The sequence below is a fragment of the Cyprinodon tularosa genome, unplaced genomic scaffold (assembly GCF_016077235.1).
Source record: "Cyprinodon tularosa strain WSP-4 unplaced genomic scaffold, ASM1607723v1 ctg160, whole genome shotgun sequence".
Taxonomy (NCBI): Eukaryota; Metazoa; Chordata; class Actinopteri; order Cyprinodontiformes; family Cyprinodontidae; genus Cyprinodon; species Cyprinodon tularosa.
Genome location: NW_024038438.1, coordinates 8,678 through 152,856, shown reverse-complemented (window position 1 = coordinate 152,856; position 144,179 = coordinate 8,678). Strand labels below are relative to the sequence as shown.

Below are 144,179 nucleotides of genomic sequence, written 5' to 3'. Positions count from 1 at the left end.
ATTTTATTGACCTAATGGATTTGCATTGTGAATTGGTCTGAAAACATTCCAATTCCCTGCGATGGACTAGCGACTTGTCCAGGGTAGCCAGATGGAGATAGCCACCAGCAACCCTTGCGACCCCGCTTGGGATAAGCTTGTCAGAAAATGGATGGCTGGACATTCCAATTTCTCTAAATTAGTGAAAAGCTAATTTAATCATATCCCAAATTCTTCCAGAATTAACAGATTGATCACTCTTCAATTTTTTGTTTTAACACACAGCTAGTAGGGCATGTATTCATAAACAATATATAAGAGCCAAAATAATATCTGATTAAATAAGATATTTACCACCCAATACCGGGGAGGGCATTAAGCATCTTTAAGTGTCAGAAAATATTAATTCCCAGATGGCTGGGAATTGAATATAACAGTTATTCACAACATTAATATGGCATCCAACCTGGATGGGAATTAAATATACACAGAAAATCACAACACCGCTATCTTGCAGGATTTAGGGGTCTCCCTGCTCCAGCAGCTGATTTTCATAGATAGTGGATTGACAGGCTTTTGCTGAACTGAAATCATCAGATTCAGTTTTGCTAAAGCAGGGGCACCTCTAAAACCTGTAGGACAGCCACCTTCAAGGACAACTTTTGGCATTCCTGGTTTAGACCTCTCTTATCACTGTCTTGTATTTTGCAGGTGCACCAAACCAGTTTTCAGCTGTGTGTTTTGGACTGCGGAATACATAGACTGAAATGTTTTTGAATCTTCACCCTCTAGCTTAATCCCATTAAATCCCATCTCAATCTGAAAAACTCACACGGAAAGAAAAAAACAATTAGAGGAATTAGAGGAAAAGTTATTTTAAGACTTCGGTGATCAGACCTCGGCACAAAACATTAGAGCTGAATTTTACTTTAATATGCATGAGCAGGTGTATAAGAACTGGGATGGTTCCCCCCAGGCCTGAAACTGGTGGTAGGGTGGATATAGATGAAGTTGGTTCAGCCCATAGACCTCTTATTGGCGAGATATGCTTGAGCTGAATTGGTGAGCTCCAGTAGACTGTTTAAGCTGATACTAGTGCTTCACTAGGGTCCCAGAAGATAGTTGTCCAGCTTGGAAAAAACACAGGTTTGCATGAACCTGTCCATGATGAGCAAGCATGAAGTGACCGTGGAGAAGAAAAACTCCCCATTGGGAAGAAACCTCTGGCAGAACAGGCTCAACATGGCAGTCTTCTGCCAGACCGGTTGAAATGAGATGCCGAATGCAGTAAGAGTCCGGGAGTAATGAAACTCTGATGAAGTTGTAGCTACGATGGTGGGGGAGGGGCTGGAGGTGGGTTGAAGCGGGGTCATCTAAATTAAGTCACACAGCGCAGGCTCGGAGGCTCTTTAAGGTGAACTTTGGATACCAATTGGCTTTCATGAAGGTGTGGTTCAAAGCTGATTGGCTGTGTAGTAGGTGGATGTAAGTGAGCAATCAGTTTCTTCAGTTGAACTTCCGCCTATGCTCCATTTTATTTATGATGCATATACGTATACTTGTTATATGTCTCTGCTTTGGAAAAAATAAGAAAATAGTAGACTCTTGGGGGGGGGGGGGGGGGCATTTTTAGCATATTTGTAAAAATTTTGAGAATTGTAAACTACCTCTAAAAGTTATTATGAAGCAATGTAAGGGCTCTGAGCTATGAGAGATTGGTTCTAGTGTTTTCAGTATGAGGATGTGTTCTCTTTATAGCACACTTAATGCATCCACTTAACATTAAAGATCAGTTTGCTTCCTCGTCTTCTTTTTCTCCTTTCCTGACACACAAAAATACACTCACTCGCCCACACATACTTAGCCACATACACACAAATGCACACAGCCAGTCAAAGCAGAGCAGTTTCTGAGGTAATGGTCCTCTGAGAGGCAGTCCTTCTCCCCTGAGCTCCTCCTGCATTATTGAAGGGCCAGTTCATTCATGTCAACAGGAACTTCCTGCCTGCCTAAGCAAGTGTAAGGGATACACACAGGGACCTGTCTGCTCACACACTCAGTAACCAGTGAATGCCAAGACCTTGCTAAAAGGAGCCACAACATCCGCCGCACTGGACAGCCTGAGTAGGGTTTGCGTGGGCTGTGCGATCACACAGAGACCTGACACCAGCAGCGGAAAAAGGACTTTTAGTCACTCACCCTTCATTAGGGATAGTGCAATGAAAAGGATTTTTCTCTCTATAAACTTTTTCACATTTTGGCAATTTAAACCTAAACATACACATGTTTTTTGTAATTTATCTGAAAGACAAGTACTTCATAACATTGAAATAAATGGAGATGTACACAGTTTGAAGATGTTTTATAAAAAAATATTTTTTTAAGTGTGACTTGCCTCTGTTTATGCATAACTTTTTGGAATCTGCTTTTAATGATGCAGTTTTCTGATCTCTTCTAGATCTTAAGACTGAAATTATTGTCAGTTGTATGCAAGGTTATTAATGTTGTTAACACTTTGTTAATGTAGATTAACAATATATCATGGCACAGCCGGCCCTTTGAGGACATTCATGATCTTGCTGTAGCCCGACCAGACCTCGGCGCCGCGCTATGACATAATTGGCCTTCGAATCTCACCTTAAGAAGACCCAAATATATGAACTGAGCCATACTCTTCATGTTCAGTTCTTCAGTGCTGCTTCCTTGTCTTTATTTGCTTCCTCACCTCTGGCTCCCCACATGAGGTTTCCCTGACGTTTGCTTGTTTTTGGTTATCAGTATTTTTATGTTTTTATATGTTTGCTTCAGTTCTTCTTCGTTAAACCTTTAAGAACTCATCTCTGCTTTTGGGTCCTCAAGCAACTTCACCCCCCCACGTTGACACCTCTACAAAACTGATCTCAGTTCTGGGCCCTGCCTTTGCTCCATACAGTCAGGAGTTCATTAGATAAATCAAAATTGTTTCCTTGAAGTTGTGGTATGATGATTCACTTGCTATCTTCTCCCTTTTAGCACAGGCTGTCCTGAAGTCATGAGATTCATTGAAGTGGCCAGATAAAAACCACAGATGTTCACATGAGCGATGAAAAGTTGCTGCTGTTCAAAAGATCTCTTCATAAACCAGAGCAAAGCATGTTTCACAGTGTATATGGATCATATGAACAATTTATTTTAAGGATTATTTCAATCTACAGAGCTTTCCCACTGACCTACTGTAAAAAGCCAAACTAACTAGAAAAGGGACATAATTTCCAGTGAACCAAACATTGTCTAAGTAGACAAACAATATATTCCACTGTTCAAATTAATGCACTGAAAGAAAAATAAATCTAGAAAACAACAAAACAATTAAAAAAAGCACCATTCATAAACCGACTTCCTTTACTGCACCAAACTTTTAACAATTGTTGGTATAGGACTGAAGAGCAAGCATTTGTTTTGGGTTTGAAATAAAGAGAATGTGATTTGTAAAATGCAATTTGTAAATTTTATAATATGTGCAAATATGAAAATAATGAAAACAGCCATCTTTGTTTTTTTTCACACATATTGAGTTAGCAACCTTGTGTGACACCAATTTTTCTTTTTTTTTTCTTTTTTTATTTATACAGGTAACACAATCATACTCTTCAAAATGTTTCTATGTAAGGTGTTTTGTATTTAGGGAACCACAGAATCTGCTATATAACATAAAATTATTGTTGATAACTGATTAGCCGGGTTTAAAAAAGATTGCATAGTTGTTACAAGGGGATAATACTATACCTTATTATTTATTTAACCTTTAAGCCTGAGGCCACAGGCCTGGCCCTTAGCAGAGTAGTTTTATTTGAAATAGACCACTTGTGGAATTCCCAGCAGTCCCTTTAAGAGGCAAAAAAAAAAAAAAAAATCCTGAGCGTCCTGGTAAACACTAAAGGTTCTGACCTCATCTTGGTGGGAAGTTCAAGAGGTCACCATTGACAGAGGTGGTGGAATCTCATCACACTTTCAACAGCAAGCAAATTATAGACTGATTGCTTAAGGAGAATTTCTTTGACCATTGATCTCTCAACAAATATGCCAAGGACCACACAGAAACATCAACATCAGTGACATTAACGCAATTTATAGAATTTGATGGTTTAAATGTTTTAAAGCAAACCGGCATTTAGGTATACCATATCATTTATTTATTAATATTCCATAAAATTAATAAAATACTCATTAAAAAACCTACCAAATACATATATTTTTCTTAGCTTATTTAGTCATTTTCCAATTATTCGTTTTATAACTGATTGAAGATTTATTTACCAGTTTCTTTAGTATTTCCCTAATTAAATAGTCATTTATTTTATTTATTTATTAATCTGAAAGAATTCATTTGCACATTTGATTATTTTTCAATTTATCTTTGTATTTATTTATTCATCTATTTATTTTATAGTGTTGTTTTATTCAGTGAGTTTGTTTTAGTAAAGCTATTTTAAGCTTTACAAAAACATTTACCCCATTTTTATTTTTTGACTCTTTTTATTTCTGTCTTTTATTTATTTTTCATATTCAAATGAGAGAGTTTTCTCTTTGGGGAAGGCCTCTATGGTCAGGGCTTCATGTAAGTGACAGAGCTTGTATCCACCAAATCGAATAACCTGAAATCCCTGGTTCACCGGCACGACTGCCGACAGGGGAGGACAAATGTGTCAATTGTCCCAGGCCCAGGACAGAGAGGGGGCCCCAAAATTGACACTCTAAACATTAAGAATACAGGCAGGAGAAATTTTTCAGAAAACATTCGTATAAATAATATAAGAGTAACTAAATATACATATCTGCATTAGGTATACACTACCGTTCAAAAGTATGGGGTCACCCAAACAATTTTGCGTTTTCTTGAAAAGTCACACTTATTCACCATCATACATTGTGAAATGAATAGAAAATAGAGTCAAGACATTGACAAGGTTAGAAATAATGATTTGTATTTGAAATAAGATTTTTTTTACATCAACCTTTGCTTTCGTCAATGAATCCTGCATTTGCAGCAATTACAGCATTGCAGACCTTTGACATTCTAGCTGTTAATTTGTTGAAGTAATCTGGAGAAATTGCACCCCACGCTTCCAGAAGCAGCTCCCACAAGTTGGATTGGTTGGATCGGCACTTCTTGCGTACCATATAGTCAAGCTTCTATGCTCTTTGTGATCCAAACACCTCAAACTTGGATTCATCCGTCCACAACACTTTTTTCTAGTCTTCCTCTGTCCAATGTCTGTGTTCTTTTGCCCATCTTAATATTTTGTTCTTTTATTGGCCAGTCTCAGTTATGGCTTTTTCTTTGCCACTCTGCTATGAAGCCCAGAATCTCGCAGCCGCCTCCTCGCAGTAGATGTTAACAATGGTGTTTTGCGGGTACTATTTAATGAAGATGCCAGTTGGGGACCTGTGAGGCGTCTGTTTCTCAAACTAGAGACTCTAATGTACTTATCCTCTTGCTCAGCTGTGCAAGAAGATAAGTACTCCCCCTTATTTTTCTACTCTGGTTAGACCCTGTTTGTGCTGTCCTCTGAAGGGAGTAGTACACACCATTGTAGGAAATCGTCAATTTCTTAGCAATTTCTTGCATGGAATAGCCTTCATTTCTAAGAACAAGAATAGACTGTCGAGTTTCAGATGAAAGTTCTCTTTTTCTGGCCATTTTGAGCGTTTAATTGACTCCACAAATGTGATGCTCCAGAAACTCAATTTGCTCAAAGGAAGGTCAGTTTTGTAGCTTCTGTAACGAGCTAAACTGTTTTCAGATGTGTGAACATGATTGCACAAGGGTTTTCTAATCATCAATTAGCCTTCTGAGCCAATGAGCAAACACATTGTACCATTAGAACACTGGAGTGATAGCTGCTGGAAATGGGCCTCTATACACCTATGTAGATATTGCACCATACACCAGACATTTGCAGCTAGAATAGTCATTTACCACATTAGCAATGTATAGAGTGTATTTATTTAAAGTTAAGACTAGTTTAAAGTTATCTTCATTGAAGTTTCCTTCAAAAATAAGGACATTTCAACGTGACTCCAAACTTTTGAACCGTAGTGTATGTAATATTTTTTTTCTTTAAATTAGGGGAGGAGATAGGATGAGGCATAGTGTCTCAGAGATGGATCATGCCATTAATTTAAATGATCCTGCATTATTGCCAACAAAAATGGTGGATTTTGGTCGAGTGAGGGTTGTGAAATAAATAACAAAAATTAAGTCTTTCTCAGGAATGGCAAATGAACTACTAGAAGATTCAGAGGGCAAAGAATCCCCAAAGTATCCAACCTATTCTACCTATCACATTGAGGGGAAAAAATTGTTAGGGACTGGCTAATATACAGCAGGTCAAACGGGGCCATATTTTGCCTGCCATGCTTGATGTTCTTGTATGAAGAAGAGTAAAGTTCAACTAGTGCACTAAATTCAATAGATGGGATGAAAATATCCAATATAAAATTCAGAAAGCTTTATGAAAGATTTCCAGGGCATGAAAGAAACTATGCAGACAAAAATTGTTATTGGAAATGTAAGAGCCTGCAACATATTTTCCTATCTCTACCTGTGACTGGCTGGAGTTGAGTGGGCCTTCAGTAAAATGAAGATAATAAAAAACTACCTGGGCTCTAGGATATCCCATGAAAGGTTCCATGGTCTGGCAATGCCATGGACCATGGACCAACCACTTGGTCTCCAAATGATAGGTGGCAGGTGTGGAAGCCCAAAAAGACTGTGTTGTCCCGGGCCCCTAGCAAAGCTGTCAGCTGGCCTGTTCACAGGATTTATACTTTGACAACAGGTGTATAAAAGGGTGTATAAACTGAAGCAGTCAGATTGAAGTTTGGTGGCAAACAAACCATAATCCAAACCAACCAAATCAGGCAATGGTTGTAGGTGAAACTGTTTTCAGTTAAAATGGAATACAGATAAAATATTGTTAACAGAGGTAGAAAAAAAGAATGCTCTCAAGAGGTGGCTTTAAAAATTGTAGTCCTAGAAGGACTGTTAATCTTCCTCAGTCAACTCCAGCCCAGACTCGGGTCTGTCACTGCACACTTCCCAGCAACGGTGCCTTCTTCTGGGGTATATTAACAAGGAAGTCCTGCTGAATCCTACCGAATCAGAGCTGCGTCTGGATGAACCAAAGTGGACTCTTTTTTCAGAACTTTTCCAAAAAATGATCCCGAAGGCGATTCAAAAATTGTTCATAGAGAAAACAAAGAAGCAACAGTCCATAATGTTGAGTTTCAAATGAGCTTTTGCACTAAGCAATAAGCGTTCAGTGTATTTGCTGATTTTTTCTCGTCAGTGGGGTGTCGGCTTCATGCAGCTGAAGCTCCTCCTATTTAATGATGCGGTCCAGGGCCTAAACACTGTGCTTCAGAAAATCAGAGCGGTGAACCACCAGCTGGGCTCGCAGGAATCACGTCCTTTACCACCTCAGGACTGAACATACCATTATTGTGTTTTGTTGCGGCTGTTGTTTTGTTTTGGCTTTTGCATTGGGTTGACCCTTGTGGCCCACCATACTAAACACTATCACCGCTGTGTGCTTACCAAAAAACACTATATTTAATCAATCACATTTTAAATGTGTGTATTTTAGCATCAGGTCGGAGGTCGATCTCAGTCACTCCCAGAGAAAACTCTCCTGCTTTAGTTGAAACTCCGTTACAAAACATATTTATAAATCTAGAAATGTAAAAAAAAAAAAAAAAAAAAAAAAACTACTACCGTATTTTCACGACTATAAGGCGCACTTAAACGTCTTTTTTTCCCCTCAAAATGTGCGGTGCGCCCTATGGTGCGGTGCGCCTTATGTGTGTTGTAACTGCTACTTTTGAGACCACCTCATTGAGGAGATGATGAAAGAGTGGCTGAATGTAAGGAGACCAGGTGTTTTTTTTCCACTCATCACCATTAATCTGTGACTCCATGCGTGCCCATCTCACAGCTGATGTGAAAAACATGGGGAAACAAATTAACGCTGTGCTCGCTGTTCAACCGCTCGACATCGGTGTGAACCGGACCCAGCAGGTGCAGCAGAAGCAGCGAGTTTACATACAAAGTCAATGGTTGACGCGCGTATAGGTGCAGCAAAAGGTCCCACAGCGCGTTTTGAGCAGCAGGAGCGTTTAAGCATCTGCCAACGCGCTGCTGCTGCTCGAGATGGAAAATTTTAAGTTTTGCTGCTGGACGCGCCGCATCAACCAATCAGAGAAGCTGATCTGGGAGCTGACAGTGAGACAGACACAGCGCTCTGATTAACGCAAATGAAAAAGGCTGGATGGATGAGGAGATGATGAAAGAGTGGCTGAGGCAGGTGTATGTGAGGAGAACAGGTGTTTTTTTTCCACGCATCACCATCACCAGTTAATCTGTGACTCCATGCGTGCCCATCTCACAGCTGATGAGAAAAACATGGTGAATCAAATGGACGCTGTGTTCACCGTCATCCTGGGAGGTCTGACAAAGGAACTTCAACCGCTCGACATCGGTGTGAAGCGGCCGTTCAAAGTAAGGCTGCGAGCGGCGTGGGAGCGATGGATGACCGACAGAGACCACAGTTTCAGGATAAGTGGAAGGCAGCGCTGGGCAAGTTACGCCACTGTTTGCGGATGGATTGTAGATGCTTGGACTAACGTGTCTGCTGGCTCTGTTGTTCAAGCTTTTGCAAAAGCCGGCATTATTTCTGAGGAGCCGCGCTGCACGGAAAGTGACTCTGACAGCGAAGAAGGGGAAATTGGCATGTCTGATTTAGCGCAGCTGTTTTATTCAGAAACAGAGGATGATGACTTTGATTAATACTTTGTAATAAATACATGAATAAAGCACAATCATACTCAGTTTTGCTCCCGCTCTATTTTTCTACCTGAAAACTTAATTCAACAGCAGCCTCTGGGCGGGTCTCCTCCTCTTCACCGCGGTGGCTGGCAGGTGTTTTTTCATCTAAATAATCTAAATCTTGCAGCTATATTTGCTGTGATCAGTGGGAATAAAGTAGTTTTAATATATTTTTAAGTGAGAAAGTCCACCTGAAAACTTCATAATTGCAGTCAGTTCATCCAGATTATCTATTTCTGTCGGAGGCGCTCAGACCCCCACATATCAGCGGTGCACCGACAGTAGAAATCCCTTCATCAGCAACCTCTAGGCAGGGTAGCCTCCAGGTTCACCGCGGTGGCTGGCAGGTGTTTTTCATCTAAATAATTTTAACTGCAGGCACCAGGATACCGGTAATAAAAGCGAACATATTCCGTCGGCAGGTTTCAGGATTTTAAGTTAATTTAGGAGTGATCACAGCGCTGTGTCATCTGCGATGTGTCTGTCTCACGGCCAGCACCCAGGTTTGATTAATACTTTGTAATAAATACATGAATAAAGCACAGTCATACTCAGTTTTGCCCCCGCTGTATTTTTAAATACGCAGTAGAGGTATTTAAAGGTAGTAGAGGACATGTACCTGTATATAAAAAACGCACCCTATAGTCCGGTGCGCCTTATGTGTGTGTTAAATACAGAAATGGCACACATAACTGAGACTGCGCCTTTTAGTACGGTGCGCCTTATGGTCGTGAAAATACGGTAAAATGTAATAAGTAACTACAGATTAAATAATAAATAACTAAATCTTGGAGTAAATAAATACCAGAACTTTTTTAAATAGATTTTATTTTTATATGTATTTCTTTTTATGGAAAAATTCTAAATAAAAGTATCTTTTTACTTACTTCATTTTGAATAAAACGGCTTTCCACATTTTTGTGCATATTAGAATTTATTAAATTGTCAAATAAAAATAAAAAAAGAAGAAGGGAAGTGTTTTGGAATGCGGGAATACTGATCCCATCTTTCCACTAAAATGTGACTAGCATGGTCACAAAATAAAAACTCCTCTAAGCCCCCATGGCATAATTTCTCACCCGTCAGTCTATCACCATGTTTCATAGGTGTAATACTAAACGCTTGTTTCCTGTTGTCTTTAAATAGGATCCTTAGGTCACAAGCATGCTTGATTTAGGAGCACATCCCAAAAAAGACAGCTGGATTTCATTCATGTGTTGACCCTGTTCTTTGAAGAGGCAAATGTTTTTAATACTATGAACCAAGGGAAGATAAAGATTAGATTATTTTCTGTCATGTCCTCATTTACCCTTTTCCGTAACCCTTGTGATATGATCTGGGACTGTTAAAGCCAAACGAATGACTCAACGTGGTGTCACTGCTGAGCGGAAGCTGAGGCTTGGAGAAGATTCATATTAATGCATATTAATCCTATACACTACTGTTTATGCTCTAAAAACATTCTAAATGACTTTGTTTCGAATAAATTATGGACGCTACCCACTCAGGACACTTGGAATACATTTGACGAGCAGTATGGAGGAATATTGACACGTTTTTTGTGGAATTTTATGGACCTTTCTGCCTCGGGCACCATAGACCTCCATTATTTGAATGTCAGCAGACAGCAAGAAGCCTCCCAGATCTCAAGATGCATTTGAGATATCAAAAAAGTACTCCAGAGTGTTGTTCAGCATGGGGGTGAGTAGAAAATGAAGGCTAATCATGTTTTGGGTGTCCTATTCCTTTAATACCTTAATTCTGTATAGCACATGTATCCTGATAACGAGTTTGGTTTATCATGAAAATTTCTATAATGCCACCCTTTCTTTAAAGCGAGTGTAATTTCTGAGAAAAATCTTCTTTAATACCTTTAATAGTTGTTTTAAAAATTACCTTTAAAAATTACCTTTAGTCTTTTAATTCTTTTTGGGCTTTTTGGGCTCTTCTTCATTGGATTGCATGAGAAATGTTTTCTAGCTCCCAATGTCTCATGATTTTTTTTCTTTTTCATTTTAAGCCTTCTTATTCTTATTAAAGTTAGATAATAACTGTGCTCTTAAAATACCATTATATTTCAGTCCACTGTCATGATATACTGTAACTCTGGACTACATGAATCTAGTCTGTACAGTATACAATGTACGAGCTTCAAGCTAATCAATATTCAATTCAACTCAGTTTATATATATAGCGACAGTTCACAACACATGTCATCTCAAGGCACTTTACAGTTCACCAGATCATACAGTCAGACTGATTCAAAGTTTTCTATCTAAGGAAAACCAGTTGATTGCATCGACTCATTGACTCAAATACAATCCCTCACACTAAGCATGCTTGTAGCGACTTTTGACAGTGTCAATATTCAAAATGCATTTTTTACTGCATCTCTGATTAAACTTTCTTTAATATATTTTATAAACTATTGCAGCCTGAATGTTAAAGCTAAAAAAAGAAGAAAAAACATAGCACATTTTAAAACTCATCTAAGTCATCTAATGAAAGTATAGACCATTTTAATCTAGCTCTTGTCATATTCATAGGGTCTTAGACACAATTAATCATCTAAGATTTGAATAAAGTTTACAGCGCACTGCTGTAAAATTGTCAGATGAGTCATTTCCTTTCCACAGTGCCCAGAATTATCTTCATTACACGGTAAAGTTGTGAAAACCATGACTTTGACCTAAAAAATTAAAATGTTGCTTAGTGATGATGAGTCAGTCGGAAAAAGTTACACTCAAAACTTATCCACTGTATGCTTTTGTGAGTCACTATTCCAACATATCCACTGAAACGTTTGATCTCTCTAAGACCAGCATCTTCATTGACCCAGGACAAGACCATGTGCATAATACTTGGAAAGGTATACGCTTGCTGCAGTATCCACCATAATCTTAACCCTGCAGCAAGCTATTGTGCCTACCCGCCTGAAAACCGCTAGCATAATCCCTATGCCTAAACCTTCTGCAAGCCAAAGGATACATTATTAAAAAAACAAAGACTGATGTTCCAACATGTAAAGGCCCACATCCAATCCATCTTTGATTAACACAGATATGTCTACATTTCCAGCGTCTTGAACCCCCCCTCGACAGACTCCAGCACATCAGGATGGGAACCTCCGTCATCTTAATACTGGTACTTCATAGAGATGTGTTGTGGACATAGCCTTGTAAATGCTGTGCAGCCACTGTCCCACTAGATATGAGTCTAACAGCCTCATCAAATTTGCAGATGATACAACCATTGTGGTGCTGATCAACAACGAGAAAGGCACCATACACGTTGGAGGTCCAAGAACTGGCACTCTGGTGCAATATCAACTCACACTTAATACCAATAATGCAAAATAAATCATCCCTAACATCTGGAAGTCAGAGACCACAATACACCCAAGCCTGAGCGACATCGGGGAAGCAGTTAAAGGGATATCATATAATGGGTGTTTCCCATTCTTCCCAAAATGATTGGCTGAGCCACTTTCCATTCTGTCATAAAATACAGTGTAACCCACATTTAGGTACAGTAAGACCCCAACACGTAATATCCCAGTTCTAGTGTCTCTGTGCATTGCGTTTGTAAAGCAGCCTGTAGAAACTCCAGCACCAAGATCATCTAGTAATCACGGCAGAGCAAGACAGTGCAAAAATGTCCCAATGCTGTTCTTCAGGCACGGTACGTTATGAAGGGGCAGGAGTATGAGATTTCTCTCCAGTTGTACTGGCATAACCTGATAGCAGTCGATTACAGTAGCTCTGCTTGCTTGACTCTGATATTTTTTGTTGTGAGAACTTTAATTCCTCTCTTTTTTTCTCATGTTATTTTACACCTGGTGTTGAATGCTGTGAAACTGGCAGGATTTCTGCTGATATATTTCTTTCCTTTTCTGAGATCTACTTTAGCTGTCTCCTCTGATGGGCCACAAAGATCCAGGACAACCCAGTCCATGCAGAACACTTTATTTTCCCCAGCCTCCCCTCTGGCAGACTTATGTTCTCTACAGACTCCAATTGCCAGAAATATTTAGATGATGGATCACATTTAAATCTACTTCCAAAAGCGAATATGAGTCTTCGAAAATGTAAAAGATTAATAAAAGGATGTTGTCAATGACATGAGCAGCTCAACAGTAGTGGACACACCATCTGGACGATCTGGACGAGTGTCTTTAATGGCCTACTTTTAATGTTCATTTGCAAACTTTTAACATACATGTTTTCAGTAAACCACGATACATCTTTTTATTGGTTATTGGTCACAGTTTGTTTTTATCTGTTCAAATCAACTCTTTACTTTAAAATTTGTAAAAGTAATTCCCAGTCAAACAAAATGTATTGCTATTAAAATGGATATTTACATCAAAGCTGACATTGGTGTTGCAATTAAAGCATTTAAAAACAAAGCGCTAACAAAGCTCATTGCCTTTCTATTGCTGGAGCAGCAATTTATAGAAGAAGATAACCTGCCTTCTGTGACATAATACTACTTTTTTTTGTTCTCAAACTGAGAGAATTGATCTGTAAAGCATTGCCTTGCTGCACACTAATGCACTCTAAACAAGACTTGGGGCCTAATGCTCTGCATGACTCCATTAAATGGTGTCCTCTAATGGGACCAATACATCATCCATCCACATTACTGAGACCAAAGTCAGCATTTTGCTTAAGCAGCTATTTGTAAACAAAAAAACACCGGATTTTTAATGATGCATAGCTGTGGTAACAGGCTTTCTGAATACCAAAGCAACTGAGGTGGTATTAAAATGAATAACTCTCGGTTTGGAAACTCATGACGGTATTTTAAGAGTATGAAGTATGTTCATTTTTTTTAATGCAGTCAGACTAATCCATTGTAAGATTTGGTAATATGATAATTGTGTGTGGATATCTGAGTCAGGCTTAGTGTACTTCCTGCAGTCATCATTTGGCCTTTGACACAACACTCAGATTCAAAATGTTTTAATCTTCTGATACTCGTTGATGTTGTGAAATGTTAGTGAACTAAGTAAGCTACTGTTTCAAACATTTATTGCCTTTACATATACAGCTATAAAAATAAAAGATGAAGCACCAGAATACTATATATTTTTTTAATAAAAAAAAATAATTTCTTTGCATTCAAGGCTGTTTGACATCCATATCCATAAAACACACCATAGCCATAAAACACACAATATTACACAACTTTCCTTAGTGTAAATGAAGTGTTTGAGTATGTCTGACGTACGAAAAATCTGGCAAAAATGCTTGCATATGTTAGTTAAGTTATGGGTACGCTTTCTATAAGTTATAAACACGCTGAAGTATGCTGAAGCATGCTAAAACACACGTCGACATATGGGAAGTCGAAAAAGTTTGAGCATGCTCAAAATTTCCCGACGTATGTTAGCATATGCCATACATGAAGCATAGGTAACAGGTAAATTATCTGATTGTTGACATACGTTACGTGTAAGTTACTCATAAGTCGTGGTGTCTAACTTATCCAAAACCTATGAGTAACTTGTGCATAACTTATGTGTTACTTATCAAGAAAATCTGCTCCTTCTCTTCTACGCATATCAACATAGTTGATGTGCTCCAGACGACCGCTGAACATGTTTCTAACTTACAGCTATGTGTATAATGGGGTATTGGCAGCGTTTTGGTGTATTAGGAGGTCGACAGGAAGAAACCATCAGTACTCCTCCAGACTGCATCCTAATGATAGGGTGAGTGAGAAGGTGAGTGTGATGGATCCTCCCTGCATTCACGCCCATGACCAACAAACTTCCTAGCAGACATGATGCTGATTGTGCTGCAACTCCAAACCTTCTTTCTTTCTTTTCATTTATTCTTTTTTTTTTTTTTTGGGCAGGCGTGAACAGCAGCTAGGTTAATATCACGATCAAAGACATCTTTTTATGCAGACCGGGTGCCTCCGGTCACTGCTCAGTTTTAACTGATGCTTCTTAATGTCCATGAAATAATGCTTGTGCATCATATCATGGGCATTATGCTGCTGTGCGTTATGCCTAAATAAGGCTATCACCGGACATAAACTCCGGACTCCTAATGAATACGCTCTGTATAGGCGCAAAATAGAAAAAATACATAAAACGTTTAGCATATGCCAGCGCTTTAGGAGATTCTGGGATGTCGGGAACACACTGTCTAAATCAAAAGGGGGGGGGGGGCTAAAAGAAGTACGTCTGGTGGCTAAATATGTCAGTTTACAAGAGCAAGATCCAGAGTTTGACTTCATAGGTAAATCAAACAAATTATACACAGCCACAAAAACTTGACCACTTTATCAATATTGATTAGTTAGTATTTACCTCAAAAAACTCTAACTGATGTTTTTTTCACAGTATGACTAAAGCCTACTACTCTACTTAAAATAAATTTTTCTCATTCTGTTTGGCAGTCAACGTGAAGTACCATTTGTTCTCGGAAGACATTAAGAATTCATGTTTTGTCTGTTGTTTGCCACAAGCTGTGAATTCAGGATAGATGACTGTGTATTTCCTCTAAATCTGATTTCATGACTTCATATATATGGAAGACTTCGTAATGAGCAGGGAAGACAGGAATTATAGATGAGCTTGTCTTGGTTTCATGTTTATGCTGTGCCTTTTCCAGATAAATATCAACATGCTGACTTTCCCATCAATATTTCAGATGGTTTGTTTTATACAGGATGCCTCTATTTGCCATTTGTTTGTCAAGCAGAATACTATCTATCAGTAAAATAAATCTGCAGTGAAAACAAGTTATGAAAGATTTGGCTCATATTTTATATGTTTGACAGTGTAGTGAATACATGGCATCGTCTGCTGCAGGATACAAAACTCTTTAGAGAGATGATCAGAAATGTTTCATTTAAATATGAATTTTACTATTCAAAACTTTTTAACTAAATTGTAGAAAAAAGGAGGTTATGTTTTTATGCTAATGTTATTGATTTTTTTGTCAGTATCATGACAAGATATAATCAAAAACTTAGAGCTATCAAAACTTAAGGGATTTAGATCATGAATGTGTGAATTCTTACCTGCTAATCTACACCAAAGTATCACTGGTAACATTGTGTACAAAGTCCAACAACCCTAAAAGTATAACAAAAAAAAAAAAAAACTGGTTACATAATCCAGACAACTCTTTAGAAAACCTGAAATAAAAAACAATGATATTTTGCTATTATATAGTAATATATAGCAAAATAATTGTCAAGTCAAGTTCTGCCATGTGTTGCCAAATTGATTAAGATCACCTACTTTTAAGAAAACAGGCCAGGATTTGGACCCATGTATTGTTATAGATGTTATACAATATTCTCAGCTACAGTACCCTGCATGTTTAGCCATTTTGCTGCAAAATAATGGTTGCTTAAATGCACTTTTTTAAAATCATTACTACCACAGGACAGAAGTCACCATCAACCTAGGATATTAGCATATTTGGTACACCAGTGTGTGTTGAGCAAAGAGCAATTTGACATGGGGTAGGTGAAGGCATCCTACCATTATGACTGAACATACAAAGTAGGTAGTTATGATGCCAGGTTTGCCAGGAGATATTAAACAATGCTTGTTCTTTCATTCAAGTGCAAAAAGTTAATCATTGGGTTTGCAGTTTTATGTGGAGTGTTATTCTGCAAGAAACATATAATTTCAAATATACCTCCCTCTCCTGCATAGCAGTCATTCAAGGGTAAGATAACTGGGCATGTTGGCTTGTCACTGCAGCTCCTTGAGGTTGCAGTACCATAGTCCACGGGGCTTTCGTCTGCCCATCTTTGGTGCATGATGCCATCCCATTGCCCTCCCTGTGTGCCTTTACTCTGGAGTGCCTGTGGACATCTGGTCTCCTCTGGTTCAATCCTGGGCTCTTGGGCAGGTCTGGGGTCTCTCACACCTGCTATTGAGCATATCTTCCTGCTGATGGAACCATAATAACTTTATATACACAAGCACACTCATGCATATACACCACAGGCATTTAGATGAGGGTGCTCACGGATTCAAAGTTGTGCAAAATATTAAGCTGCAACTTCAAATATATACTACCGGTATGAATAACATTGTGTAATATTGATAGGTTTTGCTTTTGAAATTTTAATCAGTGTTTACCGCATGGTTTGTGTGATGTGCTTTTTTGTTTTCTTTCTTTTTTCCCTCTCTTTTCATGCAGGTTTAGAAGCAAGGCTCAAGGAGTTATTTATGTATTTTCTGAGTTTTTTTCTTTTCTCTCTTACTCTCCCTCCCTCCTTTCCTCTCTCTTTTCTCTCTCACCTTTTCCTTTCTCACCTTCCTTTCTATCTCTGTAACTATTGCATATGTTTTTCCTTAAAGCCACTTCTAATGATGTTTCATACACAGTTACCGAGAGGAACCTTATGGCAACAGCCATGGTTTTCCACTTATGAAAGTAAATCTGTTGGGCTATTATCAAGCACCTAGACAATGCTCAGTGCTATATTGGGAAACCAGAAACATATAAATAGAAAAAAAGGTTATGAATTTTTATTGCAATTAGCTCTATGATTTCTTTTCTCTTTTTGCTATTAATTAACACAAATTTCATGTTTCTTCTTAATAATTTAAGCAGAATATGAATTGTCATCACAATGAGTATTTGTAAGGCATAACATTCTCCAATGTCATTTTTGTTTATTAATGGGATATTTCTTTATATGGCTGCTTGGTGAAATTCTTGCACTCAATTTATGTGATATGTAGTTTTTTATTTTTTGTTTCATAGTCTGTGTGTAATTATTCATTATCCAGCAGTATACTCAACATATTCATATTTAATGTAACTTTACATTCTTTTTACTATAATGAATACAAATTAAACTGGAATTACTACAAAATATTTTTTTGCAATAAGGTTCTTGAGTTTACATTAACAAGAAATATTATAGGCAGATAAAAGAATAGAAAAGCGGGGGAGTTAAGCAGTTACAAAATGTTGGTGGAATAAAAAAGAAAATTGACAAGCATAAAAAAGGCCATATGAAAAAAAAAGCGGGAGGGAAAGTTGGTGGGGTACTGTGATTCATCCTCTCCAACGGGCAATTTATTTTGGTTGGTCGGAAAAACGGAATCCTTTCCAAGTTAAGGTCTCACTGCAGTATGACGTAAAACACGGTATATGTGTGTTTGGGAGGATGACAGAAAGGGGAGTCTCCATCACAAATACGTCATCACTATAAAGTAAGTAAATGACATAACAGAAACATTCAAGGACATTTTTGTAGAAGTTACTCTAAGCACACTCACACTAACAAGGAGTTGGAATTTAGAGAAGTCAATTAGCCTAACAGTTCTGTCTTAAGACTGTAGGAGGAAGCCAGAGAGAACCAACACATGCATGGGGAGAACATGCAAACTCCATGCAGAAAGATCCCGGCAAGGAATCTGACCCAGAACCTTCTTGCTGCAAGGCAAGTGCAGTCCACTTGTCAATTTTTCTTATCTCTTAAAAGCAATAACATTATTATTAATTTAATAAAAATCTTTGATCACTTTATTTAGTAATAATTCTTAATTATTCTTATACCACTGCAAAAGGTTATTCAATTATCTTTACTTCATGTACAGCACCCTGAATGTCTTGCTATGGAAATTTGCCATATAAATAAACGTGCCCTATTTATCTGAAGAAAAGCAAGCACTTCAGCACCCTGACAATTGCTGGCTGATGAGTAAACTTTTAACACAATCACAAAATGCAAATCATGTGATACTGATGAAATGAAATTTGATTTTAATCACATTTAAATCTGAACATGAACACACTACTTTATTGTGTTAAACTGACACTCTGTAAATGCAAAAGCCTGTTTTTAAACATTGGAGATAAACATCTGGGGCAAAAAAGGTCTGATTAGCACTTCCCAATGTGTTGTACATGAATGAGGTTCCTAAATCTAACTTTAACTTGCACTTGTTAAAAAAAAAAAAAAAAAGAAAACAAAACAAGGGGCTTAGAAATAGTTTTATTTTTCCAACCCATACTTGGAAAATTGACGTTTTCATGCCATACCAAGCCATCGTTTGCTGAATACTTACCATGCCTGCGTATGTGATCCCAAACTGTGTTAGTGTGTCTTCAGAAATGGATTTTTGAGGAAGGCATTGTGGGTGGCTTACAAAATATTATTTTAGTAGGCGCTTGCTGACGAGCAACAAGGATTTTCAGACACTGTTATGCAAGGCGTTAGTCACTGCAACATGATTCATCTCTTACTTCACTCTCTTTTATTTCTCTCCTTAAATTCCTTTCTATTTCAGAACTTTTCCAGTGGAGGCACAAGCTGTGACCCAATCCAAAACCATCAAAACAGTTCAGGGAAATCTTCTAGAATTCCGGAAGAACAGAAATATACTGGATTCAAAAGTGTGCCTTAAGATAACAGCACAGAAAATAAACAAATCCAAGTGCTTTTGGGGTTAGGTAGGGTATTTCTTAAGCAGAAACTTTGTCATATGAAATGTCAGAGATTCTTTCTTCTTGTATGGTGTTCCAGATGACCCCAGACAAAGCTGGACTATTTGAAAACATCCAGAGAACAAAGGTCACAGACTTGCATTACGTTTATTATGACAGGTTCTAGTAGCTTGTAATATGGGCATTCACCTCTTGCTGTATCAGCCATATATTGTTAACAACACTATAAAGAAATGTTAGAAGATATTGTGGAATGACGTCCAGCTATTGCATTCCATCAAAACCTAGGATGGCATGCACACTGATGCTGAAAGGTCTCTCAAGATGCATTCACACGCAACCCGAAACTTTGAAAGAAATCACTAGTTGGATGTGCTGTTCCAAACCTGATATATGACAGAAATTTGCTCGGTGGGCAACAGCAATTTGCACGGTAAAGGAAAACCTCTGCCGTGTTATAGAAACTGGGCTTTCCAATTCGCACTTTATTTACTTTACACAACAATGCAGTGATGCCAGTGGCCTTTAGGGGGATCTTAACGTGGAGGGTTGCAAGTCATTTGCCTTAAGGTTACACAGTTTGGCTTTAAGATGAATACATTATTTTTATGTAGCAATAGCATAGCAGACAGAGTAAACACACAAAAAACTAAGAAGCACTGATCAAGGAGTAATGGTGCAATAGAAACTCTTTTATTGATTTCATCGAGAAGTGCACGAGTGACCTGGGTGAATAGATACATTCAAGTGCAAAATAATAATACCCACCTTCTGGCGTAGCCAAGGTTTTGGCCATCAAGGTAGGCCAGGCACATCCAGAGTCGGTCTTCAATGCCTGCGGTCATGTAGGTTTTAGAGGTTGCCCTGCTTCAGCACTGTTGTTTACCATTGACAGGTGATTTACAGTCTTTTGTCGAACTGCAAAAAGAGATTTTTAATCTCAATGGGTATTACCTGGTTAAATAAAGGATAAATAAAATAAAAATAAAAATCATCAGCATCAGCCGTGCTGACGGAAAAAAAGATTGAAAACCTGTAGGACAGCGGCCCTTGAGGACCAACTTTTGACAAGTCTTCAGTAAGCAAATCAAGATGTTTTGCTGAGATGAAATAGCGTGGCCTCTGAAAAGACATTTTGAAAGTAAGCAATTTTTCTGGCTAATAGAAACTGTTGAAATATTCTATTACCTATCATCATTACACTTATAACCACTTTTTCCTGATCCTGAATTCTACAAAACAGGCTCCAGAGGACCCAGCAGCTGTTGCCCTGGGTACACTTTTTTATATGTTTCTGTTTCCAAAACCTCTCCATGGATGCTGGTCCTCAGGGCTTCTCCATTGGTTTCTGTATCAGAAGGGAACATTATCCCAAGCTTTACTTTGAGCATTGGCCACCTGGTTTCTAGCCTTTGGCATCTGCTCAATGATACCCTGATAAGGTTGCCTCTTTGTCAGTGCAGGGTAGCCTCAGTGCAGGTTTCCCACCTGAACTTTGTGCCTCCATGGATCAACCTCTGATTCTGAACTTTGGTATTTTTTATTTATTTATTGGATTGTTTGTTTTTATTTCTTTCCGCATAATCCCCTTCACCAGTAGTTTTGAGTTGTGTTTTTATAAAATTTTTCATAGTATAAATATGGCGCATGGTAATCTCCAATGAGGAAGGGGGGAAACATTATGATCCAGAGCAGTTATGTATTTCTTTTGACTGACATAGTGTCTATGCACCAGATGAAACTAAGCAAATAATTCAAATGTCCCTTTTTCACATTCTGGTCATATATATTAAAGAGAACAATCAAGGATGGAATCTTGTGGCTTTATCTCATGGTTTTCTATTCCATTTTCGTAATGAGTTCAAAACTGCTCCACCTAACCCTGCTGCTTCCTGCCCCTCCCATTCCTCCTGCTGCCCCCCTTCCCTTATATAAGAGGGTGATCACTCTGTTCACTGGGCTGACAGGGGATCTGACTGACGACAGAATTATGAATGAATAATCAGCCGTTCCTAATCCTTTCTCTACCTCTCTGCATTCTGCACTCCTGTATCGCATTGAATATGAAACACTGTTGAGCCTCCATATGTAGATGATTTTATTTCTTTCTTATATTAAGCTCCAGCGTCTTTCAACCTTGTTGTTATCTCTGTTGCCTTACCCTTTGGTTAGAATTGCAACAGCATCCGGTAGTCATTGCCATGAAGATTAAATCCCTTAATCCTAAAATGAGTAGATGCGTGCATGTGTGTGCACATACTTGTTTGCTTGGGACCAGATGATTTATGTTGTTTTTGTATCATGGCAACAGCAGTAGTTGATGATGACACTTTTAGCGCTCATTCACAAAAAGCAGCAACTTCATTGTGGGTTAAGGGAGGGCGGTCACTGAACCATAAAGGGAGGGTCATCAGGAGAAATAAGTATGAAGGAACAAGCACATAATCAATCACAAATAGAAAAATGAAGGCATCCATGTTCCTTCCTAAATGCGACTTCTAAAGATGGTAGCTGAGGTAGTAGAAGAGAGATTCTTTTTTTCATATTTTGTATAAAATGTGCAGATCTCAAGGGAAAGTCTAGCAAATAATGAGGCTAACATTTTTGCCCAAGTGTTGTATAATAGTTGGAATTTTAGTTTCTTTATTTTTTTGTACCCCGTTTGTATCTCCATCAATCTTCCCATTAACCCCCATAGTCTTTTAATTCCCTCCAGAATAACCCCTTTTTCTTGCTACTAAAAGGTTTGGAGATTTTGAGAAGCCTTGGTTAGTGTTTCCAAGATATTTACCTGGGTAATTTCACTTTTGTGTGTTTTTAATCCCACCAGAGATATTGGGGCATGTTAAGGGATGGTTTGTGTACAGCTGAAGTGCTTTTTTTTACTAGCTACTTCAGTAGGTTGGTACAGTATCCCCAAATTGTAGTAAAATCAAAGTAAAAAGTAATCATCATAGAAATTCCTTAAGTAAAAATATAAAGGTATTTGTGAAAAAGGTGAAACAAGTACTGGGTAGTCGTTTTATTAGACATTGTATTAAATATTTAGGAATGATGTAGCAGATCACAGAAAATCCAAGTAAAATACATTGAAGTTTCAGATTGGAAAATATGAAATGCCTTTAGGGAAATTGTTACTTTCACAAGGGACTGAATCTTTCCCTTTCTTAGAGGGCTGTTTTATTTTTTAGACATATAATAATGTTCCCCTCAAAGCATTATTTTACTGGTAATCAGAGCATTCCATCCCTTCTGTGATAGTATGACACTATACACCACTAATGAGAGTGTTTTTGAGTATATATTTTGTTTTATTTCATTGAATACCTTCATTGCGCTTTATAAAGAATTTAAATGTTGACAAGGGATGCAATTTATATTGGGTCTGTTTATCAGGGTAATCTTATTGAATTAATTATTACTAAATGCAAACATTTAGGTCAGCCAAAGTCATCAATGCAAGAGGTCATTTATTCAATCAATACTGTGATAGCAGAGGGGTCAAAGCAGGGCTCAGGAAGTGCATGTGTGTGTCAGTGTAGGAGGCAGATTGATTGTTCTCCTGGATCCATGTTTGTTTGCGTCATTACTGAGTTTGTGTGTTTCAAACATCCTGTTACGTAGAAAATACAACCTCACAAAATGGCAAGTGATCAGAAGAGCTGCGTTGGCCTAATTTAGTCAACATCCTGGCAACATCTGTCATGACTTTGAGCACAACTGGTTTCCAAACATGTGGATTTCATTATCAATGCATGTGTTGCTGAATGTCGACCTAAAAAGTTTTCACTGAAAAGGTTGTGAAATTTAGTATTTTGTTATATTTTGAGGTTGGAAATAAGGAAAAGATGAGTTACAAAAACTTTGTAAATAATGGTAAGTTATGCCATTAATTAAACTTTCTGCACATAGCTGTGCAGAAAGTTTCTCCACAGCTATGTGTTAAAATTAGTACATCTCTTCACAGCCTGTAAGCTACAAAAAAAATCTAAGTAATATAAATAAACAATTCAAATAGGAAAAAAAAATATTTTCATAGAAATGTAGTTTCTGATAGGACACACCTAGATTTTACGTTTGATAGCAGAAAATGCCAAAACAATACACAGTATGCAGTTTATATCAGGTTCACCGTATTAAAGTCAATAATATTCGGCATATTTTGGGAGCTTAACTTGTTTTTTTTAGGTAAAAAAAAATTAGGCACTGCTCAGTGATTGTTTTGTGATTTACAAAACCGTTCCACAAACACACTGCAGACCAGATGCACCTGTAAACTAAGAAAATTGACTGGCCCTGTCCATTTAGTGATTTTTTGCTTTCATCACTGCAGAACACAAGGTGATCATTAAACATGCAACATACTGGAAGGAGGATATGCAAATGCATTTACATACGAGCCATAGTGTAATATTAAACCTGAAACAGATTGCAGGATCACTTTGCTGCATTCATAGATTGGATAACGTTTTTTTATCTAAGGAACCTCAGCTGATTTAATCAAGTCAATGACTTTGCAGCATATGGTACTCCTGGATGAGAATGTGGTGACAGTAGACATTTGCTTGAATTGTGGAGAAATAAAGGACAATTTAAGGACTCAAGGATTTCAAGGAGCTCAATGCATAGCATAGTAGGTCATGAATCAATAGACTTGAATGACAATGCTCAGCTTATGCTATATAGGCTGCTCAAAAGAATAAAGGGAACAGGTTAAAGATAGGCTCTGTGTATGCACTTTGTGTTGGGATCTGGAGATCTGTCCACCTTTCTCCAGCAGAGGGCGCCCTAGGTCTCCTGGAGCTGAAGCTGACTACCACACCTGCGGCTGATTTGCTCATCAGGGAGACCAGCATATAGCAGCGGCAGGACTACTCTTCAGTGCCAGAGTGTTAAGCCAGTTACGGTTAGCAAGCCTGAGCCAACCAGCCTGTCTGATTCTCTGACTCCCCTGAAAACCTGACTTTGAACCTAATCAGTTCTTGTCCTCTCTGTCTCCTAGGAAGAACGTGACTGAAACCTGGAGCTGTGGAAGAGCTTCCCAGCAGAAATCTGCCTGCCTGCTCTCAGAAGCAACCTGGAGATCAAACTGTCTGAACCTGCCTGCCAGTTCTAAAGAAGAGAACTTGGAGAAACTCAAGGTCTGAACTCTAACAAGTCTGAAGTCAAGCCCTGTCGCTGCCTAGCCCTCTGCCCGCCTCTCAGTCTCTGGACGCTTCTGGTTCCCTCCCTCTGCCGCTCAGCCAGAACCTCTGAATAGGTACAGACCTACACATAATCTCAGATACAAGATCATAAGCTTCCTGGCTAACCCAACTGTCCCTCTCTGCAGAGAACCCTGTGTGACCAGTCCCGAATCTGTTTCCAGCATCTGTCAAATAACTTTGTGCTTTTCTAAATAAACAGTTGAACTTTTACTCTGACTCCGTGGTGTTCTGCATGTGGGTTAGGAACCTAAACCCCAACATGACACTTTGAAGGTAAACATGACATGAATATAACTTCAATCAAATCAAACTTCTGAGAAAGTAATACTGATTGACAATCAATTTCACAAGCTGTTGTGCAAATCAATGAGGCAACAGGTGGAAATGATTGGCAATTAGCAAGACACACTCAATAAAGGTGTCGTAACAGTGGGTCATAACATGGGGCAGATGGACCCAGTATTCAAGATGAGACAGTCAGTAGGAAAGGTAAAAAAAAAAGGTTTATTAAAAGAAACAAACTAAAACAGATCAGAAGCTGGCTGCTGTGAAACTGCAGACCGTTGCAGCTGCAGGAGGGAGGCGGGGGACTGCCCAATCACTGACACTCTAAAGGGAAAAACACAGGTACTGTAAGTGATCACAATCATCTGACAGCAGGCTATTATACAAGTGAGTCACTTACCTGGTTTAACAATTCAGTCCAGCCTCTCAATAATAAGCAGGATCAGCTGATGCACTGCCAACGAGAACATTCCTGAAGCCGATCCAGGTTAGGGGGGAACAGATCAGGCAGGAGCAGTTCAGGGATTTAGGAATTTCTTTGCTTGATCAGAGGTTCCGACCCAAACAGGAACAGAGGGATCCAGGCTTCCAGGAATCCTCAGAGCAGGAGGGCAGGTTCAGAGTCCCGTGCTTCAAGCAAACAGCTTAGCCAGAAACTAAGTACAACTTATGAAAACAGAACCTAAAGTCATCTGACAGGGAAAAACAAACAATGATCTGGCCGTAATAGCTGGAACTAAGTGCAATATAAAGCAGAAACAGCAGGTGGATGAGATCAGTGATAATTAGAAAACCGAGTTAGAGTTAGGCAGGTGAGTGAAATGAATAATTAGGGTGAGCTATCATGACAAGAAGTGGTTCTGCAGGTGTGGACCACAGACCACTACTCAGTACCTATGCTTTCTGGCTGATGTTTTGGTCACTTTTTAATATTGGTGGTGCTTTCACACTCGTGGTAGCTTGAGAAGGACTCTACAATCCACATATGTGGCTGAGGTAGAGCAGCTCATCCAGGATGACACATTAATGCAAGCTGTGGCAAGATGGTTCGCTTTGTCTTTCAGCGTAGTGTCCAGAGACTGGAAGCCCTACCAGGAAACAGGCCAGTACACCAGGAGACATGGAGGAGGCCATAGAAGACTAACAACCCAGCAACAGGAACGCTACCTCTACCTTTGTGCAAGGACGAACAAATCATGTCTTAACAAACGGTTAGAAAACGTCTCCATGAAAATGGTGAGGGCCCCACGTCCACAGATGGTGGTTGTGCTCACAGCCCAAATCCTTGCAGGATGCTTGGCATTTGCCACAGAACACCAGAATTGGTGAATCTGACAGATTAAAGCAGGTTCACACTGAGAACATGTGACAGATGTAACAGTCTGGAGAAACGGCGAAGAACGATCTGCTGCCTGTAACATCTTTTAGCATAACTAGTTTGAAAGTGGGTCAGTGATGGTGTAGGATGGCATTTCTTCAGAGGGCCACACAGACCTACATGTGCTCCTCAGAGGCAGCATGACTTCCATTGGGTGCCAAGATGAGATCCTCAGACCCCTTCTGAGATCATATGCTGGTACGTTTGGCCCTAGGTTCCTCCTAAAGCACGGCAATGTTAGATTTAATGTGGCTGGAGTATGTCAGTAGTTCCTGCAAGATGAAGGCATTGAGGTTATGGGCTGGCCCGCCTTTTCTCCAGACCTGACTGTGGTTGAGCACATCTGGGACATCACGTCTTGATCTATTCACCAACGTTACTTTGCACCACAGAATGCCCAACAGTTGGCACATGCTTTAGTCCAGGTTCGGAAAAAGATCTCTCGGGAGACCATCAGCCCCCTCATCAGGAGCATGCCCAGGCAGTTTAGAGAGGACCTACAGGTATGATCTTACTGCCGTCCAAGGGTTCGACACTGGAGTTCAGAAAATGTTACTTTTGCTGCTAGACAACTGAGCACCAAACAATCAGAAAAGCTATTCCAGGAGTTTTTTGGGGGAGACAGAAACTACCTGCAAGCTGTCATCACCTCTGCAAAACTTTTGCACATGAGGAATAATTTAATATCAAAGAAGTCAAACTCCAAAGGTTAAACAAAGTCAGAAGAATGTATTGCTATGTAGGCTACTTGGAAAAGAGTGAGCTCTGATCATTATTACTGTACCACATTTTTTTTTATAAACTATTGCAAAACATTTTATAAAGACCCAAGTTAACTAACAAGTTAAAACCTGTCGATGAAAATTATTTAATTGTACAGTATATTGTGGTACTTGCAGTTTTTAACCACAAACCTTAAAAAGTTCTTACATTCACTTCCAGCCGCCACAAATGGCAGCAGGAAATCCCCCACAACCTGGCACAGCATGGAGCTTTTCAGCGGGGATCTCCAGCACTGCCGGCGGTATGCTGGAGGTCTGGCACTCCGAACAAGAACTGTATATTTTAGTAGGATCATAACCCTGATGAACTAACTGCACAGATGATGTTTAGATGTTGAGTTTCTCGCTTAGTAACTTGTCAAAACTATTTTTCCAGTGAAAGAAGCTGAGCTGCTCTCTAGCGTGTAGCTATAGAAAAGAGAAGATATACAACCAGAGCGCCGAGCATCCAGAGAATCGAAGTGTCAAAGCAACTTGACCATTTGACAGTTTGATCCAGTGTCTGACCCAGCATCCAATTTTTTGCGTTTAAGCTTTTTTGACGCTTCTTGTGTGAACGCAGCATAGATGACTAGAATATGTTTTCAGATATATGTAATTCAGTTTAGGTATGACCAGATGGAAGTAAATCTTACAAACTGTGACTTAAATCGGTTGAGGCAAAAATTCTGCAAAAAATCTAAAACTTTCCTTTTTGGTACATATCTGCATGATATTATGTATTTTTAAGAAATTGTTTGCCTGTTCTAATTGTCTGAAATGAATAAGTAACATTTATTTATTCATTTATCTAATATACGATTCAATTATCAAATATACTATTGAATCAGAAAATGCACCATCCATCTTCTTTTGCTTCTCTCTCTCTGTGATTAGCAAGAACTGGACCTTCTGGGGACGGTGGCAGAGACGGGACACTGCTGGACATTATGAACAATGCCAGCCGCCCTCTGCGCACTGTCTTCACCGCTCACAGGAGCCTGATCAGTGGGAGATTGCTCCCCCCCAAATGTAGGACCAACAGAATGCTGAACTCCTTGTTCCCCAAGACTTCAAGCTGTACAGGAAGAGGGACAAGGGTCAGCACCTCCCCTCCTTAGACATCTTATGTGCATTCTCATGTGCAATATATTTTTTTCTCTCACTGTGCAATATCACATGCCAACTACTGTAGCCTGTGTATTTTCTTTAACCTATTTATAAGGTCAGTACATCTCTGCATTACAAGTGCAATCATCCAAGTCCACTACTGTGTAGTTTGTTTAATTTTTACTGATTCCTATGGTCAGTACATTTCTGCCGTGTAAAGGTATTAACCCAAGCCAATTAATCTGTAGTTTTCCCTTAGCGCTCTACTGTGCAGATATATCCAAGGGAAACATATTACTGGACCTTACAACCTTTTTCTTTTATTTTTGTATGCTTTTTTGTACTATATATATCTTTAATGACATTTTGCTTTAACTCTTTGTACTCTATATAAGCTACTGGAACAAGAATTTCCTTGAAGGAGTAATCCCAAGGGATAAATAAAGTTGAGTCTTATTATGTCAATAATAAAAATAATTAAAAAAAAATGTAAAATAATAATTTCAGTTGTTAAATGTATTAAAAAATATATAATTATTTAAAAATAAGTATATTACAATTTGTAATGATAAATATAGAGTAAAGTAATATGTAGTTTTAAGGGATTTCCAGTTTCTGCATAGTTATATTTGGATGAAATGTTAGGGAAGAAAGTAAATTCACATTCATGCCTAAATACACCAAGCTGCACAGTTTTTCCTTTTTTTTTTTTTTTCCCTATTCTGCGCAATCTCAGTAACAACTTAATAAAGTGGCCTACCAGTATACAGTACAGCTCCACTAGTTGATCTAGGATAAAAAAGATATTAAATTAGCATCTTTCAAACTTATTTCTTGGGATTAACTAGACATTTACTATTAAAGAGTTTAATTTAACCTGCAGGTAGAAATTAAACTTCAGTTTAAATGATCCTACCAAAAACCGGATAAGAGAAAAAAATCTAACTGAAGAAAAGCTCTATTTAAAAATGCATGACCTCAAACATCACTATAAACCTTAGCTTGCATCTCAGCAGGCAGTGTGTAACATGCAGGGTTTGGTTGTGCTGCTCTCTAGTGGACATGTGTGGTACTTCAAGCTTTAGGTTTCCGAGACAGTTATTAAATAATAATGGAATTAACTTAATAATATAGGACTTACAGTTTAAGAAATATGTTTAATAAAACAGTAACAACATAAAAAAATACTTTATTTTATGATTAATTAAAAGAGAATAATCAACATATGTTTAACTTGTGAGATTAAAGTGTGTGCATGTGAGAGCTTTAGGACACTTTTATCAATAAAACTCTTTGTTCAAAATTAAATTTTCTTCTGTGTGCCTTCCCAACCAAATTATGATTTTTTATTATTATTATTTGTTTTTTGGGGGGGTGGGGGGGGGGGGGGGGGGATTTATGATTTTGAAATAGTTTGATTTTGTTTCAGTTGTTTCTTTATTCCTCCCCATTTACTTATCTCATTGCTTATCATTATCACTTGAACTTTTTTTATTATTTACATTTGACTTCAATTACCTCATCAGTTTTTTTCTAGCAGTGCACAAGATGTCTTCCCAGTTTTCTTAATTGTTTGATGGAGTACTGTTCCAAAACTGCTGGATTTTCTTTTACATATATGAGATATGGTAGAGAAAAGATACATTTATTGTCACAGTTTTTAAAAATAGATTTGACACATGTAATAAATTAAAGTATAGCATTCCGATGATGTTCTCCTTTTTTTTTTCTTTTTTTTTTTTTATATAAGCCCCCCTTTCACTAAAATGTCCAAGGATTTAAAGCCCCAGGATTTAGATGAAGGATGATAGGGTAAATTTGAGTTTTAGGCAAACACCTCATGGCAGACTTGATAATCAGAGGATGGAGAACAGGCTGGTTACAGGATGAACAGGGTCTTGGCATACAAAGAAGCTCCCTAAGGTCACTAAGGACCTCTGCGAGCAACATCAGATGTGCACACTGTGGCCACAGACCAATATTACATCTATTAAAAACCCAGGATCATAGCATGCTACATGGCTTATTAAAAGAATAAGAGATTACAGCAGCAATTTCCTTTAGTTGATTTTGAATATAAGTTAACAAAAATATTTTTGTTCATGTGATGTATAGATATTATATGTGAGAGTATTGCATTAGACGAAATGAGACAATACACCTTTCAGACAACTTTTATTCACACAAGGAGCCTCATACATGTACTGTGTTCATACAAACTGCTTCAATCATTAATAATCATAAAAAATGGAGGTGGGCATAGATTATTTTTTTAGTCTTGATTAATCTCACTATATTCTTGGAATTAATCTAGATTAATCTAAAATAAAATGGCTCATTTGAATTCTGTCAAAGGCATTCATGATATGTGTGTTCTACCTTAATAATAAGTAAAAATAAGTCTTTTAAGAGGTCTATATCATATGAAACTCTCTAGAAATAAAATATATGCTTAATAAATAACACAGAAGCTACATTTTTAAAAACCATCCCACTTTACCCCCGTTTACCCAAGCAATCATTAAGAAGCAAACATCATGTTGTGGTAATCATTTGTGGTGTGGTAAAATTAAAAATTACATAACATAGACTACTTAAAGCAAACTTTTGCGGCTTTCTCTGCGGCATGCTGGTCATGTATTCTCCTCATGATATTTTGCCACGCAGGTAGTTTGGAAGATGGCTAAGCTGTGGAGAACAAGCTCAATACCCTAACCTACGCAGCTGGTGGCAATCCACTGAGCAAGGAGATTATTTAGTTGTCACAGACTGACAAGACCAAACCAAAACACAGCAAAATGGCCTCATATATATTTAATGCTCTGCACTTGTACAGAGCATTAAATATATATAGTGATCAATGTGATCTTTTTCCTTTTTGAACCATGTATTTTTTTCTCCCAGACTGTTTACATTTAAACACTGCTGCACTTTAAGAAATGGAAATGTCATGAGAGCTGTGCAACACGAGATTTCGTTTTATAAAAGTTGTCTAAGTCTAAGTTGACTTATAGAGCTGTGCTGATGGGCTTGCCTCAGTTGCACTCAAATTTTGTAGTTTGACGAACATGACTCTTGCCCTGCGCTACAACAGTGCTACAGTATGTCCAGCATCTTCCGCATTGACTAAGGGATGCTTTGCGTTTAGGTGGTACTTGAGACTAAAAGAACTCCTGCAGTAAACTAATTGCCCATTGCAAAAGTTGCAAATAGCTTTTGTCTTGTCAAGGTTTCCATTGGAAAGCTTCTTAAAAATACATTTTCCCTGAAGCAAACCCGGCAGCTTTATTGCTGCATCCATGTCAGCGTGTCATGTGCAATGTGGTTATTTCACAGTACGCCTACACAGGTTGGAAGACTCATTTTTTCTCACCTCCAGATATACATCTGTGCTAAAATATCAAGGTGAAAGTTATCATAGCTTACTTAGCATAGACCAAGCTCCCAAACCAAATTTTAGAATAGATTAAGGGCGATACCACTAATAAAGATATTACAATATTTTGGGTGTCGTAAATATAAGGATGTTTATAAAAATATATGAACTATTTAAAACACAGAATGGCAAAAACATTTTTAACACAGAGTTGTGCTCTGGCTGCCCTCCAAAACAAACAAAAAAATTATTAAGATTTGTATTTCTGTATCAAGGATATTCCTTGTTTCTGTATGCACCAATCAGAGCAAGCCTTTAAGATTAAACTTTCATCCAAATGTAGCCAAAGGGAGGGAAATATTGTTTACATTCTTTTTATGAATGTTAACATACTGTTAGCATTCATAAAAAGATTAAAAGGCCAACAAAGTCACCTAGTGGATAGGACCAATATAAAGAACGGGCTAGAATCCAGGGGTGAACAGTTAAAAAAAATAAAAAAACAGACTAACAAATGCAAAATTTATTGCAATAACCCAAGTGAGTCCCAATGTAAGATCACATAAACAAAACAAAAACAAAAGCTAGGTCAGTTGGGCAGTGGTTAATGTGGAGGCAACTCCCCAGGTGCAAACATGAGGTATGAGGGGGCAAACCTAGTGGCACTATGGACAACATTGTTGCACGCGTGTAGGAGCTTGAGAAGATGTTCGGGTTACCTATCCTGTTTCTCAACCTCCAAAGTTCAGTGTATATTCAGCAGGTTTTGATTAATTTGTTCGACGTTGTCGTCACCTGAAGGATGATATGGGGTTGTGCATGCTTTTGGAGATGCCATACATATTACACAGCTCTTTAATAAGCCCTGATAAAAAGGTTGGCCCCTGGCCTGAAAGAAAGTGGGAAGAACAACCAAAAACTTGTATGATGCTAGAACAAATTGCACGTACAGTGATTTTTGCAGTCTGATCATGCGTAGCAATAGCCCAGGAATCACACCTCAACATATCCATCATGACTAAAATGTACTGGTACGTTTTATGGGGATGATGCAGTGAGAGAAAATCAAGAGCAACTACCTCAAGAGGCTAGGACACTTCTATAGGCTTTAATGGCCCTTTGGCTCTGTCCTATTCTTCTGGAGGCTATAAACTGTAAACCTTGTCTAGAAAAGTTGCACCTCTTATTCCCTCCTTGGCCAGAAGAAATGACGCCTCAGATAAGAGAGGGTCCATTCCATACCTGCAGCTCCATGGTACTTTCTCCATAAATCCTGGTTGTTTGAAGCAGGAAACTCAAATTGAAAATAAAATTCACAAACACTAGTGTCAAAAACTACCTGGTATAGGCAAAGTTTCTTTCTGTGTTGAAGTAGCCGCTTGGAAGCTTCTGACATGTTGTCCCTCTCTGCCTTGGTTTGGAAGATGCCAACCTCCACATACCCCCGAATACACTGGATTCCTGGTTCACCTCTTGTAGACCCTTCCAATCTTTTCCAAGCAAAGTAACGTCCTCGGAGTCTGGTGTGGTTGTGATATAAAACACAGTCATGTCAAATTTGGCTTCCGTCTTCATAGCAATTGCTGCTAAGAATCTACACTTAACATCAAAGTTAAAGAAGGCCATTTGAGCTACCCACCTTTGCTCTACAGCAAAGGTTGCTCTACATCTCTTATTTTAGCAGTTTGCAAGTGGGCCACTGGATTGTTCTGCCTCTCAACCACTGAGCCTGTCTGTTCCCATCTGATCTCAGTGGTGATAGTTTTTTTTTTTAGCATACCTGAGTGTTTCTGATTACTTGATCCTGATCTGTTCTGCTTCTCGACCACTGGGCCTGTCTGAATGTTCCCGCCTGAACTGTCTTTGGATTCCTGGATCTCGAGGCCGGCCTGTTAATGTTCTGATCCATTGGCCTGACCTGGCTTCGGACTGCTGGAACTCTGAGCCTGCCTGTTCCTGTTCTAAGCTGTTTGCCTGACCTGGCTTCAGATTCCTGGACCTCTGAGCATTCCTCTTCCTGTTCTAATCTGTTTGCCTGACCTGGCTTCGGACTCCTACATGTTCTCAGGGCTGCAGCATCTGGGACACTCTGGGCTGCGCCTGCCGCATCTTGTTGGCAGCCCACTGACTGGATCCTACCTCGTTCTCTGGCTATGGACTGCACTTGTAAACCACGTTAGTAACTCATGTTCATAATTTTCCTCCTTTAGATTTATGTGGTCTTTAACCTGTGTTTCCTCTCTCCAGAATTTCTTGCCTCTGATGTCCTAGCAGCTGTTATCACAGACCTTTTTTTTTTTATAAACACTTTTTGAGTAATCCCACTGTCGGTCTTGCCTTAATAGTGTGTCCTTCTCTTCGGAATCTTGACAAAAACCTAAAACTCCAATAATTTTTCTTAACAATAACAATGGGTGGAGCCCAGGTGCTGGAGCTCTAGGTTATCACACCTCTATGAAGCAGATCCAGTTACCACATCACATCACTTTATACATGAGGGGTGGCAGTGGCCTGAACCTCTCCCTAATCAGGGGTACATGTACTGGGGATCGTGTGCATGACTGGATCTGTTCTACCAAAATCCTTCTCATGTGTGGAAAATACTTCAGTTTACTTGTGCAGAAGATTGGTCAGCTTACCACCTTGTTCTGAGGTCAAATCCGCACCAGTTACCAGCGTTTGGACATCAAAGTTGTCCCTCTCACCACTGCCCTCAGTGACTTCTACCACCCCACTCTCCACTTCCACTTCACAGTTAATGGTCAGGTAAACATCATCTGCAGAGCGAACATCAGTGCTGTACACTATAATCTATCCATTTTTTGGTAGCGTCCTAAAGTTACAGGAACATTGTTTGAATTTCTGAGGCCGGGGGCTGGCAACCTGCGGCTCCGGAGCTGCATGCGGCTCCTTAGCGTCCCCCTTGGGGCTCCCTGGAGCTTTTTTAAAAATGTATATAAAATGTTTTATTTATTTTTTTTTTTTTGTATATGGTGTGCCAAAGGTCAAACAAAAATTTATTATGTTTTCCAATGCTGTAAACATTTGTATAGTAAATAAATTTAAACAATAATTTGCGTCAAAGAAATAGAGATCATTGGTCACAACTTGTTACCAGCGTGGCATGGTGCCAGGCAAACAAAGCTGCAGGTGTGTCTCGGACCATGGATGTCGAAGGGAAAAAAAGTGAGATAGCTAATGAGAAAAAGGGATTTAAAAGGGACCAAATCATTTTCTTTCATTATCAACACGGAAGGATTGCCTGCATTTTTGCTTTGTAATGAGAGGTTGTCAAAAAAAAAAAAAAAACAATTTGGAAAGGCATTTCCAGGGAAGGCAAGCAAAATATACAGCCAACCACCAAGTTGGGAGTGAGAGAAAAAGTGCGATAGCAGAACTTCTGGATAAATTAGAGGAGCTTTAAGTGGATTGCATCTCCAAACTCCGTAACAGCTGCTAGTTTTGTTGCAAGGATGGAAAATCGTCCATAGATCAAACATGTAGCGCTCTGATGCAGCTGTGTGAACTGTGTTTGAAATCACACCAAGGAACGCTGGTGACAGAGGATGTGGGATTTCAGGGTTAGACTCAATCAACGTCTCCCAACAGAAACAAGTCCACCATAGAAAGATTCCATTATTGTGTTTCTATAATTTCATCAATGCAACAAAATTTGAACCGCGCAGTGAAGGGTGGTGAAGCCGCCCGGTGAGAGCGTTCACTGCTCCTCCCTCATCTCATGCTGCTACGTGACATTTGCTCCAGGACGGGGATATTTATAGAATTAAAGCCAAAAAAAACTAAAAACACTATAAGCATAACATTATTAAAATTATTATTCATTTGTAATAATAAAATAAAAAATCACATAAACACAGAAAAGTCAACAGTTCCATGATATGTTGAACTTAAATGTAAAAAGTATTTGTATTGTATTGATATCGGCGATAATGACCCTGTATTTACTTGGTATTGGATCAACTTAAAATCCCTTGTATCACCCACCTCTCATCGATACATTAGGTGGTTTCTGAAAGTTGCAATGTTCTTTTAAATTACTCTAAAAAATATACAGATATTTTAATTTGAAAAGTTGATAGAAAAGTTAAACTGTACCTCAGTACTTTTAGCATGTACTTTTGAATAATTCAGTGAAAAAGTGAATGCTGTTACTCTTACTGTTTGAGAAACATTTAATTGTAGTTGAGTTAAGTTCCAGTAAAGTACTGTAATTATGTGATACAGTCATAATTTTTTACAGTCATGATAATAGATGAAGTATCACATTACATTGACTGATATAAATTTCTGACTTTGTATCTAATAATTATGGCTTTACATTTCATAGGTAGGGATACAAGCTCAGTCTACATGGCATTGGTAATTCAAGCAAGGAACGTGCAAATTTTTAAAATTCATATCTGAAATAATAACACGCTAAAAAGATAATAAGGATGCTTTAGAACAAGTAAACAAAAAGAAGGAAAAGGATAATGACAACATGTTCAATATGCTCGGCCTGCACAAATTGCACATACAGTATAACAGACAGATTGAGCTTTGTAAACTTTATGAACAAACTGGAAGAGCCAAAAAAATATGTCCCCCATTGGTCTTTTTTGTGACAGATATTTAGGTTGTAAAATTTGTCAAATGTGTTTATAAGCAAAGCGCTTTCCGGCTAATTAAAAAATAGAAATTTTGAGCTAGATACTGCATTCATTAACAAGGAACAATTCAGCTAATGTCTGTGTATATATGAACTAAAACTTGCATTTGTTAGATTTTTTTAATCAATAAATGTTTGACACAATAATCATAAAAGGTAGCAAAGTTCCTTTTTGGAATTCATGTGTCCTGTATATGCCTCTTCGTGATTCCGTGTTCCAGGGTTGTGCGTTCCTGAATTTTTGACATTGTAAAAAAGGAACCTTTTAGGAAAGGGGTTTAAAAAAAAAACTTTGATGACCCTAAAATATTGTTCTGGGCCACTTTAAGTATTTATGGATCAGTGCTTCTAAATTCCTTTTGAATATCTGCTTATGTCTTCTTGGACTTCTAGTTGGCTGCTCACACTGAGCCTGGTTTCTCCGGAAGTTTCTTCCTGTTAAAAGGGAGGTATTCCTCTCCCCTCAAGCTGCATGCATTGCTGCAGAGTCATTGAGAAAATGCTAATATCTATGCAATTGATGCAATTAGCTGGATATGTATATGATTCGACTAAGCTGTTTCTGTAAACTGCCTTGAGGTGACTAGTTTTAAATTGGTGCACAATAAATAATCGGAATTGAATTACATTGAGCCAGTCTGAACTTCTCATGAACCTTGATAGACAAAAAAAAAAATCCTTTCTCCTGTTCCACATCTCTTAGAAGCATCCGTTTCATGCAGATTATCCACCATGACCGTCTTCTTGTGACTTGACGCCAACACCAGGTTACTTACATTCACAATAATGTAGGCTGCTGGAAGCCGTTACAGTAGCACATGCTCGTCACTTGTTGCATGCACATCATGGGTTGCTATCTGAACAGCTTTTTTCCTGATCATCACAAGAATTCATGCTTCAAGGCTTTAGATTAAACTATCATACATTTTTCTCACATGTTTTATGAGCCTTTCCCTAAGATAACGGTCTTGTGCTGAAAGTTTGCATCTATTTATTACTTTGTCTTAAGATAGATGGTAAGAAGTATTTTTTATTTAAGACAATGACACCAAAAATATATATTTTACTCATAATGGGTACAGTTCTGAGATAAAAGTTAGCACTTCAAAGTGTTGTAAAGTAAGCTAAAAGACCAACAGTACAAAGAATCAATTCAGTCCATTCAGTACCGTTTAAAATCCCTTCGCACAACTTTTGTGTGGGTTGTAAACATTTTTGTGAACAATTTAAATTTTGCCTTTTATGTCCCCCTGCTTTTCCTTGCTGGGTCTCTGGAAACAAATAAAGCCATTGTAAAGTCATGCATTAGTGTAAAATCATTGTTACAAACCCCAGCTACGGGTGGTCTTTGTGTAAATGAAATGAAAACCTGCGGATATAAATAGAATCTAACACATTTATTCTTCACAATGATGTCTGAGAGATTTGTCTTCATGACGAGCTGAAATTACAAAGCAAGCAGTCTGAAGGGTCTCTGCTGCTTTTTAGTTTGCTCTACAGTCATTTAAACCTTAGCAGTAAATGATAAAATTCTGCTCAACACATTTAATCTGGGAGCTTCTGATATCTGTAAATTCTGACCAAGAGAGTAGAGTCTTGTGGACATTAAATATTATAACTCTGAAGCCAAGTGTTAATTTAACTTTTCTGCGTCTATAATTACAAACTCAATAAAAAAATCACACAAAGACTAACTGAATACAGAATGACTAAAAGAACATACTGAAAAACATCTAAGGAATACAATAAAGTTTATCTTAATCACTCACTAAATTTACAGTTTAGGTATTCTCAAAGTTTTGCAACGTGAGAGTGAATAATAAAGTCAAATTCAAAGCACCTATGTCTTACTTAAAAAACACCAGCGAGAAAAGTACAATGGGATTAATTTAGAGTTCCCTATGAATTACAGTTACTGAACCTCAATTACTACAACCTGCGGGATTATTTACACAAGCATGTGCAGTACATGCTTCTCACTTGTGCACGTCTGGATCACAGGTCCCAGAGTTAATTACCTTTCTCTGGGTTAGAACAGTTTAGAAAAAAAATTTAAATAGAATCTATTTGGTCACTTTCTTAGAGCATATTTGTTTAAATCATGGTACACATAGATCCACATACATACATTTTGCTACAAAACAACACCAATGTCTACTCTGCCTAAAGATATGTGAGGGGCAACAAATCAATGTAGTGATGTCCCAGGAATAACTGTTCTGAGATACAATTCATGGAAATGAGTTGATTTATGAGGACATGGATGTCCCCATGATTATTTGTGATTCTAAAGCTTTCCTCTGTGCTGATGCGTGGAATGAGCCTGCAATCACAGTATGGTAGTCATTGTAGAGCAAGTTTATTTATGTATCACATATCAAGTGATAAGCTAATTCAAAGTGCTGTAAACAAATACAAAATAAGAAAACAAAACAAATGCACAGAGAAAATTGTATTGAAGTGGCATAATAAATGCCATTGGGAAAGACAAAAGTTGGACCTTAAACTCTAACTACAATAATAATGGTTCAGGAAAAAGAAAATCTTCAAAACTCAAAGATATTAATCTGAACTTATTCCAAGTTTTTTAGAACTTATTCAGAAGTAGATATATTGCTGCACTGCTACAACTTTTAAATATTAGTTTGTATACATTAAAGGAAACAAAATTTATATACATATTGCCTAACATTAACGATGCTCTAAGACCATAAATCAACATGGTTCATTCATTATTAACAAAAAAACTCACTGCTTTAGAAATAAAATAAATACAATAAAAATATTTAATGAACTATTTCTAAATCTTCAACTCTTGTACTTAACAAGTAACCCTGGCAATGAGAGTCATGATGGAGTCAACGACAGCTTACCAGATTGAACTAAGCACTTTTTAATTTAGTGGGGCTTGCCAGACTACCATTAATCTGAGGCTTCTTCCCATCAATTGTTATTCATATCTCCCCAGTTCACTGCCATCACCATACAAAATTTATAATTGTACAAGCTTGTTTATTTTTAAATATTTGGATATGTTATTTCTCTCTATGATTAACAAAGACAGTTTGAACTGACTTAAGCTATATATAGTTATATCAACTTGTATTATTTTTATTGATATTTTGGATCGATCTGCCCACCACCACAAGACAAAGTTCTGTCATCTGCAGAAATACTCAAATGACTCTGTAGTCACTGGGTGCATCAGAGATGGGCAAGAAGCTGAGTACAGGAAGCTGGGGAACGTCTTTGTGAAATAGTGTGGTAACAATCATCTGATCCTGATGGTGAGCAAAAAAAAAAAAAGAGATTATTATAGATTTCAATAGAAACAGGAACAAGTTGAATCCTATTAAGATAATTGGAGAAGAAGTGGAGGTGGTGATAACTTGGTGTTAACCTGGACAAAAATTTTAACTGGAGTCACAGTTGTGACACTGTCTACAAGAAGGGACAAAGCAGATTGTACTTCTTAAGGAATCTTAGGTCCTTCAGTGTTTTAGCCAAGATGCTTCATATCTAACATAAGTCTGTTGTGGAGCTCTCTTCCCCCATCATCTGTTGAGGTAACAGCATCATAGCAAATGACTGAAAGAGGCTCCACAAGCTAATTAAGACAAGCTCTATTCTAAGAAATTCCCTAGAACCTCTGGAGATGAACATTAATGACAACAGTGAGCATCCTCTTCAGAAGACTGTTAACAACAACAGTGTCTTCAGTAAAGGGCGTCTCCAGATATGGTGCAAGACAGACCACAACAGATCCTTCCTGCTTACACCTATCAACACCTACAACAACTCATTAAAAAAAGACGATGCATTACTGCAACATTTAATTTTGCTTTTGGGATTAATAGAGTTTTATTTATTGAAATTGAAAGAGATCATAACTTATGGTCACTTTTGAAGACCAACCTTGGGTTTTCTAATTGAATGTATTGCAGATATTCCTTCTTTAAACCTGAATGTGAGTAGCAGAGTCTGACAAATTAATGTGACAAATAGTCTTATATCCTTGCTAGATTCATCGTCACACATCAGCAGACACATGACTGAAAATCAACGTAACTAAGCTTTCATTTGCTCACGAGCACAGCGGAAACATTTCAGAGCGGGAGAACAGATTACAAAATACCAGAGCTGCACTCTTTTTTTGAACGAGACACCATGTTTTTCTGGTGACGTGTGGCTGATCCTCATGCGATCCTTTCACCTCTGTAGTCAGTCATTGGTTAAGGGCCAGCAGAAGAAGCCGCACTCTGTCTTACCTCTGTTACCACAATGCATCTTACTACAGAAGAAAAGATAGAGCTTGGATTGCATCCTGTATTTGGGGTAAGTAATCAATAAGTCATTTTAATTTTCTTTAAATGCTCCCACAGTGATTTGTGATTGTAAAGTTTAAGTCCAGTTGACATCATTACATTTTTATATATCTGGATATTTATCTTTTAAAAATGTATGTTTTATGCAATAAACACAGCTGAAATAAGTCTAGAGGAGAGCAAAGTCTAAATGTAAGCCACGGTGGAATGCAGTGACTAAAGTAAGCATGAGTTACACTAAGCACGAGAGTACTCTATGAAATTGATTTTAATGGTTTTTAAACATATTGGTAGGGATGTCAGATTTAAGGCAGCTTTGTCATCTCAGTTAAAATACCAAAATATTAAATCAAAAACACACAAAACACATGCTGGACATGAAGGGAAATGAGTGGGATTACTATCATAATGATGACTTAAATTTGCTTAGACACTTATGGAAACATTTTTACGACCACTGATTTTTGTGCAAACTCTATAGGGTGTAATACTTACAGTATGACCAGAGTTAAAATCAGTCATTTCATAGTCTCTGGAGTGACCCAAATCCCAGCATGAGTAAGGGAAAGGGACACAAGAGGCTCCATAGGATGTGCAGGTGTTCACAGCGGAGTCAGAGGGTGATATTTTTGCTCTCTGAGGACTTCAAGAGGCTGGGAACATAAAAAAAAACCTAGAATGCAGATGTGTGAGCACGTTGGGTAGTCAACCTTATATTTATGTCAACCTATTTTTATGAAACCTAATTGTCAAAGTGAGGCTTAACATTGAACCTCAATGCTTGTATGGTTTCCTTGGATTCCTCTGTTTTAAAACAGGATTGCAAACAAGAAAATAACCCTGTTATTCTAATATGTGTATAACTCTTTTTTTCAGTTACTCTGTTTCAAAATTAAAGAGAGAAAAAGATATTTCTTTTTTTAATCAAATTAGAAAAGGGAAAACTCTCCAAAACTGTATTTAAATGGTTGAATTAACGATATGTGAAATATCATAATTAGAATGCCTTTATTATCATTATACATCATTATACAATGATAAGTACAAAGACCAAGTAATATAATATGAAAAACAATATGAAATATATACAATGTACAATTTAAACATGCAGAAATTGTATCGATCGATCGATCGATAGATAGATAGATAGATAGATAGATAGATAGATAGATAGATAGATAGATAGATAGATAGATAGATAGATAGATAGATAGATAGATAGATAGATAGATAGATAGATAGATAGATAGATAGATAGATAGATAGATAGATAGATAGATAGATAGATAGATAGATAGATAGATAGATAGATAGATAGATAGATAGATAGATAGATAGATAGATAGATAGTGGCTTTCACACAGCATGAACATGGAGAACATTTTATCTTTAACATGTTTATCATATTTAGTGGATGTTTGGACAAACAGTTCATAATATGCATCTATTCTCAATGACAAACTGAAGAAAATTCATTGCTTTCAGTGGCCTCTTCATTTCCAGCTATTGTTACCCCGGCAGCCATTACTGATTCCTCTCTTCACTTTGGTGTCTAGACTTCAAAGTAGAAGCATACATTGTAAGCTGTGAACATTACTGGGTTGCTTCATTACAGGGTTGCTTTAAAGCTCAACCAGGGAAGAGGGGATTAATTTCTGCCTCCATGAAGACACAAAGCATTGCTGACTTCACAGTGGATTTTTTCCACTTTGAATAGGCTCTGAACAGCTTTGAATAGGCTCTTAATAGCAGAACAGCATTTGAGTGCATTTGAGTGCAGCCACAGTGGATTTTTATTTGATTTTTAATAAGAAGTTTCTGCGTTTAAGTTTCAAAAATGGAATGGCCTTTTCTTTTCACAATTAAGCTAGGAGACACACACTTACAGAATTCAGTTGCTTCGGTTGTTGATTAATTACACACATGTACAATGATATAATCCAGGTCACATGATGGCTTTATGGTATATATACAAATAAACTGAGCAAAAACAAAGATTAAAGGATGAAAATAACTGGCAACGAAAATACTTCACCAAGAGGCTTTTTGGATATAAATGAAAACAACAGGTTTACGTACCTTTAAGTAAAAGTAAAAAGTACTGTATAGTAAAAGTAATCCTAAAAGTATTCTTCTCTAAAAGTTATTCAAGTAAATGTTACCCCTGACAAACAGGTAGTCAGTCTCAGCAGCTTCATCTTGCAACAAACCCTGCCTGCATTCAGAGCAGAGGGGAGATCGATCATGTTTCCCCATTGAAAAAAAGGTCTCACCTGCTTAAAGCTGCAGTTGATCCAGCGCTGGTTAATATGATGTCAATTTCATTTCTAATATATTTTTTCCGGTTGTTGTTTTTTTTTTCCTCTAAATCTGTTGTATTAGAAATAAAGTTGTCATTTATTCATTTCATCCACTGTGTGCACCTTTGCTAACTGACTTTTGCTTTGGTTTTATAATGTAACACAATCTGTCCATGTAGTTTCAGTTGAGGTAAAGCATCAGTGAATACTGGGAGATCATGTTATGTGCGTAAAGTTTAGTTTTAAAATATATTTAGTGTTTTTAATCACTTTTAGGCTTGCAGATATTTACATTTCTCTTTCTTCTTCAACCTTGATCAAAACAAAACCAAATGCAAAAGCTAGTGACTTGTAGCACATTTTAGGACAACCAGTAGCAGCTCTCCTTGCAAAAATTCAGATTTGGGGTCAGTAAGTACTTTCACTGAATCAAGTAAACAAAGGGTGAAGATCCCATCAAATCCCGTGCAAAAAAATCCAGGTTCCAACCTGAAACTGACTTCACCAGAGTTAGGCCAGCATGGCGCTAGTTTGAATGTCAACTCTTGTAATCAGCCTGAAGTTTCAACATGTAGCTAACTCTGGAGGAGGAGGAGGCAGAGAAGGGGAAAGGGGATTCACCTTAAATTGTATTTAATGTAGGCTAAATTGTTAGTATGGCATGCAACTTTTTTATTTATTGGGTCAGGTTTCTTATGCATGCATTAATAAGAGGCAAAGCTTACACCTCCTTTAAGAGGGGAGAAGGAGATAAATCAGATTCCAAAGTTTCTTCTGTCTTACATCTTCGTAGGATAAGTTATGAATTAGATTTTTAATGTTAGCCTATTGAGCATACTGACACATTTGTACATTTCTCTTCATGTGATGCCATTTAATTGAGCACAGCCATTAGATACAGCCATTAGACTTTTCTGCCTGATATTGCATAGGAAAAATGATCTCTGATAGTATCTTTGCAATCTCATGAGCCAAAGATGTATCTTAATGACCTTGGTGAATGTGCTATAAGAGCCGCAGAACACTTCTTTAAAGCTGCAGTCTGTAACATTGAGAAGAGAGCAGACTTCGACTGAAAATTTGAAGAAAAACAGGTTTCACTCCACTCCCCCACCCTCTCTGCTTCACTCATGCCCCACCTCCAAGCTCCACCCCTCTCACAGCATCTGCGCGGCTACCACATGCGACCAGAAGGGGGGGGGGGGGGGGGATTCAGCGTGTGTGAGCTGTGATTGACGCTCCATCAGACACTCCTCTGGCTGTGATTGGTTGTTTTGACTCGTCCCGAATTATTCTTTCCAGATTGAAATACAGGCAGTAGGCGGGACCAATTGAAGCAGTTTTTTTCACAGGTTACATATCACATGCCCACTGCTGATGGGCATAGGGACAGTTTCAGCCAATATGACAAAAAAGTGATTTTTAAAAACTTACAGACTTCAGCTTTAAGTTAGTAGCAGTTACTAGGTTTGTACTTTTCACCAGGAATGAGTTTCATTACAAAAGGAGCTTTGATAATTGCCATGACCCACAAATATGCTAAGTCATAACCTGACCAAGCAAGTTGTTATCTACAGCTGGGAAAGGCAGACGTGTGGCCGGTCTCTCTGTTCTGTGTTTCTAACACTATTTTACTGATCCGTCAAGATTTTAATTTCAATGCTGTTTATAGATCATTTCCTTTTGTCTTCTCAATGCTTTTTATTTTAAGCAAAGCAAAAATCGGCTCTTTTTTTCATTTTAAATGGAGGATTACTATCATAGTAAAATCAGAAAGTTTTACCATCTCATGACTATTTGTGAATGGAAACTTAGAAAAAAAATACAAGTTCTGATTAAGAGGTTTTCCAAAGTTTAATTGCTAGATACATTATTTTCAAATTTGCTTTCACGAAACATGTTCATAGTTTGCAACAATAATGGAAAGAAATTCCCTCCATCAGGGATGTGTCAGGAGTCATTTTGATATTGTGTTTGTGAAGCAACAAGAGGTAAACAGCCAGAAACTGTACTGTAGTGTTACAAATATATTACTAAAGTAAAAGTAGAAAGTAGAGAGCAGCAAAAGTATCCCAGAAGTATATTTAGTTCAAAAAGTTACTCAAGTAAATGTAACTGGGTACCGCCCACCTCTGTTGGAATCAGGAATTGCAAAGCTAAAATAAAATATGAAGAGGAGCAGAGAACATTTCAATCTAAATAGAAATAATTGTATATTATATGGAAGAAATAAGAAACCCATCTGTTTGTTGTTCCAATCAATGTCACATTTTAAAGTTCAGATCTACAACAATGTTTTTTGCAGCTTGTTCTAAAGACAAGAAAGAAGCACCGCCCTCGGTCATGATGCTAAGGACATTTTGTGGCTTCAGTTTTTTTCTTTGCATATACAAAATCATCTGAGAATTAAGATGATCTGAAATCAAAATATTATATGTTTGGGTTTTTGTTGTGCAATATTTTGTGCAGCTTTTGGAGCTGCAGCTGGAGTTAATTTTTTCTCCTGTTGCTGATCTGGTTGGTAACGGGTGATCTAGAACTAGACACAAGCTCTAATGATTACTGATACAAAAAACACAAAGAATGACAAAAATAAACACCTAAGTAAAGAACACATATATAAAAATAAATAAATAAAAATTATTTCTGTACTATAAAGCTGTCAGAGCACAACAACATGATGACTTCCAGTGTTTGGCTAACACTGTTAGCCAAACACTGGAATGTATTAAGTTTTTTTTTTTTTTTCATTATTTCTACAAGCCACTTGATGTTTTAAATGTTAATCCTTCATTGTCCCTCAATTGGGTTAAAGTTAGAATGGCAGTCTGGGGCTTGAAGTCAGAACTTTGGGGATCCAAGCGCAATGCTCTAACCACTAAACCGCCCCTTATTTATTATAAAAAAAAAAGAAAAACTGCCTTTAAAACTTTAGGATATGCTGTGCATAAGAACCATCAATTTTCATATTTTTCCTTCCCCTTCCGTGAACATCCACTGAGTTTAGGATGGCCCTAATGGAAAAAAGTGACTGTTAGACTTCCTCACAAACATACCTCCGTCTGTCCGGGTCTGGCAGAACACCTCTGATGTTATCACCGTAAGCACAGGCCCCCCGAAGGGCTGTGTCCTGAGTCCCCTGCATTTCACCCTGATGACGCATGACTGCATCCCCAGGCAGCAAATCACACCACCACCAATAATATCGTGACACTACGGTGGCGGGCCTCTCTAAGTTCTTGTTACTTATTGGGGGTTACAGTGCAGCAATTTATTTCCAAGCGTTATGTACGCTGTCTCCTTGCTCCATTTTCTATTTCTTTCCTTCACTAAACTTCTTATGTGCTCAGGCTCGACCCCCTAAAGTATAACAATATAATTTTTAAAAATCTCTGTTTCTGTTTGTGTTTTTTTTATTTGGTCGTCTTTGAAGAATCTTTGAAGGTCTCTAAAAGAGAAAGACACTTGCCCACAAGAACAGAAAAAAGAAAAACAACGGAAAAAGTCCTGACTCAGAGAATATCTGATTCCACTTTCCATTTCATGGTCCCTTCACATGCTATACATTGCGTGTCACTTTGCGTAATCCCCCTCCTTCCCTTTTTTGATCACTTTGGTGCTTTTAGATGATTTAAAAAAGTTTCATTCAAAATTAAGTTATTTAACAAATATTGTTATTGATAAACTATCAATAAATGTCCCACCAAATAAATGAAGTCTTCATAAAACAAAATAAATATCAAATGCTACGGAGGTTTTTTCGAGGACCCAAATGCAGAGATGAGGAGGCAGAGATTAGTGTTGCTGATTTAATTAAAAATTCCACAGGCAACTGAAGCAAAGTCCAAAAACACAAAATACTGAAAACGAAAACATCCAGTTAACATCAGGGGAAACATATGTGGGGAGCAAAGAGAAGACGAAGCAACAAAACAACAAGAAACCAGCAATGAAGAACTGCAGTGGTGGTATATGTATATATATATATACATATACATATATATACACTATATTGCCAAAAGTATTTGCTCACCTGCCTTGACTCACATATGAGCTTAAGTGACATCCCGTTCCTAATCCATAGGGTTCAATATGACGTCGGTCCACCCTTTGCAGCTAGAACAGCTTCAACTCTTCTGGGAAGGCTGTCCACAAGGTTTAGGAGTGTGTTTATGGGAATTTTTGACCATTCTTCCAGAAGCGCATTTGTGAGGTCGCACACTGATGTTGGACGAGAAGGCCTGGCTCTCAGTCTCCGCTCTAATTCATCCCAAAGGTGTTCTATCGGGTTGAGGTCAGGACTCTGTGCAGGCCAGTCAAGTTCATCCACACCAGACTCTGTCATCCATGTCTTTATGGACCTTGCTTTGTGCACTGGTGCACAGTCATGTTGGAAGAGGAAGGGGCCAGCTCCAAACTGTTCCCACAAAGTTGGGAGCATGGAATTGTCCAAAATGTCTTGGTATGCTGAAGCATTCAGAGTTCCTTTCACTGGAACTAAGGGGCCAAGCCCAGCTCCTGAAAAACAACCCCACACCATAATCCCCCCTCCACCAAACTTTACACTTGGCACAATGCAGTCAGACAAGTACCGTTCTCCTGGCAACCGCCAAACCCAGACCCGTCCATCAGATTGCCAGATGGAGAAGCGCGATTCGTCACTCCAGAGAACGCGTCTCCACTGCTCTAGAGTCCAGTGGCGGCGTGCTTTACACCACCGCATCCGACGCTTTGCATTGCACTTGGTGATGTATGGCTTGGATGCAGCTGCTCGCCCATGGAAACCCATTCCATGAAGCTCTCTGCGCACTGTTCTTGAGCTACATGAAGTTTGGAGGTCTGTAGTGATTGACTCTGCAGAAAGTTGGCGACCTCTTCGCACTATGCGCTTCAGCATCCGCTGACCCCGCTCCGTCAGTTTACGTGGCCTACCACTTCGTGGCTGAGTTGCTGTCGTTCCCAAACACTTCCATTTTCTTATAATACAGCTGACAGTTGACTGTGGAATATTTAGGAGCGAGGAAATTTCACGACTGGATTTGTTGCACAGGTGGCATCCTATCACAGTTCCACGCTGGAATTCACTGAGCTCCTGAGAGCGACCCATTCTTTCACAAATGTTTGTAAAAACAGTCTGCATGCCTAGGTGCTTGAATTTATACACCTGTGGCCATGGAAGTGATTGGAACACCTGATTCCGATAATTTGGATGGGTGAGCAAATACTTTTGGCAATATAGTGTATATATCTATATATATCTATATATATATATATATATATATATATATATATATATATATATATATATACATACATATATATATATATATATAAACTGTGTTCTCACCCCTCGTGGGGTGGTATGTGTCATCCTCAAGCTCGGGTCCTCTACCAGAGGCCTGGGAGTTTGAGGGTTCTGCGCAGTATCTTAGCTGTTCCTAGGACTGCGCTCTTCTGGACAGAGACCTCTGATGTTTTACCTGGAATCTGCTGTAGCCACTCTCCCAGTTTGGGGGTCACAGCCCCCATTGCTCCAATTACCACTGGCACCACTGCTGCTCTTACTTTCCACATCTTTTCTAGCTCCTCTTTCAGTCCTTGGTATTTCTCAAGCTTCTCGTGTTCTTTCTTCTTGATGTTGCTGTCGCTTGGGATTGCCACATCTATCACAACTGCCTTCCTCTGCTGTTTGTCCATCAACACGATGTCTGGTTGGTTAGCAATCACCTGTCTCCTGTTTTGGCCAGTTTATTATACCAGCGGGGTATCTGATGACTGGCAGGGCATATGTGTTGATGGCTTGGATCTTGTTTTTCCCATTCAGCTGACTTTTCAGGACCTGCCTTACTCTTTGTAGGTATTTAGCTGTGGCGGTCTTTCTTGCTATCTCCTTGTGGTTTCCGTTAGCCTGTGGCACCTCAAGTTATTTGTAGCTGTCCTGAACATCTGTAATGTAGCCTTCTGGTAGTTCAACCCCCTCGGTTCTGATCATCTTCCCTCTCTTTGAGACCGGGGTATAGTGCATCGCCCTGGTATATGCCGCACTTGATGGTGACTTGTGCTATTGGCTTCCAGACTTGTTTTCCACAGCTTCATTGAGTTCTTGATGAAGGCTATCCACTAGCGGCTGGTGTTTGGCTCCTCTGGTGTTACTGCCTATTCCCTTCTGGGAAGGGTGCATCTATTGAGCCATGTGCCTACTCATCTTAGCGGCTATGATGCCTGACAGGAGCTTCCATGTTGTACATAGGCAAGTTATTGGCTGGTAGTTGGTTGGGATTGTTCCCTTCTGGGGATCCTTCATGATCAGGATTGTTCGTCCTTTGGTGGGTTCCATCCATCAGCAGTTGGTTCATTTGTGCTGCGAGGCGTGCATGAAGTGCGGTTAGTTTTTTCAGCCAGTAGGTGTTGATCTGATCTTGAATTACCCTGCCACTGTGAGTACACTTTGGATGGGATAGCTTTGCATAGCGCTGCATTTACATCTTCTAGAAGACTTTCAGAGGGTACTCTGTCATTTAGCCTTGGCAGTCTTGGTCGTCGTACTAGGGGATCCAGTTTGGTTATGATCTGCTGTCGTAGGTCAGCCGTCCTTACATTTAGTGGGCTTGTTGTTGTTGGGGCTGGGGACCCAATCTCTGTGTGTTGGGATGATTATATCTCCCTGACCTGTTGTCCTGACTCCCCCTTGCCGCAGCATGTCAGTTGTACCTCATCAATTTCTAGCTGTGATAGGAGCTGCCGTTTGCGGATGTTAGAACACTGAGTTAGTAGTTGTTTCTTTGTCAATGTTGATGATGGTTGTTGGAGCTGCCATAACTCCCATAGTCTCTGCACGTAACCTCTCTCACTGGGGTCGCTTGTATAGTAGCATTTCATCAGTTCCAAGTTTTCTGCTGTAGTCCATCTACTGTATGTCTTGTTCCAGTAGCCAATTTGTCATGAAGTTGCCCTGGTTCCCTAGGAACTGACGCGGACCTTGTTAATCCGTGCTATGTATATATATATATATATATATATATATATATATATATATATATATATATATACCCAAACAAAGGGCAGAACCCTGACAGTTGGCTCAGGGACTGGCTCTGGTGGAAAAATCCTCATTATTCCCATAAAAAAAAATAACTAAAAAACTTCTGATGCCGTAAGTTGTGGAGGATCTGATTTTATGAATATAGATTGTATGGGCCAATGTAACCTTTTAAAGTCCTAAGAGGTGGTGACAGCTACGAATTATGAAGGTGGCGGCTGAGACCACAGAGAAAACTGACCTGGCTTTTTGGTGGCGTAAGGCTAGCAGCAGGCTGACCCAAAGGAGTGGGAAGCTGTGGCATCAGACCGACCCACTAGAGAGTGAGTGGCGGCATCAGACCGACCCGCTGGAGAGTGAGTGGCGGCATCAGACTGACCTGCTATAGAGTGAGAGGCAGCATCAGACTGACCCGCTGGAGAGTGAGTGGCGGCATCAGACCGACCCGCTGGAGAGTGAGTGGCGGCATCAGACTGACCTGCTATAGAGTGAGTGGCGGCGTCAGACTGACCTTCTATGGAGTGAGAGGCGGCGTCAGACTGACCTGCTGTGGAGTGAGTGGTGGCGTCAGACTGATCTGCTGGAGAGTGAGTGATGGCGTCAGACTGACCTTCTATGGAGTGAGTGGTGGCGTCAGACTGACCTGCTATAGAGTGAGTGGCGGCGTCAGACTGACCTTCTATGGAGTGAGAGGCGGCGTCAGACTGACCTGCTGTGGAGTGAGTGGTGGCGTCAGACTGATCTGCTGGAGAGTGAGTGATGGCGTCAGATTTACCTGCTAAAGAGTGAGGGGTGGCGTCAGACTGTCCTGCTGCAGAACGAGTGGCGGTATTAGACCGACCTGCTAGAGAGTGAGTGGCGGCGTCAGACTGACCCGCTGGAGAGTCCGTTGCAGAAGACTGGGGGATCAGCAGCAGGGCGGACAGGTAAACAAGGGAGTGATGGGTAGGGTGGTGGAAATTTATTTAAGAGCTGAGAGAAGGCATCCTTTATGTTCCACTCAGCTAAGCCAATGTAACCTGTCTGAAGAAAGAAGGTTTGGAGTTCTGGATACATCACTATTATTTTCTTTACTTCTTCAGCAGCGCCCGCCCACTTCCAAGTCTGGACTGATGGTTGTAGGTTATCTAGTGTGCCTCTTAAGAGTCTTAGAAACTCAATTGCCTTTTTGGTTGGTGCCTCTGGGCAACAAATACATTTTTTATTGTTTTTTTATTTTGTTAATTTGGTGTTTATTTCAAAACTCTTTTTTTGTTAAGCTACTTTCTTTCATTTTTCTTTAACTTTATTCTCTCATAAGTTTAACTTTTCATATTCAAATAGGAGTTTGAGGATTTCTCTGTGGGGAGGGTGAAGTCAGAGCGAAACATCTGCTGCCTGCTGGCTGTTTCCAAGTTCATTGGCTTATTGTTTTAAAGTGTTCAATTATTAGTCTTATTACATCAGTGCTTTGATGAAGGCGGTTTGAATTCAAAGACTTCCAAAAGTGTCTGACAAATGTGTCCCTGTTTTCCTCAGATCTGAAGGAAGGATCTGCTTTATATCACTTTGTCAGTGAGCAGATTTTCTGAGTCCAGAACAGAGAAAAAACAACTTTAAACAGAGGTGGTGGACTCAGATTCCAGCTTCCAAAAACATACAATTCAGTTATAGAGATGATCCCTTCCAGATATCACCACACCCCCCACCCCATTACAGAGGAACGAGGCACCAACCCGCTCCAGCCAGTGATCAATACCTCCTTAACGACCGACCCTTAACAATCATAGACAGGTTTCAGGTATTACAGGAGACAATCCCCCCCTTAACGGCAATCGCCCCCCTTTAATGACCAACCTTCAGAATCATAGAGTTTAGCAGAATATAAGCTTATGTATTTGAGAAAGTAATAATTGATTTTTGCTCAAAAAAAGCCACGTTTCTTACATACATCATTAAGATGGAATTTAATCATCATAATACTTCAACTTTAAGTACCTTTGTACGCAAGAAATCTGCACAAAGCAGCAATGAAAATTTTACCTTTTTGCCTTTGTGTTTCATGCATTTCGATGAGAAAGGAGAAGATATGGTCCTACTACAAAACTAAAGGAAAATTAAAATATATTTTCTTATCTAAACAAGCTATTTTATTTTTAAAACTTAACATATTAACCAGTGAAAGTCAGAGATTTTAGTATTTTTTCCTGATTATTTAGCAAAAAGGCACTTTATTAATTTTTTTTCTGATATTTACACAATAAAGTCTTTGTTTTGTCACCCAGGGACGGCAGGTTGACTCACTCCTTTTGCCGTTTCTGGTATCTAGAGTAGATTAGCTCAAAACTCCCAAGACAAAGGCTTGATTCATAAAAAAAAATACTCCCTACTTTGCTAAATGTTAGCTTTTAAACATTAGTTGGTAGAAAAATGATAATCATTATGTGTTGTCAAGTACAACAATAAATAGTATGGCTAGCATTAAGCAAAAGAGAAAAGGACTCCTTAAAATATTATGGAGCAAACATACAATGATTTTCCCCTTTAAAGTGGAGCAAAAGCAAAAGGTTAAGCAATAACAGTCATCCAGTCGATGCAGGTTTAGTGAATTTGTTTTCGCTTGAATGAACAGTACATTTCCCTTTAAGTCCTACTGCAAATTTACACATAATCTGAAGTACGTCATAACCAGAGCTCTGCAAACCACAAATTCATCAGTCATTTGCACACAAAATCACCTGTCCACAAACTTGGTGCGCAGTATCAGTAAATTATAGTGTTTTTTTTTTTCTGATTGTCTAGTTGTCAGTATCCAGCAGATGTTTTTTCTAAGCTCTGTGTGCCCGTTCATGTTTTCATTGCTTTAAATGTCAAAACGGCACATTTCTTAGTAAATGAATGTGTAACCACACATAAGCTGCTTCCATCCATCTGTCCATTCATTCAGATAAATATTTTAGCTTGCTCCCTTTTTTTTCTCTGACTACATCAAGTTGACATTTCTTTTAAACTCAAACAATAATTTAATTTCCTCTATGGTGAAGAAATAGCTCTTAAATAAATATTGAAAAAATAATAATAAATATAGAATCAAAAAGATTAAAAGATTAAAATTAATCGGAAGTGTGTAAACTCTCATAGGTTATTGTTTTTTTTTTTTTTTTAAGAATTGCTATTATAGGTGGGTAGAGTACCCAAACATCTTACTTAAGTAAGCGTAAAAATCTCAAGTTTCTTGTGGTCATTTGAGACAACAAGAAATTTCTCTCAAGTAATATTACATAGTCTACAATACGCTAAAATACAACTATTTCTAATTGTACATTTTTCTTAGTTATTCTAGTAAATGCAATTGAGTAATGTGACTAGCAACTAGCCACCTCTGGTGCTAATATATAGTATAATTCATATATGATGTATCAACATTTTAAATGCACAAAAACAAATAGTCAAACAACAAAAAGTCACAGAACTAACTTGAATCTGACAAAAGTATTAATATATAACATTTCTATGAAAATTGACAAATAAAGGTCAAAAGTTTGCTTTTCAACCATCCTTCAACGGAATGAATTAAGAAAAAAAAATAAAACAGGCCCCGACAGAGATGATGGTACAGTTAAAAATGACTGAAAATAATCTGATCAAAATTATATGTTTAATCAAGGTGTTTCCAATAATTAGCCTCACATGTCTCTACAACTTTTAATCAGTCAGTGAGCATATATATTTATATGTCTACAGGCAGTCACTGTGTTGTTTGGTGACATGGTGTGTATCGAGCTCAATATGGACCAAAGTAAGCAAATAAAAGAGTTGTCTCAAAAGATTATAAAGAAAATTATAGACAATCACATCAAAGTTAAAGGCTACTAAGCCATATCCAAGTGGATTCCTTTTTCTGTGACTTCAGCTGAATATATATTATTCAGAAATATAAGATCCATCATCTTTGTCTAGGCCTGTTTCGTGAGTTGATTTTTTTTTTTATTCTGTTAAAGCATGGTTAAAAAGCAGTGTCTGTCTCAGGAGCAGAGAGTAGCTCTTTGGACCTTCCTCAATGTCTTTAATAACTTCAGAACCAGTTCATATTTTCAACAAAAAGCAGAGGAAACTGAGGAAATAACTGCTCCTTGGGTTGTGAAGGTTTCAGACCCCTGCTCTTTGTAAATATCATATCATTTCTTCAGCCAGTAGCTGGGAGTAAAGGTACACACATGCTTGTTCTGGAGTTATTTTGTTTTGATTTCGTTACCTGCTGAGAGACTGCCACATCAGAGTAGCCTACATCAAAAACAGAGAGAGAAATGGAAACCACATGGCTTTGCCGCTCTGTCTGTCTCAGTCACATATTTCTTGTGTGTGAATAATGATGAGACATGATTAAAGGTGCTCTTTGTAACACGCAGCCAGGCCCCCCCATTGTCAATGATGGATTTGATGTGTGTGTGTTATAAAACATGCAGGAAGACTGTTGCTGCAACATCCCAGCAACTGTTATTTATTATCTAATCAAAAAGTTGTATCCGAAGAGAAAAGACTGCATTAAGTGTTTTTATTACTTGATTTCTAGAAAGGTTCAGAATATTCTGTGTTTCAGCAAAACTTTAAGACACAGCAGATAGGAGTATGTTTTTGTCATTGCTAGTTTTCCGGCTTTCTTTTTTCCCACTTTCCGTGTCTGTACAACAGCTGCAATGGATTTTCACATCCTTTTGAGGGCCAATGTTATAATGGATATCAAAGGATTTGTAAAATTTCTGCAAACCGTCAAAGTTATTTTGTGTATTTGCAGTTGTTTGGAACTGATTTCCATGTCAAAACAGCTCATCTTTTTACTTTGATAAATACGGGTGACGTGTTTGGTGGTTGGTCAGGAGGCAAACATGAAAATGGAAATGCTTTTCAATTACCATGTTTCAAAATTAAACAAGATATTGTTTAAAAATTACTATTAGGACTTGTCAGAGGATGAAAAATGTGTATTCCTAATCATTTTTATAACCGCAAATGTAATATAATCTTCACCCTTTAACAGGTGATTTCAGCTAAAATCTTTTACCTCATTTGGGCTCTATAGGTTAAAATAAAAATATTTTACTTTTAAATGAAAATTTGAAAAAAAAAAAAAAAAAGGCCAGAAGCAGGCAGAAAAAAAACCTTTGAAAATGCAGTGTCCTGTATTGCATTTTTATGTGACAGTATTGCAAAGTGGGAGAAAATTTTCACAAAACCTTTTTTTTTTTTATAAATATGGATGCTCTATCTATTTTTTTCTTTCCCAGGGCTAGATAATAGCTCAAAAGAATTACTTTCACAAGCAGACCATTAAGGTTTGCCAAAAGCATCTGATTGGTGAGTATCTATGAATCTTTTTTGTATATGATTTAGGGAGTAAAATCGTATGCCATGGACATGGAGATGGGACGGAGGGAGAGAAAGGGAGGGAGGATAAGAAATAAGGGGAAATAGAAAGAGACAGAGATAGAAAAGAGGGAGAAGAGAGGAAAGAAAAAACCCACCAAAATAGACAACCCAGAGGATATACAGTAATTCCTAGAAGTTGCTTCCACACCTGCATGTGATGAGAGGGACAGAAAGCAGAGAACAAAGCAACAGCTCAACGGAAACAAAAGATAACTAAAGTAAACATCCAACTAGCTTCAGCAGCAACGAGTATCACTTATACAAGTCACTACATGTATGTGGAAAGCAAAAACGATGGTGATTACACAATATTTTTTCAAGGTTGAATATATCTGTAGCTGAAGCTTAGAATTTACTGTTAGTATGTATTCATGAACACCTGGAACCAAATGCCTGTGGTATGTATGCACAGGCATGCTAATGTATGAAGGGTTTACAAAGATTCTTCAGATGAAAAATATGCTCTATAGCAGGTGTGTGTGGCCCCAGACTTTCCCTGCAGGACCGCTAAATACAGTAGGCAACCAGAGCCCAAGATATCTAAAGGCATTCTAGACCACAGTGACAGAGGGAGCGCAGACATACGGGCTGTTTCTCCATATTTCATGTACTGTTGTACATGAAAAACATAGCTGTACCTTAGGAAGCTGTCTTGGCCTTTTGTAGTATGGATGAAGCCAGCATACACAGATCAGTCTAGGATGAGTCTGACTTTATGTCTTATCCTGTGATTGTCGAATTCAGCTTTGTGAAATAGCACCCTGGTTTAGAGACACAGCAGTGTTTTAGAAGGTTTGCAGTTGTTCCTCTTCTTAATGAATAGGTAACTTAAAGGTAATTGGCTGTGCTGGATTTTTGGGGTTGTTGGAGTAAAAGTAGTTGAGTGCAGAGGTATTTCGTACCCTTTACATAATATTAACAGACAGAGGGGATTATTAAAAAAAAAACAGAAAGAGCTTGTGCTAGGACATCACAAGGAGTGTAGCACTGAATAAAATAATAATAATTAAAAAAAATAAAATCTTTAATGTTAAAATTGCTTTAACCATAAGAACAATAATAATTTTGCCATCGAACTTTTGGCCTGAGAAAAAACATGTAATATGTAGCCAACATTTTGAAGAATGTTTTCAAGATGGCGTGGATAATAGCGCATTGTGACGTCACAAACTGGTAGGTGTCAGTAGTGTTCTTTGCAAGTAAAGCACATTCAAATGAAATTACTCTTATTTAAAAACACTTATAATTTATTGAACAGTATATAATATTTCATAATTAAAGTACTTTCAGAAGTTTGAAATCTGAATATGACTGGACTTCTTTAAATTTTTACTACTACTTTTTATTTCTTCAAAGTTTTCATTTAAGGTTTTACGGTTAGTCTTCTTTTCAAATTGCGTTTTCCAGATCAGATTCTCTTCATGTCTGGGGATGGCTTTCCTCTTGAGTGAAGGGCATTTCTATTGGTCTGCATGGATGTTAGCAAGAAAAGTGTATCAGTCAATGTGCGCCTCAAAAGTGAGCATTTGTAATGGGCTTGATGTTAAGAGAAATTCATTTGTAAAAAGATTGCACTTGTTAAACTCAATCTGAACACAGATTATATTAAAAACTAAACACTGACAAGATAACATTTGTAGAAGTAATAATATAATGTAACAAATACAATATGAAAAAAATATATTTAAAAAACATAAAATTTAAGAAAACCACCTTAAGTTTTATTTTTAGGTTAATTTCTGGATTACATTTTTCAAATTTCCATTTACATAGTTGTCCTTTGCTTGCAACACTAGGGGAAAAAGATCCCTCCATCGTAGGTTCTTGCGTTTTCTTGTGATGTACTGTGGCTTTGAGCCTTTATAAGTTTTACTATAGCCTGCATTTTTAATTCTATCAGGCTACTAAAACTAAAAGTACAGTTTAAAAAGGTTGCATTAAACAAGTTTTGGAATGCTGATTTATTTTTCTCACTTCTATATCATCTGCCAATTTTCCATTGTTATGCAGGTAAACATTTTTCCATAGGATAATTTTAGTAGCTACTAGCCATTCAAATGATAGCAGTTGAAAAAACTTTGCTGAAACATGCTCTCATGATGGCAGCAATGTGGTTTCTTTATTCAAACCTAATAAATATAATTCCTGTCGGTGTTGTATAACATACCATATCATAAACTCGCAAAATTCTCAAAAAAGGGCCAGATTTTATTCACCTGGCTCTTTTTTGGACGACATGGGATGTGTTAAAACTTGACATGAATTGTTAGTCATTTTGAATATTATTAAGAGCAGGTTTTTTTTCTTGTATTTCCCACAAGCTGTATCTGGTTCTCCTTGCACTACAGATTCACACAGTTTGCATGTGGGGTTGTGAATTATGAGGTGCTTGGTTGTGTTTTGGATGTCTAAATGATAAAGTAATGAAGTGTATGTGAGAAGGGAAGAGGTGAAGAAGTTGCTTCACAGGAGTGCTAAGTGGTGCTTCTCTTGCTTCTCTAAATGCTCCTATAAACAAAAGTGTTTCTGAAACTACGGAGTGAGTTTTATTCCATTATTGTTGTATGGTTGAAAGTAAAAAACTATTTTGCAATAAAAAAAGTTAAACCATTTAATCCAGGAAAAAAAGCACCTCGAAATACCTCTTAACTATAAACTTGTCATAGTCTTGGTTCTGTTATGTTTTCTTTTGAGTTTTCCTTTTTACTTTGCTCCATGTTTTATTGGTTTAATTCCTATTTTGTTGTGTTTTCTGGTTATATTTCAGTTCTTAGGTTTTTATTTGTTGCCCTCTGTTGCCCTCTTGTGTTGCTCTCCTTTTCCCAATTTCTTTCTTTACTCCTCTCTTCCCACCTGCCCCCAATCAGCTTGTTAGTCCTCTCTTTGTTCAGTCTTCCATAAATACTCTCCTTGTGCCGTTCCTCAGTGCTGGTTACTTTGTCTTACCTTGTCGTGATTGTTTTCCCCTGATGTCTCCATGGTTCTGGTTATTTAACTTTTCTCATGTTGGACTTTTGGATTCCTGCGTCAGTTGATTGTGAACCACTCATTAAGTCTACAAAACACCCACCTCTGCCTTCCTGCCTCTGCATTTGGATCCTCAACCAAACCCTGACAAAACTATATAATCTCATACATAATATATTATTATATTTGTTTTCATACTTTTTATAAACTTTTTCCTTATTCTATTTCATGTTTAGTTTTCTATTTTTCCACTGAAAATAGGATTAGATTTTACATTTCCTTTTTCTGATTAAGTTTAACAAATTACATTCTTTTCTAATGCATTTTTGAGATCCCAATTGGTGCCTTCAAGTTGAGTTAGACCTACGCAGATCCGATCGGTGTTGGTCTTATTGTTTAGATCTCTGTCATACTTGCTCCCATCTGTATCTAAAGTCTGGAGCACGTGAGTATCTTAAAACTCTAGAGATCAAATAGAGATCTATTCATCTGAGGCAGCTCAGAAAGAGCGCCTGAGCAGAACCACAAAATATAGGTCAGCAGTCAAAACAGGAAGTGAACATGATGTCTCATCAACAGCAGCAGCATCCTTTAGTGGTTTCTCTCTTTCAAGTGGTTCCTGTCTATTATTTCCTTCGTTGGTCTTATTTGTGTCATATTTCTTGAGACGTGTGGTGTTCTGGTGGCAATAAGCTTCTAATCTAACAACTTTGTGTGGTGTTGCATTGAATAGTGTAGTGATCTTGTCTGCTCTGTCTTATTGAAGTTGTTCTGTGTGTCCTATCTCCCCTGCTGGGCCTTTGCCTGTGGTTGGATGTCCCACACTATGGTTGTAGTCTTTTACATGCCCATACTAGTGCTAGGGCTTCTCTTTCTGTTTGAGAGTACTTGTGCTTACGGTCTGTTAGGCTACTACTTACCGGTATATAGCAGATTGCTACCTCTTTTTCCTGTCTGTGTTTGAATCAGCACTGCGCCCAAGCATACAGGGCTTGCATCAACAAGAACTTTAGTTGGGGCTTCTATGTCAAAGTAAGCCAGGCTATCCGTTTTAGCTAGTTCAGCTTTTAATGTTTTAAATGTGTGTTTTTGTTTTGTCCCAAATGTAAATGTACTTTATTTCTGAGTTACCGTAAATGTCGTAATGGTTCTGAGAGTGTGGTAAACTGTGGTATGAACCTGCTGTTGAAGCCTTATAGTCCCAAGAATCTACTCGCCTCTGCAATGTAAACTCCGCTACAGCTCTCATTATTTCCTCTGTATTTTCGATGCCTTCCTACATTACCATGATAACAAGTCTGTCCAGGTTAAACCGGCACTCTAATTTAGTGTTAAGCCACATTCTGAAAGTCTTTTCACAACACCATTCAGATGCTTGTCATGTGTTTCCTGGTCTGGTGCAGGTATGATCAGGTAATCTGAGATGTTCTCAGCTGTTTCAAAGCCTGCCACAGCGTTAGCGATCTCGTGTTGTAATTACCCACTGGCTGATTAGTCTCTTGTATCTGTAAACTCAGTTGTGCACTGCAAATGTTGGGATCTCTCTGGACTATCGGGATTACAGCAATTGCGGGTATCACCATTTGAGATCAAATTTGTCGAAGATTTCAAATCCATTCAAGCCTTGCAGAATTTAATCCACTGTAGAAATTGGGCTTCTTTCTCTGACTACTGCTTTGTTTGCTTTCTTCATGTCCGAGCACATCCTGATATTTTTGGTGATGTTTTTTACCTGATCCGGATTTTTAGCTTCTGTTGGAGAAACTCACAGAGAGTCAACTCGGGATCCTCCTCCTGCTGCTCCAGAAGGCCTGCGAAAATGAGGTTGTCTCTGATAAATAGTGACTGAATGTCCAAAATGGATTTTCTTATCTTCCTATTTTTGCCGGACAGCAATTTCATACCCTCTGTGAGCTTTGTGACATCTCACCTCAGCGCTTCTTTCTCAGCGGTAACTGAGGCTAGCTGTGCTTGACTGTATTTCAATGACTCTCTCAGGGCTTGAGACTCCTTATGCAGGACTTCTACCAAGCCTTACTTTGTTTAATTTACAATTATTGACTTGTACTTACCTGAGTGAATTTGATTTTAACTACATGTATGTCGCCATTTTACTTACGCACAGCTCTCGTGAGATCTCAGCCACTCATTCCTCTAAAAGGTAAATAATGATCTTGATTCCATGTTTCTTTTTCCTGTGCTTTGTTCTCAGGACAGTGACGATCAACCACAGCTGACAGACATTGCGGAGCCACACAATAATGAGTCGCTGGGACAGACAATGGACCAAGAGATAGATTTGGTTTACTCCCTCAATGACAGGCCAGCATGGTATCTCTGCATTCTTCTCGGCTTTCAGGTAAAAAAAAATATCAGCTTGTCAAGTTAGATCAACCAACAGCAGTGTTGGACCATAGAAAAACACAGGTCCAAGGATTTCATTAAAAAAAATTAAAGTATTGTGGCACTCAGTAAAGATTTTTTGGACACATCAAAAAATATTTTTCACTGATTAATATGAGCCAGTCATATCAATGTTCTTTTTATGGATTACAACCCAACCACAATATTTGCACTTCAAAAAGTAACAAAATAAAATAAATTACAATCTAAAAAAATACATAGTGCAAGTTTTATTTAGGCACATCACCTATATAATATTAACAAGCTGTATCAGCCAAATTTCTCTGATCTGGGCGAAGAAGAAAATAGCTAATTTATGAAGGCCTGAGTGGGATCTTTACTCAGTCTGTTTACGAAAGCTAAAAATGGTGTACACAAAAGTATTTCCTTAATCAAAGTCACTCAAAAATAGAGTCAGTTATGGCTGCAGCCGGGAGACCTCCTATTTTATGGCGCTCGCTTCAAGCCGCTTCCCTGGAGAACTTAATTCACAGCCCCCATTCTTATCTTTTTCATAGTTAATTTACATATCATCATAGCTTGACTTTTTCAGGTGATAAAATGTGCAATGTTACAACACATTCTTTGACTAATCATATATTTTGACTGAAGGAGAGGCTGTTTCAGATTTTCCTTACTAGCCTGTTATGTACTAACCCAAACTTCACGGGACTAAGACCTAATTTTTAAGTCTGCTGTCAGAAGATTTCTTAAAACATTGCTCTTAAGATCAATATGTCCGGACTCAGAACTTAGGACCCAGAATTAGAAGCAGTTTATTTGTATGTGTCGGATCTAAAACTTAGCAGGTAGGGCAATAGTATGAATCTCTGGAGAGGGCGAAACTCAGGTTAGTGACAACGTAAATCTTATGGAAGATTACAAGCGTGTAAGTCATTAAACTGGTTTTTGAGTTCAGTCTGTGCCCAGAACAAAGGTTGGGATTTGACTAAAAGATTACCAAAAGCAGATGCCCAGAGTCCTGGGAGTCAGGGCTAAAACGTTGCTAAACTGGCTGACAAACAGATCAATGCAGACGAAGGAGGCAATAGTATCCAGAAGACAAAGCCAAAGCCGGTGTTGAAGAGCTTAACAGGAGTCCAGGCAAGAAGATCAGATACCCAAAGAGGCACAGAGGGGAAATCCAAGTCAAAGTCAGGATTATGGCTGATTAAGTCCACAGGCAGAAAACCAGCAGGAGTCCGAAGACAGGTCAGACAAAAAGATCAGAACAGCAACAGGCAGGCTGAGAGGTCCACAGGCAGAACAGGTGAGGATAAGGCAATAAGAACACAAACAGGTACGCTAGAGAACTCTCACCGAAGGCTCGAATAATCTGGCAATGACGAGCAAGCAGGTTAAATAGAGACTGGAGCAGGTGATACAGATGAACAGTGATGAGAAACTGGGCGGAGCTAGGCAGAAGCTTCCCCCCCGCTGATGTCATATAGAAAACACATAATTGTTTTTACAGTGAAAGAGGAGAAGACATCTTAATCTGTCTTTTTATCTGCTATTTTTAATCAAATATTTTCCTTTTTTACATCATTGTCTTATTGTTATTATTATGTTTTATTTTCTCTAATAATTTATGTTGTCTTTATCTTACTGCGATGTACTTGTTTTCCTCATGTACAGCAATTTGATTTGTTTTGCCACTGAAATACACTATATAAACCTCTTTGACTAATATGTACTATGTACCACCACGCTAATATTTGCCAAATACGACTGCTTTCTACAAGCAGTTGAGTGCAAAGTAATATCCAATAGAAACACTAGTAAAGCAACTAGTAATGCAAATAAACATAGCACTAACAAATGAGAATGTCAAATGTAAAATTTAAGGGATTTGAAACATATATATATATATATATATATATATATATATATATATATATATATATATATATATATATATATATATATATATATATATATATATATATACATATATATATATATATATATATATATATATATATATATATATATATATATATATATATATATATATATATATATAACAAACAAAACTGTTCTCTCACCCCTTGTGGGGTGGTATGTGTCATCCTCAAGCTCGGGTCCTCTACCAGAGGCCTGGGAGTTTGAGGGTTCTGCGCATATATACATATATATATATATATATATATATATATATATATATATATATATATATATATATAAATAAATGAAGAGTTTTTCTTTCAGCTGTTTAGTTAGACCATGTGGTCTTCAGATATAAGATGAGTAATCATATTCAGAGGCTGATAATTACTTAAATTCTTTCTTCTTCATTCAAAATCATATTAAATGAAGGAGAGAAGATAGAACTATAAATAAAACTATAAATAAAATTCACAGTAAAACAATATGTTGGGAAAAAACTCAATGAGAGTTACATTTAATTTTGGGATCAATAAGCTATATTTTGATTGAATTAAACAACCAACAGGTAAGGATTCTGATTTTGTCGTCAAAAGTTTAGACTCTCTAGATGCTGATGTTATACTTGTTTTTTTTTTTTTTGTAAAAGCTTAATCATACAATTTCACTGTCTTGGTAAGTCTTTGAGCCCTTCTCTATTGCTATGGCCAAGTTTAATTGTTTTCCTGCTGAATTGCTAGTATTTTTAGGCTTTACTGACAGATAACTGGAAAAAAAAAACTTTAATCACTATATGAGCAAAAAAATCTGGTTAGTTGAATGTTGGTATACTGTAATAAAATATGTATATATTTATTTTACAGCAAATAGAATATTAAGCATGAACTGCATTTTACACAGAATTGTTTTGCAATTTCATGCAATTTAATGTTTCTGCTATTTTTTCCATTATCACTAAAAATACAGATATAAAAAAATGTGTTTAAATATACTGCAGTAAACCAACATAATTCTTTCTAATGTGCTGCTTAAAATCCATCAGTAAACCCAGCTTTTCTAAGCAGACTCCAGGATGTCTGGCCATTGACCACATCTGATAAATTTGTCATGTGAATCGAATTCATGTCCATGAAACCTTAGTGGCTCTAATGTAAGCAGAAGACAGCAGCTGATTTGTGTCCTTTTTTATGTGTATGTGGCTTATATAATTAATTCTTCAAAAATGTTGCAGACATGTATGTGGATTATTAACTATATTATGAAATAACAATTTATTTTTGGTATAAAGTAACATAATCTGTGAAACCTAGAAAAAAGAATATTTGTTTCAACCTATATGTGTAAACCAAGACAGATATAAACTAAATTTAATTACAGTTTAAAGCATGCATTTAGATTGATTCATTCTTAATTCTGTGTTTATTAAAGGGGTCATAGAATGCCAAACCCAGTTTACCGTGTCATAGATGAACAACGATAGTTCAGTGGGTGAAATGGACGTACAGAGAAGTTCAAATTCCATCGACACCTCCTTTCTCTGCAATGTCACAATTATAAACTTCCACGATAAAACGGGCAAATTCAAACGAAGCCCTAAGTTGACGTAAACTCGGGGATGTTGCCTTATTTGGTTCTGTCCTGTACTTTTGTCACGCCCCGAAATTTACATGCAGTCCAGCCCACTGATTCCCTGGCTCAAGGGAGGGGGCTTTAAGAAGTGTCGACTGCTGGGCCGCTGACTGGACCGGACCTCAGCAGAGAGCCAAGAGCAGCCCATCCTAAGCTGGAGTAGGGGGGCTGGGGGCCGGTAAAGCAGGTTGGGGGAAGCACAGGGCCGCCTGTGTCAAGGCTACCATCACCTAGTTGGGTTCGGTTGCTCCTTCCGCTGCTGGCTCTCTGCCCCCGTCCGCCAGGGTTCCTGGATCAGCCCCGGAGCTGACGGCTCGGTTCGAGTGCCAGGTGTGTTTCGACTACGTGCTGCACTGTAGTTTACCAAAATCCCAGACGATTTTGAAATTCCCCCCTGGAGGTTTTGTTTAGGTATGAAAAGTATGACATGTCCAGGATAAAGAGGACATCTGGTCACACTACTGTATCAACAATTTGATGTTTCAGTGAGTGAGTGCTTGTTGCTATGATGCGTCTCTGCTCACCAGCTTCGCTCGTTGTAAAACAACCAATCAGCGCACAGTTCATCTAAATATTCATGATCATACCTTAAAAGGAAGAAAACCTGTTGTTTTATTCTATGGCTTTTAACCAGGCTTGTATTAGGGTGCATAGAACAGCAAATATGCAATTTTCAGCCCAACTAATGCTACACACCCTATTCAGAGACCTTCAGGACACGCACCAAATACCCTATATAATCATTCTATGACCCCTTTAATAGAACAAGACAGCTACAAATAAGGCATAGAAAATATGACATGACAAAGAAATCAGAGGGATAGAGGGTCACAAGTTTGTTTCATAATTAAGTAACCAAGGCATGAGACAGTAAAATGGATATGTGATTATCATAAGTTAGTGTTATCAGTTATTTTGCATTTATCTCAGACACGTATTAAACTCAGATACGTACAACAAATGTACGTATCTGAGTATGGAATGTCCTATATATTTTTCCCAGGCTTTATTTCCTACCTCATAATTGTTGTCCATCATAACATCTTCCTTGTATTCCCCCTTCTTTCCCTGCTTTCTGATGTTTTTTTCTTTACTATTTTTCCTTTCCGTTTCCTAGTTGTCCTTTTTTACTGTCCTTCCTTTCCTCATCATAGGCGTATTTTTGTCCTTAATTCCTTGGCCTCCCCTTCTGTTATACCCTTCTTTACATTCCATTGTGTCCTTTCGACCTTTCCTTCAAAATACTTTTGTTAATTTTTACTTCTTTAACCTTTCTTGTCTTTTCTTCAAAATTGTTCTTTCTTTGGATGAGATCTTTTGTACTTGTATAGTTTCTTTCTTTCTTTCTGAGTTTGAAAAAAACGTTATTTATTTATTTATTGTTTTTTTTTTTTTTTTTTTACCTTTTTCCTTATTTTCCAGACTGACAACACCATACACTGTTCTACAGAAGCCAAAAAATAACAAACATCCCATTAGGACATGTTCCCACCTGAGCTCTGAAACTTTCCAGCTCCTCAGCACTTGAATCTTGACTTATTTTCTGTTTAAAGCTCTTCTTTCCAGACATACACTGTACGTTTATGTTGGCTTGCTGGTTTGTTATATCCCTGAATTGTTTAATCAATCGATTTTTTGATAATTTGAATGTCAATGGATTTGTTTATTTATACAATGTAAAAAATATAAATAAATCTAAATAAAATAAAACAGTGAAATCATAATTACTTATATCCTCACAGCAGTATTTATCTAAAAGAAAGCTTATACTTTAATGTCAAGTTAAGCATATTGTTTAGGGGGACCAAACGTCCGTATTTCCCAGGACATGTCCGTATTTCACGTCCTGTCCCGGGCGTCCCGGGTTTTTTTTAGAAAGTGAGGAAATGTCCTGATTTTTTAAGTTACCTTCATTGGACCATTAAATCTACAGGCGCTAGGGCACTGCGCATGACGCTGCGTGTGACGTAATCCCTGAGCCGCGTCAGTGCGGGCAGCCTTGTTCTTAATCAGAAGATAGATAGCGTGGCTGTCAGTACGCCAACAACATGCAAAAGCGCAAATGTATGTTTACCAAAGATTTACAAAAGAGTTTCCCCGCTTTCAGACCAGGTCGAGACACATTGGATGCCTTGTGCACAGTGTGCAAAGCAGGCACATATGTCTCGGTGTCCAATGGAGGTGCAAGGGATCTGAAAGGCCACCTGGACACCGAAAGTAAAGATAGTCTATTGATATGTTTGTTCGTTTTTGGTACATTTTGAGTTATTTTTGCTACACAAGAGGTATTTTTGTTAATTAGCTCATTTGTTAATTTATTTTTTCCAATAGCTTACAGAACAGACATTATTTTGTTCATTACTGAGGCTGAGTATCATCTGTTATTGGGAGTTGAGAGTTAGTGTTAACTTTTATTGTTAAGTGAGGGATGTTTAGATGAGACATTATTTCTTTCATTGTGCTATTCATTCATTACAGGAATTGTTAAGCATTTTTAATAAATACATTTTGAATGAAATTATCATTTGTTATTGGAGTTATTGCTGTTGACTTTTACTGAAAAGCATTTTTAATAAATCAACTGTAAATATCATGTTTTTGTAGGATTACGTAGGCAGACCCCCCCCCCCCCCGCTCCAAGGTGTCCTGGTTTTCCCAAATGAAAATATGGTCACCCTAATATTGTTAGCACAGCCAAAGGACATAGAAGCAGAAACTAAACCAGCATGGTTAATTAAAAATTTTATTATAAACAGAACAAAAGATATATGGAGTGTTATCGAACATCCAGAATTTGACCAAATCCAAAAATAATTAAAAGTAAAGTGGCTGGATTTCAGTCCCTGTGGTCAAAGAAGTATTTTTCTTCAGTCCCAGAGCATCCTTAATTTAGAGCTAATGAGGAAAAGGTTAAGGCATGGTCAGATGGTACGAAAATCTATCAAAAGAATCCACCAATGAACAAAGGAAACAAGACAACTTACAAAGACGTTGTCTTGCAGGAAACAAAAGAAAACTGGCGGGGGAATCAAAATCAAAATATGAGGAACAGCTGAGAGCACTGAAAGCAGAGGAAACTAAGTAGAAAATCTACATATATTTTCTGTACAAGTTTGATGTACTGATTTCCTGTACAAATTCAAAAACATGGGGTTCTCTGAATTCCAAACAGACATATGTCCAAGGCCTCTCTGTTACCCTGTGGGTGTACCCAACCTCTCACTGATGATGCTGGGGATGGGCCCACGCCCACCCTCATAATCTTAGAGTTGCAGATGATGCAAGATAAATGGCTATAGATAATCCATGAATGTGTTGTTTGAACAATGCTCTAAGAAATGCCTCCACAAAGGATTTGTATTGAAACTGATACTAACTTACAGTTTTTCCTTACCATTATCCTTCTATTGTTAATGCAGTGTAATTTTCATCATAAGTAACCTCAATGACTAGTCCTGTGAAAGTCGTTTTCACAGGTTCTTTTGACGTCTCTTCATCCCTCTCACTGATTCCTTCTCCACAGCACTATGTCCTTGCATTTGGTGGAATCATTGCGGTCCCTCTGATCCTCGCCGAGCCTTTGTGTATTGCAGACAACAATGAGGCAAAAAGCCAGCTCATCTCCACCATATTCTTTGTGTCAGGATTATGTACTCTTCTGCAGACTACCATTGGAATCAGGTAACAAAGCAGCAGTGAACCATTAAGCCCATGGGTTACGCAAAGTTTAGATACATAAACTAGAATTTTCAGGTTTGCGTAAACTTCTTAGGCAGCTTACATGTTGTAATTCTGAGGTACTTACCTCATTGTGTATGAATATCTATCAGTATATTGTGTGAAGGGTTTCCTGTTTGCATTGGGCTTTGATTTTTTTTTTTATTTGAAACGGGCAAACTAATAGAATATCCCATATAACAATACATTCTCTTTACTCAGGTTATTGCAATGGTAGATGAATCATTTAGATTTTAGTTATTTGGGATCTGACAGTAAATCTCCTTCCACCTACATACTCCGCCTTGCATTGCTTTAGAGTAAGTCAGATCTGGCTCTGTGCCACATGAATGCTAAAAGGAAGGATTTCCTATTCAGGGTCAATCCTCGTACTCCCTTCACTACATTTGCTTTAAAAGGATTCCTTTGGGTTTCTCTATTGATCTACCAATAGTTTCTATGAATGTCTTTGTTGATCTCTGCCCCTTGCGATACGATTGCAATCCTGCATCTGTGTTGCGACACAGTGTTCAAAAGGGTGGACATGCATATCTGTGCATCAATCAGCCTGTGCAAATAGCTAAAGCTTTTGTTCAAGTTCTCCACCTTCTTTTTTTGGCAAATACTTAAAAGGTCACATGTGATCCTAGCAAACAGACTGACATTGAAAGATAAGTAGTTAATCTTTCTTGGTGCATTTGGAGTAGTTGAATAACAACTGGAATATGCATGATATACAGCAACTTGAATAAGAAAATGTTCTTAAACATATTTAGCCATGTTAGAACCCCAAACTATAATTTATTCTGTGTATTACATTTCCTTCCGTTCGCATCTACTGTATAGACAGAGCTACAGAAGAGTAGCTTAGATCAAAGCATATAAATAACTCCAAACAACAGTATGTCACAAGACTTTAAAAGTGCTTCAGAGACTTTCTCTACCCATTCTCAATTCAATTAAGTTCAATTTAGTTCATTTATACAGCGCCAATTAACCACCCACCATCTCAAGGCACTTTACGCAGACAACTCAGTCAGGGTTATACATTCAGATTAGTTCAAAGTTTTCTATCTCAGGAAAGACAGGTGACTCAAAGGCAACCCTCACAGCAACCATGCTTGTAGCGACAGTGGAGAGGAAAAACTCCCTTTAAACAGGAAGCAACTTCAAGCAAAACCAGGCTCAATGTGAGTGGCCATCTGTAGAGGCTGACTGGGGTTTAAGGACACAGAAGTAGACATAGAAAAAGAAGCAGAGATACCAAAGGCAACTTTCAACCAATGAGCATGAGCTATTTTTTTAAGAATAGATCAAGTATTAAATTTTCTAAATGTTAAAATCAAGGAGTGAACTACCACAAAAATGTGTAGCTCTACTTGAAATAAAAGAAGTTCTCTGATAGAGAGGGAATCCAGGACTTCAGGAAGATAAGCTGAAGTCTCACTGTAGCCAAATGGTATCCATATAAACCTTACCTGAACTAAACTGGATACAAATATACACATTGCATGTTATGTTTTTTTTTCAGGGGATATACATGTAAACCATAAACATTTGCTTTGGTATGTTACATGAAATCCAAAATATACAGCAGGGTTTGGTGTTGTAATATAACATGATATAGAATGTACACTCACCGGCCACTTTATTAGGTACCCCATGCTAGTAACGGGTTGGACCCCCTTTTGCCTTCAGAACTGCCTCAATTCTTCGTGGCATATATTCAACAAGGTGCTGGAAGCATTCCTCAGGGAGTTTGGTCCATATTGACATGATGGCATCACACAGTTGCCACAGATTTGTTGGCTGCACATCCAGGATGCGAATCTCCCGTTCCACCACATCCCAAAGATGCTCTATTGGATTGAGATCTGGTGACTGTGGAGGCCATTTGAGTACAGTGAACTCATTGTCATGTTCAAGAAACCAGTCTGAGATGATTCCAGCTTTATGACATGGCGCATTATCCTGCTGAAAGTAGCCATCAGAAGTTGGGTACATTGTGGTCATAAAGGGATGGACATGGTCAGCAACAATACTCAGGTAGGCTGTGAAGTTGCAACGATGCTCAATTGGTACCAAGGGGCCCAAAGAGTGCCAAGAAAATATTCCCCACACCATGACACCACCACCACCAGCCTGAACCGTTGATACAAGGCAGGATGGATCCATGCTTTCATGTTGTAGACGCCAAATTCTGACCCTACCATCCGAATGTCGCAGCAGAAATCGAGACTCATCAGACCAGGCAACGTTTTTCCAATCTTCTATTGTCCAATTTCGATGAGCTTGTGCAAATTGTAGCCTCAGTTTCTTGTTCTTAGCTGAAAGGAGTGGCACCCGGTTTGGTCTTCTGCTGCTGTAGCCCATCTGCCTCAAAGTTCGACCTTACGTGCGTTCAGAGATGCTCATCTGCCCACCTTGGTTGTAACGGGTGGTTATTTGAGTCACTGTTGCCCTTCTATCAGCTCAAACCGGTCTGGCCATTCTCCTCTGACCTCTGGCATCAACAAGGCATTCCCGCCCACAGAACTGCCGCTCACTGGATGTTTTTTCTTTTTCGGACCATTCTCTGTAAACCCTAGAGATGGTTGTGCGTGAAAATCCCAGTAGATCAGCAGTTTCTGAAATACTCATACCAGCCCTTCTGGCAACAACAATCATGCCACGTTCAAAGTCACTCAAATCACCTTTCTTCCCCATACTGATGCTCAGTTTGAACTGCAGGAGATTGTCTTGACCATGTCTACATGCCTAAATGCACTGAGTTGCCGCCATGTGATTGGCTGCTTAGAAATTAAGTGTTAATAAGCAGTTGGACAGGTGTACCTAATAAAGTGGCCGGTGAGTGTATGTATATGGATTTAAGGACTTCAAAATCTTTAGCAGAACACCATATTGTCAAGGTTCAAAACAGAGAACCCAGTATTCAAGCAAAAAGACAGTATGATATCTCAAAAGGTGTTTATTTAAAGTGACAGATCTGCAGTGAAAAGTTAGGGCATCTAAGGCAGGAACCTGTGGAGAAAGAGAACACAGGTTAGTGACCATTTCTTTCTGGCAGAGGAAGATTATGAACGTGTGAGTCATTAACCTGGTCTTATAGTTCAGTCTGTCCCTAGAGACCAAAGTAGGTTCCAGCCGGTCAGCTGCCCACAAGACACGGCGGCTCTGCCCAGAGAGTCCCAGATGTTGAAGCCCCTGAGACCGGAAAACAGGCAGGAGATCCAATCCAAGCAGACGAAGGAAGGCAGGATAATCCAGAGGGCGAAGCCAAAGCCAGTGTCGAGGTAGTGCACAGGAGTCTGGGTCAGAAGATCAGAGATCCAAAGAGGTACCAAAGGGAAATCCAGGATGGTGTCAGGAAATAGTTCCAAATTTAGTCCACAGACAGGCAATCTGCTGGAGTCTGAAGACAGGTCAGGCAAACAGATCAGAACAGAAACAGGCAGGCTCAGAGGTCCAAAGGCAGAGATGGGCAGGATCAGGCAATCATAAAACAGTAATACTCACGAGAAGACTCTCACCAAGGGCTTGAAAATTTTGGCATAAATAACTGGAAGAAGGCAGATTAAATAGAGGCTGGAGCAGGTGAAACAGACGAGCGGTAATGAGAAACTGGGCAGAAGTAATCAAGTGAATGAAATGATTAATCAAGGCAGTCATCAGCACCAAATCTTGACACATATATGCAACAAAATTAAGGGCTAGAATCTATACCAGGTGACTTGCAGATTTTTCAGTTGTTCATACCATTAATTACTGCAGTACATCTTATTTCATATTTCTGTATGACATTGTTTATTCAATCTATCTGTCTGTCTGGCTAACTATTTGTAAAAAGTGATGCTATGATGGCAACAAACCTGCAAAATACACACCTATATACATTATTTCTTATTTCTTCTCCACTCATACTTAATATTTTCTTAGCGTAGTTAAATTGCTCTTTATTAAACTCGAGTCTTCATTTACCTCTTTAAGCGCACCCTATTCGCCTAACTTTTAACGCAATTTTTTTTCTGACTTACAGGTTACCAATTCTTCAGGGAGCGACTTTTAATTTCATGACCCCAACTTTGGCCATTCTTGCTCTGCCAAAATGGCAGTGCCCTGTTCCAGATGCCCATGCAATGCAGCTGAAGAATGGCAGCACTCCCCTGACAGGAGAAAAGTTAGATGAAATTTGGATGTCAAGAATATGTGAGGTGAGAAAAATATTCATTGAAAGAAGACAATAATTTCCAGTAAACTGGACTATTTAACAGGTGTATGAAAAAACCACAAATAGATTATTGCATAAATGAAGCAAATGTGTGACACAACAATCTGAATTCTAAAATTAAAACTGATTTTTTAATGCAATAAAATACAGTTTAAAATAAAACTAGTTCAGTTTCATATGACTAAATACAGTTTTTATTCAGCCTCAAACTATTAAATATAGTATGAAATTTGTGAAATTCACCTTCAACAAATGTATATTTAATTTCAAATTCTGCAGTCATAGATTCACTCTGGCTAATTGAAATTAAGTTTCTGATGGCACATTTACAAGTTTCTGCTCATACTCTTTATGTCATCTATATACATTCAGATTATTATGCAACACATTTTAATGTGAAATAAAATGCTCTTCATATAGTATTAGTATTTCATAGTATTTTAAACAGATTTTTTTAACAGTTAACATGTTTGCATGTTTTTTGACAGAATTATGTTTCCCTGTGCATGGGCTGTAGTTCAAATACATTTTGCGTAACAAAATTCAAGAAAAAAAATGTTTGGTAGGATTTAAAGTGGATTGTGTTTAGTGAAAGCTGTTCATGACACTATTAGCTGCAAAATGGGACTCATAAACATGTTTTTGGCAGTAAATCTATTGTAGGACCTGACATATTAAGATGTGATGTTCACAATTAAAGCCTTTTTTGCCAATGACTTCGCTGAGAACTTGGCTTGCATACTTTTAGCTTTTGACGGCTTTATTTGCTCGACTGGAAATAAAAAAAACAGAAAGAAGATAAAAATCCCATGTAATAGGGTTTTACAAAACTGTTGCTGTACTTAATGACTATATCTGCTAATTGGCATATAAGTGTATTTATTTTCTACTTTTATTTTTTTATCCATCCATCTATCCATCCATCCATCCATCCATCCATCCATCCATCCATCCATCCATCCATCCATCCATCCATCCATCCATCCATCCATCCATCCATCCATCCATCTTTCACCTGTCTGGCAAGGGTAATAGAGAGCAGTATAACAGAACATATAAATTTTTTTTATTGTATTAAACTATTTATAAAAGCTTAGTCAAATGTAAAGGTACAAAGGACAATCTACTTTTGACTTTTAAGTTTTAGGGGATCATTTGCACACCAAAGTGTTGTTATCTTCACTGCACTCGATTGGGTTTATAGTCAACAGGTGGCATCTTAATGTACAGCTGTGTGTCATTTATTAAAATTTAAGATAGGGACAGCATGTTGATATTAAGTAAGAGAGGCCCTATGATGGACCTTTGAGAAACACCACAATTATTTTTTTGGGGTCTCTGATGTAAAGTTAAGACAGGCATATGCTGTACGATTTTTTGCCCTTTTCGGGACGATTTTCAAGTCGAGCAAGATTTTTTTTCTATCAAGCCAATTTTTTAGCCTTATCGTGCGTCTTCCGTTGTGCAAGTATACAGGGGGTAGCGAGGGGCAACTAGCCTCTCACAACCACTTCCCGATCAGGAATCGCAAAGTCGGCAGAAAATCCTGCTGTTGAAGCAGAGCTACGAGTGTCTACAAGCCGATTTACCAGAACATCACGCACTGCACATGTGCAAGTAAGGAATTTCTTCTTCTACTTCCAGATTGATGAGTCCGACCAGCGCCATATCTCGGCGCTGAGTGCGAAGTGTGGTTTTTGGACATGCAGTGTGAGCAGGTAGATCGCATCAGAGCGTCGGTCCGTACGGTGTGAGAATATACATCGTGAGCTGTGAACTTTTAAACCCTGCGATTTCGTTGTACAGTTTGAGCTGTAGCTGCGTGCAACAATTGAAAATATCATACAGTGTATGCACAGCTTTACTTAATGAAAAAAAAATAATAATTTTTAAGTACCATTGGACATGTATGTTTAAGGATTTTTTAGCAGAGAAGTAAAAAAAAAAAAAAAAAGCAGAGAGGCTCTATTCTGTTGCGCAGACATAATTTTTGGAGATGATAAAAAAATTTAACTAATAAACTAATAAGAAGATGTTTAATTATCCTATAAAATACTATTTTGGTTTTTTATAGGAGCATATCAGTATGGCTATCCTTCTTCCAAGGGAAAAACAATTGTATTTAATGCAAACAATCTTTGAAAAACATGGTTAACTATATCTATAGAAATATGTGTCCTTGTTAGTTAAAAATTGTTGCCTCTTTCCCTTTTTTAACAGATTCAGGGGGCCATACTGGTTGCCTCTTTGTTCCAGATTTTCCTGGGATTTTCTGGACTGGTGGGCTTCGTGCTTAAATACATTGGCCCTTTGACTATCGCTCCTACAATCAACCTCATCGGCCTTTCGCTGTTCATTGAGGCTGGAAAGAAATGTGGCAGTCACTGGGGAATTGCTGCTCTGTGAGTGAGACATCTATGTATCCAATAAACATTTCCAGATTATCGTATCCTTACCTCTCATTAGTCTTCTAATTTTTGGGAGGTTGTTAAAGTTTAAAGCATAATATAACCTATTTCAGAATATAAAAAGGCTAAGTCTGTTCCTTGTGGTTATTTAGTAGACATAATAAGGCAAAATAGGCCCAGTGTCTTTTTTGTTGCTATACTATATGACAGATCCAGCTATACATAGCATATGTTTCTGACATGCTAAAAAGTGTTTCAAAATAAATAGCAGCTGTGAGAAGACAATCATGGTTCATCTAAAGTAACAGCAAGGCATTCAAACATCAAACATGGCAATCATAACATTTCTAGACATATTGGTGATGGTGGTTAGAATGCAGAGCAAGTTTAGTCCTTAAAACTCTTTTTGATACAAGGTCGGAGATGACGACCTGCAGTTCTGTTTTTAACAACCCAACTTATACAAGTCCCTTGTTACAGCATTCTCAATTTTGTCTGCTCTTCTCCAATGATTGCTTTTGAAAAGAAAAAAGACAGATTCTGGAAGTGCAATTATGTTTAGTTTGTCTGACTGCAGGCTGTAAGTTGTAACTTTATGAATTCAGAATTCTGCCAAAGGTGTACACCTGTAATAAATACTGATGTGAGCAATTTTATTTAAAACATGTAAATTACTCCCCACACCCATTTTTGACATTGTGTGTTTTCAGATTTTCTATCAAATTGATTGGTCAATGTTCCTTCTCTGTAGATTATCTCCTACTTGCGTGGGGACCTATTTCTTTCCACTCATGTCAATTTTTGTCACTTTGAGTGTAGAACCAACCGGACAAAGCTTGTGACAGATTACTTTTCAGGAAATCCAGCCTACTAAAACATTACTATTGCTCTATAGTTGTGTGAAATAAGGCATATCGTTCAAGTCTCCTGACTTGAAAAAGTGCTATATAGGTTAAGGTGACCAGATTTCTGATATCAAATCTGGCGACATATCCAGGTTGTAGATAATAAGAAATCTCATCAAGATGAAATTAGAAAACTGGGACAGTAGTGGTTTCATTTATTTTGACATATTTTACATATTCACTAATATGTCCCACCTCAAAGGATCATAAAACGTACTTTTATTGAACAACATCAACAGAAAAGAGAACTTTTAACTTAATACTCTTGGTCTGTGAGTTAAGAAGATTGGCTCCCAACCAGTGGGCAGAACTTGACCCTCTAAGACATACCCCTTCCTCATTTGCATAATGAGGCAAAAATGCATACAAAAATGTAAAAACAACAGGCAGAAATAAATACCGTTGAAGAAATAAACAGAGTAAAAAAATACAAAGGAAGAATAAAACAGACACAAATATTATCACATGCACATAAATAAATACTTAAAAATATAAGTAATAAATAAATAAAGCTGAAGATTAAAATGGACAATAAATCAATTAGGTAATTATTACAAAGGCGAATAAATAAAGAAGCTAATTAAAAGAGATAAACATTTATGTCTCACTGTATAATTTAATTTCTACCTACATTTATTTGTTAATTGTATTTTTGGGGGGCAATTAATTGTATGCTTATTTATTTATTAAGCATTTATTTATTTCTGTATTTATCTTTAAATTTGGCAGAGCTGGTCCGCCATACAGTATATATTCTCCATAAAGTATCAGAAATGTCCAAAGAAAATATAAGCTATTTTCTTTGTATCACTAAGTAACTCATTAAAATGTGAGCTTCATGTTAAGCCCAGCTAAAAAGAGAACCAGATATTCAGCCAGACACAGCGTGCATTTTTAAAAAGCTTTTTTAAAAAGAGGTCATTAACCTTGTGCAGACAGACTGATTGTCTGACAGCTCTTAGGAACTATGGCAAACCTGCTGACAGAGACGATGGGTCGACAAGGTTCCGGGTAATGGTTAAGTCAACGTCGTGTCTGGAAACCATTAGCCAGTAAGATATCCAACACGGGTGAGGAAAATGAGAGATCCAATAAACAATGACTCTGAACAGGCAGGGAGGAAAAAAAAAAAAAAAAAGAAATGTCAGGCATGTGTTAAATTGACGAATTTTCAATGTATTAAAACTTATTTTTCTTTAATTTGGTTTATTCAGTTCATCTATTAGTTTATTTATGTAGTGCCATTTCACAGCATGTTGTCTCAAGGTACAGTCTCAAAAAAGTCAATCTAATTGAATTATACAGATTCCAAGTCAGTTATGTGTTTTTTGAAATTATTCATGTTATTAAACACTGTTACACTGCCATCAGCTTAGGGTTATTTTTCAAACAGGTTTAACAGTTTTCAAGGCAGCCACCCAAGCAGAGTCATGTAGCATCAATCATAAAGTAATGGAGCAACCGTTTTTCCTGGGAAGTCACATGCAGTGTGTCGCTGAATTTAAGCACTACATTATGCTTAACATGAATGTAACAATGGTGAGGAAATTCTCCTTTATTAACAGGTAACTTCCAGCAAGGCTTTGCTCAGTGTCTGTGACTCTGCAACGGCTGAGCAGGAGTGTGAGTAGACAGATTACAAGCACAAAAATAATATAGAAGTACTGGTCTAGCAGTACTTTCTATATGAGAGAAAAGTGAAGGATTCGATGCAGTAGTTTATCCTGTAGAGAAGAGTAAAAAGCCAAGAAGATGTGTAAAAATACAAGCCAGTTTTCAAGTCTATATGATTAAAATAGAGCACAAAGAGTTAGTCTCATTAAAAGCTCAAATAATGACTATGTTTTAGAGGGCAAGAGAGTTACTGTAGCTGTTTAAAGACAAGGCTAAGTGTATCATCAGGAAAATTAAGTTGCGGGCATCAACAGCTTAGTCGATGCCCCTCTCCAGGAAGCTGCCACTGCTAATAAACTTTAGCATTTATCATGCTAAATTATGTGTACACAGAGATGTAGCTCCTGATTTTGAAATATTGAATTTTTCAGAAGATTTTAATCATTATTTTAAAACACACTTTTCCCCTTAAATCAGACAAAACTCACATAAATATGGAAGGGGTCACTTCTGGTGTCAATACTGGTTTGATTTGATTTGCAGCAACCTGCTTCTAGGGTTGCAAACAAAGCAGCAAGGTTGCACAAAACCTTTTATGGTGGCTTTGAAGAATCAATAACTTTTTTTGTTTGGGCGAGGGGGGGGGGGTAAATTATGGTTAGAATAAAACAGTTTAACAACCTGGTAAAGATTTTGATTTATAAATTTGTCTGTGTTATTAGTTCTCTAGAATACATTAAAGGAAATGCTATTATGTAACTGCAGACTTTAGAAAATATACAGAAATCCCGTTGTTCAGAAAGCAAAACAATCAAATCCAGGATTTTTAAAGTAAATTACTAAAAAGAGACAGAAATATTTAAAATATTACTATTTTGATATATATGCGAGTATATTTGTGTTTACAGTGTGTCCGTATAAGATCAATTGCACACATTAGATCAGTCATCCTGTCAACACAGTTGTGAAAACACATTGATTAAACATTAAAACACCCTCTCGAAACACACAGGCCCCCCAAGAGTCAGGACATGAACCAAGAGATCAACTAAACTAAAAAACAAAAATTAACAACTGACAAAAATACATAACACAAATAAACAAAGAATAATGATCTGGTCCTGATAGCTGGGCTGAACCGTATATATAGCAGAGGGACAAGGTGAATAAGATGAATGATAATTAGAGAGCAGGGAAGGAAAAGCGGGTGAATGAAGTGAGTAATCAACTATTACTTGGACTATGACATTTGGAGCTCCTCTGGGCTTTGTACCGCAGTGGAGCTTAGTGTCATGATGGGTATCAGGGAGGCCCAATATGCAGAACACTGACGACACGGATGGAAAGTTTAACAGAGTTTATTGGCAAATTCACACATATAATAAAGACTGATGCAATGGTTCTTGGCTGGGACCGGTTCACTGGCGTCTGTGAGAAAGACAGTTTGGTTAGCGAAGGCTTGGTTGAGACTTGACTGATTGTGTTCAGGTTTGTACCTTGATGAACGTAGAGGAGGCTTTGGGAGTGGAACTGTTGGGTCCGGAGAAAGCTTGGGTTGGCAGAGTCCTTAAGCTGTTTCAGCGTCTTACTTCTAAAGGCTGTTTTGACCTTGGCTTGTGTTTCCAGCTCGGTATCCAGAGCTGCTAGGAAATCCAGAGAGTGAGTCTTCAGGTTTGGCTCGGAGGGCTGGCTCGGCAGGTTAAGCTCTTCCAGAGCTTCATAGGAGAAAGAACAGGAAACCAACTGATTAAGACACTGCGGCGTCGAGGCAAGGTCTGAAGGCAGCTTAAGTAGTCCAAGTCCTCCAGATGAGATCATCAGCTGCAGGTGTGCAGAGCAGCTCAGCAGGGAGGATCCAGGGCGGACTCTGCTGGAGAAAAGGTGTATTTCTCCAGCTCCCAACAGTACCCCCCCCCTCAACGACCGCCCCTTGGCGGTGCGGAAGAGGTAGATGGGAGGGAACGCTCATACTCCTCGATGAGAGAAGGGTCGAGGATGTATGAACCAGGAACCCATTGTCGGTCCTCCGGACCGTAGCCCTCCCAGTCGACGAGGTACTGCCAACCGCGACCTCGCCGACGGGAGTCCACCATCCGGCGAACGGTGAAGGCCGGATGTCCATCGACTTCCAGGGCGGGTGGAGGGGAGTCGGATGGAGGGCAAATGGGACTAGAGATGACTGGTTTAACCTGGGAGACGTGGAACGTAGGGTAAATCCTGAGTGTCGGAGGAAGTTGAAGACGGACGGCGGAGGGGTTGATGACTCGAGTGATCTTGTATGGGCCGATGAATCTCGGGGATAATTTGGACAGCCAGACTTCCTGGCCGACCTTGTACTCGGGGGCTGGACGTCTCTTGGGGTCAGTTAACCTCTTAGAGGATTTAGAGGAACGGTTGAGTGCTTGGATGGTCTCTCTCCAAACACGCTGGCAACGACGGATGTGGTGATTGACAGTCTTCACCGATATCTCTCTCTCGTCAGCAGGGAAGAGAGGTGGTTGGTAGCCGAGGCTAACTTGGAAGGGAGACTGACCGGTAGATGCAGACTTGAGTGAGTTATGGGCGTATTCTATCCAGGTGAGATATTGACTCCAATCGGTGGGATTATTGGAGGTGAGACAGCGGAGGGTGGATTCGAGGTGTTGGTTCATCCTCTCAGTTTGACCATTTGACTGGGGATGATAGCCAGAAGTTAGTGACACTTTACAATTTAGAGCAGAACAGAAAGCCTTCCAAACCTGTGAGACAAATTGGGGACCACGATCTGAGAGGATGTCCTGGGGAATACCATGGAGGCGAAAAACGTGCTTGATCAGCAACTGGGCGGTTTGATAGGCCATAGGAAGCTTTCTGAGAGGGATCAGATGACAAGATTTGGAGAAACGATCTACGATGGTTAAAATAGTTGACATACCTCGAGACTCTGGGAGACCAGTGACGAAATCGATGGCAATATGGGACCAAGGACGTGAGGGCACAGGGAGCGGTTGCAGCAAACCGGAGGGTGGCTGATGAGAGGCTTTGTTCCGTGCACAGGTGGAGCAGGCAGACACATATTCCTTTACATCTCGATGCAAAGTGGGCCACCAAAACCGTCTTGAGATCAGTGAAACTGTTCGGCTCCCTCCCGGATGAGCAGAGAATCTTGCCGAGTACATCCAATGAATGAGACGAGACCTAACAGACGAGGGGACATAGGTACGGTTAGGTGGTCCATTACCTGGGTCAGGTTCTGTGGCCAGGGCAGCGTTGATTAAATCTGTTATCTCCCAAGTGACCATTCCAACGGTACATGAGGCAGGGAGGACAGGTTGGGGTGACTCAGGTTGATCCACAGCGTAGAGACGAGAGAGAGAATCGGGCTTGGTGTTCTTAGATCCAGGTCTGTAGGAGATAATGAGATTAAAACGTGAAAAGAAGAGAGACCACCTTGACTTTCGAGGAGTAGCTTGTTTAGCGGACTGGATGTAGGCGAGATTCTTGTGGTCAGTCCACACCAGGACTGGATGCTCTGCTCCTTCGAGCCAGTGTCTCCACTCTTCCAAAGCCAACTTAATGGCCAAAAGTTCTCGGTCCCCAGCGTCGTAGTTGTGTTCTGCGGGAGAGAGTTTACGGGAAAAGAAGGCACAGGGATGGATTCGTTGATCAGAGTCGAGTTTCTGAGACAAAACTGCCCCTACACCGGAGTCAGAAGCATCAACCTCTAGGATAAATTGCTTAGATGGATCTGGTTGGATTAGGACTGGAGCTCTGGAAAACAAGGTTTTGAGTTTGTCAAAAGCTGCTTGTGCCTTGGGGGACCATCGAAAAACTCTCTTGGAAGAAGTTAATGCAGTTAATGGGAGGGCGGTTTGGCTATAATTTCTGATGAACCTCCGGTAGAAATTAGCGAAGCCCAAAAATCTTTGTAGCTGCTTACGGCTTTCTGGAACGGGCCATTCTAAAACAGCTTTTATCTTTTCTTCAGAAGGCTTAACCTGCCCGCCCTCGAGCTCAGACCCCAAAAAGGTAACTGAAGATTGGTGAAACTCACATTTTTCAGCCTTTACAAAAAGTTTATTCTCTAGAAGTCTCTGAAGAACCAGGCGGACATGTCTCTTATGTTCAGATAGATTCTTGGAGTAGATCAGGATATCATCAATGTATACGAATACAAACACATTGAGAAAGTCTCTGAGGACGTCGTTCACTAGGGCCTGAAAACATGCGGGGGCATTTGTTAAGCCGAAAGGCAGGACCAAATACTCGAACTGGCCCAAAGGAGTCTTAAATGCCGTTTTCCATTCATCTCCTTCACGTATCCTAAGGAGATGATAGGCATTTCTTAAATCGAGCTTTGTGAAAACGGTAGCTCCTTGTACAGGCTCAAAGGCTGAGGCGAGAAGAGGAAGAGGATATTTGTTTTTGATAGTGATTTGGTTCAGGCCTCTATAATCTATACAGGGTCTCAAAGAACCATCCTTTTTTCCAACAAAGAAAAATCCTGCGCCCAACGGGGATGAAGAAGGGCGAATAATTCCTGCAGCTAGCGACTCGTTAATGTATTTTTCCATTGTTTCACGTTCTGGTTTGGAAATGTTATAAAGTCTACTACTGGGTAACGGAGCACCGGGTAATAACTCGATGGCACAGTCGTATGGTCTGTGTGGTGGAAGGGACGAAGCACTGACCTTACTGAAAACAGGAGCCAAATCATGGTAATCAGGGGGTACCGGAGTAAGGTCAGGGACGTCCATCTCCCCCCCACCTCTAGGGGACCCCACAGCGGGAGCTGCAGAACGGAGGCAGGTCTCGTGACACAATGTGGACCAGGACTCCACATGACGATCGGCCCAATTAATATGGGGATTATGCTTCTCCAGCCATTCATAACCCAGTACCAGTGGGGAACATGCGGATGAAAAAACAAAGAAGGTTATGGACTCTCGATGGTTACCTGAGATTAGAAGTTCAAGGGGTTGAGTTTGGTGGGTGACTTGATGAAGTTTTTTCCCATCAATCGCAGAGACTCTGAGAGGCTGGGTTAAAGGAACCGTAGCAATTTGGAGCTGTTGGACGAGATCAGAGTCTATTAAATTACGTTCACATCCAGAATCAATGAAGGCTGAAAGAGAGAGGCTCTGGTCGAGGAAAAACAACGTGGCAGGAAGCAAAAGACGAGGAGGTTTTTCATTTTCTTCATGGCCCGTCAGACTCCTCAAAACCTCTGACGGGCCCCGGCTTTTGATCTTTCTGGACAGGAAGCAATGAAGTGTCCACTCTCACCACAATAAATGCAAAGTCTGCCCAAAAATCTCCTTTGCCTTTCCTCAGGAGACAACCTTGTGTGTCCAACCTGCATCGGCTCCATCTCAGTTTCTCCAGGATGAGTAGCCTGAACAGGCAAAGGGAGAGGCTGGCTCTTTGGCTTTGGTCTGGATAACTGTTCTGTGGGGGCAGAAACAACAGTCACGTTATTAGAGGCGGGGGCAGAGGAAAATAACGCCAAACTCTTATGTTTGCGGCTGTTTCTGGCCCGAATCCGGTTGTCCAGTTTTATAGTTAATTGGATTAGTTCTTCGAGTGTAGCCGGTTCATCACGGGTAGCCAACTCATCCTTAATATTTTTGTTTAATGCCTCGAAATAAGCACTCTTTAATGCACCCTGGTTCCATCCGGAAGCAGCTGCTTTAACCCGGAAATTTATAGAAAATTCGGTCACAGAAGAATTTCCCTGTTTTAAATGAAGCAGTGCTCGAGAATCAAGGGTCTGGTCAGTGTCTTGGTTGAATACCTGGGAAAATTCAGAAACGAAATCTGAATAGTGACAGCTTAAGCTTTCATCTGAGGCAAATCTGGCTTGAGCCCAAGCCAGAGCTCTTCCTGTTAACTGGGAAAGGATAAACGTTATTTTCTTGTGGTCCGTGGGAAAACTGGCAGGAGAGTTCTGAAAAATGAGACGACATTGAAATAAAAATCCCTTACAATCAGTTACGTTACCAGAAAACTTCTCTGGGAGACTTGGGCGGAACTCGGATGACGTCACAGCCGGTGACCTCGGCGGAGGAACTGGACCCGGAAATGGTTGGGTTACTGGAGCGGGATTAGCATTACCCACGTAATTACCGTAGTTTTGAAGCATATGATTATGCATATCAACCAGACGGTACAACTCACGGAGGGTCTGAGTTTGTCCTTGTATTTGGACATCTTGTTCTTGCAATCGGCGGAGGAGATCATCTGCTGGGCCTTGTGTTTGGCCGCAGTGTTCTGTCATGATGGGTATCAGGGAGGCCCAATATGCAGAACACTGACGACACGGATGGAAAGTTTAACAGAGTTTATTGGCAAATTCACACATATAATAAAGACTGATGCAATGGTTCTGGGCTGGGACCGGTTCACTGGCGTCTGTGAGAAAGACAGTTTGGTTAGCGAAGGCTTGGTTGAGACTTGACTGATTATGTTCAGGTTTGTACCTTGATGAACGTAGAGGAGGCTTTGGGAGCGGAACTGTTGGGTCCGGAGAAAGCTTGGGTTGGCAGAGTCCTTAAGCTGTTTCAGCGTCTTACTTCTAAAGGCTGTTTTGACCTTGGCTTGTGTTTCCAGCTCGGTATCCAGAGCTGCTAGGAAATCCAGAGAGTGAGTCTTCAGGTTTGGCTCGGAGGGCTGGCTCGGCAGGTTAAGCTCTTCCAGAGCTTCACAGGAGAAAGAACAGGAAACCAACTGATTAAGACACTGCGGCGTCGAGGCAAGGTCTGAAGGCAGCTTAAGTAGTCCAGGTCCTCCAGATGAGATCATCAGCTGCAGGTGTGCAGAGCAGCTCAGCAGGGAGGATCCAGGGCGGACTCTGCTGGAGAAAAGGTGTATTTCTCCAGCTCCCAACACTTAGATGTTATAAATCAATCAATCAATCCAAGTTTATTCATATAGAACTTTACAACAACACCAGGAAGACCAAAGTGCTTCACAGAAAGATAAAAACATTGCAAATAAAATAAATAAATAAGAAAATCATAAGCATAAAACAATGTGTCCTAAGCCAGTTTGAAAATTGAGTCTTTAATCTGGACTTAAAAAGGTGCAGATCTGTGAGAACCCGGAGACCGAGGAGCCCCCCTAAAGGTCTGCTGGTAATCCCCTAAATAGGGGGTAACATTAAAAAACTATGAAATATAACTGCAAATTAACTAAAACTGTTGCTGTAAAAGCCACACCCTTAACCAAATATTAAGCCAACAAATGTTTTATTATTAATATTTAGACAAGTACTTACTCATTCCAGTTTAGGTATTTATGTAAGTATCTATTTAAGTTATGCTTTATTAATACACAAAGGCTTCAGATTAAATTAAAGGTTTAAGGTACATCTACGGTAACTTACACCTAAGTAGGCAGAAATCTTAAAGAATACTTAGTTTTGTTCCCTCCAGGGGTTCCCAAACTTTTCACCTAAATAAAACAATGAGTGCACACAATCAAACAGCAATTTAGAGACAAGCATGTTTCTTGACTGTGGGAGAAAGACAGTGTACCCATAAGGTGTCAATTTTTTACTAGATGTCTGCCAAGGTTTAACATTCACATGTAAATGTCATCCATGAAATATATTTCATGACATTTATGTTGTTAAAGAATTAATTAAATATGTTAATCAGTAGTCATATCAGCTTTATGGTATCAACCATTAATCAAATTAAAGATAAAATTTCCTGCCCAATGTAACGTTTATCGTTGTGCTAAATAAAATATATTGTGTAAATTATAAGACATGGGGGGGGAAAGAACAGTCATAACAAACAAGCTAGTACTTTAATAAAAACGACATGAAGGACCAATAAAAAGGGGGGAAAAAAGAGTAAATACATATAGATTCTTATTAGCAGAGTGGTTTGGTGAGATATAGATTATTTCTGAAGCACAACATCACCTTTTATTTATTTATTATTTTAAATCAGGTCTGGTCCTGCTCCTAAACTCTTACAAAATCTTTACTTTATAAATATCTAAAAGATCAAGTTGCTGACTTCTAAAGTTCCCGTTTAGATGCCAGATATCATCTGCATGGCATCCCATTTATGTTTTTGCTAAGGTCCATAGGTAGTAATAAATAGCAAGGTTCTCGCCTTATATGAGTTGATGATATCTAGCTTTTGACAATCTTTTTGCATACTTCATTTTGTCAGGTAGGTCCTACTTAAGTGTTGTGTTGATGCTGTATGGTTGTGGCAGTAATCGGGCCTGGCAGTGGTGGGATAATATTTAAAAATATTGTAATATTTTAAAAGGTGGAGCGATCATTTTTCTTTCACACAGGGCCAATTCAGTTTGAATTTTGCTTGCACAAAAAATAAAATACCTAAACTTGCATGGGATTTTGTGTTTGAGTTGTCTTTAAAAAATATTCAAATTTAACAATGCTCTTAAACAATTAGTTGGGACAAGCATGCAAAAAATATGAAACCAGGAAAAGGGATAAACACCTTTTCACACCACTGTACTGTATGTGGCTGCGATGATTAGATCAACCCAGAGCATCCTAAAAATGTCTGTATGTGCACGAACATAATTTTGCTCCTTTTCTTATTCAAGCTCCGATAGCTTGTAGCTTGTTGGCTCTCAGCAGTATGACTTTCTACTGAAAAATGGGGTTTCGTGGGCTCTTTCTTTCAGCTCTGCAGGATTTGAGCAAGACATGTACACAAGTCATTGTTTGCAAGTCCAAGTCAAGCCTGAAGTCTTGAAAGCTCAAGTCCAAATCTAGTCTTGAGTATGCCTGTTGAAATATTCAATTAATCGCACAATGAGTTCTGATTACATGTTTAATTAAAATAATTGCAACAATTTACATAAGGCATGCTTGCTTATCTCCATTTGTGTTTCTATCGCAATCACTGAAACAAATAACTTGTCCAAGATTAACTTGGATTTAATCTTTGATACTTTCTGCAGAGAGCTCACTTAGACGTTTGGTTACTGTGCTGCAACTTGGCAGGCAGCATCTCTCCTTGACCACTGATATAAAGTTTTTAAAGCTGGGTTTGTCGATCAAAGATAGTAGGAGGTTGCATGAAATAATAAAGTCCTGTACTATTATAGAACAGAATAGAATAGAATTCAACTTTATTTTCATTGCACTGTCACGAGTACAAAGCAACAAAATGTGGTTTGCATCTATCTAGAAGTGCTATACAGGATATAAATATTATTCCAGGTGTATGTACAAGCAAAAAGTAATAGTTAGGGACTGTAAAAAGTTGTGTATAAATATAAATATAATATACATATGAATATGGGAGCTACATGCACAGATGATACAGAATATATAGGAATGTTAGGAAAAGGATTATATATGTATTAGCGGATTTATACTACAAGATAAATAATGGCAGATCAGATTTACAGATTATATACAGATTGTGTATGTGCGTGAGGGGAACAGTCCATGGAATGTGTGTGAGTGTGAGGACAGTCCATATGTTATTATTGTATGGGGGATACAGTCCGTATAGTTGTGTCAGGAGGCGTTCAGGAGTGTGACAGCTGTGGGAAAGAAGATGTTTCAGTAATAGCCTTATGTCTGGGATGTCCCTGGCTGTACACTTGCACTCCTTTTGTCGGAAAGGACTCAATGCTGCTCTGTCCATCTCCTCTTGCCAGTTTTTTTGCTTTGCTGAATTCAGAGAACCTGTAAATGAAGAATGATGTTTATTTAGTACCTAACCTTTTACAATACCATTGTTTTTAAAGTGTACTGTACCAATATTGCATGAGTCCAATATTAATTATTAATGCACTGATTGGTTGGTGTACAACGAGCGAAGCTGCTGATCAATAGCAACAAGCACTCACTGAAATATCGAAATTATAGAGTAGGGTGACCAGACATCCTCCTTTTCCCGGATATCTACTTTTCATACCTAAAAAAATGTCCGGGTGGAATTTCAAAGTCAACAGTGATTTTGGTCGACAAAAGTGCAGCATTTAGTCGAAACACACCAGGGACTCGAACCGTGCCGTAAGCTCTGGGACAGGTCTGCGAACCCCAGCGGACGGGGGCAGGGAGACATCAGGGGATGGTCCAAACCCAACCAGGTGACAGTAGTCTGGACACCGGCAGCCCCGTGCTTCCCCCCACCTTCCTTACTGGCACCCAGCCCCTCTCCTCTGGCTGAGGACGGGCGGCTCATGGCTCTCTGTTGAGGTCCAGTCCAGTCAGCGGCCCAGCAGTCGACACTTTATACTTTGTAATTCTTGTAGAAGTAAACCCAAATGTAGGCTAAACAGCTAAACTAGTGTCTTACATCTCTGCAACCTCTATTCATGTTCTTGGGCCAGTGAACCAGTGGGCTGGTCTGTATATAAATTTTGGGGCGTGACAGGAATACACTAAAAATCCACTGTAATGAAGTTGTTTCAACTTCAACAATGATATTTCTATGTGAAAGCATCTAATAAACACATTGCACTGGATTTGTTATTGTTAGTATTCGGTATTAAGACATATCAGCAGGCACTATTTAAATATTTTCTCCTGTTCTCTGTCTTGCAGGACAGTTGGACTGATCCTCCTGTTCTCCCAATATCTCAGCAAGGTTAATGTTCCAATGTTTGCATACAAGGATAGGAAATGGAAGGTTTTCCAATATCCACTCTTCAAGCTCTTCTCTGTGAGTTGCCTGATAGTTTAACAGATATTATTATTCACTCTATTTTTCTTCTCTCATGACAAAGGTTTTTTTATATACTGGTGTATATATATATATATATATATATATATATATATATATATATATATATATATATATATATATATATATATATATATATATATATATATATATATATATATGTGTGAACAGTCTAATTCGTAATATATTAAAATGTTCCTATATAAAATAAGATCCTGCTCTTTTCTTTGGTGTATCAATATACTTTAGTAAAATGATACACCCGATACACATGTATATGAAGAGAATCTTTTTATAGCTTGGACATAATCGGCAGTGGAAACAGAATTAGTTTCAAATTCTTCTGCATTTTGAACACACTACATTAACAGTTAAGAATGTAAAAGTGTTTGCCCTATTAGGCTGCACTCCCAATCAAAACCAGTTGTGCTCTATTAATGGAAAATCTTTTTAAAATATATATATATACTTACTTCTTTCTTTTTCCATCTTTTTAGAGGACATGGTTGTAAACAGTTATTTATTAGCTTTTATTCAAAAAAATAAATGACTGGAAACGTTGTCCGTTTTCCTGATTTCAGGCTTTGTTTGGAATGTGTGGTGCCTGGCTGGTCTGCTTTTTACTAACCGCCTTTGATGTCCTGCCCTTAAACTCTACTGAGTATGGCTTCTCAGCAAGAACCGACATCAATCTTAATGCTGTGACCAACTCGCCGTGGTTCCATATGCCTTATCCAGGTAAGGGCCTGATAATAATGCTGTGTGTAATGATGCTTTCATGGGATATCTTGCCTTTGAGCCAACTTACTGTTGGCAGCCTACTTAAAGATCAGGAAACTCATACATTGGCGACCAACATTTGGATGTCAAATCTAATTTTACTTCAAATTAACCTTCTTTCCATGAACATGAGAAAATGCAGACTGGATTTATCAGGGGAATCTTTTGAAATTTAAGGCACTGCATGGGTAAAAATTAAATGAGTTTTAGCAAAATAAGCACAAAAAAAACAGTTTATTTTATTTTTTTGGTTTTTATTGTAAAACTATTCACTTTATAATTATTGTAGATGTCTTTAATTCCTCAATGAATAAGGTGAAACCATTACCTATCAAAGTATATTGATTAAGTTTTGTAAATGTGTTAACATCCCTTAAACCAAACCATCAAACTGTCAAAGTCTCTACTTGTATGAAAGTGATGACACAAGCTGATTCTTTAAAAAAATTAAGAGCTTTTAATCAGCAAACCCTTTTTTTCCCCTAAATCCTGTAAAATGAATCAAGGGTGTACATAGTTTTTGCTAAATGACTGGATGTAAAACCCACTAATTTAAGTGGAAATCATTATTTTTACCTATAATACCCTCTTTAGTGAGTAAGCCCTGGCTATGACTAGTCAGATGAACGGAATCCAACAGCTGTTTCAAATCCTGTAAATGTAAGTTGAAGATTTCAAGTATAAACCTAAGAGATATGTTTTCTATTAGTAACACTACACAGAGGCGTGCACAGACATTTTGGGGGGCAGGTGCTCAGGAGGGGGGGGGGCACTTTTTAGCGCACGTGTAACACTTAATTATAAAAAAAAATAAACGCATGTTGAATGAAATTTGACTTTTATTTGTAACATTCTCTAAACGTGAGTGGAAAAAAGTCACATCACCAACAGAACAGACTAAAGCATACTTCTTTCATCTGGCTCATCTCCCTGTTTTCCCTCACCCTGCTGTTCTCCCTCATCCTGGTCTTTTTCTGTCTCTGTGTCTTCCCTGAACTCTTCCTCATCTCCTGTCCAGTTATATGTTGATGGTATAGAGCTTCCCTGCTGTGACTGGCTACAATATATTAATAATAACCATCATGACAATAATAATAATAATGATAATAATAATAATAATAATAATAATAATAATAATAGCTTTAACAAATATGTCACATTAGTTTAAATAATGGGCTATTAGGGCAACATGACTGGAAGTCTTGTCACGTCGATATGACTTATGGTAGCCTACAAAATAATAGCTATTTTAATACCTGCAACACAAACCACTTAAAAATAAAATGTGAACAGCTTTAAGATTTTTCAATATGATTAACCCTCCTTTCTTGGCATTGTGCTGCAATTACTAAATCAATATACAATTAAGACAATAAAGAGACCAAAATGTGTTAATTTATGTTGCCTAACAAAACCTATACAACAGAAAACGTTTGTCTTAACACATAGATTTGTACAGAAGAGGATTAGGGCCACTGAAAAAAAAAAAAAGTTAACTGATTTTTAAATTTTATTTCAGTTTAACATGGGAAAAAGTCAGAATTCTGACTTTTTTATTGTCAGAATTCTGAGATTAAAGTCAGAATACTGAGCAAAAAGTCAGAATTCTCAGCAAAAAGTCAGAATTATGAGAAAAAAGTTAGAATTATGAGATTAAAGTCAGCATTCTGACTTTTTTCCCATACTAAACTGAAATAAAATTTAAAAATCAGTTAACTTATTTTTTTTTTTTCAGTGGCCCTAATCCTCTTCCGTAGATTTGCAATTGCAAACTCTACCAAAAATTATTTGTAGCCTATGTGGTCGTCCTCACGTTATCTGTCATTGACTTGGGCTACAGTGTAAAACTTTCAGAATCAGAATCAGGTTTATTGCCATTGTTAGTGAAGGAGTTCACAAACTAGGATTTTTTTATGGTACAATCGTGCAACATGAAACATATAAAACTGTGGGTATACGTCATGCAATAAAATAGACTAATGTATACACTTAAGATAAAAAATATGGATACAAAATATAAAAAGTAAAATAGCATCTTACAAGGAGACAACTAGTTTATCTGGTGACCAGTCGGCAAAATGCGTGTTTGGTGCTGCTGAATGAGACATTTTAATGCACAACAAAATGATTCTGCTTGATCTGTATATTACCTGGCTAATGGGGCACGGGAGAAGCAGCCTGTCAGCGACCGTTCCTGCTATCTGAAAACTGCTATGATGCAGCGCATCTGGCATGCCCTGCGGGCGACCGAGCGAGTTCACGTGACAAAGGAAGAGAGAGAGGCTGGTCGTTTGTGCGCAAGTAGGTCGGTCATTTCGGGGCATTGTTTCAGTCGTTTTTAATGGCTCAGGTTTTCAAAAGATAATTTCAAAACCGACCTCAGTAAAATCTTAATAATATTAATAATAATAATAAAATAAAAAACGAGTTTCAAAAGGGCATTTTCTTTGATAGAGGGCAAACTTCCTAGTGCTTTTTGAGCACTGTTGAGTATTTCAGTGAGACATCTAACCATGTAAAAATATTTCAATCTGAAAAACTCACAGAGAGAGAAAGATGCAATTAGAAGAGTTTATTGATACAACAGTTTGAACTTTGGCGCTCAGGCCTCGGCAGGAAACAAACGCTGATTTATACTTTAATGCAGATAAACTGATGTATGAGAATAAGGATATTCCCCCCCCAAAATTGCCAAGGTTCAGGCCTGAGCGCCAGTATATGCAGAAAGCAGAGGGAGAAGGGTGAGTACAGAAGGACTTCATTATACACAGGCTGATACACGTGATAAATGAATAATCATGACAGGGATCATAGCAGTGAGCATGGTAGAGAGAAAATTAAGGAGCTTTGCAGAATGCTTAGCAGGAAGCATAGGAAACATTGCGGGGAGCATAGCAGAAGCAAGGCAGGAAACGACAGGGGATGTGGCGAGGAACATGACAGGGCATGTAGGGGACATGCAGGGAATATGCAGAGCAAGGTAGGGAGTATGGCAGGGAGCATAGAAGGGAACATTGTAGGTGGCAGGGCAGGAAGCATGGCAGGAATTATGGCAGGGACATGGCAGGGGACCACAGGGAGCATTGCAGGGAACACACAGGGAGCATGGCAGGGAACGAGGCAGGGAACAAGGCAGGAGACCACAGGGAGCATGGCAGGGAACACACAGGGAGCAGGCAGGAAGCATGGCTTGGAACACACAGGGAGCAGGCAGGAAGCATGGCTGGGAACACACAGGGAGCAGGCAGGAAGCATGGCAGGGAGCATGGCAGGGAACAAGGCCAGGGACCACAGGGAGCATAGCAGGGAGCATGGTGGGGAACACACAGGGAGCATGGCAGGGAACAAGGCCGGGGACCACAGGGAGCATAGCAGGGAGCATGGCAGGGAACAAGGCAGGGGACCACAGGGAGCATAGCAGGGAACAAGGCCGGGGACCACAGGGAGCATGGCAGGGAACACACAGGGAGCATGGCAGGCAGGTAAAGTGGCAGGGATCACACGGGGAGCATGGCAGGGCGCATGGCAGGGAACATGACTCACGGGGAGCATAGCGGGAAGCATGGCAGGGAACACGCAGGGAGCATGGCAGAATGCAAGGCGGGGAATGAGGCAGGGAACATGGCAGGGAACACACAGGGAGCATAGCAGGGTGCGTGGCAGGGAGCAATGATTTAGCAAAGATGAGAATATATTTTAAACCACAACCAGTATTCAAAGTTAGCTTACCTTACAGACAGAGAGAGCGTTGAGCTGCTCAGATTGAAGAGTATTCAGGGCGGATATAGGACGTATAGGCTGAAGAAGTCTTTCGGCCCAACTGCTGGAGAGAAGCCACAGAGACTCCACGAGCAGCTGCTTTGTGGCTGCCCCTATCCTACTGTAAATGAGTGGCTGGAATAAGGACTAGATGAAAAGCCACAGGATTCTAATAGAATTCTGAGATGATCTTGGAACCAGTGTGGTGACGCGGGAGAACCCTCGGGCGTGACAAAAGGGGCTTTGAAATGAGGGAAAAACTTTGGGCTTTTGTACAAATTTAAACATGGTGATAAACGGGCAAAAGGGGCCATCTGTACGTGCGATAGAAAAAGAACAAGGGCCTTTCCCTTTAGAATGTTTCAAGATATTTTGTAATGATCGATGTGGAAACGAAGATCCGAAAGAGACAAAAGTCGAGAATGATCGAAACGACTATTAGTTTAAGTGAAGCTAAACCTGATTTATGTAGAAACTAGAGGAAAGTAAGTGAGTAAGTGAGTTCCTCTAGCGGAGGAACGGGGTCGGAAGGAGATCGGCAGAAGACGAAGATGATGGAAGGTCTGAAATTTAAAACGAGAAAGAGCAACAGCAGCATGGTTAGAAAGACCAGGAACGTGTCGAGCAGAGATGATGAAGTTGTTAGAGACTGCTTGCCAAGTTATGCCTCTAATGAATGCATGAGAGATTGAGAGGAGCGACCTTTAGAGATGGCGTCAACGACTGCCATGTTGACGCAGAAGCGAATATGCGCTTTCTCCTCCAAAGCGGGCCCCACAGACGGCAAGCTACGGCTATAGGGTAAACCTCGCATAGCGCAGATGACTGAGAACTAGTAAAAGAGGGAGGCCACGAACCAGCAAACACCTGTCCTGAAAGAACCCCCCCAAAACCTACGGATGGGGCAGCATCCGTGAAAAATTGGAGTGTGTCAGCGTTTGAATGATGACATCATAGAAAATGATTTGCCGTTCCATTTACAAAGAAGTCTAGCCCAGAAGGAAAGATTGGAACGGCAACCTTCGTCCAGAGAAACCTAATTTAAGAGAGAGGGAACAGAGTTAGCTAGGTCAAGCAGTCGGGAAATGAAGGAACGACCTTGTGGAATGATGTGCATAGCAAAATTAAGGTGACCAAGCAAAGAAAGCAACTGACGTTTGGAAATAATTGATGCAGAGCTATGAGACTGAGAAAGCTCACGAATCCGAGACAGCTTGTCTGCGGGAAGGGATGCCATCATGGCCACTGAATCGAGAGCTATGCCTAGAAACACAATTTGTAACAGGGCCGATGGTTGTCTTCGGACAGGAGAACACCAAGTTGGTTAAAGAGCTTTTAGTTTGAGGAGTGATGAACTGGGCTGATGGAGGGAGGATCTATGCGTAGGAAATCATCCAGAGATGAAGAACGCATGGCAAAAGAGTAACATTAAGGAGAATCCAACACGGAGCTTCTAAGATTTTGTCAAACAGACAGGGACTGCTCCTGCAGCCGAAGGTGAGACGGACAGCAAAGTAGAACAGGGACTTCCATTTAGCTCCAAACAGGTGCCATTGAGAAGGGTGAATGGGAACAATTTTGAAAGCATCGAAAATGTCTGCTTTGGCCAGCCAGGCCCCTTGGCCAGTTATCTTAATGAGAGAAATAGCGTGGTCTACAGAAACGTAGTGAAGAGAGAAGGAGGAAAGAGGGAAGAGGCTATTTATGGAGGAGTGACGGCCAGAATGAGGGGCAGATAAGTCCAATATGAGCCTCTTTTTCCCGGAATATAGCGGGTAGCTACCACTAGGGGGCTCACACGGAAGGGAGCAAACGGAGAATGTTTTGAAAGGACCAATCATGAAACTCTTGGACACTTCTTGTGAAGCAGCTGATCTACAACGTCTGGTTCTTTTAAAGCGGATTGGAGATTAGGGAAGACGTGGGTGAGGGAGGGGGGGGGGGTTGTAGACTCCGACATGAAACCCTTAAAACAGACCGGTAAGAATGAAGTTGACGAAAGTGCGGTCGGGATGATGGGTAAGACAAAACGGCAATTCAGAAATAATGATGGGCGTAGAAAGATGACGGGCTATTAATGTTGAAGGTACGATTTCTCATGAACAGAGCACGGCGGGGACAGACGGACTTGGGAAGCGCGTCCTAGCAAAGCTGCAAATGTGGAGAAACTGCAATAAGGAAAGGTGCATGTACTTTCATTAAACTTATTACAGATGGGTCTGGAATTTAATATCTGGACGTTTCTACCTCGGCGGTCTGTGGGCTGGGCAAGTGTAGAAGAGAACGGAGGAGGAATAGATTGAGTGCTAGACTTAAAGGGTATAGATGGGCAAAACACGCTGAGGTGACAGGTTGAATGACAGGCAGAACAGGGGATGGACTGGGTCAGCATGATTAAAACATGTGTGTCCGAGACCGACCAGTCCAGATGAACTCCGGATTGGGCCAAGGTTGCAGCTGCTTTAGTAGCAAATGATTTGTGATATTAATAAAAGAGGTTATTGCCGAATTTGATGTGAAGATCTGCTATTAATGCAAGATAATTGTCTAGGTCGACCCTGCAGTCTGATAAACTGAGCAAAGAATGTCCCGGAAGATGCTGGACGCTGCTAGAAATTGGCCAATGGTGAGGTCTTTGGATAAGCGGGGATCGGATGATTTGAAAACAGCTGTAATGTCACCTGCTGAGGTGACTTGATGTTCAACTTCACAGGAGGGAAGGATGAGTGAAACTAAATTAACATATTTCCCTTGTATAATATTGGAACAGAGGCGAGGAGAAACGTTAGAATACATAGGAATATATGAACTGCCAGGACGGAAAGGGCGGGGACAAAGCATAATGAGCAGAATGTATAAAAGAAAATTATAATAGAAACATGGTTAGATACATCTTACCTAGAGCTGGCCCGGGGCAGGCGTAGGCGTGTGAATGTAGGAGGAGGAGGGAGGGGATCCGACTGCGAAGCTGAAGGCAGTGAAGATGTGGCAGTGTGGGGATTCCCAAGGCTTGAAGACGTGCAGACAGAGTCAGAACGGAGCGATTTAGAGAGTTCGCATAGTGAAGCAAAAACTGGTCAACGGCGGGAGGATTGTGGAAAGGTGGAGCCGCTATGGATTGAGAAGCTAACATGGTGGGAACATCTAAAGAAGGACCTGGGTTTGCGTCGGAACGAAGAGAGTGACCGGGCGCTACGGCGGCTGGAGATGGGGTAGAGCTGGGACGTCCTCTGCTGCGTTTGGCGGGGGGGGCGGCGGAGGATTTACATGACCGCTTACGACCTGGATTCGGCGCAGACGGAGGAGCGGATGGAGGGGGGAAGGAGATGAATCTTGATGAGGCAAAAGGGAGGCTAACTGAGAAAGTTGAGCTGAGACTAAGTCGGAGCCTGGCAAAATGCCCCTGGAGCGCAGTGCGGAGGACAGAGATGAGAGAGCGGCTAGACGGGAACTTCTTCGAGCCGGAGGATTTGGAGGTAAGTTGATTTGTCTGAATCAAAGTCCGACATAGGAGCGACGGATCTTGCGCTTGTTGAAGAGCAGGCCTAGAGATGATTTGGAGTGGCTTTTAAGTTGTGTGCTGGAAGATGATTGGCATCGAGGAAATGTAGCTTGAAGCGGATTGGCTGCATCGGAGGCGGATCAGCCTCAGATTGAATGGAAGTAATCAGAGTTTCTTCAGTTGAATTTCCGCCTTAGCTTCATGCTATTTTTAAGATGGACAGTTTTTAGATTTGATGCAGTCATGCAAAAAGGTAATCTATCTCTATGAATTGAAGTTTGCTCCATTATTGTTGTAAGCAAAAACAAAAAATATATTTGGTGAAACAAATAAAAATAAAATGCAATCCTGAAATCTCTGAAAAATGTATGTATTAAAAAATGTTTTAAGAGTAACACTGCTGTTTAATCAAAATCTTTTTTTATTACTTTTTCTGAGACTTTTTTATTTAGTAATTATATAAATGTATTTTTTATTTCTCTTTTTAAGAATGATTTTTAAAAATGTCATTCATCATTCATTTGTTTTTACATGCAGACCAATAGAAAACCTGTGTAGGAGAAAATATAAAACATAAAAGCAAAATTGAAGCAAAATTGAAAATACAATGTGGGTTAAGAGTAAAGTTACTCTAAAAACCTTTTTTCAATTGAAAACTTTTAACGGTTTTATGTCTGGAATGCTTGTTTTCTAATTTCCATTATAAAATGCGTCTTTTGTTGCAATTCTCGCTCAAAAGCTTGGAAGTTACTACTCCTAACAGGAAAACGCAGATCCATCCACCAACTCATATGCCATCATCCATATTAACCAGGGAACCCCAGGGTTTAAAAGTTTACAGCTCAAGATGCATGTTCTCACACTGTGAGACCCGACGCTCTGATGCGATCTACCTGCTTACACTGTACGTCTAAAAACCATGTCAGACTCAGCTCCACAGTGAGATGGCGCTAATCAGACTTGACTATCAATAGCCAAACGAGTAGAGAAGGAATATGAAACTCACAAAAAAAAAAATAAAACGCACTACTGCCTTGGCAATTTGTGCAATTTTGTATGCTGAAAGCCATGACTGAGCAAACGTGGCTACTGGAAAAAACTCCATTTCACTTGCATCCCCGTCATGCTTTTGTGTTTTCATCTGAGAGGAAAAAGAAGAAGAAAAATCCTTGTTTGAGCATGCCCACTGAGCGATTTGCCCCTCGCTACCCTCTGTACACTACAAAGAAACTCTGAGCTCAGCTCAAATGTGCCACAGATAGCTTCTAGAAATCCTGCTAATGTCCAGCTTTTTTATGGAATAACTTGTATGATTCATTTGTTCCTGTCATAGAGCAGGACAGAGGCACCCAGTATTCACAGCGAGACAGACGACAGTGCGATAATTCAAAGCCTTTATTCAACAGAACTGGGATGTGAATCCAAGGTATAAGCGGTTAGGGCTGGGAGCCGCCCATCACTGGAAACTCTAGTTGGAGAAAAACACAGATTAGTGACAATGATAATCTGACGGAGGGTGATTATCCATTTAAGTCACTAACCTGGTTCAACAGTTTAGTCCATCTCCAGAAAACGATGTAGGATCCAGCTGGTGGGCTGCCAACGAGATGCAGCGGGCACCGCCAAGAGTGTCCCAGATGCTGCAGCCCCGGAGAACAGATCAGAACAAGAAGTTTCAGAGGTCCAGGAGTACAGAGCCCATTCAGGGGTACCGATCGAAACAGGGACAGGCTGGTTCGTGGTTCCAGGAGTCCACAGATAGTTCAGGTAGAACATTCAGATGGGAACAGGCAGGCTCAGTGGTTGAGAGGCAGAACAGTTCATCAGGATATCAGGAACACTACAGAACGCTAAAAAAAAATGCTCTCTCCACTGAGCCAAGACAGGAACAGGGCACGCTCAGTGGATAAGAGGCCGATCGGGAAATCAGAAACAATACAGAACACTAAAAACACCCTCTCTCCACTGGCCCCTGAGAACGAGCACTAGAACAAGAACATCAGCAGCATAATCTCACCATGATGGCTGGAACTGAGCCGTATGAATTGAAGCAGCAGCAGGTGGATTAAATGAGCAGTAATGAACCACTGGACAGAGTTAGACAGGTTAATGGACTGAGCAATTAGGTCAACCATCAGTGCCCACATCATGACAGTTCCGGGATAAGGGCTAAGGGGATTTATGAAAACAGAAATTCTGAGCATAGAGGTTTTAACCTCAAAACTTATTCCAAATTCTGACTTATCCCACTTACTGAGTTGGATGAGTCAATACAATGGCATTCTGAAGAAGGCTACAAATACCTGTTTCAGTCCCTTCTTTTTTTGTACACAAGTTTGCTTTCAAAGAATATATCATCCACCAGTTGTTTTAAAACATTGTCATTTGAATGTGCTAACAGTAACGCAAGAACCAATCCTATTTTTAATAAAATGTTAATATAATGAAGCGAAAATAAAAAATAAAACAATCAGTTTCTTTTGAAACAAGGTTTTGGAAAGTTTAATTATGTCTATTTTGTTTCCGGTCCACAGGTCAGTGGGGCATGCCCACTGTAAGTTTGTCCTCAGTGTTGGGAATGATGGCAGGCGTCTTGGCATCTACCATGGAATCCATTGGTGACTATTATGCTTGTGCACGTTTGTCTGGTGCTCCTCCACCACCCACTCACGCCATCAACCGCGGCATCGGTGTTGAGGGCATCGGCTGTGTCCTGGCTGCAATCTGGGGTACTGGAAATGGCACAACTTCCTTCAGCCAAAACATTGCTGCACTTGGAATTACCAAGGTATTTGGCTTCAATTGGTACTATTGGCTAGCCCAATTTAACTATTTTCAGTATACAAACACAAACGTTGATGTTTTGGGTTTTGCTCTTACTTTATTTAATAAACCAGGAATTAAGTAAAAAAATCAAAGCATGCATCTGAATTCAGATCTCTTTAGTTTGAACTAAATCATTTAGTTTGGCAGCTATACTTACTGTAAACATAGTAGTTAAATAACATAACTCGTGCTGTCAGACATGAACGCTGTAATGCTGAGCAAAAATGGAAAAAGGAAAAACTACAAGTTTCTTTTCAAGTATTCAGGGACTGCTGGCGACATTATCAAACAACTGTGAAAATGCTAAAAGGGCATATCTGTCTAATATTATTCTGTCTGTCACAAACTGCATGCTTAGTTCCAAATATTGGCTCAGCTCTTAATTCAAAGCAGACAGTTGGTACAAAGGCTTCTCCCACTGCTTGTGAAAAAATGTCTTCACTTCTTCATTGATAAAATCTCTTCTGAAGAGATTTTATCTCTTGAGGAGTGTTGGCCTAGTGGTTAGAGCAGTGCGCTTGTGCTCTGAGAAGGTTGCAAGTACCTATTCTGATCCCCACAGCCTCCACTCTGGGTCCCTAAGCAAGACCCTTTACCCCACACTGCTCCCTGGGTGCTGCACAATTGCAGCCCACTGCTCCCCAAGGGAATGGGTTAATGGCAGAGGTAAATTTCTCCAGTGTGAGATAAATAAAGTTCAATTATAAATATTATTTAGCTCTTTTGAGAGTTTTTAATGATATCATTTTAGCCACAGACCCTGGTGACTGTGTTATGCTTGTGCTTTTATATTTAACTGCTGCATTCGACACTGTGATCCACAAAGTCTTGATCTCTGGTTTGGAACAGTGGGTGGGCATCAGCGGCATAGCTTTGGAGTGATTCAGGTCATATTTGGCTGATTGAACTTTCTGTGTCAGCCTTAATGACTCTTACTTCCTCCTCTGCTCCTCTATCATGTGGTGTCCCCCAGGGACCAGTCCTGGGTTGCCACTCCAGTGCATTGTGTACAAGAATGATTTAAGTTTTTAATATTAAAATCACTTAAAGGAGAATTCCGGTTTTTAACACTTTTAGCCCATTTTCTGTAGTGTCCAGGATGAAATCGAATGATCGACACCAAAATTTTGACAACTGGTCCTGTCTCTGCTTCTTGGCTCATGCAGAATCCCCCCCTGGCTGCTTTAGAATGGCTTCCATTGTGCATGTCCGATAATGTCCTTAAAACAACCTTAAACGTTCTTTTTTTAAAATATGCTACTCACCAGCTCGTCAGCGTCGTCGAGGTGCTAACGTCTCTGTTAAACACTTTAAAAAACTCTGAAAATGGAATACGAAAGGTGGATTCTTGATTCTCGACGTCGGAGTACACAGAGTGAAGCGAAAAGACTACAACTGTGTAAACAGGCCCCATTTCCGTTTCTGGTGGCAGGGGAATATTGACTATTCCAACAGAACTCAATGGGATTTACAAAATGCTAAATAAAACACTACAGGAACGTTTTTTCTTTACGAAACTTTTTTTGGAACGTCATTGAACAGCGCTGACGACCCGGTGAGTAGCATATTTAAAAAAAAGAACGTTTAAGGTTGTTTTAAGGACATTATCGGACATGCACAATGGAAGCCATTCTAAAGCAGCCAGGGGGGGATTCTGCATGAGCCAAAAAGCAGAGACAGGACCAATTGTCAAAATTTTGGTGTCGATCATTCGATTTCATCCTGGACACTACAGAAAATTGGCTAAAAGTGTTAAAAACCGGAATTCTCCTTTAAGGAGATGGACACGCGCTATGCAGTAGCTGCATGATTTGTCGGGTACACTTGCAACCCGCAGTCTCCACCTCTCCAGCCTCTGTAACCACTACCAAGGGAGTACTAGCAGAAATCCTTTAGACACTGGCTTGGTTGAACATCTGCCTTCACTTACTGTACACCAAATGGTAGTGTTGTGTTTCAGTTCCCAGCCAACTGTGCTGCTATGTAAATACAAAAAAACGTTGGAGTTTTACAGGTTTCTCGAATGTTCCCTACCGTTATGAACTAAACAAAGTGCAGAAATATTTTTCTAGTTGTAACATTAAGCCATTTTGTCTTTTTGTCCTCCCCATCATAGCGTTTTTGAGTAATAAATGAGAATTTATCCATTTTAAGAGCCATTGCTATCCAATGTAAATAATCGCTGACCTTATTCAGCTGGAAATATGTAGCAGAATTAGCTTGCTAGCGTGATTGTATTTATTCTCTAGGTTCATATTTATTACACACTACACTTGACTACAGCCAAACAGTCAGATTATTAAACCATCAGCTATCATTTGTATTGGTTGTTTGGTAAGCCAATTAAATTGTTTGATCCGAAATCAATGGCTTCGTTTTTGAAGAAAATGTTGGTTAATCCAACCGACACTGGTTTAACTGACTATTGGTAGTTTTTCAGAGCAATCCATTCTTAGAGTGTGGGGGACCTACATACATATACATCTCAGGTGTGAGAATCAGAGACAAAGGATGCTATTTTGAAAGATTCATAAAAAGAAAGAAGTTGTAAAAAAAAAAACAAGTGATACATTTTGTTGTTGATTTCTTTTTCTTCAGTAAAAAAAAAAAATTAAATCCCTAAATTGTCCTACAATAGGGAAATTCCCTCTCTGCATTTGACCCATCCCCTTGGGGAGCAGTTGGCCGCCATTGAGTGGCACCCAGGCAGCAGTGTGGGGTTAAGTGTTATGCTCTGGAACCCAGAGTGGAATCTGTGGGGCTCAAACCGGGTACTTGCAACTTTCTCAGAGCACAAGGGCAATGCTCTAACCACTAACCACATACTAGAATCTTTGAAACATCAAATTTTATGGATGAATGGGAATCTGAATGTAAGGCAGCACAAAAAACTAAACTCAACACAGAAAGGGCTACAAGAGTTTATAAGATTAATACATTTTATTTTATCAATAAAACATCCACCCACATCACATTTAATTAAAATCCAACAGACCAAAAAATATCTAGCTCCCCTGCTGTAAACAAATGAATATAAAACGCATAACAACTGTATATGCAAATTGATTTATTTTCAGAAATTACTATTAGTTCATATCATAATTTAGAAGGTATATTTAATTATCTTACAGTTCATAATTAAATAGTACATAAAAATCTTAATTGATGGATTAAACAAAAAATAAGTTATACATTTATTAATTATTTATTGTTACATTTAAAGGTATGTGTATTTAATTCACTTTACAATTCATTATTAAATGGTACAGATATTCATTTCATAATACATTCATTTATCTAAAGACATATTTATTTCTTTTTTTCCCCTTTTATTAAATTTCCATAGTAAACAAGCTAATGTAAACCTACTCTAATTATTCATTGAAATACCTTCTCACGAAGGGCGTTGGCGGATTTCTGACAATGCACAAAACATTTGATTTGTTAAACCTGTTTTGGAGTAACGTTTCCCCTTTTCATCAGCATTGATGTTTTTTGGACATGTGCCGAGTGAATCACAACCATGTTTGGCACCATAAAAATTAACTGCTAATTGAAACTGTAGAATGAGAGGCTTCACTGAGTTCCTCATAAAAGAAACTGGATTATTCCATAAGAAAAAAAAAGCATGAAGGGATTCCCCTTTAAAACAGCTGAAAGACTTTTACAGAGTCATTTAAGCAGCAAGGTTATGTGACGTCAGACATTCATTGCATTGTTCAGACATGTTAGAGATGAGAGAAAGTATAATTTATATGAAACAGAAACTGTCTACCGTCACAAGTTAATCATATACAGCTGTGACAGTCTTGCAATCTATTCTACTAAAGGTACATTTACTAGTGTTGCGCCAATGCCATTTTTTGGCCCCAATATAATACTCGATATCTGGCTGTGCAGTACTGGCCAATACCGATACCATCTCTTTGAAATTGATACGTGTGTGTATATATGAAGAACTGCATACTACTTGGATGTAAAATAATTGCCATCATGGCTTTGTCAAGCTGCTGCCTACCTTTGTGAAGCCGGAAAAAGACTAATACAAAGTGAATCCAGAAGAACTTTTTATTGCCTACCTGGAATGGGTGGCAATAGTTTAATAAACTTTTGGCTCTCAAAAGGGTTTCGATGCCCTATTTGTTGGCACTCGCCTATACCGATATCACCATTTTAGTGCTGGATCGGGGCCCCGCCCGACACTGGTATCGTTATAGGTGCAACACTAACATTTACTGAGAGTAATTGTATCATACAACAGAGTGTTTAATTATTGTTACAAGTAATGAAAATTTGAAAAAAGGCAATCCAGAAATAAAACTTTGCAAAATGTTTATTAAAAATAGGGTTTAAGACTGGTTTCATTTTTTTTAAATCAATTTTTCATATATTATACTTTTTGAAATTTTAGTTTTTATAAATATGACTTCACAGATTTCTTAAAAGATTTAATATTTAAATTTTTTTGATTTATGTTTCTCAGATTGAGTTATAGGGATTACTGTATACATTTTCAAATAGCTTCATGTCTTGGGGCGGGCGTTTATCTGGAGTAAGGGGCGACGACCCATTTGTATTGGTATGCTGGACATTCGCAACAACTTAAGTTAAAAGTGAGCGTTTGCACTGGACTTTGTCATGATGGGTTATGGAGGCAAGCCCAAGATGCAGAACACACACGGAGGAGGCAGGGAAAAAGTTCAAATGTTTAATAAAGTTCTGAAACAAAAGGTTAAAGTACTGAGACTGGAATGGATCAGGGGCTGGTTCACTGGAGTCTTGACTGGGACTGGAGACTGTTGGCTAGCAGAGTTCATGAGAGGCTAGCATCTAGCTTCAGGCTTAGCAAGGCAGTACTAGATTTGAGCTTCCAGCTCACAGCAGAGAACAACAGGGGATTAGCACAAAGGATTCTTCTAGCTTAGCTTCCATCTCACAGCAGAGAACAACAGAAGAAATAACACGAAGGATTCTTCAGGCTGAGCTTCCAGCTCTTAGCAGGGAACGACGGGGAAAATCCACATATGACTCTTGAAGCTGATTCCACGTAGGTACCTCCAGGGAAACTCCACATAGGAGTCTTAGGTTACATCCACGTAGGAATCTCCGGGTTGGCTCACCAGGGCAGACTAGCAGGTTAGGCTCTCCTAGAGCTTCTGGCTTGAGACTGGTTTCCTGTGATGCAGCTCTTCCTGAGCTTCAGACCAGAGACAGGGTTCCAGAGGGGCAGCTCCTCCTGAGCTTCAGACCAGAGACAGGTTTCCTGTGAGGCACAGACAAAGGAGAGATTAGAATCGGAATCTCACACTAGAGATTCAATCAAAACAGAGACTCAGAAGCTAACCAACTAAGATCAACACTGCGGCGTGGAAGCAAGGTCAGGCAGGAGCTTATAAAGGAGAGGTCTTCTGATGAGAGGATTAGCAACAGGTGTGCAGGAAGGTTCCAGCTCCAGAAGACCCACGGCGCACTCTGCTGGAGACAGTGGGTATTCTCCAGATCCCCACAGTAACGCCAACCCTAAGGGAAAAATGGCAAAGAGCAGAAGAGGATCCTCGGCGCCCTCTGGTGGGCAAGCCTGAGGATCCCAACAGACTTGAAGTGAAGAAAATATGATCTGTGAAACGCAATTTGAAAAGAATACAATGTATATAATACTCAATCTGAAAAGGAGAAGTTGGAAGAAACATTGAAAATATTAAATATGTATAGTATAAGAAGTTATAAAAGAAATAGGAAAAAATAATTTGAAAACATAAAATTATTTGAAAAACAAAATGATGTTGGAGTAAGAGCCTAAAACTGAAAAAAAATCATAATTTGAAATTAACTGAGAGAAACGGTTATTCTCAAAAAACCCTTTTTCTGATGTTTCATTTCAAATTATAAATTAGAAAGCTTCTTCTTTGTTTGGAAATTAATGGAACAAGATTTACTCAATTTAAAAATGCATCGTAGAATAAACAAAATGTAGTCTTAAGACATGGTGACCTTAATTAGAGTCATAGAATGAGTTTTCACCAAGATTGTCTGTTTTTTGTGATGTAATTACTTCAAAATCGTCAAATACTTTTCATGATCATCCAGCGAATTCTCTAGAAGCCATTTTTCTACCAGCTGTCAGGGAGTATGAAAGCTGACAATGGGGCAGAGCTGCATTATTTCAATTTCAATTCAATTCAGTTTATTTATATAGCGCCAAATTCACAACATATGTCATCTCGAGGCACTTTACAGTTCAACCAGATCATACAATCACATTGATACAAAGTTTTCTATCTAAGGAAAACCAGTTGATTGCATTGACTCATTGACTCAAATACAATCCCTCACACTAAGCATGCTTGTAGCGACATTGGAGAGGAAAAACTCCCTTTTAACAGGAAGAAACCTCCAGCAGAACCAGGCTCAGTGTGAGCGGCCATCTGCCGAGGCCTACTCAGGTTCAAGGAGACAGAAGCAGAGACACAAAAAGCAGCTCTAAAAGGCGGCCCCGTCCAGGAAACACACAGCCAGGCCGACGAGCTCCGAGCCAGCTCCCATGTCAGAGGATGAAGAGAGCACATCCAGCCAGTCACGGTCAGAGAAACAGGACTACACTGGAAAACAGGCTGATCTCCAGCATCTATAAACAAGGGTGATGATGGAAGCAGCACAGCTGATGTTTCTCTCCAGGATGGCGTCACAGCCAAACAGGAACAGACGAGGCAAAGCTACTCTGAGGAAAAGCAGAGAGAGCAGAACTTTAGAGATGAACTAACAGATTCTGTAGAATAGGAGAATAGAGAGATTATGTTATTCTTTCCCCAGCACTGAGCCATAAGAAGAGTTAAAACTGATGATTTAGGAAAATGAATGATGGGATTCAAGTCAGCAAAGCCCATTTATAACCAGGGGTTTGCTGAGTTAGACTACAACATATTCTTTGCAAGATTTTAAAAATCATACTTAAAAGCTGATAATTGAACAATAAATAAAACAAACACAAAAAATAGATTTGTTGCGATCCACTGTTCTTGATCCTGTGATTGAGTCTTCTCCCAGACATATCTAACTATAATCAATTGCACTTAACTTTTATTTCTTGTTTCGTTTAGGTTGGTAGCCGACTGGTCCTCCAGACAACCGCAGTTTTGATGATTTTTTTAGGCGTCTTTGGGAAGTTTGGAGCTGTTTTTATCACTATCCCTGACCCTGTTATCGGAGGCATGTTTCTTGTCATGTTTGGCATGATTGCAGCTGTGGGGATATCCAACCTTCAGGTAAACACATCAGGTTGGCTTTTTATCTTTTCTTTTCAAGAAAACTATGAGACTCTCTCCTTATCATCTTACATGGGCAAGGCTGATTTGCCAAAAGTCTTTCATAGTAATTTAGCAAAAATATTCCTCATGAGTTTTAAAGTCGTTAATGGTTATTTTTAATTGCAATAAAAAAAATAAAACTTTTCTTTCTTCCCTTTTTCACTAATGTTCTAGATTTGTTTTATCGGAAAGGCCTCCTGTCTTATATCAAAGTATTAACTGTGTTCTCATATTTTATCAGCAACCTTAATTAACAACCCTTCTTCAGTGTAGAGAAATTAGCGTGAGATGTGGAAGATTTGTTGAAGCTGAAAATATTACAGTATTTAAATAACCAATAACAACTAATAATAGCTTTTTCTTTGGTTTGTTTATCTAATGCTGTTGCTCCTTGCCTCTTTCTTACAAGTTTCTTGCTGTTTTTAAACAAGTGTTAAGGAAAACAAGCAGCAGGGTGCCTGCTGAAGCTTTTGCAGGATCTAACACCCCTAAAGCTGAAATCTCTTTGCTCCTGCAAAACACAAACTCAGCATCACATTACTCTTCTAAGTTCCACCCAGGGTGGTCATTTTCCTTCAAAAAAAATTATTGATATTCTTCGTAAAACAGATGAAACTTTGTACTGTTTTGCTTTTTTTTTCTGCATACTATATCATCTGCTCTGATTTCACTGAACAAAAACAAACTCCCTTGAGTCAAAGTCTTTGCAAAACCTTGATGGAGTTCTAACGCAGATGTGATCAGTTTTAGCACTGAACTGAAACAACAGGGTGAGTTTTAGGTTTAAAAAAAAATAAGGTCCAAAATAAATTGAACATTATGTAAAGTCCAAGGTGAGGCAGTTGTATTGAGTGAAATTTGCTCAATTTCTTTGGTTCCATAACAGAACCTATTTTGCAGATGTAAATTTGAACAAATTGATATCCAGAAATATATATATTTTTTTTACAGTGACTGCTGTTTTCTATGGGGTTTTTTTTCACGTTCCATGTTTTTTATTGTTTTATCTTATCCTAATTTTTTTCATAGTTTTTTTTTTTATTAATTTTACAAGTTGCATTCTTTTTAAATGTTGTTTTCCAGATCACATTATTTTTACTGCTGGTGGTTAGCTTTCCTGTGGAGAGAGGAATTGGTCTGCTGGATGTTAGAAGAATTTTTGCATGGCTCAATGTGCACAGCAGTGAACGCTTTTTATTTTTTTAGTTCTGTTTACAAAACAAGGGCTTTGCTTGTAACAATAACAGGATAAAATTAACTCCATAATTTTGGAAGCGTGAACGAGGCTGTATGTGTTTGTCGCGACTTGCTGCTGTAAATGTTAAACATTGACCGTTGTGTGCAATAGGACGAAAAGGTCCTTGCCTTCTTTTTTGACTTAACCCCCATTTAAGTCTACAAATATTAGACTTTAGCTGAATAAAAATGCATGTTCCTTTTTTTAATCTGTCTTGTTCAGTAAATGTCTATTCTACTTATTAGCTTTAGCTTAATTGTTTTTCAATTTCTAAAACAGAGATAGTGATCAACTGCTTAAAGAGAAAAAAAATAGCCTGGAACCATGAGTGGATAAAACTATTTGAACTAGTTCTGTGTTCCTCCATTTTTTCTCTCTTTAGTATGTTGACCTCAATTCTTCCCGCAACCTCCTCATTCTTGGCTTCTCAACCTTCAGTGGACTTGTGTTACCTACCTGGTTTCACTCCAATCCGGGCATCATTGACACAGGTAAATATATCACCCACATTGTTAAAAAAAATTTTGAAAAAAAAAACTATTCTATTTTATTGAAGTGCTAAAGGTTTATAGAGGTTGTAAATACTGTATCTTTTACTTTTTTGTATGTTAGCTGTGAAACTGAATATTTTTTAATTTTCTACAAGCGACAAGAGACTTTACAATGTTGCAAGGAGATACTTTTGACAGGGAAAGAAAGTGACTCAGTGCCAGAAATAGTTGGCTTTCCGTCCTCTGTATGGTGTGCATTTTTATTCAAACTTTGGGTGACCAGAACATAAAATTTTTTATGTTGGATAGGCGCAGCTTTATTAACTGTGTTTCATTTGTGGCTCACTTTTACAGGGTTGCTTTTGTTCGCACCTTTTGTATCAGTATTGTTTTTGTCAACGACACAATTATTTTGTTGACGCTCCTTGTTTTACATGGCAATAAGATAAACTGACGAGCTAAACCTCGATCTTTGATGACTAAAATATGACTAGTCATAGGTTTGAGTTTTCTAGAGTAAAACCTTTTTAAGTTTTATTTGCCCAAAAACAACTAAAACTATCACATGTCATAATGACTAAAATGCAACTAAAACTAAGTTTTAATCTTGAAGACTAAAACTAAATCTACATCTAAGATTGCTGTCCAAAACGACACTGTTTGGTATCAAATTAAAACACAACTTGGACATTCTTAACAGATAGCCCTCTAATAATCAGCTGACACCACGCCTGTCTACTAATTTACCCATCTGCAGAATTTCTTTGTGGCTAAACTTTTTGAATACAAACTTAATTTTCATTTTATTTTTTATTGAAATCCTTTACCTACTACATGCATGTTTTAATAGCTTGGTGAATAAAGCCTAATTTTACCTGTGATTTCCTGCTGAAAGAAATTTAGTTTATATGCACAACAACAAATAGATTTTAGAAAGAAACACAACATGTGATGCTTGTGTTTAAATTAAATGTATTTAAAATACATTGCATTAGTTATAAGAGTGCATCTCTTGATAGTTTCTCTGTCGTACTTTGCTCTTTTGATTTGAACTGGGCTCCATGAGGTGTTCAAAGTGTTTTAAAGCTTTCCACGCTTTTATTACTGATCTGCGTACTGATATACATACCGTTCTTTTTTCCAGATATCTGTTTATTGATGTGCTCTAATAAATCTCTGAGGGATTCACAGAACACCTGCATTTCCTGAGTTTATCTGATGTTTATTTGCAAAGAAAACCATTTAAAAATCCTGTTGGTTATAACATAATTAAATGCGATGGGTTATGGTATTAAAAAGGCAAGGGTTTCTATATCTTTATGGAATTAATAGTGCCACTATCCAAACAGATTCTAAGTCCACACCTTGGTGTCATGTATCAGCTTGTCAGGGTGTGGCACTGTTTCACAAATTGTGCCCACTGCTCACTGGACCATAACTAGTGCTGTACCAAAAATGTATTACTTCCTCATCAGTATTGTTATCAGTATTACCAGGATGCTTGAATTAAATTCAATTGTTTCTGTTTTCTTATTATGGTTTTCCCATGAAACTGAGCCTTGGTTCGTGCCAGTGCTGTCTTGTGTTTTTCAAAACTTTCTACAGCAATCACACTCAGTCGCCAAAGAGAAACCACCTTCTAAAACAACAGGTTTAAAGCAACAACAATATGCCAAAAACAAACTTTCATGTTAGGCTGACACGATACAATGATGAGAGAAGATTAGAAAGTTTCCTCCTATTGTGTTTCCACTTTCAGATTACACTTCATATACTGGAGAGGTTCTGCCAGCCTAAGCTCCTAAAGGGAAGGTGTTGCCAAATCCTAGAGGCCCAGATGGCAAACAGTTTATCATTAGCCTTCAGCCTGGATTCCAAGTGACCAGGACAGAGTATACTGTGGCCCTACCTGATTAGATCTTTTGTATTTATTTTTATTTTATGTTCTTTCACTCATTTTTTTCCTTCTTTTGTCAGTTTAAATTGAGGAAACATAAATTCTGTTTGTAGATCAGCGTGTCTGGTCAAACCAATCAGTTGGTTACATGGAAATAGAAGTTCAGCCTATCAGAGGCAATATTGTGTATTTTTTTTATCTTTATTTCCTCTTTTTTATTTTTGGGCTGTGTCTCTTATGGATGGGGCATAAAAGAAAGGCTTTCAGGCTTTCCAGAAATAAGTCTTTATAGCTCCAAATGTGTGCTATTTTTTGTAGACTATAAAAGGAAAATATAGAAGCTCTTGTTCATCTGTGAAAAACAGATGAAATGAAACCCGGATGACGTGGGATGTTTTATACTCTGGAACACTGGTCACTCTTAGTCTTAAAGAGTTTACCCATTTGACCAGGCCTTATATGTGTGGGCTGGTAGAAACGTAAGCCAAATGACATAAGTGGTGCAACAGGTCAATGGCTAGAATTAAACTGTCGAGGTGATAGGTCAGCACTTTAACCCATACCCAGGGTTTAATCAAGGTTAAGTCCAGGTTAACTGATACCTCTGGGTTGTTTGTGTGCTCCAGTCTCCCCAAATGGTTTTGGATGTGGATAATATATTTGCTTATTTGGAAGTAAAGACATAGTGCTTTTCTTTCTATACAGTTCAGCCCAATATTATTCATATACTTGGCAGATTCATATTAAAACTATCCTTTAAAAAAGGACATTCCTACCTCACAAACATGAATATCAGCAAATAAATTGTCAAATGAACATTTATGAAATATGCAATGAGATTGTGAGGAACTTTTAAAGAAAACTGCAATGAACCTGAAACCTTTTCACATCGTTTATTATTTTCAGAGATGGCTGATATTTTTCAAATCAGAGCCAAACTCCTTGTTCTGTTCTTCATTGAAATTAATTAAAAACTGAATCGGACAGGGGAAAGAATGATTAGAGTTCAGTAAAGCCCAGGATTATTCATACCCCCTATCATAGGGTCAGTTTAAAACATTCATAAAAACATCAGTCACGTGGATAAAGACAAAGTAAAAATATGGAATGACCTCAGAGACAGATCAGCTTTACTTAACAGCCTATTGATTGGCTTCGTCAAGACTGTGTAGTGGCCCTTTGTGGCACCATCAAAAGAGCAATCCTCGAGATTAAACAGTTTGTCTATGCAGACATAAGACTTAGATCCTATAAGTCATGAGATGCAAGTGTCTCCAAGGGAAGTGCTAATCCAGAGTCTTCCCTGGTCAAAAAGGCTTGTCTGGTTTTCTCAGTTCTAGGAAGCTTAGTTTCCAAATCCTCTTGGCTGGCCCCTGTGACAGTGCCTGTAATCTGCCCAGATCAGATAAAGCACTCTTCTCCAGAGTCTTTCACCAGCTAAAACACCCAGCTGATATCTTTGCACAAGAGGCCCGTCGATGCTGCTTGTACACAGACTGTCGCCTCCTTCAGAGACTCCTAAAAAAAAAAAGCCTGTAGAAGTTAATGTTCACTTAGCAGATATCTTGAACTTTTGACTTCCATGTGTTTGGTCAGGATCAGAGCGCTTGTCTTAGTTTGTGTGCTTGTTTGGGAATGGCTGCGTGCATGCATCTTTGATTAAGTGAACAAGAGTGGTTTTAGATTAAAACAACGTCAGCCCTGTTTTCAGTTCTTGATTCAATTCAATGCAACCTCATTAGGTGGTTTATTGCCTAAGGGAAGTTATAAAAGCAGGGCATCCAAGATGGAAGCGTTCACATTTAATAGTCCTGTGTGTTCCCCCCATGTGCAGAACATGGTAGGGGGGGGGGACATGATGTGCTGATGGTCAAAGGCAGACACTGACTAAGGAATTTCGCACTCAGGGTTCTGCTGGTTTTTACTGTGATATTTTGTTCATGTGTTGTTTTTAATGCAACACTTCCCTCTGTCACTTTTACTATGAAGCTTTCTGATGGGGCTCACATTTACTCATTTTGTTTCATAAGTTCTTTAAAGAGATTATGAGAGCTAATTTTGATTCAAGGAATCCCATTGAAAACTCTGCTCCTTTTGTTTTTTTCCGCAAACCCTGAAACTATGCTTAATCACTATTTGTTTCTGTTTAAGCCTTTGGTCACACAGAGTTCTCATTTTTTTCAAAGCCTTCTGAGAAAAAGTGTTCTTTTCATTATGAACAGAAACTGGAGCATTTGGTACAAATTTATAAAATATGTGAATGTGACAAAAAACAAAAAAAACAAACAAAAAAATGACGGTACTGAATATCACCCAAACAAAAACCTACCTCTTTTTTTTTTACATGAAAAATATTTCTTTTAACACTAACTGTATTAAATTGCCAGCAGACATAAATAAAAGGTTCCTTCCTGAGCTGTTTACCACTTCGATGTAACACCAACAGTGTGGCATCTGCTAGATAAACTGACAAGGGGGATTTATTACCAGTGTTGAGAACGTTACTTTAAAAAAAGGCAAGCAGTGTCTTTGCTTAAAAAATTACTAGTCATTAGTCAAAGTAACTATGAAGTTAGTTTAAGTAGTTAAATTAACTATGCAGTTATAATCTAAATGTTATAATCTAATGTTGAAGAATTTAACTTTCCCATTATGGGGACTTTAAATAATGGAGGAACTTGAGGTTCCATTATGAACTATAAGAGGTTTGTTATTTATTAATGAATGAAATGATTCAATAATTTATTAAACGTTCTACACATCTGAAAACATTGAATACTAATCTGCTGTTTGGATTTGAAATATATTTATGTTCTTGTGGATGTTTTTGTAAAAAAACGAACAATAAGATGTTTTAGGAATTTATATGTTTGTTTATTGACAGCCTTTAACTTGCTATAAGGTTGGTATGAGGCTAAAAAATTATGTTTTTTTTATGCAATTTAAAACAAAAAAAGTGGACTGTATGACTCCAATATTTCTGTGTAAGAAAAAAACAAACAAAATTAATTAAGTAAAAAAAAAAAGGAAATAACCAACATATAGGATACCGACAGGACACTTTTGCCTTTGACTGAAGTGAGCGCTTTTCTTTAAGCTGTCATCCTCTCTTCTCTCATTCCGTATTCAAGGTATGCTGAAGACCTGCCCAAATTTATCTCATCAGCCTATTAGAGTCATGTACGCCTTTGACTCAGCTCCCTGTACTGCCTGCAGTAAATATCTACCCATAGCAATAAGAAGTTTCATATTAGAGGTCTCTCTGATTGATAGAGTTGGAGTAACCCATTGTGTTAACATGCAAATAGGAGTTACTAATATGTGAAAAGTAGTTAGATTTCTTGTTCAATGAAAGGCTAATTCAGTTACTAATTCAGTAAGGTATTACTCACAGCACCATTTATTGCCTTGGGATTTAGACACCAAAACTAAATTTTCCTAAAGATTTATTTGTAGCTGTGGAAAAAAAATATGTCCCATAGCTCTGAGTGAACAAAAATAACTTGTTTAAAATGTCAAGTAAACAAAAAAAAAAGAAATTAGACACCTCAGCAAATGTTTTTCACAAAGTGTTTACATTTATTTGTTTATACACTTATGCAATCAGGTAATTGTATTTGTTTTAAAGTTATAGTGGAGGATTTTCACCCTGTACTCGCTCCTGAGAGGGAACGCCTATTAAACGTGTGAGCATGCATTAGCCCATTACTAGCAGGGATTTGAAATGGATTTCTGCCAAACTTTACCTGTCGAGTAGAAACTTCTGCTGCAACCGAGGCATCAGTGGGAAGCCCGACCTGTGCTTTCAGTTTACGCCATAGCGTGAAAGAATCTCCCAGAGAAAGGCGAGCTTCAATGACTGGCTGAAACCATAGCTCACCACACATACGCCTAATAGTGCACAATGCAGAAAAAGATAGCTAACAAAGGATGAACACATAGGATGGCCTTACGTAAACATATAACCAGAATGATTGACAACTTATTTAGATGATCCTCCCGGAAAAATTATATCCTCCACTATACCTTTACGTCTTATATTTTTATCAGTCACATTTGTATTCCATTTATGCAGCAATAATTGCTGTAAATAACTCAAAAATTATTTAGCATAATCTCATGATATTTCTCAGTCTTTTCAGTTTTCTAAGTTGCAAAAAGACAAAACTTCCCTGTATCCTCATTTTAATGGTTTTAATTAATCTTGGACCTTGATTTAGTTAGTTTTTTTTTCTTTCTTTCTTTCCAAGTCAAGATATTCAGCTACAAGATTTAGGCCTAGACAAATGTTTTCAAGGTTAATGTTTTTTTTTTTTTAAGTGACTATAATAGATTTGCGAAAAGTAGGTTTCAAAAATAGTTTATTCTAATAAGAGCAGTCCAGTCTGGGTATTCAGATGGTGCCAGATAACTGACAAATATTTTCAGAAAGGGCAAAATAGTGGAATTTGTTTTTTTTTTAGCAATTTAATTAGCCACTGTGGAATCATCTTAGTAAATTACACTCACAATAATCAGTTTACAGGGAAAGTGAGCAGCCTCTCAAGCCTCAAATAACTTAGTTTTCTCCCTTTTAAAATTGTTATTTATAGTAGGTGAATGTTTATTGGGGGAACTCAAATCAAAATTGTGAATGAAAAAGAGGGATGATTTAACACTATGGTCAAAAGTGAACACTCACTGATTACGACTGCATGTTATAGATTTTGGCATAAATAAAAGCTTCTTAGCTTTTATTTATGCCAAAATGTATAATCTATAATTTACAAAACAGGGACACTAACTAATAAAGATTGGGGGCATTAAGCACTTATTTAATTGAATCATCCTTGATTGATTTTTGAAATAACATGGCGCTCCCTAAATCCAAGGCAAACAATGAAACCTTAAAAGAGAAGAGAAGATATTCTGGTCTGAACTATTAACCAAGGGCTTATCACAGAAGGGAAGCTAGCTAGCATTGGCATGCTGATCCTAAATTGCACAGAATTTCCATACAAAGAAAAAAAAAATTTAAAAGCTCCTACTCATTAAATGTACTTCTTTGTGGTAGAATGTTGTAGCAGCCTTGTGAAACTAAAACTATCATGCTAAAAATAAATAAATAAATAAATAAATAAATAAATAATGCTGATTTGCTACCCTTTTAAAGCACGGTGACCGAGATACCTGTTGAGTGTGAATGGAACACAACTGAACTGCACTGTGCCAGACACAACTGAACTGTGGTAAATCTAGTATTAGTTCAATAGTAGAGCATGGTTCAGTTGTGGCTCGTTTCTCTGATGGCAAAGAGCGCATGAGCAGACCGCGTCATATCCTATTTACAATCAATCAGCTTGACTGACAGTCGAGTAAGATCTCTTCACCTGTTCACAACAAGAACTTCTTCTCAGCCTATTAACAATAAATGTCTCTAAAAGACCTGGGTGAAACCTGGGCCCCGCCATTTTTGTTTGTGTAATTCCCGACTTCTGGGATGTAGTATAGGGGGTGAGGAACCATGCTAGTGTGATGTATTAATGGTCGTTAGAAACAAGCCCGACACGGTCTGGGCATGGATCAGTTTTAGAGGGCTAGTGCAAATTGGGCAATAAATTAATTGGTGTTTGCTTGTCATTCATCAGGCGTTGCAACCTGAAAAGTTTAAGACTAGAATAAAACCTCATGCAGTATATTTCCAGCATTTCTATGTCAATGCTTGCTCAAATGTAAAATTTTCAGCTAAACACATACAGAGTAGAGTGGGGTAGCTTTGTCTGCAATTAAATAAAAAAAAATGTATATCAATCATAGTCACACATTAGCCAGTCAATTGGCTTATTTCCTGAGCTGGAATGAATAAAACTCTGAAAGAGAGGGGTAACAATAATAAATACCCCTTTCATCAGAAAACCAAGATAACTGATAGTCTATCAGATGTATTTTGCAGTCCAATCTGAAAAGGAAAGAGCAGGTTCACACTGAAGGAAGGAAAGAAAACTGAATTTTTAGATGTGAAAACTGATGCATTGATGCATAGAAATAAATTATCAGACAAAAAACAGATTTTTACACTTTAAAGATCTCCAGTGCATGGCAAGATTGGCAATAATCATCCAACGCTCAGTTTTGGGATTAATAGATTGTTAGTCCACTTCATTCAATTCGATTCAATTCCATACATGTGAGGAAATGTGCATGACAACTGCCCCAATATCTCCATATAAGTCTAAGACTTCCAGCAAACGGCGTTCATTCACAAAAAATGGCATCAAAAATGTAAAAAGAGACTTTATTAGTTTGGGGATGAATATTTTGCTCATCAAGTGCTGAGCAGCTTAATTAAAGGACCAGTAAGCTGTGGGGAATAAATCAGAAGAGCTGTGATTTATTGCCACCTGTTGGTTGAATTGTTGCAGCAACAAAAATGAAAATTATTTGATCAAAAATGTGTTAAAAACATATTCATCAAAAGCATGACGGTCAATGAAAACTACTGGTGGAGGCAAGAGATGCAACCCACGATGTAAACGCTTATTATGAGTTTAAGATCAACCAACATGACACATTCCACGTCCTTAGAGCCAGCTCTGGGGGGAGCAGGAGATCGACAGGCGGATTGGCGCAGCGTCTACCGTGAAGCGGGCGCTGTACCGGTCCGTCATGGTGAAGAGAGAGCGGAGTCAAAAAGCGAAGCTCTCGATTTACCGGTCGATCTACGTTCCTACCCTCATCTATGGTCATGAACTCTGGGTCATGACCGAAAGAACGAGATTGCGGATACAAGCGGCCGAAATGGGTTTCCCTCCGTAGGGTGGCTGGGCTCTCCCTTAGAGATAGGGTGAGAAGCTCGGTCATCCGGGAAGGACTCGGAGTAGAGCCGCTGCTCCTCCACGTCGAGAGGAGCCAGTTGTGGTGGCTCGGGCATCTGGTTAGGTTGCCTCCTGGACGCCTCCCTGGTGAGGTGTTCCGGGCACGTCCCACCGGGGGGAGGCCCTGGGGAAGACCCAGGACACGCTGGAGAGACTATGTTTCTCCGCTGGCCAGGGAACGCCTTGGAGTTCCTCCTTAGGGGCTAGAAGAAGTGGCTGGGGGGAGGGAAGTCTGGGCCTCCCTTCTTAAGCTGCTGCCCCCGCGACCCGACCCCGGATAAGCGGAGGAAGATGGATGAATAGATGGAACATGACATTTTGTTAAATCTCCTTTTAATATACACGCCTACATGTGCTATAATCCTGCAAACCATGTCTGTCTAGTTTTCAAACTCATTTTAAAGCCTATTTTTATTCTTTGCCTTTCAGCACAGCGGAGACTCTCTCTGTTTTTGTGTTTGTGATTGTATTTTTTTTTATTTGTGTTTTATTTGTTTTAATTCATTTAATTTATTCTATGTTGTTTTATACAATTTTGACTTACCTTGATTACTACAGCACTTTGTGGCAGGTGTAGTAGATTGAAAGGGCTTTAGACATAAAGTTATGTAAAAAGTTTGGTAAAAAGGTGGGAACAGCACATCAAATACTGAAAAAAGGGTTGTTAAACAACCAAAGGTTTTTGGTGTTAAGGCTGTGAAATTCTATGAATAACACCAATTACTTTCAGCCTTTAATCTTTCTAAATTAAATATACTTGTTCTCACTTTGTACTTGTGGAGCTCTCTTTATCTTTCTCTCATTTTCTAATTATGAATGTTAGGTTAGGCCTAAAATTGCTGTTTGATGTGAATGTATATACTGTCTTTGCAAACTAACCTTATCCTGTGTGAAAACATAACTAGATACCCTTAATCCAGGAGATAACAGATTAAGCTCATATTTCTTTTGTTTTTCCACCAACAATGAGACTTGAATACCGTCTGAGCTTGCAATTAAAATATCACTTTCTGACAATGGAAGTGGGCAATATGTTATGCCCTAATTGAGGAAAAACATCTAGACTCTGAAACTGACCCACCAAGTTATTTTTACGATTTCCAGTAAAATCTGATTGACTTACATAAGAGTCATAACAAACTTGGAAGCAGTCGGTAAGCCAGTCAGACGCCAGGGTTTGTGAATGCACCTCTCACTCAATTTGATAGGTAAAGTTGGCAGTTTCCAAATAGAGTAAAATAATTTTCCATATATCTGTAATTAAAAGTGGATAGTTAGTTGTCTAATAATATAACATAACATATATAACAAAAAATAAATAAATAGAATAAATAAATGAATGTTAGAACTGTAACTATAGTCATATATTTACATTACTGTTTTTCATCACAGTGTTTTTTATTACTGCTGCTTACCTTATCTGGGCTGCACTTGTGTATACAAAATTTTGTTTACACTTGTGTATACAAAATGACTAAGTAAATCTGTCTAAGTGTAAGCCTAATCTAATTAAAAGGTGTATTACATTTTTTAAATGGAGCCTTGGGGGAAGTTCAACTGAAGAAATGTATTGCTTTCCTTCATCCAACTGCGACACGGCCAATCAGCTTTAAACCCCACCTCCACAAAAGCCAATCTGCATCCAAAGTTCATCTTAAAAAGCCTCCGATAGGCACGTGTCTACTCCTGCACGCAGGTGGTGGATGTGCTAGTGACTTCATTCAGTTGACATCGCTTCATCCCACCTCCAGCCCCTCCTCTACCATCGTAGCTAAAGCTTCATAAGAGTGTCATTCCTCCCGGACTCTTAATGTGTTCCATGTTTCATCTTAACCGGTCCGGCAGAAGACCACCATGTTGAGCCTGGTTCTGCCAGAGGTTCCTTTCCAACTGGGAGTTTTTCCTCTCCACTGTCGCACCATGCATGCTCATCATGGACAGGTTCTCTCAACCTGTGTAATTCAAACTGGACTTCCATCTTAAAGTCCCTGAGTGAAGCTCTAGTATCAGCTCACGCAATCCACTGGATCTCCCCATAAAGCTCAGCAGACCGTCTTGGTAACCAGCAGTCTACAGACTGACCAACTTCATCCATCTCCACTCCACCACCAGTTTCAGGCCTGGGGGGCCAGACAGCCCTATTCTTTCCTCATGTTCATGCATATATATCAAAATTAAGTGCTATGTTTCATGCTGAGGTCTGAGTGCCAAAGACAAAGTAATTGAATCAATACATTTCTCCTAATTATCTTTTCTCTTCGATTGATTTTTTCAGATTGAACTAGACATTAACTATTTAACTAGACATGGGTTTTGTTTAAATAATTAGATGTAATTATTGAGCTTGAACTTCATAACTTTAATGCCCCAAAACTTTTGTAAAATGGGAAAATATTTGCATAACCCAAATGAAAGAAAAAATTGGAACAAAAACAGGAAAATTAATTCTTAGAAAAATGTGTATTAATATAATTGCAAACATGCAAGTTGGAGTCATGAAGTAACCATTCCATGTTGTCTTTTTGTAAATGTTTTAGAGGTTTTAAAACATTAAATAGTGTGTTCAATCTCTGTCGGCTTTAGGCATAATGAGCTCCTTCATATAGCTATAATGTTTGGCTCTGCAGCTGGATGATCCTAACAAAACATGTTTTCTTTCAAAGACGGTGAAGATGGTCAATATTCAAAGAGTCATATCTTGTTCATTTTTTAAATTTCTATATGTTTTGCATCATTGGAAGCTTAGACTTCAGTGTTTAGATCTGGACTGAACTTAAAGTGACGCTGGATAGACCTTTTCATGGTTTTTCCATTGCTTTTCAAATTTAACTATGTATTAATATATTAAATGAAGAAATGGGAAATGAAATTAGATAACTAGACATTAAATTGTACATTTATTTGTTTCATATTTAGATTATGTTTTTATACATTGTAAGATACTTATTTTTTTCATTCATTTCTGAAGGAGTAACAGAGCTTGACCAGGTGATCATTGTGCTGCTCACCACACACATGTTCATTGGTGGATTTCTTGGGTTTCTTCTTGATAACACAATTCCAGGTATGGATTGTTTTTTTTTCTATAAAATATTAAATGATAAAAGACAATCGTCACTGCCAGCTTACCTTTTTGTCTTTTCTTTTTAGGTACTGAAAAAGAAAGAGGCATTAACAGCTGGCAGGAAAAGGTGAAAGAGGGGGGAAACGTTTCTTCTGATTTGTCCTGCTATGATATTCCTTTTTCAAATCGATTTTTAAAAAGGTTTAAATGTTTCCAATATCTACCCTTTCTCCCAACTTACAAAACCTCAAAGGAGAGATTGTCCACATAAATGAGTGGGGACTCCCAGGGAAAAATCCTTGTTAACCAAAAAAGTTCTTGTTTTTACCTTTGAACCTTGATGTGAGGTGACTGTGCTTTTTAAAAGTTTAGTCTACATTTTCTGCTGATAAAATAAAACACAAGTTTTCTATGTTTGATATTAGTATAACTGGTAATAATATAAACAAGTAAATGAGTAAATGTGATTTATTCCTGAAATAGACCAATTTCTCATAAGATCCTCACTACCTCATGATTAATACTCACTTACATACAAGTAACCACTTTCTTGAACTATATTTGCTTCAAAAGTATCTGAACTAATACAATAAAGGTGATTGATAACAAATGCTTTCTGAATTCAATGAATGACAACTTAAAGACAAACTGCAAATTTGAAAAAAAAAAAAAAATAGCACGATGATATCACAAATAATAAATATATATTGACATATGAAGGGCTGCCTTACAGCCTGTAGGTCCTGGGTTCAACTTCTAGCCAATGGTCTTTCTGCATGAGAGTTTTAATGCTGTCCCTCTGCACGCATGGGTTATTCCCGGGTACCTCAGCTTCCTCCTACAGTCCAAAAACATGACTGTTGGGTTAGTTGGCACCTCCAGATTGTCTTTAGCTGTGCGTTTTGTGTGTGTGTGGTCTTCTTGTACCTACAATGTGAGGGGAGTGTCTTGTTACATATCCTTCATTGTGGGGACTAACCGGTACATATGGGGACATTCAACTGGCCCCTGTATGGCAATGTTCTCTTCTTTGAGTTGGGGTATGGTTTAGGACCAAACTGTGAATTCACTTTAGGTTAGCATTAGGGTTAGGTATATGTTGGTTATAGTTAGGGTTAGGATAAAGGTCTGGGTTAGGCCATTCATAAGATTAATGTAAGGCAATGAAATGTCCCCATATATCAGGAAAACACCGGCATGTGTATGGGTTTGTGTGTGTGTCTGTGTTGCCTTGCAATAGAATGTCCAGGATGTACCCTGCTTTTCGCCCATAGACTGCTGGAGATAGGAATCGATCCCACTGTGACGCTGCTGAATAAGTAGAAGAGTTTTTTTTTTTTTTTCTAGAAAATATTATATAGTCGTATGCTAATGTGGGAATATCCTTTGGAGGACAAATATCAGGAGATTGATTCCAATAGGGAAAACCAGATGATGGGCTAAGTATAAGACTTTCAGTAAATTCATTTGGAGTTTCGGTAAATCACAACATGATGACTTGCTGTTGAGCTGTTAGATGACCTTTAAAGCAATATGTCTTTAGGGTCAACTAACTGCATAAAGCATTCTTCATTTTTAAACACACTTTACAACTCACAAAATACTTGGAGACCAGATGTATAAACATTTGTCAGCTCAGAGGCTTGTTGAGGGCACAGAGCAGAACCTTAAGCAATGCATCAAACTTTGATGCTGTGCAAAGACTTGTTTTTTAACTAGATTTAAAATGTTCCAAGAGAGGGAAAGGTGTGAGTTGTGCTTCCAGGCTGTAATCCAAGTGAGACAGATGAGAAAAAAGAAAAGGATGCAGGTAGAGATTTTATAGAATAAGCCAGTACCCTTACCCATGCTTCATATTTAGGTGAATGTCCATAATGTTGTTCAAGCTCTGGCAAGTTATATACATTTGACGTTTGCAGCCACTGCAAAACGTACTTGGATTTGAATTGTTTTCAGACCAAAAACTTTTCAAAAGATAAGGCCCAAATGACTCACCAGCTCAACACTTGAAAAAATAATGAAATACCCCTAGAATTGATAAATAGACACAGGTTAGAACATACAGAGCTGTTCAGTCCATCATCCCAGTGGGAGAAGCTAGGAAAGTCCCCTCAGGAAGATTTCACTGTCAGGACAGGTACTAAGGTAGCCCAAGATGACCAGGAGGGCTAAGGTAAAAAAAAAAAAGATGGAACTTGTTGCAGAAAGTATGTTATCTTCGCTCACACAATGCGACTACAGATAAATACCAGGAATCAATATAAATTTTTTTTTTTGACCCTTCTTAATAAAGAATAAGCTGTAGGCACAATCAATTAGGAACATTTACAGTATATACATGTGCACAGAGAAAGGAATATATATTGCCCATGACAAAATAATAAACACATTTGCAGAAACTAGTGAATTAAGGTGTTTTTTGGTGTTGTAGATTCTGGTGTTTGAGTAAGTCAGTATGGTTTGTGTTTTTTTAAATGCAAAATATTTTAATCGCTACTTGTTTTATTCTGCTTTTATTACCTTGTCCTTTATTGTTAAATTCATGTAAAAAAAACATCATATTGTCTTTGTATTGAATTATGGTTCATGAATAAACTTGCCTTGCCTTGATGTTTCTCTTGGTATCTGTTGGTGCCACTTCTCCAGAGTGGGGGTACTGCTTTGAGTGCTCCGATGACTACAGGTACTACAGTTGCCTTCAACTTCCAGGCTCCTTCTAGATCTTCCCTGAGACCTTGGGATTTCTCAAATTTCTTAGGTTCTTTTGTTTCTTGATGTTTCTGTCATTTGGGATGGCCATGTAAATCACTACGGTAGCCCTCTGCTGCCTATTAATGATCACAATGTCTTTATTTTGAAGTCCCACAGGATATTAGCTCTGTCATTCTCCACCACCTTGGAAGGTGATTCCAATTTTGACCTGAGGGGCTCCAGTTTGTACTGTGCACAGATGTTTCTGTATTATAACAGACACTTCTTTATGATGTTCAATGTATTCCGTTTGTGCCAGTATCTTACAACCAACTATGTTACCAAATAAAAAAAAGAGAGAAAAAACATACAAAATCACATTGTAGGATTTTTAAAGAACTAGAATTTTAAATTCAAGTGGAAAAAAGATATTTCATTGAGATGCCTGGTCCTCTAAGACATGTTACATCTCCTTTATGAAGCTCTTCTGTCTTCCACCAGTTACCTGCTTAATGGCATCTGTTTGAACTCATTGTATAAAAGACACCTGTCCAACCATGGTAAAGACCAAAAGAGCTGTTAAAGCATAACAAGAATAGAAAACTGTAGACGTGCTTCAGGCTGGAAAGAGAGATTCTACCACAGATAAGCAAGTTAGTGTGAAGATTTCAAATGTGGGAGCAATCATAAGAAATGTAAAGACATGCAAGACCATTAACATGATCCCTCGATCTGGGGCCCCAAGTAAGATCTAGACAAGAGCTACACAAAGGGTCCTGATGAATGACTCACAGAGACCTAGGTCCAAAGAACAAAAGTTACCATCAGTAACGCACTATGCCCAGAAGGCATCAGTGCCAGATATATCCCCCTGCTTAAGAGAGTACATGTCCAGGAATGTCTGCATTTTGCCAGAGATCTATTGGATGACCTGAAAGAGGATTGGGAGAATACCATGTGTTCAGATTCAGAAGAATGCTGAGTTGCACCATACCTACTGCAAAGCATGGTGGTGAAAGCATCATGCTTTGTGGCTGTTTTCTGTATAGGGGACAGTATCTATATACACATAAATGCTTTCTATCTATCTATCTATAGAAAGAGAGAGACAGACAGACATATGTACTTATATATATGTATATATATATATATATATATATATATATATATATATATATTAGTGCTGTCAAAATTATCGCGTTATTAACGCGTTAACGCGAGGCCATTTTAACGGCGATAATTTTTTTAACGTGAGATTAACGCTATGTGGTTTTATGGTACAATTTTCCAAGTACATCCCGCTGCAGCCTGCGAGAAGGCGGGGCTATTTTCCCCCAGTGTATGCATTTCTCATAGACTTCGAGAGCGGAGCTCCTCAAGGGAAAAAGACGCTCATACACTGGGTGACGCTAGTGCCTTTTCTTTAAGCCCCACCACCAACAAACAAGTTGAGTGTCTGGTAACTAGTAGCAACCTGAAATACGCTGAGAAAACAGATTACTGAGGTGAAATGGAATCTGCTACGGCACTCTTGCCGTCTGTGTACGCCACAGGTCAGTATTGTGTGTGTGTGTGTGTGTGTGTGGGTGGGTGCTTGTGTGTGTGTTCTCATTTTTGTTAAGAGGCTGAAAAGTAACTTTCTAGAGCATAGACTACCTCCATCTAGTGATGTCGGTCTATTGATTTTGATGTATTGATTGAAAATTGTTCATTATTATCTTGGTTAATTAACATCTAATGTTAACTGTACTGCATTTTATAGCAGTAGGGTAAAATGCTTGTCTTTGTTCAAAAGACTGTATTAACTGTAAAGACTGTCTTTTACATCAGCCTGTTTTCAGGGCCTTTTTTTGCCTACATATTTGTTATTTTTTGCTACATGCCTCCCCATCTTCTTGCCATATGTTTCTATGGCATAAATCAGTATCTGTGACCTGTTCTCATTTTAAAAAAAGAACATTGGCACAAACCTAGCCTGTATGTATTTTTTTGTATGTCATCGAGAGTATTTAAATGATTTTCAATCAGGAAAAAAATGTGCGATTAAAATGCGATTAATCGCGAGTTAACTTAGGCATTGATGCGATTAATCGCGATTAAAAAAATTTAATCGATTGACAGCACTAATATATATATATATAGTAACGGGTTGGACCCCCTTTTGCCTTCAGAACTGCCTCAATTCTTCGTGGCATAGATTCAACAAGGTGGTGGAAGCATTCCTCAGGGAGTTTGGTCCATATTGACATGATGGCATCACACAGTTGCCGCAGATTTGTCGGCTGCACATCCATGATGCGAATCTCCCGTTCCACCACATCACAAAGATGCTCTATTGGATTGAGATCTGGTGACTGTGGAGGCCATTTGAGTACAGTGAACTCATTGTCATGTTCAAGAAACCAGTCTGAGATGATTCCAGCTTTATGACATGGCGCATTATCCTGCTGAAAGTAGCCATCAGAAGTTGGGTACATTGTGGTCATAAAGGGATGGACATGGTTAGCAACAATACTCAGGTAGGCTGTGGCATTGCAACGATGCTCAATTGGTACCAAGGGGTCCAAAGAGTGCCGAGAAAATATTCCCCACACCATGACACCACCACCACCAGCCTGAACCGTTGATACAAGGCAGGATGGATCCTTGCTTTGATGTTGTAGACACCAAATTCTGACCCTACCATCTGAATATCGCAGCAGAAATCGAGACTCATCAGACCAGGCAACGTTTTTCCAATCTTCTATTGTCCAATTTCGATGAGCTTGTGCAAATTGTAGCCTCAGTTTCCTGTTCTTAGCTGAAAGGAGTGGCACCCGGTGTGGTCTTCTGCTGCTGTAGCCCATCTGCCTAAAAGTTCGACGTACTGTGCGTTCAGAGATGCTCCTCTGCCCACCTTGGTTGTAACGGGTGGTTATTTGAGTCACTGTTGCCCTTCTATCAGCTCGAACCAGTCTGGCCATTCTCCTCTGACCTCTGACATCAACAAGGTATTTCCGCCCACTGAACTGCCGCTCACTGGATGTTTTTTCTTTTTCGGACCATTCTCTGTAAACCCTAGAGATGGTTGTGTGTGAAAATCCCAGTAGATCAGCAGTTTCTGAAATACTCAGCCCTTCTGGCACCAACAATCATGCCACGTTCAAAGTCACTCAAATCACCTTTCTTCCCCATACTGATGCTCGGTTTGAACTGCAGGAGATTGTCTTGACCATGTCTACATGCCTAAATGCACTGAGTTGCCGCCATGTGATGGGCTGCTTAGAAATTAAGTGTTAACTAGCAGTTGGACAGGTGTACCTAATAAAGTGGCCGGTGAGTGTATATATATACATATATATATATATATATATATATATATATATATATATATATATATATATATATATATATATATATATATATATATGAACAAGATTACATGTGCACACATATGTGTGTGCATGTGTTCTTGTTTTTAATAAATTGACCAACTGCTCCTTGTGGGGCTTGATGCCTGGACTCCATAAGCGGAATTGATGTTTTTGGGACAGGGGTTGTGTTTAGGACTAAGGTATGAATTGAGTTTCGGTTGGAGTTAGGGTCAGGTATGGACTGGTAGTGGTTAGGGTCATGGTTACCCCCGACTCACACCGACTCCGGTCTTACCGTTGCGGTGCGGTGGGTGCGGCGCCGCAGTGATTCCAAGTCATTAAAAAGACGTAAACCTCTCTCACCGGCTGCTGAGCTGTCCGGCTGCGGTTACCAAGACACTCCGGCGCTGCAAAAAATTCAGCAAGAAAGCTATCCTTGCGGCGTGCCGGAGCCCTCCGCAACAAGCTCTTGGAAATATCCTTATTTGGGCCGTGTTATCGCGTGAAGTTACGTGAACTCAAGTGAACTTCTGTTCTCGCGACTTAAATCTCCGGACCTGTTGCCGGAGCCGCAGAGCCGCACCGCACCGTAGTCAAAAGGGCGGTGTGAAAGGGGGTGTGCGGGAGTTGCGGTCTCCGTCGGCTCGGTAACCGCACCGGAGCCAGTGTGAGCAAGGGGTTAGGCTTTTGAAATTAATTGAAGGCAATGGAAATGCCCCACAAAGATAGTGAGACAAGTTTGTGTGTCAAACTGTCATCCCATTTCTATTGCGGAAATTTGTGAGTTTGGGTTTTTGGATCAAATGGCTGTTTTATGTAACATTCTTTACAAGCATTTTTTTTAGTGAAACCTTTTGCTTCTGACTAACATTATCTAATTTTCAACCCTTTATCTCTGCTCAGTATTTTTTGTTTTTTCCTAATTTTTCTGTACAGTACCTCGTGATTTTTCCTCCAGTGATGTTGATATACTTATCACCATGTTTGATTCTTCGTTTGCTATGCTACGGTATGTCAACACTGAGCCAGGATCTGTTGGAGCAGGGGTTACCAATGCAGTGCCCACAGGCACCAAGAACCACATGTGATGCCATCGGCTGTCAGGGTATGGTTGAGGTTTGAGTACCCAAATGCAGAGGCAGGGAGGCTGAGGTGATTTCTTGCAATTTAATTGGTGAAAACAGTAAAAAGTAAAGGCAGGAATCTAAAAATCCAAATTAAAATGTAAAACAAACCAGAACCATGGAGATATCAGGGGAGAACAATAAGTAACAGCGACAAGGAACTAGCAAAGAATGACAGCAGAGGAGAGTATGTATGGCTGATTGAACAAAGGCAGGGCTAACAAGCAGATAAGGAGCAGGTGTGAGAGGAGACAACAAGGAAGCCAAGGGAAAAGGAGCACCCACACACACACACACACACACACACAAGAGGGCAACAGAGGACAACAAAGAAAAACCTGAAAAACATTACAGACTCAAGACCGTGCCATCGGAGTCCTCTGAAAAAAGGAACAAATCACCAGTGGTCTAAGTTTAAAATCTTATTCTATTCTGTTGCTCTTCTTTTATTTAATACACAATACCCCAGATACTTTCTACAGGTGGCACTGATATTGAGGCTGATGTTTTAAAATCCAACAAAACAAGGGAAAACAGTCATAGTGCTCTAAACATTAAATTATATATAGCATTCCACAGATGTATCACAGCCTGCAAACTCTAAGCAGGCTGCTACACACAAAAAACTCAACTTTCTTGGTAGACCTGGTTCGTTTCATCCTGCCTGGGACACCTAGAGCTTCAGTAACAGGATGAAAGGAGGTCATGCACATTGAGTACCATATGTAAAAGCCATGTGGCCAGGAGTCTGTGCCATGTGTGAAGTCCTTCTTGATCTAGAAACAATTAGCTGGAGAAAAATAAATGAAAGCTTGTTTTACACAAATCTAACAGGATTACTGAATACTTACGTGGATTAGGTTGTATGGACATAAGTGTTCATTAAGAGAAGAGGCTTCCTCGGTCACAATGTTCTGATCGCCTGGTATTAGAGAAAGTCTGTCAAAGCATTATCTGCCAGGGTTTTATCATTCTTCGGAATTCCATGTATTTTAGATGCAATTCCGTCTGAGCTATTATTGTTATTTTGTATTCGTGTACGGTAAAAAAAAGAAAGGCAAGGAATACACTTTTTTGCCAGTAAAAATAAAAAAAAAGAACAGTTAAAAAAATGTATTGCAAAAGTTTATAAAGAACTTTGCTGATTATTCTTTAAATCTTTTAGTCATTACAAAATGTAAGGCAGTTACTTTCAGTAAAATTTTTAGCATTATAAAAACTAAATTATCCTTTTCTTTAATAACCATAAACTGTAAACTAAGTGCAAGAAGTATAAGTGTGAGAAATAGCTGAAGGTCAAATTATCTTTAAACCTGATCTAGTTTAACTTGGATATACTCAAACCAATTCACAATGAAAAACTCAAAGAGGTGGATTAGATTGATAAAATTATATTTTAAATAAGGGTTTCCCTGATAAAATATCAGTAACAGTTCAGAAAATTGATTCGTAATATTTTGAATTATTCTGATCTTGCCTTAGAGATTAACAATGGATTAGGATCCCATAACATGTCACAGGAAACGTTTATTAATGACAGGGGTGCTCAATGGCCACAAAACAAGGCTAGCAGACACAAGTTGGACACAGTTTCAAAAATCCTTTGACATATTTTATTAAACAAATTTAATGAGTGGATGTGGAAACACAGAAAAGTTCTAATTACGTAATATACTCATAATTTTCTGGTAAAATTTAACAGGTAGGTATTTATAATCTTTAGGGGGAGTTATCAAGAGCCATTGTTGAAGGACCAAAGAGCCACTTCTGGCTCTTAACCAAAGATCTTGCGGCTTTCTGGTTGTATGAAAGTAGGTCAATACTCAACCTTTAGATCAGAGATTGAAGAATGTGCACCTTTGCACTGGGGACTAGCATCTCCTGTGGAATAAACCAGGGGGAACAAGGGTCACATATGGAGGATCCGCATAGGGCCAAGGATGTTCAGAGGGGCTTCTATGGCAGTGTGCTGGTAGGATCTCAATTCACAGCCTGGAAGCATATTTTTACCAGTACATCATCCTTGCCCAACACAATGCTCAGTATTCTATCCATGTTGTTAGGTCTCTGAGGTATAATAGGTGCCATTGCTAAGCGCAGTAATGATGGCTGTCCTGGATGGTCTCATTAATTTGATTGACCTGATAAAAACACCAGGTTGTGAATGTGTTGCCACTCACAACATTCCTTTTCATCTGTCACCACTTTTTCAATCGAATTTCACATTTGTTCGACTCTTCACCACAGTTATTGTACATTTACATTATGTTTCTCTTTCTATGTCATCTGACATTGTCAATAACTTTTATGAAGCTTAAACATGATACACTGCTTCAGGTCAGACTATTGTAAAATTAGTTTACCTGATGTACACATTAAGTGGTAAAACTGTATTTGATTAGGCTAACTTTGTAGCTAAAGGACCTAGATGTCTGGGACAAATAAAAAAATCATCAGAAATTGAAAACTTTCCTTATTGGTTTTTGATAATTAAATGATTTTTTTCAGAGAAAATGCTTTTATTTAATAACTACACTAACACCGGTTAGTTGCCTGAAATATAGAGGGAAAATCTACAGAAAGCTGTTTTCTTTTCATCTCTTCTGTATATCACATAAACAGCCAGAAATTTTCAAAAGAAATTAAGGCTAGTATAAAAGTGGAACAGATATTCTTAGCTTCAAAGTATAAGGGCACCGTCATCCCTCAAAAGCTTTCGATTGTGTTAGCAGGTAGCCAGTGTAAAAATAATTGGGCATATGACACCATACAATACAGCTACTTGTTTCTTGATAAAAAAAATTTTGCAAATATTTATATTACGAAGAGAGAATTCCACTCTCTGCATGTTTTATATTTCACTTAACTTCATCTCCTAATTCACAGCAATACTGTGAATTAGTGTTGCTGTGAACCACTCCTCCAAAAATTGCAGTCTGTAGGTGTTTTTGTGGCACGTTACCTTAAATGTTGCTCTTTATTGTGTACTTTTTCTATTTTTAAGTCTAGGAATTTTCCTTTTGATATGTTATTCTTGTAACATGAACACTGATAGGGTGTGTTTGACTGGGTGAAGAGATAACATTCATCATTATTGCTGTGTTTTGTTTGAAAAGAAGCCAGGACTAACGAACACATTGTTAAGAAGACTTCCTTGTGATTAAATTTCAAACTGATGTTGTGGCTGGTAGAGAACTTAGTTAGAAACCTGCTTTCTTTTTTTATTGGTGTTGTTTTACATCATGCAGATTATCAAAAGTGCAGCTATTTGTACCCTTACAATCTTTTTTTAATTAAATCTGAAACATTTTTGAAGTTCAATTCAATTTGAACCAGGTCATAATTTCCATTCATACTATAGTTTTTCTTTTGTTGTTTTTTTTTTTCTTTCCTTTTTTCATCACAGTGGCAGAAATTGGTTTCCTTAAAAAAAGGATTAGCTTTGAACAAAACAAAAAAACATCGCAACATACAATTCCAGTTGAGATTCTATTCCAGCTCCAGCTTTTCCAATGCACCATGCATCCATGAGTCAGGGGTGGGTGCAAGGGGCAGGTGGCTCAAAGCAGCATTCTTAATTCACAATCTCTTTTCAGCCTTAAATCACAATAAAAAAAAAACCAAAACAATTCAGTTATGGATTACCAGTTTATTGAATCATACTTGTATACCATCTGAAATTGCTGTTCATTTTTTTGATGTCATCACAGCCCCTATCAAATTGAATAGAGATTTTGCCTTTATCCGCAATTTCAAGCGTTGCCACAGATTCTTTTGATCAATAGGTTTTTTACCATTCATTTGCAAATCTGGTTGAATTTACAGTTGTTGTATTGCTGGACGTTGAAGCTCGAACCTAGTCTGTACTTTGTTGCAGCTTCTAACGGATCCTTGCATTATTTCCAAGAATTTGGATTCAATCAGAAATAACTTTATTGATGCAAAGCGGAAATTAAACAAATTAAACAAAAATTTACCTTCAACCACAGGATGATACATCAACCACATTTCATACTGGAAATGGTGAAATCAGCTTGATATGCACTTCACTAAATGTGGCATTTATGTCACAAAATATAGTTTAGGTCACCAGACCACCTTAATCCTGTCATGATCTTACATTTTTTAGCTTTTGTTTTTGTTTTTTCAGGGGGTTTTCCAGTATTCGTAGTTTTTTTTTTTCTGTGTTGTCTAGATTTAGATCATTTTTCGTGCTCTTCCAGGTTTTCTATTTTCTTCAACATTTTTGGTATTATTTATTCCTTGGTCTAGTTTTATTTATTCTTTCTCTTATCTTAAGGTTAAGTTTTCTATGGCTTCAGTTAACTCAAGTCCCTTCGCTTATCCTCTAGTTTTTCCCTTGGTCATTCCTTATTTTGTAGTCATTAATTTTATTCCCCTTTAACCTTATCTAATTTCTTTTCTAGTTATCTTTAGATCCTGTTGCTTCTCCCTGGTTATTCTTTGCTGCCGCCCAGTGTCCTTTCCTTGGCTCCTTCTAGTTACTCTGACTACACCAGCTCCCAGCTGATTAGTCCTCCCATTGTTTCTGTCTCTTATATTTACACCTTTTGTTCAGTTCCTCATTGCTGGATCCTCATCATTCTTTAGGTTTATTCCTCCTTAGTGTCTCCTTGTTTTTTGGTTCTTGAGATTTTTTGTCGATCGGTTCTGGACTATAAATTCTGTATTTTAAATTTTTCAATCATCCCTCCCTCTTCTAATCTGCATTTAGGTCCAAACACCATCCACCAAACTTGACAGTTCCACATGTCTGCAACAAACTGAACATGCCATATAAGAGACATAGGGACATAGCTTCATATTAATACCTCTCTGCCACCCACTCATCCACTGAAGGCTAGATTTGTGGAGTTCCCATATGATAGTTGTTCTTATTTTTATTTTGGGGAATCAGGCTAAAGTGTATTCTACACATTTATCTTATTTATCTATTTATTCATCTATTCTATTTCTATTCTATTTCTATTTATTTATTCTTTTTTTTCATTTAGTAAGGTCAAGCATATTAAAGAAGTTAACATATTTTTCATGGGGGGTTTAAAACAAAAAAAGATTATAAATAAATTGCCCACATTTAATCAATAGAATGAGTATCTAACTTCTGCATTTAACATTTTTGAAATGCTACCACATGATCTACAGTGATTCTTCTTATGTTTTTTTTTTCCTGTTAATCCACGGGAGCAGCCCATGCTTTCATGTGACATTAAAAAATGTGTGTCAAACATGAGAGAGCATCAGTGTTAGCAAGTACTTCATAACGTCTTTAATGTCTGATAAAAGACCAAGAAATAACTGCTCAAATCGGTTACACAGATCAAGAAAAGGGTCAGTTTGATGGAGCTGGGAAATGGAGGAACATCTTGGTAAGCACATGACTGGTTAAAAACAGAGGAAGATTCATTTGCTAAATCACCAAAAGTAAAACTGTTGTTATTTAAAGCGTAAAACGGCAAGAGAATAAAGTTAGTGGAAACATTTTGAAGGACTGTGATTTGTGAATAGGATGGAAGGTGATAACTGGCCTTCTTTGGTCTACAGCAATGACTGAGATGGACTTCCTTCTTTGTGTTTTCTATTCTTCTTGATCAGAGCAGTACTGGAAATAATACTGCAATTTTTTTCAACTGCATGACCTTGTTTGGCTTTGCTTGAAATCCCTGTGTGAAAACATACCAGACAAACAGAAGGTGTGACTTGTCACATATCTAGCATTGCATGGATGGGGAAAGTAGTGTATATGTGTCCTTGAGGCATACCTGCCAAGAATGAAAATAAGGGACATTTTATGACATCCAGTGTGATCTCAGTCAAGTCAGGTCAACTATCCCAGTCGATCTCCATTATCCATTTTATATAAGACATATTTAATAACCTTCAGGATTACTTTAACAGAGTACTCCTCCCTCAAAAGAAGGGTTCACTTTAGCAGATCATTATCAGATAGTGCAGTTATAAATGTTAAAGAATATGTTTCACTTTCTCTCTCCTCTATGTCACTGAGCAGTGCTGCAGAGTGCAAAAGCTTGGTTTATTCACCTTCATAGGTTGATGATTTTGTTGATGGGGTTGATAGTTCTCTGTGTACTGCCTTACACAAAGCTTTACTTTGTGGTTGTGAAAAAGTTTTGTGGTTTATACAATAGCTGTTTATTGTTATATATATTAATGCATCCTGGAATGATGGTTAGTGACAGTTGCAGTGTAATTGTAATATTTTTCACAGGATTTTGCCAAAAAGGCAAATAAATGCTGCAGAGAGTGTGTTGCTCAAGTAGCTCGAGTGCCCACAGCAGCGTTGAACAGGACATCTCCCTGACAAGCTGTCAATCACGTTTCCCCGCCCACCCCCGTCAGATTGGGGTCAAAATCTGAATGTGAAAAAACTTATTTGAAAGTTTAAAAAAGTTTCAAGTTTAAGAAAGTTTGTAGCAGAATCTAGCTTCTAACCTCTCCACAACAGTTTCTTGGACCTGCCTGGTGTGTTCCTTGTTCTTCATGCCGTCCCTGGACTTTAAACTGACCTCTAAAACTGTCACATTGCGGTGCATTTATACAATATATATATAGATCCTGAATGAACTTTTGGAGAGATTTTACACTGACAGTAAAGTGGCCAAATTATTTTGTTTTTAGATCATGAAAAATACTAAATGCCAAAAATAATGACATCTGCACAAAGGAATTTGGATTGCTGAAAATGATCCATTTACCAAGAAATATCTGTTAAGATGACCAGCCACCTTTTACTGATTTTGTAACAGAGATTCTGCAGGTTTCCCCCATTTGATGTAATGTAAATTAAATATGGCCACCTAATGTTAACAAACTACACCCAGGTTATTGAAAGATTTCTTTTTAATACAGTTGCCAAACTCACCCAGAGCCTCTGTTGAACCGTCCATTCCACCTGCTCTTAGCAGCAATGATTTTATGGGATTCTTTATAAATAAGATTGATCTTATTAAAAATAAAATCATAAGCCCTCCTCTATCCGCGATTGTACCTGAGGTAGTCATGGAATCTGAACCAGGTTTAGACTGCTTTGATCCAGTTGAACTTTCTGAATTAGCAAAATTATTGTCTTCATCTAAGCCTTCAACTTGTATGTTAGATCCAGTTCCAACCAGGTTATTTAAGGAGGTATTCCCTTTGATCTCCTCCTCCATTTTAGATGTGATTAATCTATCTCTGTTACAGGGATATGTACCTAAAGCTTTTAAGGTTGCTGTAATTAAACCTCTGCTTAAGAAACCGTCTCTTGACCCAGATGACTTGGTCAATTATAGACCTATATCCAATCTTCCTTTCTTATCCAAAATTCTTGAGAAAGTAGTTGCCAAACAAGTTTGCGATCACTTACACCATAATGAACTTTTTGAAGAGTTTCAGTCTGGCTTTAGAGCTCATCATAGCACTGAAACAGCTCTGGTGAAAGTCACTAATGATATTCTCATGGCCTCAGATAATGGACTTGTATCTGTGCTCGTCCTGTTGGATCTTAGTGCTGCATTTGATACAGTTGACCATAATATTCTTTTAGAAAGACTTGAATATTTTGTTGGAATTAAAGGAACAGCACTAGACTGGTTTAAATCTTATCTATCTGATCGAATTCAGTTTGTTCATGTTAATGATAGATCTTCAACACGCTCAAAGATTACCTGTGGAGTACCACAGGGATCAGTGCTAGGACCAATTCTCTTTACTTTATACATGCTCCCAATTGGTAGAGTTATTAGACAGCATGGGATTAATTTCCACTGTTATGCTGATGATACCCAGCTATATCTGGCTATAAATCCAGATGAAGCTAACCCATTACATAGATTACAGGCATGTCTTGAAGACATAAAAACCTGGATGACTCTTAACTTTCTGCTTCTGAATGCAGACAAAACAGAAGTTATAGTCTTTGGACCAGAGTCTTTGAAAAAGAAGCTGATTAGTCAGTGACTTCATTTGGATGGGATTAAACTGATTTCAGATAATAAAGTAAAAAATCTTGGTGTTATTTTTGATCAGGACCTGTCATTTAAATCCCATATCAAAGAGGTTTCTAGAATTTCCTTCTTTCATCTGAGGAACATTGCAAAAATTAGAAATATCCTGTCCAGGGGTGATGCTGAGAAACTAGTCCATGCATTTGTTACTTCAAGGCTGGACTATTGTAATTCTTTACTACCAGGAAGTCCACAAACTGTAGTTAAAAGCCTTCAGCTGATCCAAAATGCTGCAGCCAGAGTTCTAATGAAAATTAAAAAGAGAGATCATATCTCGCCTATGCTGGCTTCTCTTCATTGGCTTCCTGTTAAATCAAGAATAGAATTTAAAATCCTCCTTCTCACATATAAATCCTTAAATGGCCAAGCTCCATCTTATATCAGAGATCTGATTGTTCCTTATGTTTCTAACAGAGCACTTCGCTCTCAATCTGCAGGTTTACTAGTGGTTCCTAGAATTTCTAAAAGTAGAATGGGAGGCAGGTCTTTTAGTTATCAGGCTCCTCTCCTGTGGAACCAACTACCAGTTTTAGTCCGTGAGGCAGACACCCTGTCTACTTTTAAGGCTAGACTTAAAACTTTCCTTTTTGATAACACTTATAGTTAGGGTGGCTCAGGTTATCCTGAGCTATCTCTATAGTTATGCTGCTATAGGCTTAGACTTTTGGAGGACATAGGGACCCCCATTTCATCATTCTGCTTCATTCTCTCTCTGTTCTCCTAACTGCAGAATCTGTTAGTTCAATCTCTAACCTTCTGCTTTCTCTGCTTTTCCTCAGAGTAGCTTTGCCTCGTCTGTTCCTGTTTGGCTGTGACGTCATCCTGGAAAGAAACATCAGCTGTGCTGCTTCCATCAACACCCTTGTTTATAGATGTTGGAGATCGGCCTGTTTTCCAGTGTGGTCCTGTTTCTCTGACCGTGACTGGCTGGATGTGCTCTCTTCGTCCTCTGGCATGGGAGCTGCTTTGGAGCTTGTCTGCCTGGCTGTGTGTTTCCTGGACGGGGCCGCCTTTTACAGCTGCTTTTTGTATCTCTGCTTCTGTCTCCTTGAACCCCAGTCGGCCTCGGCAGATGGCCGCTCACACTGAGCCTGGTTCTGCTGGAGGTTTCTTCCTGTTAAAAGGGAGTTTTTCCTCTCCACTGTCGCTACAAGCATGCTTAGTGTGAGGGATTGTATTTGAGTCGATGCAATCAACTGGTTTTCCTTAGATAGAAAACTTTATCAATTTGACTGTATGATCTGGTTGAACTGTAAAGTGCCTTGAGATGACATGTGTTGTGAATTTGGCGCTATACAGGTGCTGGTCATAAAATTAGAATATCATGAAAAAGTAGATTGATTTCAGTAATTCCATTTAAAAAGTGAAACTTGTATATTATATTCATACATTACAGACAAACTCATATATTTCAGATGTTTATTTTGTTTAATTTTGATGATTACAAATGACAACAAATGAAAATCTCAAATTCATCATATCAGAAAATTAGAATATTACTGAAGACCAATAAAAACAAAGGATTTATAGAAATGTTGGCCAACTGAAAAGTATGAACATGAAAAGTATGAGCATGTACAGCACTCAGTATTTAGTTGGGCCTCCTTTGGCCTGTATTACTGCAGCAATGCGGCGTGGCATGGAGTCGATCAGTCTGTGGCACTGCTCAGGTGTTATGATAGCCCAGGTTGCTCTAATAGTGGCTTTTAGCTCTTCTGAATTGTTGGGTCTGGTGTATTGCATCTTCTTCTTCACAATACCCCATAGATTTTCTATGGGGTTAAGGTCAGGAGAGTTTGCTGGCCAATTAAGAACAGGGATACCATGGTCCTTCAACCAGGTACTGGTAGCTTTGGCACTGTGTGCAGGTGCCAAGTCCTGTTGGAAAATGAAATCTGCATCTCCAAAAAGTTGGTCAGCTGCAGGAAGCATGAAGTGCTCTAAAACTTCCTGGTATGTGGCTGCGTTGACCCTGGACCTCAGAAAACACAATGGACCAACACCAGCAGATGACATGGCACCCCAAACCATCACTGACTGTGGAAACTTTACACTGGACTTCAAGCAACGTGGATGAAGTGCCTCTCTTCTTTTCCTCCAGACTCTGGGACCTTGATTTCCAAAGGAAATGCAAAATTTACTTTCATCAGAGAACATGACTTTGGACCACTCACCAGCAGTCCAGTCCTGTTTCTCTTTAGCCCAGGCAAGACTCTTCTGACGCTGTCTGTGGTTCAAGAGTGGCTTGACACAAGGAATGCGACAGCAGAAACCCATGTCTTTCATACGTCTGTGTGTGGTGGTTCTTGAAGCACTCACTCCAGCTGCAGTCCACTCTTTGTGAATCTCCCCCACATTTTTGAATGGGTTTTGTTTCACAATCCTCTCCAGGGTGCGGTTATCTCTCTTGCTTGTACACTTTTTTCGACCACATCTTTTCCTTCTCTTCGCCTCTCTATTAATGTGCTTGGACACTGAGCTCTGTGAACAGCCAGCCTCTTTAGCGATGAAGGCTTTTGTGTCTTGCCCTCCTTGTGCAAGGTGTCGATGGTCGTCTTTTGGACAACTGTCAAGTCAGCAGTCTTCCCCATGATTGTGTAGCCTATAGAACTAGACTGAAAGACCATTTAAAGGCTTTTGCAGGTGGTTTGAGTTAATTAGCTGATTAGAGTGTGGCACCAGGGGCCATCAATTTTGAACCTTTTCACAATATTCTAATTTTCTGATATGATGAATTTGAGATTTTCATTTGTTGTCATTTGTAATCATCAAAATTAAACAAAATAAATATCTGAAATATATGAGTTTGTATGTAATGTATGAATATAATATACAAGTTTCACTTTTTAAATGGAATTACTGAAATCAATCTACTTTTTCATGATATTCTAATTTTATGACCAGCACCTGTATAAATAAACTGAATTGAATTGAAAGTCAAAATTTGAAAGCATCTAAATGTGTCAAATGACCAATCTAATTTTTAAACAAAAAATTGGGAGTGTAAAATGTCATAATTTTATACCAAGATGTCATGAATGTGGGGGTTGTAAAAAATCCTATTCTGTCCTAATATTTTGGATGTTTTCGCAATGATTGTACATGATAATTGCGATAATAACCTATCAGTGTCAATAATAACCTCTCTGGATGCATGAAGGTGGCGCAGTGGTTAGCGTGTAAGACCCATGTACGGAGGCCTTAGTCCTCGAGGCGGCGAACCTGGGTTTGAATCTGGCCTGTGGTCCTTTGCTGCATGTCTCTCCCCCTCTCTCAGGCCTACTGTCGAAAAAAATGAGCCACTAATGCCGTAAAAACTTAAACAAATAAAATAATACCTTCTTTTTGGAACATCAGTTTGATGAAGCTGATATAGTAATGAGGCTGTCAGGCTCAGAACAAGAGGACCCAGTTTTCAAGGTGGAGAGACAGTTAGGTTACACAAAATGTTTATTTAAGATGGAACTGTAGAGAAAAGCGTCAGCATCTAAGTCAGGTACCTCTGCAGGGGAGAGAACAAAAATTAGTGACCACGTCTATCTGGCGGAGGATCATAACGAATGTCTGAGTCACTAACCTGGTCAGTTCAGTCTGTGCCCAAAAGACGAGGTTGGTCACAACCACTCGGCTGCCCGTAAGACATGGCAGGCACAAGACCCCAAAGTCCCGGAGGTCTTAGAACAGGCAGGAGATCAGAACCGACCAGACGAAAGAAGGCAGAATAATGCAGAGGGCAAAGCCAAAGCCGGTGTCGAAGATGTGCTCGAGATAAGAGGTCAGAGGTCCGAGAAGGTACCGAAGGGAAATCTAGAACGGTGTCAGGAAACAGTTCAAGGTTTGGCACACGGGCAGAATCAAACAGGAGTATGATGACAGGTCAGGCAAACAGATCAGAATAGGGGCAGGCAGGCTCAGAGGTCCGGAGGCAGAACTGGTCAGGATCAGGCAATCATAAACACTTGGGTATGCTAGAGAACTCTCACCAAAGACTTGAATAATCTGGCATTGATGACTGGTATAAAGGCTGGTTAAGTAGAGGCTAAGGTGAGTGGATCAGATGGACGATAATGAGAACTGTGCAGAGATAGGCAGTTGAATGAAATTGGTTATCAAGCCAGTCATTGGAGCCAACATCATGACTGTACAAATAAAAGGCGACACACTTAAACACCATCATTTGGATTCTGATGCTATTTCTTACAACATATTTTAAAATCTAAAAAACAATTAGTAAAAGTTTTATTTTCCTCCACAAAGAAAAAAAAAGGATGTTAGGATTTGAGATTTCTTCCACACACTTTCTGTAGTCAAGCAGCTAATAATGTTGCTAACAGGCATCCAAAGCTAAAATGATTAGAGCATTTTCCTGGAACCGTATCTATATCTGATATCTTTCAGTCCATTTGCTGGTGCATAAACATGTGATCCAGAAAAAAAAATTTTCAGGTAATTCAGAGGCATTAGAAGCATGTTAGAACGCTGGAGCCAGGAATGATTAGATAAACCCACTTGCTGCAGAATCTCGGTTAGGGAACACTTTATTAAGCTAATAAAGTAAAAATTAGATTATGCTGAATAATGAACTTTCAATTTCAGTTTCCAAAACAGACAACTGAAAGTGACTTGTCTTGAGATTTCAAATACAATTTTAGGTATCATTGTACAATTTGTCTTTCTTGAAATGGTTAATTAAGATTACTGTTTAGACTTAAACAGTATCTGTACATTAGCAAAGACAGTCCTGCTTTAAAAAAAAGAAATAATCCCTATCATCATCAACTATGTATAAAAGACTTTAAAATCAGCCAAAATTGAAACAAAATACTGTATAACAAGGATAAGCACAACATTCAAAAACAAGAAAAAGAAGCATTACAATGACGTAATGAAACTGAGTGGGTAGCATCCAGAATTTACTTGAAACGAAGTCATTTAGAATGTTTTTAGAGCATAAACAGTAGTGTATATGATTTCCTGAAAGCGCGCACATGCGCGTTCACGAGCCTACAGAAGCCGGCAGACCAAACCAGATGAAAGTGCGCATTCAGCGTCTGCTCTGCCAATAATGCAAGCGTAGAAGAAGAAATGTGCTGTTTACCTTTGCAAAGAAAGAAACAACGAAAGAAAAATGTCTGAGAACTTCAGTGTTGAGAAAGAGCATGAGTTCTTTGCCGAGCTGAATGCGCTGGTTTGGTCTGCCGGCTTCCGTAGGCTCGTGAACGCGCATGTGCGCGCTTTCAGGAAATCCTATACACTACTGTTTATGCTCTAAAAACATTCTAAATGACTTCGTTTCTAGTAAATTCTGGATGCTACCCACTCAGGACACTTGGAATACATTGGACGAGCAGTATGGAGGAATATTGACACGTTTTTTGTGGACTTTTATGGACCTTTCTGTCTCAGGCACCATAGACCTCCATTATTTGAATGTCAGCAGACAGCAAGAAGCCTCCCAGATCTCCAGATGCATTTGAGATATCAAAAAAGTACTCCAGAGTGTTGTTCAGCATGGGAGTGAGTAGAAAATGAAGGCTAATCATGTTTTGGGTGTACTATTCCTTTAATACAAAACACTGTAAGTATCATAAAAACTGTGAAATAATACAAGGCAGTAAAACAGATAAAATAAATAACAAAAGAGGATGAAAAAATAAATTAACAAAAAAAAAATTAAAACATCAAGTCTCAGTTGGAATAAACACCAATGTGTAAAAACACATTTTTAGAGGGGTTTCAAAAATGTGCTGTTTAGGGGCATGTCTAATGTGCTATGTCAGTTGACCTGAATTACCAAGAATGAAAAATCTTTCTTGAACCCTTTTGATCTCACCTTGGAGAAATTTACCTCTGCATTTAACTCATCCCCCTGGGGAAATATGGGCTGCACCCGGGGAGCAGTGTGGGGTTAAGGGTCTTTGCTCAGAGAGTCAGAGTTGCAGTCTGTGGGAATGGGGCTCAAACACAGAACCTGAGGATTCCAAGCTCTATGCCCTAACCACTAGGCTGCCACTCTCCCTTATTATAGGAGCATATTGTAACAAAGGATGAGCTCTGTCAGCTATGGTGGGTCAAACCCCTTTTATTCTATCTCTTAAAAATAAACAACATAATTTTAAAATGAACTAAAAATAATTTTGAAATGAAAGCCAGGACAGGGGTGATGTGCTCTCTTTTCTGTTGAATGACGAGTAGCATAAGGTGGTTCTTGTATTGATCTGGCCTGTTTGCTCTCCCTTAATTAGTAATTTCCCTCCCTGCCTCAATCATAATTTTCAGGCTGAACTCTCACCTGTTTCCTCTGGTTTATATTCAGTTCAGCCTGAACATTCAGTGCCAGATCATTACTTGTCTTTCTGTTAGTCTGTCTGTTTAGTTTTTTGTCATGGTTCATGTCCTGGATCATAGCAGCCAGTGGAAGGAGGGTTTTAGTGTTTGTCTCGTCTCCTGATCGTCCACTGTTCCTCCCCCCGCGGAGTCCTTTGGGTTTTTGGCTCATTATGGGGGGAGGTTCAGTTTTTATCAAAGTAAGCCTGGCTCCAGGGAGGAGACCAGTTTAAAGTCCTGCTTCAAGTTCCGGTTCCTACGTCCTGTCTCGGCCACCCTCTTCCACTGAGCCTGCCTGTCTGCACCTGATCCTGTCTGCTCCTGTGCATGACCACCTGGTCATGCTTCTGGTCCCAGTCAGATTCTGAACCCTCCTGGAAGCCTGTGGATGCCTGGAAGTCTGGATCCTGCCACCTGTTTCTGTTCCTGCCTGATCTGGATTCTGCCTGTTCCATCTGTTCCTGTCTGTTCTGGATCCCTCACCAGGATCGGCTTCCAGCATCACCTCTGGGACTGCAGCACTGGGGACATTCGTGGTCTGGACTGTTAAACCAGGTAAGTGACCAACACAGAAAATCTTCTATCAGTTGATCTTGGTCACTTACCTGTGTTTCTCCCCTAGAGTGTCTGAGATTGGGCGGTGCCCCGCCCCCGCCGCCTGCAGTGTCCGCGAGCCACAGGTCCACTTTAGTTTTTGTTTTATTATTTAATAAACGTTTGAACTTTCCTACTGACTGTCTCTCCTTGAATACTGGGTCCATCTGTCGTTTCCTGACAGAATGATCTGGCCTCTGTCATGAAACGCGGACAGATGGACCCAGTATTCAAGGAGAGATAGTGAAATTATTATTCCAGATATCTCAATTTTAATTATGCCTATCTAAAATTTAGTTTTAGATACATTCAAAAGAGTAATGAGGCTCAGTTTTAACATAAAATAGGCAGACTCACTAGTCACATTTCTATTATTGATAGCACTAAAGCATTCTACCCAGTCAAAATTACAATACTTATAGTTAGAATTGTATTTTAAATATCACTAATTAAATTTCTACCAGCAGAAATAAAATTTTAAATATTCTGGAATCAAGTTTGTAGTAGTAAGATTTACATTTAAGATTTCTACAAATCTTTAATCATTTTAAGTGGCCATTTTGACATATATTTGTTGTATTTCAGATATTAATTATAGAAATGAATAGATATTAATAGTATTCCTCCAATCTAAAATGAACATTTCAGATATCTGAAATGTAATTCTTACTAGGACAAAAGACGTCACTTTTCCCCATTCATGTGTATTGGGCAGTTATATTCAGATATCTAAAATGACATTACTCCTATCTAAAGTAAACATTCTGGATGTCTAAAAATAAATTTCAGATCTCTGTATTACAATTGTCACAGGTCATCATTTTTATTTTATTATTTTTATTTTAGATAGGAGGAATGTTATTGTAGATATCTGAAACTAGCCTTTGAGGTACATCACTCTCACTGTGTGATCAGTCTGATCAGCAACCAGTCTAGGATCATGTGCTGAGATACAGTAGGGAGCTTGGATCAGATGATCCCCTATTGGAACCCATCCAGCTCTGGTGCACTGGGTTCGCTACTCAAGGAAAATTGAAAGTGATCTAATCCTGGCTTCTGCCTCCTCAATTGAGGGAGTTAAATAAATAAAAAAAGAAGGCACATAGATTCAGAGACAGCAAAGGTGGGAATGTTAAAAAATGGATACATCATCAAAATGTCCTGGCCATTACATTATTTTATTACTTCAATGCTGAACTCAGATCACATTGAGGTCATATAATCTAGAGGGATTTACAGTTTGAAACAAAAACATATCTAATGTCTAAAGCAACTATTAATATAAAAGTAGAGACAGACTATCATCAATAATAATAATAATTTGGATCAATAAAGTCCGGTTTACTCTAATTATTACTGTTAGATTTAAAACAAATATTTATATAGAAGGGATACACTAAGAAGACATTTTCAGTCTTTTTTCCCCACAAGGATGTTCTCCAGTGAGCCTTCCTGTTTGTTAACCCTTAGTTGAAAGTGCACAGTAGTCTATATTATGTCTCTGTGATGGACTACTATATGTCCCGGCTGTACCCCCTCTCTTGACCAATGGACATAGGCAGCCAACTCAAGGGGTTTTACACATCTCCAGGATAAATATAAAAACTTACAAACTTTCAGAATACCTTGATTTACAATGGCTTTGTAAATGGCCACAGCAATCATTGTTATCAGGAGGATTCCAAATTTGTTTTAAATCGCTTTTGTTGTTGTGGCTGTGTAAAAGTAGAGCTTTATAATTTAGGTTTAAGAGAACCACTATAGCTATGGACCATACAACTATGTTAAAAGTCTGGCAATGAGCAGCCATTACAGAAAAATCTAGCTAATATTTACAGATATTGTTTCCCTATAGAATAAAGGCACTTTGCATGATGCAATTATAAATGAGTACAGTTAGTGATAGGAGTCAGGAATATCTCTGGTGTTATGAGCTTAAGGAAAGGGTATCCTTAAAAAAGTTTTACTCCTTCATACCCCTTTTCAGATGTGGTAATGTGGCCTTTTTGTTAAGTTGTTGCATGTTTTCTAATTTTGGATTTTCTTTATTCTTGAACTTGTTTGCTTGTTTTCAATTTTGTGTGTTGCATGTTTTTTCGGATTTTGTTTGGAGGCCACATTGCCACACACACCTGGACACGCCCACAACGGCACAGGTGTTCCCAATCAACTAAGCAGCGTGCCGACTGGGACGCTGATTTAAAAAAGGCAGCTGCTTGGTTGGAGAGACAGACACCGGACATGGGAAGGTTTGGTTGGGGAAGGCCGATCTTGGAGGGAGCCGGACGGAGCGAGTGAGAGGGAAGCAGCGGGAGAGCCTTGGGGACTGACGGCAGGAGGCCCGCCGGAGCGAGGTGGAGAGACGCGCACCGGAGAGAGAGACGCGCACCGGAGAGAGAGACGCGCACCGGAGAGACGCGCACCGGAGAGAGAGACGCGCACCGGAGAGGGAGACGCGCGCCGGAGAGGAGCGCGCCGGAGAGAGAGACGCGCACCGGAGAGACGCGCACCGGACAGAGAGACGCGCACCAGAGAGGAGCGCGCCGGAGAGACGCGCACCGGAGCGAGCGAGGTGCAGGGACGCGCACCGGAGCAAGGTGCAAGCACGCACGCCGGAGAGACGCTCACCGGAGCGGGGTGCAGAGAGGCCCGTCATGGAGCGAGGCGCAGAGGCACGCTGGCGAGAGGCGCGTGTTGGAGGGTACCTCGCAGGCCAGCTACGCTGGAGAGGCCCACACGCGCAGCGTGCCGAAACGAGGACCCAGCGCTGGGGTGGACGGT

At 38.8% G+C, this 144,179-nt stretch overlaps 1 protein-coding gene across 1 annotated transcript; it reads left to right on the top strand.

Annotated features, from left to right (window-relative positions):
* The first annotated feature begins 40,169 nt into the window (after positions 1–40,169).
* Positions 40,170–121,504, top strand: si:dkey-106n21.1 (solute carrier family 23 member 2). Its single transcript, XM_038280454.1, has 12 exons — positions 40,170–40,405; positions 60,320–60,466; positions 67,550–67,707; positions 71,780–71,954; positions 74,192–74,373; positions 87,430–87,547; positions 88,150–88,306; positions 98,144–98,397; positions 105,533–105,697; positions 107,359–107,467; positions 119,187–119,282; positions 119,369–121,504. Exons 1-12 carry the CDS (start codon positions 40,352–40,354, stop codon positions 119,551–119,553), a joined length of 1,800 nt encoding a protein of 599 aa, XP_038136382.1. The 5' UTR covers positions 40,170–40,351; the 3' UTR covers positions 119,554–121,504.
* The last annotated feature ends 22,675 nt before the right edge of the window (positions 121,505–144,179 follow it).

Bases quoted from the DNA above. Each gene is read 5' to 3' on its own strand.
- si:dkey-106n21.1 (XM_038280454.1), top strand. From the start codon at position 40,352: ATGCATCTTACTACAGAAGAAAAGATAGAGCTTGGATTGCATCCTGTA. The intron at 74,374-87,429 runs GTGAGTGAGACA...TCTGTCTTGCAG, and splicing joins CACTGGGGAATTGCTGCTCT to GACAGTTGGACTGATCCTCC. The intron at 105,698-107,358 runs GTAAACACATCA...TTCTCTCTTTAG, and splicing joins TGGGGATATCCAACCTTCAG to TATGTTGACCTCAATTCTTC.